Raw genomic sequence first — 122,815 nt, forward strand, 5'->3', positions numbered from 1 at the left:
AGGTATTGCATGAATCTGTCTTTTGCTTTGGGTTTTCTTCGATTCCTTGCAGTTTTTGTATCTGGGTATTGCATTTTATAATCTGAAATCTGTTTTGGTGTAAATGGTGATCTGGGTTTGCTTCAATTTCTGGATTTGGGCTCTGTGAATGGCTGTTTGTGTTTTGAGATGGAGCCATTTTGATGAAGTGGTTGTATTTAAAGCTTGTGCTGGTCCCTATCTTCCTTGATTTCTGGCTTGTTTTTGTTGTTGGCGTTTGTTTTGTTGCTGTGAAAATGTGGGAAGAGAGCTTAGAAACTGAAGGTTTGAATTTTGTCTTTGTTTGCACTAGGACTCAATATAGCTAGAACTGCCTACTGAACTAGGCAAGACTTGAAATTTTTGCTTTTGTTGAACTTATGTGCTAAACATTGTTAATAGAAGGTTTTGTTTCTCTGGTTTGAAGTAGAAATTTCTGTTATTTTATTTTATTCTGAGAATTGAAGATTTGGAGGCTTGCTCTATTTTGGGATATACTGTGTGTTTACCCCATTTCTGGTTTGGTTGAGAAAATGCAGGAAAATAAGTCAATGTTTTGAATTTTGAAGTCCCAGTAGTCATTGTCTCTTGTGAACTGAACTTGGAATCTTCATCTTGTTATTGCCTCCAATCCTGCTTGATTCGTTATTTGTTTCTACTTGATTCATTATTTTTTCAAAAAGTCATCATAATTAAGATGACTTAGACGTATTTTATTTAGTACATTAAAAAAAAAAAAAATTTGTTAACGGGTTCCAACGGAAAACCCGCAAACCCGCCGGTTTAGCCCGCGAAACCCGTTAACTTAACAAGTTTTTACCGGATCAGCCCGTTAAAAACCCGGCCCGTTAAGAACCCGCACCGTACCCGCACTATACCCGCACGTTGCCAGGCCTAGGTAGATTTATTAAACCAGGGGAACTAAAATTAAATATTTAACGTTTGCCCTAATAATTCAGTACACGCGCAATGAAAGCAGCCGCATCTGTTGACGTTTCCTCGAAAATCATTTAACGAATCACAACCTGCCACGTGTCAAGTTAGTCGCTCACACTAACAATCCCTGTCCAAGTGTTCTATACTCAAAGCACCTCCTTTACCTTCGGATATATACGCACATGACATCAACTTTTAACCTCCACGGTTCCCCAATCCATCTCCACCTTTTCTTTCTTTAATTTAAGCCCTTGTTTATGGTCTTCGTCTCCTACAGTGCTTCTAGGGTTTTATTCTGACCTGCACTCAAAACGTGATTTAGGGTTTCATTCCAGATATTTCTATAAAGAGAATCTGCGCGATTCGAATTTTCGATCCAATTTGGGGTTTCGATTGTTTGATAATCGCGAAGTTAGGTTTTCTGATCGATCAAATTTGGGGGTTGACTCGGGAATTCGTGAAGGTTTGGGGAATTTGAATCGGAAACAATGCCTCCGAGGACGGTGAAGAGAGGTTCGGGGTCGGCGGGTACTAAGAGGACGACGAGGGCTACCAGAGGAGCACCCAAGGCCCAGAACCAGGCCCAGCCCGATGTGCCTGACGAGTCAATGAAGGCTGAGGTCACGGTGCCGGTGGCTGAAGGTAAAGAGGAGCTCAAGGGTGAAAGGATTCAAGAGAAGCCGATTGTGGAGGAAGCTGCGGTGGTTGTGGAGGAAGATCCAGTTGTTGAGGAGAAGCCTGTTGCTATTGATCGCCCAGGGTTTGAAGTCGATGCGAAATCGGATCAGAACGGCTTCAAAAGTAAGTTTCTCTAATTTTGGATTACTGAAGTTCCTCTGGATTGTGATGGGATTAAGTAGTTTGCCCTTGATTTCTTCATATGGTTTTTTTTTTTTTTTTTTGCATTATTTTATGGGATTGTTGAATGTGGGATTAGTTTTAATTTTTCTGTTTGTTGTGTGGTTTCTAACTGAGGATGTTTAGTTTGTGAATAATTTTTCTCTTTCTCAGAAAGGTTGTGTTTAACTTTAGGGATTAGTTTATCCTTTTTCTCTTTCTTTTCCAGAACTTAGAAAAACAGTTGAAACAACAATGATAAGTTTTGGGAAATCCTTGGGCTTGGCGCATAATTTTTGGAACTTGGTAATTCATTACTTCTGGCGGCTTTAATTGGAACTGGCCTGCTGGTTCCTTGAAGAGCAATTGGTTTTGTATGGGCTTAGAATACGGTAAAAGAGGATTACTGGACTTTGCTTCTAGCTCATTCATGTGCTAAGAGCCTAAGAAATTGGTTCTTGTGAGGAAGTTAAGGGTTGTTAATCTGGCTCATGCATTTTTAGCTTCGTCTTTGGTTCACTCATGTGTTAATACATTGGTCTTTTATGGTGCCTAGAATGGTAGTTTTATGGTGCCTAGAATGGTAGTTTTATGGCTCACTACTGTGTTATACTGACTCAATGGTGATTATGGTAATTCTTTATATTTTAAAAAGGACAAGGACGGTCTTTAATTGATTTGCATATACAATGTTCACTACCATAACTTAGAACTTGAGTCTCTTTTCACTGGAGGAATCATCAACCTTGATTTTATGGCAGAACAAGATAAGGCTAAGGACTCTATAGATGATTATGAAAAAGATGAACGGCTAGAGCTGGAGGATAATGAACCTGAATATGAACCCGAAGAATATGTTGGCGTTGATTACGATGAGAAGGAGATTGAACAAGAGGATGCCCAGGAGGCTGAGGATGAAGGAGATGAGGATCCTGAGGAGAATCTAGGTGAAGAAGAGGGTGATATGGCTGAGGAGGAAATGGAAGATGTACATGAAGAAATTGAAGGTGAAGAATATGAGGAGCATGGTGGTGAGGAGCATGAGCATGAGCATGAGCATGAGCATGAGCATGCACATGCACAGATGGTTGACGCCGAGGAAGAGGAGCACCATGAAGTTGTGAAAGAGAGGCGGAAGCGCAAGGAATTCGAAGTGTTTGTTGGTGGTTTAGACAAGGATGCAGATGAAGCTGATCTTAGGAAAGCTTTTGGTGTAGTTGGTGAGGTTACTGAGGTTAGATTGATGATGAACCCTCAGACTAAGAAGAACAAGGGATTTGCATTCTTGCGTTTTGCAACTGTGGAACAAGCAAAACGAGCTGTTAGAGAGCTTAAACATCCAGTGGTAAATTTTCATCCTTTCATAGTTTGAGTGGTCAATGAATTTTTCACACATTGATTTCAATTCCTTGAAATGATTTCAATTCCAGATCAATGGGAAACAATGTGGTGTTACTCCAAGTCAGGATAGTGATACCCTTTTTCTGGGTAACATCTGCAAAACATGGTCAAAGGATGCTGTAAGTAATGACTACATTTCAGAATTTACTGGCATTGTCTGGAGTTGCTACAAAGTTCTGATATTTTCCGATGGTTGTATTTCCAGTTGAAGGAGAAATTGAAACATTATGGAGTAGATAATGTTGAGGATTTGACAGTAGTTGAAGATACTAATAATGAGGGAATGAATCGGGGCTTTGCTTTTTTGGAATTTTCATCTCGCTCGGATGCCATGGATGCCTTCAAGCGCCTTCAGAAAAGAGATATTGTGTTTGGAGTTGAAAGGCCTGCAAAGGTTTCTTTTGCAGATTCCTTCATTGACCCTGGTGATGAAATTATGGCGCAGGTAATCTAAAATTTCTGCATTGGTCTTGGGATGTTAGGCATCCTGGATGAAAATCTTAGTGTCTCGGTCTTTTCTTACTTTAGGGTGAATGGACACAGTTCCAGTAACATCTCTCTTACCAGGTAGCATGGATAATAATTGGTCTGAAGTTATCAATAAACATGCTCATTGATCTGCCCTTGTACAAGTAGATTTTCTATATCTGTTGTTAGATTTGTTATATCGTTTATACACTTTTGTTTGTAGATGTAACTTGGCATCTAACATATTAGATTAGACTTCTTGGAGTTGATGATTCTGTTAATTATTGTTCACAGTTTATAATGCTTGATTCCTACAAGTATTTTAATCTTCTTTCTTCCCTTTTGTCAATAATAGTAGTATGGAGAATTGTGTATGGAGAGAAGCTCTGAGTTTCTTTTCGTTTGGTGGTATTATCCTCTTTGTAGAGGGGTTTTATTGGTGCCTGGTGGAGTTGCTGATCTCGTATTCTGAGTTGCAGGTTAAAACTATATTTGTGGATGGCCTACCTGCTTCTTGGGATGAGGATTATGTTCAACAGCTTCTTAAGGACTATGGGGAGATTGAAAAGATAGAGCTTGCTCGCAACATGCCTTCTGCCAAGAGGAAGGATTTTGGTTTTATTACATTTGACACTCATGAGAATGCATTGACATGTGCTAATTGCATCAACAATGCAGAAATAGGTGAAGGGGACAACAAGGTGTGTTGGGTTACAACTGCTCCTTTCACTTTTCGATAATGTTTATGAGGTACTTGCATACTTCGCTTGAATTGCATGGGTTTAAGTTTGTAATTATGGTCATATTTTAGGCAAAGCTTAGGGCAAGGTTGTCAAGACCCCTTCAGAGAGGGAAAGGCAAACATGTAGGTCGTGGTGATTATCGGTCCCCACGGGGGGATGGACGAGTTATTAGGGGTTCATGGGGGCGCCCTACACCACCACGTAGTCTACCTATGCGTGGATTAAGAGGAGTTGGAAGTCGTATCCCACCAGCCAGTGTGAAGAGGCCGGTTGGACTGAGAGATAGACGCCCTGCAATCTCGTCTTATCCTGCTAGACCCAGGCCTTTGCCTCCTCCAGCTAGGTCCTATGACAGGAGGCCACCTGGTATGCAATATATGTGTATATATATATTTCTTTTCTTTCCTTTCTGTAGTGCCTTTATTGGTTGTGTCGTGGTTTTTTGATTGGATAATTATGTTGGTATGCACCTTATTACAGTTCCGGCCTACCCAAAGAGTAGCTTCAGAAGGGAATATAGTAGACGGGATGACCTTCCTCCTCCAAGGAGCAGAGCAGCGGCTGATTATGGTTCAAGGGCTGTGCCAGAGAGACGCCAGTCATATAGAGATGACTATAGTACACGTGGTCCTGCCTACGTTGACCCACCAAGAAGTACATCTCGTACAACAGCGAGGAGAGCTTATGTAGATGACAGTTATGGACAAAGGTTTGAAAGGCACCCTCCCCCACCTCCTCCTAGTTACCACCGTGAAGGTCGTGCTCGTGATTACGACTCTATTTCTGGGTCAAAGCGTCCATACTCTGCTCTGGTTAGTGTTACTGTTGATAATGCAATTTATTTGGTCAAGTATCTGCATAGGAGTGGGCTAATATTTTTGCAATTCTTTTATTTATTTATTTTAGGACGATGTTCCACCTCGATATGCTGATACTGGCATCCGCCAATCAAGGGCACGATTGGACTATGAATATGGAAGTGGTTCTTCTCAATATGGGGATGGCTATAGTGATAGGTTTGCTCCCTTGATTTTAATATATTTAACTTCTGATTTTGACATGTATCGATGTGTTAACTTGCCTTGTTGTGGTTGGCAGAGTTGGGAGGTCTAGTTTAGGATATGGGAGCAGCAGGACAAGTCAGGATTCACATGGACTTTATAGCAGCCGTCAGAGCATGGGTTATGGAGGAGGTGAGTTTGAGATTGATGGTAGTCTGGAATGTCTGATATACAATCGATATGTGTTTGTGGGCTGTTGTTTTTGAAGTCAGAGTCTAATGTTCTGTGGCTTTCAGGTTCTTATGGTGGTAATGATGTTGGTGGGATGTACTCATCAAGCTACGGTGGTGATTATATGTCTCGTGGAAATGATGTATGCTTCTAATCTCCTTTGGTTAATCACAAGTGTAGCTATTTTGATTTGCCATCTCATATATATCATCATTTTTTGATGCTCAATTGTAGGTTGGAGGTAGCTCTTACTCATCAATGTACTCCGGTCGTGGTGTTGGTGGAAGCAGTTATATGGGTTCAGGTGGTTCCGGCTCATACTATTGAGGTAATTTGTCTTATTGTCTTTTATTATGGTGTTTCATTTTCTTAAATATGAATGAAGTAGCTGAGGAGTGCATAATTATGTGCCCAAGGGCCCAAGTCATTACTATTTCTTCCTGGAGATTTTTGTTTTTCGAAGACATGGCATCTCTTCTTTTGCTGTTAAGAGGTCATTGGTGAAAACAGAGTGATATGGTTACAAGTGAATTTGTCCATGGAACAGATCTGAAATGACCAAGAGGCGCTCTAGGATGGGGACTGTCTGAAGCTTTGGATTATGTTATCTAGCAGTTATGAAGAGACAATTATCTAAGAGCGTCTGCAGCACTGGGAAACTTTGATTGTATACAATAGGTCCAGCCCTGGTAGATTTTCCGTAGATCAGATATGTCAGGCCAAAGTTTTGATGCTGTAAGGAAGCTGAAGTTATTCAGAGATGAAACATACAGTGCCTTCTATTTATTCTCCTATAAGAACTCACCTGATGGAAAACTTGGTGTCATTTATGTACAGAATATGATAAGAGAACAAGGGTTTTCTTATTGTGATCTAAGGTATTTTGGATATTTTTTATGCTGAACCCTGTGGAAAGGTTTTGGATTTGAATAATAAGTCATTTTGGTCATTTTAGACCTGCATAATCATTTCAGCTTCATGACCTTGAATGAATGCTTCAGTGAGTTAAGGAACTATTGAGCATTGAGCACACTGATTTCTATGAGATTGGGTCAGGGAAGATTGACCTGGAATCTCCTTTGGTTGCAATTGCGAGTTAACTTTGCATTTGGTTGTTAAGGATTGGCTATGGTAAGTATGTGGTTACTGATAATTGGTACTGCAGACAAAGATGAGTCGAAGATTGGTTCAAGTAGCATACTGCAACTACCAGAGAGACCATGCTATGCTTTTCCTTAAAGGATATTAACTGACAAATAAAATTGCATTCATATTGTATTCCTCTCATTTAAAAGTATTGACCTTTAGTTGCTTCCCATCCTCTACTAAGAACCTTTTACAGCCAATTACTAACTGACTCGAAGTGCAAAATACAGACCAGATGAAGGCAGAAAAATAAAGTATGCAATGATCTTAATTTGAATAGTAAGTGTGGGGTGGATCATTTGGACTCGCCATGTTTTGTACAGTGATGTCCTAAACTAGAAGGATTTCTAGATTTAGAGCTTAGGGAGCTTGGATTTAATACTTAGCTCCTTCTTATCATTCACCACGGTCATTTCTCGACTAGCCGTGAATTCCATTTTACTTTTGCTGGTTTGAATTTGTACCACAGGTGTTATTTTGGTGTATCTGTATATACCAATTGGGTCAAGATTTAGACGTCAACTGAATGTGTTGAATTTTAGAGGCGCATCTGTATGGCATTTTGCCAAGCGGGGACAGCTCTTTTTGTGTGTTCTTCATATGTTTGTACGAAAATTCTACAATTCTCCGGCTCTGGCTTCGGTTCTATTGTTTTTCTTTTCGTTTGGCAATGTATGATACTTGGTAAATAACTTGGAGTAAAAGGTTGAACAAGGTTGTGTGTCTCCATTCTTGTGTTTGTGCAGAAGTAAACAATGGATGGTTTTGTTTACTGTTTGGTTGTATAGGGTCACAGATGAAATGTAATTTCAATAATCCTGGGAGAGCCCTGAATCCGGTCAATGCAAAAAAGTTTATAGCTTAAGAGCAACTCCAACAGCTTCCCTATATTTTGATTTTTCTCCACTTTAGGGAAAAAAGAGCCTCTTTTGCTCCAACAGATTTCCTATAACTTTCCCTATTTTAGGGAAAGTGAGGAAAGAGAAAACCAAATTCTCTATATTTACAGCAATCTCTAAAATTTTAAGGAAGAATATGGAGATTTTAGAGATTGTTATAAAATAAGGAATCTGTTGGAGTTGGAGAAGAAAAAGATGCTAAAGCTTTAACTTTTGCTTCCTTATTATACATAAATTATAGGGAAGCTGTTGGAGTTGCTCTAATACGGACTAATTGTTCGCTCCACGGGACAATTATTGAGATTGACCAATTCATCCAAATCAGTGTGGTGTGATCTATAGAATCAAAGGAATGTTCTTTTTCTTCTTGTTTTTTGATAAGAGAATCAAAGGAATGGTCTCTATCATGAGGATGTTTATTTTTTTTATCAACTTTGTTCTACACTTCTACAAGATGATCCTAATTGATTTATAATTTTTTAATCTATGATCAAGTAAACAGTTTAAAACGTGATTTTACAATGGGAAAACTATATAAGGGCTAGTTTGGGATTGCTGTGACTTTTAAAAAAAACTGTTGCTGCTGTGTTGTGAGAATAATCAGCTGTGAATTAAAACAGTTTCGTGTTTGGTAAATAATATTTTTAAAAGTGCTGTTAATATATAAAACAACTACAGAGTATGTTTTTATCTACAGCAGCTTCTAAAAGCAACCTCTAGGCTGCTTCTAAAATCTGCTGCCAGTGACCTATAACTTTCAATTAAAGCTACTTTTTATTTATTTACCAAACATAATAAAATCTAAAATTTTGAACAAAAGCTGATTTTTTAAAAAGCGAAGCAATCCCAAACGGGGCCTAAAAGAAACTCCTTGAGTAACACTTCATCGTTATTAAATTGTTGAAGGGTCAGGTAAGAAAAGCGTTATTAAATTGTTGAAGGGTCAGGTAGGAAAAGATGTGGGTGCTTAAGCCTTAAACAAACAGTCTTTTAATAAAAAGAAAAAAAAAAGCCTTAAACAAACAGTCCAACCAAAACTCACGAGTGTGGGAAGATGACTAAAATTTCTCCCGACGTTGCCTGCACTTTCCATAATTTGTTAAAAAATAAAATAAAATTTACACTATTTTATAATTCACACTTCACTTTTTTTATTTATTATTTTTTTATTATCTTATTTTGACATTATATGTTTTACAATAGGAAGTTTCTATTCATACATTTAAGATTGGTATTTGGACCTTCATCTTTTTTCAAATAATAGTTGACTTTGTCAACTCATATCAAATTACCAACAAGGACACAAAAGATAGGAGAAAAAAAAAATAATAATAAGTCTTCAACTTGGAGAAAACTTTCTCCTCCAACATAAACCCAAAAATCATTAGCAACAGTTATTCTCTATCTCTCAAACGTCAATCGTGGTGGTGAGATTCTACTCTCCAAGTCAGAGGTGAGACAGAATCTATCAAGCTTAATACCTAGTTAGAAATTTATACCTAGTTTTAGCTTCTTTTTCTGTCAGTTTTCTACTTAGAAATTTATACCAAGTTATCTAGTAGAAATTTGAGTATTTATGTTTGAACTTTGAACAATCATAAGATGATTATGCATATCCATATGTTCTACAGTACCTAGTTAGCTTTGATAGAACTCGTCAACGTCACATGCACAAGTTCATGGAAGAAAGACTAAAAATTACATATGGAATGAAAGAAACAAAATAGGAGCGACATTGCGACAAAATTACGTGAGAGAGAGAGAGACTACCAACTGGAGATTTTTTTTTTCTTAAGGGAAAATAGAATTGTGAATTGTTCAAAAATTGAAAGAGATCCATTTACCGATTTTGGAGGTATGAATAGAATCTTAAAAAAAAAAAAAAAAGGCTTTTATTGATTTTATTTTTGGAAAAATTAGGGAGGTGTAGATAGCATATTGGTTATTTGTAAAAGTAAGTTAGAGGTCTGTTAAGTGAGGAGGTCCAAATACCAATTTTAGAGGTATGAATAAAAACTCTATTTACAATATACACTATAAAAAGATAATTTATTATACTAAAAAATGAAACATGGAGTGTGAATTGTAAAATGAGGAGTGAATTTCATTTTTTCTTCTTGATAAAATAAAAATAAAAAAATTTCACTTTTTCTTGCAATAAGCAACGATCAATAATTTAACGTGTAGACGACGCTGGTTTCACCCTTTGCATCAAAATCGTAGAGACCCCTCTTGTTAATGCTTTCAACCACGTTTAATCTCCTGAACCAGTAACATGTATTCGAAGAATTAAGCCAAATCCTTTCTGGGTCTTTCATTTTAATCCATAATCTCAAATGGGTCGCCGGCAGACCGAGTCCGACCTCGGCCGTTTTGCACTTCTGGCCCTTCTCCTTATAGGTGCAATCTCCTGCTGCATGCTCTACCTGTTCATCTCTATGGTCTTGAAACCCAATAGTGCCACATTTGCTCCAATTTCAGAGCTGGGTGAGAATGGCGGTGAGGTTGTTTTGGCGGGTAAAGAAGAAGGTGAGTGTTGTAGAGGGATCGAGCATTTGGAGCTTTGGGGTGATGCTGTGAAATGGGGGGCTGAGTTTAAGGTCAATTCTTCAAAGGAGTGCTGCATGGCTTGTAAGGATATGTGTGGGGATCCAAATGGGCCGTGTTTGTGTGATTCTTGGGTGTTTTGTGGGGATAGAGAGGCTTGTGGAGACAAGTTTGGTGAGGTATGGATTCTTCTTTTTTGTTTTCGTTCTGTAGTCTGGTCTAATTTAGTAGACTCTGAAGAACTTTGAGTTTTTGGTTGGAAATTTGTATTGCAACTGTAATCTCATATATTGGAAAGGATTTTTAATAATGCTGAATGACACAAATTGGTGTACAAAATAAAGTAAACGGAGGAAAAGTGAGGAGGTTGTGTGTATTGAGAATGAGAGTTAAAAATATGTGTATTTGATTTCTGTTGCTCGCATCTTTTATCCTTATTGTCTTCTAACGAAAATCAGGGCAATGGGATGGTTAATGTAAGTAGATGGATTTTGTTTAAAATAGCATCTAAAATTTATGAGAATCGTCAAGATGAATCTGTCCTTTCTGTTATGAACTATGAGATGCTTGCCTTCTGTGTGTTTGTAGTGTTGGTTAAAAAAACAAAAGGATACATTGGAGCCTGATCGGCGAGACTCAGGGGATCTAGTTATGTGGACTTCTGGACATATATTTGCAAAAGGAGAGGTAATTCATGTTCCAGGCTAGTAATCCTTTCCTTGATTTAAGTTTAAGCTACCTGCATACAAGTCACTAGCACCCATGAACCAGGTTGTATGTTTGCCAAAATGTTTTGATTCTTGTGTGATATTTTTTACTTAATGAGCATGCACCTCTGTTTCCTAGTTATGTTTTTCTTCACTTACAATGACCTCTGTTTCCTAGTTATGTTTTTCTTCACTTACAATGAACTTTCTCCTGTGTCAAAAGAGTTCAAAGACACAACCTGAACTGTAGTGCTGTAATTCTTCTGTTCAAGAGAGAAGTCATATGGGAAGATCTATTACTGTGGACTGGCAAATCCAGTTCCCTGCATAATATAAAATGATTAAAAATAATAAAAGTGAACGGATATTATATGAATGATTATTTACAGTGGCATGTGGAATTGTGGTGAGCCTGTAATCCAATGCGGTTCAGTATGAGAACAGAGTCCCTGGATCCCTTTTAGCTGACTGATGTTTTATTTGTGAGAAAGGTTAATTAAGTGGAGATGATAAGTTGAGATTTATAGAAATTATATAAGGAGCTAATTATTTGCCACTGGCATGTTTTTATGAGAGGTAGAAAGGGGAGTGCAAAAAGGGAAAGGAGATTAGAGGGGAGAGGTGGTATGTATGAAATACAAGGAAGTAACTTACGAGTTGAAGAGAAAGAAGAGGTTCATGGCTTATGGGACATGCAGCAGAAGGATTCATCATTTGTATTAGAAGACATTCCTCAGGCAGGAACAAAGTCTACCATCAATTTGAGACATTTAGCTTGTGCACAAAGTAACTAATTTGTTTGTATATTTTAGGAGAAGCTGTAGTGGAGTTTGAGGTTATAACTTGTTTTTTCCTGGCATCATCTCTATCCTTACTTGTCTGTTCATATAATCTCTGCTTGTTTCTACTAATTCCTACAGGGTATCGTTGGCTTGGAAACAGAATATGGGATTCTTCGTATAAAGGTAAATGATTTTTTTTTATTAACAGGGTTAGATGTGTAATTTTTCTCATATCAGTCATATTCTCAAGTTCGATTACAATGAAGTGATGCTCATATTGTGTCAGGTAAAAATTATATGGTATATTTGTTTATCACGTGTTGAGCTGACTTCATTGTGTCTGCCCCCTTTTGCATTTGTCTTTAGCAGTCTCGACTACTATTTTTATTCTACAAAAAAAAAAAAAAAAAAAAAAGAATTGAATGAAACAAAGGCCGGGAACTTGTTTGAATATATTCATTTTAGACCTGTATATCTATATTTTAAATCTATTTGTTTTAAAGATGATATGTATATTAGTCCCTAGCATAACTGAAAATTATTTTATATTGGGTATATTTTTGGCTTAAAAAAGGGCACCAAGACACTTTTCCAATCAAGGCAATTGGATTGATCAACGTCACATTTTAGACAGTCATTAGTTTCATTATTACTGTATTCAATGCCAGCCAAAGAACCTCTTTTTTGATAATATCACCTGAACCCTGTTCTTTCATTTTTTGATCATATCATTTCGTGTATTGTAAGCATTTCAATATGTAATTCTTGAGTTTTCTCATTTGTAGCCAAGTGGTTTTGTGTTGGATGATGCTCTGCTTTAACAATTTCCTTCACTTTGGCATATAGTTCTGTTATCTACGGTTAGTCTAGTTGAAACAAACAGTTTCTTCTAATCTTGTACTGCTATTTTGATTTCAAACTTATTATTGTATAGCTACAACTTTTTATTTCTGCCATCTTTAGCTGTTATGGAGTAAATGCAACGGAAAATAGCAAGTGTTCTTTAGTGTCTTCCCCTTATTCTTCTTCATAAACTGCTCCTTTATGTTCTTTAACATTTCTGTTATCATCTATGAAACTAATCTATATGGTTGGCACATATAATTTTTCATTCTGTCTTTAATTTCAGCTCTTTGTTGATTGTGCCCCACATTCTGTATTATATATTCTTGAGCTGTTGCGAGAGCATTATTGTGGAGGTTGCCAATTTTATCGTGCAGAAAGCCGTGGAAGCTTTTGGGACTCCATAGGAAATCATGTCCAAAATGTAAGTATACGCTTGATAACTTATGTACAAGTGCCTGGTTTAGAGTACCCGTAAATACATCTCCTCTTCCACCCATGTAGCACATATCTGCTTTCTATAGCACCATGATTTAGCATGTGAGATGGCTTTGATGTAGTATTTATTCCTCATTCAGATGTTTCTCGTGTGAGCATAGGCTCCCTTTGGCCCTCCTTTTGGACTTGTACAAGGAACACTTGAAGCCCACGGGATTATATTTAAGGAGATTCCAAGAGAGGGTAAACACAACATCAGAAGGGGATCGGTTGCCTGGGTTGGTTCTGGTCCAGGTTTCTTTATCAGCCTGGCCAACCATTTTGAGTGGAAAAAAGCATACACCGTGTTCGGTTCTGTTCTTCCCGAAGACATGGAAATAGCAGAAAGAATAGCGCAGCTTCCAACCAAGCAAGAGGTTTGGAGTAACATCGATGTCTCTGTCTTGGAGAGACCTGTTTCATTACAGGTTCAAAGAATCAAATCAAACTTATGACCTGGCAAAGGTTCAACACAGACATATGCTAAGAATGTCCGAGTTTTTGTTAGTTTCACCTCCTTGCTAGGTAGATTTGTTGCCTACAAAATTTGTAAATAAACGAATAATTGGCAGAAATGAAATAGAATCACTATTGATCTTAATCTGGGTTTGAAATGTATGTTAGTTATGCAGTAACTAAAAGTTTATGTGCTTTGTTTATATATGGGTTTGGTGGATGGAAAAACTAAATTTAGTTTGCTCGTGTGATTTGGGATGTTTCCCAGCTTCTGCATTCAGGTAGGGCACTGGCACTCTGTTTCTCCTTCTCGTGTGATTGCATTATATGCATGTTGGACCGCAATGTCTGCGCAGTCGGGAAGTTTGCTTTAAGCAAGCAGCCGGTCTTGTCTTCGATCAAATATGGCTGAACCTTTGGTATGGGGTTGCGCCTATTTGGCAATTCGGCAGTAGTTGCATGTTGCTGTCACACAGCGGTTTTAGTTGACTCCATAGCCTACTCTCGGTTGTGGAAGCACTGGTGGTAGTGGCGCTTCCTCTAATAAGCTATCTAGTCATCTAGACATGGTGCTTTTGATGATGGTTCGGTGGTGGTGGTCCTTGAGATTTCGACCCTTGTGTTGCCATTGTTTATTACAAGCACAACAACTGGCTTGTGTGTGAAACAGAAGAATCAAGGGCGCGAGAGAATTTTCGAGCGAGTTGGTTTATGTAGCCTTTGGTTTGAATTGTTGTGCCTCTCCTCTCGGCAACAATGGATGACATGGCAGATGATGGTATCACCCAAGCAAGGTGCTGTGAGTTTAGCCGTTGTATAATGAAACTCTTATCACCTAACAAAAAACAGGCGATATCATTATCTGCTATGTCTAAACATTTTACCAATTTTATTTTTTTGAAATAGTAAAGTAACGGAAGAGACAAAAAAAAATCATATTTTTTTGAAATTATTATTTTTTTGAATAAATCATATTATCTCAACTCAAGATTAGTTATTACATAGCCTTCTTCTATCGAGATAATGGATAGATAAAAAGTTTGTGGTGTGAAAGATTTTTGGTGACTCATAAAGCTCATAGTTATGAATTCATGATTTTAAATGTGAGTTTTAGACTTATAGTTTCTAAATTGGTTGTTTTAAGTCAAAATTACTTAAATAATATATTCACATGTTTAGACATAACAGATGATGATATCGCCTGTTTTGGTCTCTTCCGTTACTTTACTATTTCAAAAAAAATGTACATACCTCCAATAATATGGAGTATTTACTACGTCACCAAGCATAAGTAACACCCACTTTGGGACATCCACAAGACATGGCAAGGCCCAACCGAGACATGCATCGTGTAGCCCTATGTTCAGGCTACGCGGCAGTATCCGGAAGTCACAAATCCGCCACCGGGAAGCCACCTTTCCGCCCTTGCCAAGATGCCTCCACAACATAGCTTTCTGCATGTTAAATAGACTAGAATAGTAACTTTGCTTGTCCCACATCGAAGAACAAGTAAAAGAGAAGCATTCCTTCATCTATAAAAGGAATGCCTCCTCCCACAACTCAACACATTCATTACATCTCTTGTAATCTTGTTAGGCCGCAAGGCTCGACACACCAGTATAGCTTTCAAGTGGACGTAGTCTCCCGCTCATGCGGAGGCGAACCACTATACATCTCGTGTCAATCTCTCTCTCTCTCTCATTTAAGCTAACTAGAGATCCCCACGGATCACTAACGTTAACATTGGCGCCGTCTGTGGGAAGCCAACACATTGGCTTCGTCACCTTCCATGAGCTAAGTCTGCTCAGCGGAGCTTGAAGAAATTCCTTCCTTCTTTGAGTTTATGTTTGAATTAATGTTTCTTGGCAGCAACTAGAGCAGAGTGTGCAGAAATTTGCACCTTGCGGGCTGGTCAACACGTGGTCAACGCCCGGCGGAGTTGGTCAACGCCCAAGAAGTGGTCAAAACTTGCAGAAACTGCTCAAAACACCAACGTATGGGCTGGTCAACGCCCGGCGGGGGCAGTCAACGCCCATCAAGGCTTGGTCACACTTTCGGTCAGCACCAGTCAAGGTTGGTCAACGCCCAACCCATGAAGGTCAACGCTGGCATCAAAAAAAAAAAAAAAACAATCTGGGCGGCCAAATTTGCTCTGGACACCCAGAGAACTTCTCTGGGCACCCATCCAGTTTTCAAATTTCCCGCCAGCCCATTGCTCCGCCAGCAGCAACTTTCTCCGCCGAACTTCGATCTCAACTTCGATCTCTGCCGGACTGCGATCTTCCGCCCAGCCTTAGCTCCGCTGGGATCCTCCGCCGGCGGTAGCAGCAGCCAAGCCAGCGCGCTCCGGTCCGAAGCTTCGCTCCGATGCTTGCATCGCTGCACCAGCTCCGCTAGGGAGCTCCGCTCCGCCAGGCAGGCACCCAACTTCCGCCAGACTCCCCACCTCCGGCAGTCATTAACCGCTCCGCCGAACTCGGCTTCTCCGCCAACTCTTTAAGGCTTCCGCCAGACTACGTCCGCCGGAGAACCATCAGCGGCACTTCCTCCGCTCACTGCACCTCCGGAGCTCGGCTCGATGCCGGCTCTGCTCCGCCAGCAGCTCCGCCCAACTGAACAGCTCCGACAGCTTGCACAGCTCGTCCGCTTGCTGACTGCAGATCCGCTCGCTTCCGTAGAATATGGTTTTCCGGCTTCGAACTTCTGTGGCGGACGAAACCTCCGCCAGGCTTCCAACTCCGCTGACCTTCTGTGGCGGACGAAACCTCCGCTGACCTTTGCTTGCCAAGGCTCCGTCCGCGCCGAGCTCCGCTCCGCCAAGGCACCTCCTGTAATACCCCGAAAATCCAAATTAAATTCCATGGATTTTTAGAAATGATTTCACGATAGTAGGAGCGAGTACGAAGCTTGGAAAAGTTGTGGAATTAGTTCGAACGATTTTATTTTCGAAAACGAACGTTATTTAGGGGCTCATGGAAATTGACTTTTTATACGTATGGAATTTGGGAAAACTTCCTTCATGAAAGTTGTAGAGCTCGTCGATACGATCTCGTACATATATGGAACGCAGTATTCGGAGTTCGTATGAATAAGATATGAATATTTGAAAATTGAGATTTTTCTATAAATAGCAGAAAAATCAGAATTTTTCATTAAGGACGAAAAAATCTCATTTTTGCTGAACAGTCCCCCAGCTCTCTCCGTTCTCTCTCTTCCTTCGACCCTCAGACCCGACGGGTCTTAGTCGACCCGACCCGGCCGAAAACGGCGCCTCCGGCCTCCTCCGTCCCCGGACCCGGGCTCCCCTGAGATCGCCGGCACACGACGAGCCTCCCTCTGGTGTCGCTTTGCTCCGCCGCTGCCCCGAAAGCTGGATCGAAGGAGCCACAGTTCCGATTGGTGACCCGACCGGAAAACCAATTTTCCGGCATCCCCTCGGCCGATCCTTCCCATTTTCGTGATCTCCTCCTCATGCTGATCATCCCCATGTAAGCCTTTCATCACGATTTTGTGTATAGAACGCTAGATCATGGTTTGACTTTTTCAACGTCCCAGATTCAATCTGATCAAATCAGACGCACCAGATTAATCCAAACTTCAAAGCTTGATCTAGGACGATCTAGGCCAAACCAGACTTAGCTCCAGGTATGGAAGTCGATCACCCTTTCATTTTGAACCAGTTTGTAGTTGGTCACTTTGCCATCGGAGGTGGTTGACCGGCGTTGACCGCCGCGTTGACCGCCCACTGACCACCGCTTGTGGCGGCGTATCAGACCATATTTCGAGTTTTCATTATCTAGGCGATGATCTATGCATCCATACGAGCGTTTTGATATATAACTTGGTCATGTTAGAAAAAGTTGATAAATAGTGGATTTACGTTTTTACGTTACTATTTACGGTTTTTACGTTTTATCTTCGGTTTACGATCTGCGAAGATCAGACCATCGGTTTTACTTCAAATTTTAATATGTTGATCGTATGACTGTCCCGGTGACTTTGTGAGGTCACGGGCGAAGATCTGACCGTTGGATCTTCGTATAATTGAGAAATAGTGATTCGGAAGGCGATTCGTGAGAATCCGACCGTCGGATTTTCATATAATTTTGTGGAGATGTTAGTAAGGGCGATTCAGGAAGATCTGACCGTTGGATCTTCGTGATAATTTTGGAGGATAATCCTAAAGGCGATCCGTGAGGATCCGACCGTTGGATCGTCATTAAATTCAGATCCGACCGTTGGATCATCGTTTAATTTGAATCTGAGCGTTGGATCGTCGTTTAATTACATTTATGAGTTGTTGGCTAAGTTAAGATCATTATTGGATTAGGTTATCGACGGATTGATTTGGCGGACAATTCGGGAAAATTGTTGTTTTAGCTGTTAAGAAGACGCAGCTGAATTAGAGGTGAGTAAACCTCACGTGGTTCATATTACGAACTGAATAAATTTAATTACTTTATTTTTGTCGTAATTGTGTGAAAATATTTATGGAATAAATATTTGTTTTAAATCATATGGACTTGATCAACTACGGTCCATAGGTAAGTAAAATGATTTTATTATACAAATGAATTTCACGGTTTTTTTTATGTTTGAACTATAGTTGGTATTAGTGGTCATCCCTGAGCGGATGATTACGTATATATATATTTACGTGGAATATATATATTGGTTGACGTGTGATTGGTGTGATGAAATAATTGAGAATGAATTGGATATTATTCAAGCTATTAATCTCGCATTTAATTGTTGAATAATGAAATGTTGATCATGTGGTGTGAAAGCTATTTTATATGCCCAATTGTGAATATGTGGAAATTATTTTAAGAAATAAAGATTTGTCTTGAAATAATATGTCTCTTTATGTGGGTGTACATATACATATATACGATCTATAAATCATAAAGATTGTATTTTGTGATTTTGATTATGTCTGAGAAGTACAATTGTGAAGCCGGGTGTTATCTACTACCCCGTGCTTAAGTGAATTACTGGTAAATGTGTTTTGGTGTTATGTGGAAGTTAGCCTTGGGCCCTAGTCCCTACAGATAGTGCACTATTATACTCTTAGGAAGGTTGCTTACTTTGAGTATACATACTTGGGTATAGTACGTTGGACCCTGGTATGCTGCGGCTTACCCATGCTTTGGTATTATGGACCCTAGCATGTGGTTTCCCGTGCTTTGGTATTATGGACCCTAGCACGTGGATTTATGAATTGTTACCAATCAACCTGGCTTTCCCGTGTTTTGGTATTATGGACCCTAACACGTGGATTTATGATTTGTTACTAGTTAATCCGAAAATTCACTAAAAAGAAAAGTGTACTTATATTATTTTGATCAAATATCTATCTGTGATATATTGTTAATATGTGAAGGTGTTAGTGAAAAGAGAATCAAGCATGCTTTGCTTTAATGTTATTTCACATATTAATGTTGCAATAGTTGTTGGTTGTGATCAGTCAAATGTTGAGTTTTAAAAGAGAGTATCGAGAATATACTTGCTTTTATGTTTATGTGATTTTTGGAGTTACCGTGTGACTGTGTTGATTGTTTACTTGAGTTATAATAAATATAATTGAATAAATCAACAGTTCTTTCTTGTTTACTCATACGGGCTGTCAAAAGCTTACCGGGTTTTGTGTTGTTGCAATTCCCGGTACACTATTCAAATTGTGTAGCGGGTAGTCTTACAGGTCAGGAGAATCAGGGCAGTGATCGTGCGGTTTAGAGTATTAGTATTAGACTTATAGCATTTGTTTTGTGAGGAGAATTGTGCTCTCTTGAGCTTTATAATTTGTTTTGGTGAGAGTGTACTGTAATAAGTAGCTTGAGGATTTGGTTTATGTAATTATTGAGAGGTGTAATGTGCAGTTGATTTTGAGAAAAAAATTCTGAGATTATAAACAGGGTATTTGAGGTTCATGCTTCGAATATGAATTACTTAAATTCAGAATTCGGGGTGTGACACCTCCGCTGAGCTCTCTCCTACGCTGAGTCCTCTCCTCCGCTGGGCATCAGCGCCGCAATTCACCGCTGAGCTCTTTGACGTTTGGGGCTTGACACTTGACGACCAGAGGACCTCATCAACTCGTCGAAACTTGACGCTGGACTTTCGTCAGTTCACCAGCTCTCAGTCGACGCCCCAACCAACCAGATAAGCTTTTTTTCTTTTAATCAATATCCTTGATTGATTATCATATATACACACTGCACTGTTCTCTCGCTTGTCCTTACATGCCTATAATTACACGGCAGTTACAAGCCCACGATAGCATGCAACTATAGAGACTTGTGCGTGTTTCCGTTGTGATCAATTAAGCATGGTCATGCGTGCCGATTGCCATGCTTTCACCTTATGCTTGTGTCGGCCACATGCAAAGCTTGTTAATTGGATATTCATAATTATGCTACATGTGTCCATGTAATATGATAGCATGCTGGTGCTTTGACTAAATTCCTTATCTCCAAGATTATATGCATGGTTGACTTCAACTATATGCCCCCGGATCCGGCTATACATCTTGGCACATGGCATCTTCACATTTGCATATAAGCGATGTGTTATGTAGAACTAATGAGCGCTCGTATGTTCCCCGCAAATTGGACATTCCAAATAGACATATATGCAACTTATTTGTCATCAACTACTACATTTACTTGTACACTTTGCTTACGATTTTGTCCAAATACATATGCAAATTGTTGATGTTGATTTTACAAATCCACATCTTAATCATATATTTTGTTTCAAGGAAATCTCTATTTCTATCGACCATTCAACCGCAACTACGAGTTGACGGACATTATCGGAGTACTTTATCCGCCAAGCAATGGATCGCCATGCTCGGCCAACTCCGCCAGCCCCCAAATTACCACGAGATAAGTAACTACATCTTATCTCTTACGCTCTTGCAAATTAGAGCTATTGCTATGTCTATACATGTCTCCATGACCCTTACGCATGTCTACGACATGTTCTCGGCCACTTTACTACTTGTACATACTTGCTCTATGTGTTTGTCATTGTTTTCATGCAAATACATACTGTACACATCCACGGTCTACGACCAAAACCGCCAAGCGGTCAGGCAACGCCTCATAATAGCCATTGATCCGGCAGCAAGGGACTAGTTAACACAGCCTACGGCAGCCATTGATCCGGCAGTTAACCCCGACGCTTGGGTACCAAAGATTGGGATCGCTTCCCAACACCCTCTGCTCCGTGCAGCTCCCCCTCAACAAACATGGCTGGGGAGTCGGGGACTCTCTAGCGGGGCCTAGCAGGGGCCCACCCCCTGAGCTTCCGCTCATACCCCCTGAGCTTCCCGCTCATGCCTTCCCGGCACCCCCTGAGCTTCCGCTCACGAGCTTCCCGCTCATGCCTTCCCGGCACCCCCTGAGCTTCCGCTCATGAGCTTCCCGCTCATGCCTTCCCGGCATCCCCTGAGCTTCCGCTCACGAGCTTCCCGCTCATGCCTTCCCGGCACCCCCTGAGCTTCTCGCTCATGCCTTCTCGGCACCCCTTGAGCTTCCGCTCACGAGCTTCCCGCTCACGCCTTCCCGGCATTCTACTCGACACACCACACGTTAATGGAACATGGAATTCTTCTACCATTTGTCGATCCCGACAAATTGAATTTTTTTCGCGTTCCATTAATACGAGCGACAACCAAACGCTTACCTTCGCAGCGCTCATACAACTTACATTTATCATATGCAATCCATATGCTCACACGACCATACGCGCTCTCGAGTTTGTCCGTCATCATCGATCGTACTCGGCGCCATTCACGTGTATACATCAACATGTATCACGCTCCCCATACGTTTATATATGCCCACGCATATCCATACAATTCACATTTTGTTGCTCCATGCAACGAGCATTCCACGTATGCCTGCTTTTTGTTTTTGTTGTGCAGGTTAACGAGTCCCTTCTTGCTTACGGAGTTCGGGGACTTGTAGGGGCTCCGTACCGCCCGGTTACTTATGCTTGATGACTTCATGATTTGAACTCCCCAACCAAGAAGCTACTCTTACTCGGGGACTTCGGGGACTTGTACATACCTCCAATAATATGGAGTATTTACTACGTCACCAAGCATAAGTAACACCCACTTTGGGACATCCACAAGACATGGCAAGGCCCAACCGAGACATGCATCGTGTAGCCCTATGTTCAGGCTACGCGGCAGTATCCGGAAGTCACAAATCCGCCACCGGGAAGCCACCTGTCCGCCCTTGCCAAGATGCCTCCACAACATAGCTTTCTGCATGTTAAATAGACTAGAATAGTAACTTTGCTTGTCCCACATCGAAGAACAAGTAAAAGAGAAGCATTCCTTCATCTATAAAATGAATGCCTCCTCCCACAACTCAACACATTCATTACATCTCTTGTAATCTTGTTAGGCCGCAAGGCTCGACACACTAGTATAGCTTTCAAGTGGACGTAGTCTCCCGCTCATGCGGAGGCGAACCACTATACATCTCGTGTCAATCTCTCTCTCTCTCTCTCTCATTTAAGCTAACTAGAGATCCCCACGGATCACTAACGTTAACAAAAAAAAAAAGGAAAAAATTCACCAACGGTGTCTGGACACTTAGGGGACTTTCAGAATGATACCTGAACTTACAAAGTTATCAATGTGATACCTGGACTCATTTTTTCGTATCAACATCGTACCTATGACCAATTTCCGTCACGGAGCCGTTACGAAAATTGGTCACAGGTACGATGTTGATACGAAAAAATGAGTCCAGGTATCACATTGATAACTTTGTAAGTTTAGGTATCATTCTGAAAGTTCCCTAAGTGTCCAGACACCGTTGGTGAATTTTTCCCAAAAAAAAAATTAGTTTGTTATTGCACAATTGAAGGTTTCCACAATGTGTGGCCCACCATGTGAACTAAACTCCTTTCCCTCCATTCATCTTCTAGAATAAACCAAAAAGTCTCTCACTTCCCCAAATTCCCCATTATCTCGTCTCCCTCCCATAAATACAAGGTAGCAAACAAAAAACCTCCCCCACTTTGAATTGGTAACCACCACCACCTCCTGTCCCCCCCTTCCCTTCCCTTCTTAACCCAAAAACCCAACCCAACCTCCCAACTAAGCCCACTTACCATGCCCCCCCAATCCCCCAATCACCACCCTAACTCCACTCATAACCACCCTCCCCTCCCTTGGCGGTGCTCCACACTCCCCTTGGTGGACCTGCCCGTACCCTATCCCTCCCCCCCCTCCCCACCCCCTGGCGCAGGTTAGCATTCGGTCGCCTCATCCACCGCTCATCTTCCTAGATCTCAAAATCAGCCGCACACTCCTCCACCCACCTCTTTTAACCATGCCACCAAACACCCCCCTATCCTGCGCCGCCCCCTCTCTTATCCTACGCACCCCCTTTTCCCACCCTCTTAAACACCACAAATCCCTAAATCCCTAATCTCCTCCTCCTCCTCCTCAGCCATGGCTTCTTCCCCTCCCTCTTCCCCCCAAGACGACGCCCTCATTCCTCTCCAGTCCGATCCGCCGCAGGCCGTCCCCCTCGCCCTCCCGGCCCCTCCTCCGCCGCAGCTCACTCCGGCCTCGGCGCCTCCGCCCTCCTCCCGCCGCCTCCCCCCTCCCTGCTGGTCCCACGACGAGACCGTCGCCCTCATCGACTCCTACCGCGACAAGTGGTACTCCCTCCGCCGCGGCAACCTCAAGGCCACTCACTGGCAGGACGTCGCCGACGCCGTCTCCCGCCGCTGCCCGGCCGCGTCACCGGCCAAGACCGCCGTCCAGTGCCGCCATAAGATGGAGAAGCTCCGGAAGCGGTACCGGACCGAGATCCAGCGGGCCAAGTCGATGCCCTTGTCCAGGTTCACGTCTTCTTGGGTCCACTTCAAGAGAATGGACGCCATGGAGAAAGGTCCGGCGGCTTTGAAGAACGAGAATTCGGACAGTCCCGGCGACGACGGCGAGGATGAGGAGAACGATGAGGAGGACGATCAGGATCAGGAGTTGTATGAGGAGTTGAGGTATGGGTCGAATATGAAGAGTATGAGTAAGATGTATAGGAATGGAGTTGGGGTTGGGGTTGGGGGGAGTGGCGGGAGCAGTGTTGGTGGTGGGAGTGGTGGGTTTAGGATTAGGATTCCGACTGGGGTTAGTATAGCTCAGCCTGGGAACAAGGTTTATCCGAAGATGGATGCGAAATTCGGGTTGAATTCGCACCCGGGGTCGCATTCCGGGCCGAGTTATGCTACTGCCAAGGTGATGAGAGAGTGCAATAATAATTCAGGGGGGAGAAGTGGGGGGTTGGGGAAGAGGGAGAGGGAACGAGAGAGGGAGAGAGACCCTGTGGCGGAGATGGTGTCGGCGATTAAGGTCTTGGGAGATGGGTTTGTGAGGATGGAGCAGATGAAGATGGAGATGGCCAGGGAGATTGAGACTATGCGAATGGAGATGGAGATGAAGAGGACCGAGATGATTTTGGAGTCGCAGCAGCGGATTGTGGAGGCCTTTGCAAAGGCTGTATCGGAGAAGAAGAAGAAGGCTAAGAGAATGCCGTCGCCTGAGGCTTAGATGATGTTGCGTTGGAGATTGGATGAAGAGTTGTTCCCAAATGGGTTTTGTTGTGTTTGCAGAATTTCAGAGTTTTGGGGAGTTCTTATGGTGGTGTCTTTGAGGATGAGTGAGCTTCCTGTTCATAGCAGCAGATGCGGGTTGGTCTTAATGAAGATGTATCTGAGTTTGCTAGTTTGTAAGTTTGTGTTTAACTCTCTTTCACACCACTTTTTTTAAGTGATAGGAGAATGTGGAACTTGGTCACTTTAGCCCTTTTGGATGATTGTAGCTTAATCTTTGTAGCATCATGTAGTACTGGAAATTATGTAGAATAGTTATTCTGTTCCTATCTCAGTTTAATGCATAGTAACTTTAGCTGTTTGATCTTGAAGTTCCTTGTGCCAATTTGTTTCTTCTTTTGCATTATATGGTATGAATGCCTGCTTTATGAAGTTTGGCAGAGAATTATTCTGTTGTGTTATTGGGCGTCTTGGTTGAGTTTTTTTTGTTTTTGTTTTTGTTTTGATGCTTGATTTGGTATTCCCATGAAGTTCAAAGTGAGTCAAGCCCCCAAACTTTTGATTTAGGCATTATAGGGTGCCCTTTTAAGAAGTCATTTGCCATGTAGTGAAAAAGCTAGATGGGAATCAAATCAAATGTTTCTCATTTATATGAATGTACACAAACACACTTATGCATGTATTATTTAATATGGTTACTATTGATTTGTAAAACGATGTGTACCTGATATATTCTGGGAACATATTCTAGTTCTATCGTCACTTATTATGATGATGACCGGAAAAGTTTCAGCTGATTATAAGAATGCCGTCATTCAGTGCAGACATCACATGTAATTTAACATAGGACCAATTTTCTGCCCGTAAAGTTTGGCTGCCTGCTCTGTGTTTGTAGTGTCTATAAACTGTGTTTCCTAAAATGATTTCTCTGGAGCTACCTGGATTGTAAGTAGAAGATAAACCAGGGAAAGAAAAGCCAGGCAGCCTATCGCCTCATCATGTATAGTTTACCTGCTGCTAACCACTTTACTAGGCACGTGCATATTAATGTAATCATGATTTCTTACCAGGTACTTCCAGGAGTTAATCCAATGATAGTATGTCCTAAAGGTGACCACGACTAAGTCTTTGCTGATTTCTAATGGTAACAAAGAACCTTATGCCCAGAAAAGTTGTGATCAAGAATTTGTTAATAGGTGCATGGTGTATGTTATTTGGTACAAAAGAATTTGACTATTTACCTAGGAATGGCTACATGAAACCAATTTGGGATATGGCTCTGTTTTTCTTCTCTTTCATGTTAGTTAGTTCATACTTCCTGTGTCATCCTAAACATTCTTTCACCCTTCCACCTAACAATCAGCGCTGCAATTCATAACGTGGGATTCTAACTATGGTTCTGTTTTCTCTTGAATGCATATGCTCGTGTGGATGTTGAACCAGGTAGCTTTTTGATACCCTCATATATTCGTGTGGCATCAAATAGTTGGTATCAACCACCGTTTCTAATCTGTCCGGTAACCAAAGGGATAGGTAGCAACTGTTTAGTAACCAAAGCTGGGCTGCTTGAAAAAGGTGGTTATCGGAACGGTAGGGATAGGTAGCATCATCTGATTAGGTTTCTTTGTTGATCTGTTTTAGATGACGCAGAATTATCGGATATTATGAGAGATACCGACCGAAAAATAGAAGATAGTAATTGTGAATGCCATCTCTCCTCTCCTTTCTACATTTACAAATATCACTTCCATTGCTAGCAGTAAATTATGTTGACAAGAGGAGTCGATTGTTCAAAATGATTTTTTAACTGCCCTTGGTGTTAGCTCAATTGGGTGAGGCGTTAGAATTAGGTTAGATTAGGAGTTCATTCTCTCTCGATGTAACTAAAATATATATATATTGTTGAACTAATAGAAAAAGGAATATAAAGCTTACGTGCTTGAGGGATAATTTTAAAAGACCATGCCAAACGATGTAAAAAAATCATAAAAAAATTCAAGTTTTATCAGACGTCAAATTCAAGTGTTCCTTACCGTCCCCAAAATTTGTCCCCTAAACCCTAATAAGTAACCATATTCACAGAAAGAAGACGATAAGAATCCCATGTCCCCTAAACCCTAATAAGTAACCATATTCACAGAAAGAAGACGATAAGAATCCCAAGACAACAATTTCGGAACCGCCGAAGCATTCTTCCGTTCATATCCTTTTCCGCCGTGAATCACCCTACCAGCATCCACAGTGCCAGAAGCTTTGTAGTCTTTGAGAAAAGGGTATGGAAAGCGACCGGGTCGAGGTCCGGATGTGAAGCTGGCTTCAAATACAAGCGGGGGACGACGGCGACCACGAAGGTGAGTCTCCCACTTGAGACTTTGTATCATCATTTTCTACTTCTATTGTTTTTACGTGTTTCTTTGTTATTGGATATTATAAAGAGACGTAGGACTAGGCTACACAGAAAAACACAGAAACAGTATCAGTCTTATCTCTTATTACTGCTACGAGGACTATCGTGGCTGCAAAAGAAAACCCTTTATCCTTTATCCTCTATCCTCTATATATATTATATTAGCATTGTGTTCTGGGATCTATTTGCGGCAGACAGACGAGGAGTGATCACCAAGAAAATAAAAGAAATGAATAAACTCAGTACTTGTCCTTGGGAAATGGCTTTCATTTGGGTAACGCTTGGATTGCTTGCACTTGTTTATGTCCTGCAACCCTGGGCATGGAGAAGCAAGCAGAGGTTGCCTCCTGGTCCGAGAGGGTTTCCCATTTTTGGAAGCCTCAACTTGTTAGGGAAGTTACCTCACAAAGATCTGCATCAACTGGCCAGAAAGTACGGTGACATCATGTACATGCGGTTAGGCCTTGTGCCAGCCATTATCGTCTCTTCCCCACGAGCAGCCGAGCTGTTCCTCAAAACCCACGACCTCGTGTTTGCGAGCAGGCCGCCTCACGAAGGTGCAAAGCATATTTCTTATGGCCAAAGGAGCTTGAGTTTTGCTGAGTATGGCTCTTACTGGCGTGACATGCGCAAGATGTGCACTCTTGAGTTACTTAGCAACCACAAAATCAACTCCTTCAAGTCAATGAGAAAAGAAGAGGTCGCCCTCATGGTGGATTCTATTCGAGAGTCTGCGGCCAAGGAACAACGTGTTTCGGTTGATCTGAGCTCCAAGGTGTCGTCTCTTAGCGCAGATATGACTTGCAGGATGGTGTTTGGGAAGAAATACATGGATGAGGAATTTAGTGAGAGGGGTTTTAAATCCGTGATTCATGAAGGCATGCAATTAGGAGCTGCCCCTAACTTGGGAGATTACATTCCTTGCATTGCTCCACTCGATCTCCAAGGATTGACTAAACGAATGAAGGCTGTTCACAGGGTCTTTGATGACTTTTTGGAGAAGATTGTGGAGGAGCATCTTCAATCTAGGGATCATGGAGAAAGAACCAAGGACTTTGTTGATGTCATGCTGGGCTTCATGGGGTCTGAAGAATCTGCGTACCAAATCGGACGCTCAAACATCAAAGCCATCATATTGGTAAGTGTATATACAATTAAGCACGTTCACATATCTGTTTTGGTATTCTTGTCTGAGATTCATTTTATTTTCTATTTAGGTTCCTTCTATTTTTTGTTTTTTTGCTGATACACTGTGTTCATATCCAGAATGACATTGCTTTAAGCTCTAATTTAGTATATTATATTTCTGATATAAATCCCAATGGGTGACAAACTGACAATAGTTTCTTGATCTGAATGATTCTGACTTAACGCTTTACTCTATATTCAAACAGTGTCATTAGTGAAAGGAGAAACATATTTGAGGATCTCTTTTCCACATTCTGTCTAACAACGGTGAATTTCTTTGCAGGACATGCTCGCCGCCTCAATGGACACATCGGCAACAACAATTGATTGGGCACTCTCCTAACTCATCAGGCATCCAGAGGTAATGAAGAAAGTGCAAATAGAGTTAGCAAATGTAGTCGGAATGGAGAGGATGGTGGAGGAGTCAGACTTGGAGAAGTTGGAGTACTTGGACATGGTTGTGAAGGAAACCTTGAGGCTACATCCAGTAGCACCATTATTGCTTCCCCATCAATCAACTGAAGATTGCACTGTTAATGGCTTCCACATACCCAAAAAGTCGCGCATTATGATAAATGTATGGTCAATTGGGAGAGACCCAAATGCTTGGACTGAAGCAGAGAAGTTCATACCTGAGAGGTTCGTGGATAGTAGTATAGATCTTCGGGGAAACCACTTTGAACTTCTTCCCTTTGGCTCTGGACGAAGGCATTGCCCTGGAATTCAACTAGGCCTAACGGTTGTCCATTTGGTGCTGGCGCAACTTGTGCATTGTTTTGATTGGGAACTTCCAGAAAACATGTCACCGAATGATTTGGATATGACAGAAGAATTTGGAATAACGGTTCCTAGGGCCAAGCATCTACTGGCAATTCCATCATATCGCCTTCACAAATGATCACAATGTGTATGTAATGGCTAGTTCCCACTTGTGGCGGGATTATCTTAATGTTCTGTTTTTCTATTCTATGTGTAGCATCTTGTGTTTGCTTTCTTTTGGATACGGGAAAGCAGTAATGAAGTAATATGGTGTAATTCAGTTAAATTTAGGAAGGCTGTTTTCTTCTTTGTTGAATTGGTGTTAATGGAGTATGTTTAGAGGTTTGCTGAATTTTTGTTCGCACTGTAAATTGGTTTAATGAGATAGATTTTTGAAGCTATTATCCAGAATAAAGGTCTCTATCTTTTTGGCATGTAGTGAAGGAAAATCTGCAAGTGCATTTTGAAGTGAGAAGGCTGCCTGGTGGTTTGGGACACACCGTTTGCCTGCAGAGGTGAGTCTCCTACTATAGATTTGTTATGAACTTTTGTTCTTCCATGAATTTTGGTAGTTTACATTTTCTTATTTTCAGATGTTTTAAATTTATTTCTCTGGTTCATGAAAACCAAAAGGTTAAGTTAAGAGTTCAATAGAAATATAACTGCATGCTAGAAAAATTGAAAAGTTTATATCATGAATTCATGATTAACTTTAGGGTTTACACTTAACAGTAGTCCTCGACTGCTGGAACAATTTGACAATAGGTATGGATGTGTGATATCCCTGTCTAAACCCAGGTTGGAGGATTTTTCCGGGTTTCGCATTTAGAACCACCGAGATAGACACTTTACTTATGGAGCAGGTAATTAGTTGAAATCAACCATCATCAAAACCCGTCTTAGTACGCCAAACTCAAATCTATCTAAAACAATCAGCCTCCACATACACACACTCACCACTATTTCAATGCATGTTAAAGTGTACATTCTCATTAAGATCACATTATGTAAAACAGTAGCAATTACCGCAATGACAACCCAACATCAAAAACATCATAACCAAAGCCTCACTCTTTATGATCAAGTACTCGATTTTGAAGAAGGTAAGTACCCATTCTCTCTTCATGACAAAACAGAAAGCATAGAGAGTGAAATTCTATATAATCATCATTAAATCCACATGATCTTCGATTCGTTACAAAGAAAGCAGAGAGAAAGCTGCACGCATATACTCATTCTCTCTTCCTGCAACAATACCGTTACTTCCAATATAGATAAGGAGTTGTAGAAGTATGTCCATAATCAGATGAAATTCCCACCACATCTGAGCAAACTAAAAACAAATACACAGAATAACAATGAGAAAGGAAAACTTAAATCTCTTTGCTACTTGTCCAAAATCCTTCAGAGCTAATGAAAAGAAGTCTCTTGGTACTTGACCTCTGACGATAGAAGTGGCTAACGTCTTTGATTCTCTTAAGCCCCCTCTGAAATTCCTCAACGTATACACACATCAATTCAGTATTGAATTTCAAAGGACCACCACCAAACTACTTCAGAAACCATCAAATATTTATAGACCAATCGGGAAATTAAAGATTCAATTTTGAAGAACCCACCAAGAAATTGAAATAGAGCTTACCTCAGTATTGGAAGTATTGTCGGCGCCGGACCCGAACTATTGATTTTGGCTCGAGAGTCGTCGATTTTGGAAGCTCAGTTCCCTATTTGAAAACTCGATCGTTCCCTTTCTCTCTCATCGTGCGAAGCAAAGAAGCATGCCCTCGCTCTCTTTGTGCTGCCCAGATTATACTTGTTGTGAAAGCGTAGTCACATTCAACAACAAAATTTTAATTTTATTTCATCAACGGTTTCTGTTGACCGCTGACGTCAGTTTAATCTCTTGAATTTTTTTGTTAATTTGCTCATCCAATACGTCATCATCTCTTCGTTGGACATTCTATTTTCCTCACCCAGTACGTCACCCCAGCCCAAACCTAAAATCTCCTCCCTCTATATATAGCATTTAACTCCATTGAAGGTAGCTCATACTTCCATATCTGTCTGTCTCTCACCTTTTACTAGTCGAACTACATTAAGCCTCAACACCAAAACCATCAGTTAAGAATCTGCAACAAAGAAAATACTGATGTCTAACGAGCAAGAACACCCCAGGAAGGCAGTTGGATGGGCTGCAAGAGATTCATCTGGTGTTCTCTCTCCCTTCAGTTTCTCCAGAAGGTAGATTGTCAACTAGTACAACACTTCTTCCTCTTCAGATTAAACCATATATAGTACATGTTTGTTTTATAGCTAGTTCTGAAGTTCAACCGATTTGATTGCAGGGAATCCGGAGAGAAAGACGTGACATTCAAAGTGTTGTATTGTGGGATTTGCCATTCGGACCTTCACATGGTCAAGAATGAATGGGGCTTCTCTACCTATCCTCTGGTTCCCGGGTACGTTCGACCTATTCCTAGCCTGCACACTCTTTACTAGTATAACTAGTAAAGGTGTTTACCATTTTATTTATATTACTGCTTGAACCCTCTTCAGTAATCTAATATGAACACAATTTGGCAATGCAGGCATGAGATTGTCGGTGAAGTAACGGAAGTAGGGAGCAATGTACAAAAATTCAAAGTTGGAGACAAAGTCGGTGTTGGATGCATAGTTGGAGCTTGCCGATCTTGTGATAGTTGTACCGACCATCTTGAGAACTACTGCCCCAAACAAATACTCACGTACAGTGCCAAGTACTATGACGGAACCACCACCTATGGCGGTTACTCTGACATTATGGTTGCAGATGAACACTTCGTACTCCGTATCCCGGACAACCTACCCCTTGATTGTGCTGCTCCTCTCCTATGTGCCGGAATCACAACCTACAGCCCGTTGAGATATTTTGGACTTGACAAGCCCGGCATGCATGTGGGTGTGGTTGGCCTAGGTGGTTTAGGCCACGTCGCTGTGAAGTTTGCCAAGGCAATGGGAGTGAAGGTTACAGTGATCAGTACGTCCCCTAATAAGAAGGAGGAAGCAGTTAAACACCTAGGAGCTGATTCGTTTTTGGTTAGTCGTGACCAAGATCAAATGCAGGTAATTATTTGAACAAGTTACATCTTTTACGGCTTTTAAGTGGATTATTCAATGAACAAGTTACTTAATGTTTGTTTCATTGATTAATTTGTAGGCTGCCATTGGTACCATGGATGGGATCATTGACACAGTTTCTGCACAACATCCTCTCTTGCCTTTGATTAGTTTGTTGAAGTCTCATGGAAAGCTTGTCATGGTTGGTGCACCAGAAAAGCCTCTTGAGCTTCCAGTTTTGCCTTTACTCATGGGTAAGCATGTAACTACGAGTAGTTGGCTTTTCCTGTTATCTTTTGCATTGTAGGATTATTAACAGAGCTAATGTTCGATTTAACAGGAAGGAAGATGGTAGCTGGTAGCGGCATTGGAGGTATGAAGGAGACACAAGAGATGATCAATTTTGCAGCCAAGCACAACATAACAGCAGACATCGAGGTTATCCCAATTGACTACTTGAACACTGCCATGGAGCGCCTTGCCAAAGCAGACGTCAGATACCGTTTTGTCATTGACATTGGAAACACACTGAAGGCTAGATCTTAAATTCTCCAAACCAGACTGTATCAATGAAGAAATAAGAACAGAAGCCCAGACTGATCTGGTGCCATAATCATTGTTGTTCTTTCTACAGAACATTTTTTGTTGTTCGCTATATTCATTCTTTTTCTTTTAAACTCTCTTATCCTCATCACATTATAAGCAGAATGTAATGTAATGATTCGAAATAAATGATTACATGAATAATTTACTGCCTTCTTTAATGATTTGATATAAATGAATATTTGAATAATGTTACTGCCTTCTTTTGTAATGTTATGTGCTATATAATCACTTCAAATTTTTGCTCTATCTCTAATCCCTACTCCTAATGTAAATTCATCAAAAACCAAAATTAAGAACTGAAAACTAATATCTGGTACAAAATACATGGAGTTATTAGCAATGATAGTTGACTTTAAGATTTAACTCTAAAGGTTGAATTTCTCCTCTATCACAATGTCAGAAACTAAAATTCAAGAGATTCAGTTTTAGAGGACCAGAACAACTACCAGAAGTGCCATATGCACTCCCACTAGAACAATCGATCGGGGTATGCTTTAGACATTCTACAACCAAAAACCTCCGCTTTTGCAGCTTTATTGAGAACGTTGTTGCCTCAAGAAGGACAGGAACATGTGCAGGAGAAATTATTAATGACATTAAAAAAAACATATTAAGCAAAACAGAGTATACACTCAAATAAACAAAAAGTATTATTTCAAATAAATAATGTCATCCTGATTTTATTATTATAGTATAACTTTCTAAGTTTTTCCTTGTTTTTCTTGTACTTTTTGTTCTATTGATCAATGACCGATTGAACTTTTGAGGTTTTGAATCTGAAATAGGTTTTGTTGTTATCTTTTAATTACCTTATGTCTCGACCATATATGAAGGTTTGGATCTTGATTTCCCTCCTAGATGCCGATCTACTTGCATCCAACACCAAGGTCCAAAGTCAAGACCCGGTGTGGCAGTATTGAGATTAATTTAAAAGCAGCCGTAGTTTTTAGCTTATGAAAGCTGCTATTTACGAAGTTTTATAAGCAGCAACTTAATGATGTAATTTTTGAAAGAAGCGATTATTTTTTAATTTCACAAAACACATTTTGTTTCTTAATTTATAAGTTAAGCAACTTTTTGCACAGCATAAGATGTGCAAAACTCGACTGAAGCCTATAGCTTACCAAATCTACAATTCTGAGCTGAGATTCCATGTGGTAACAACCAAAACATTAGCCACAATGTAATGCCAATGAGGTCCATAAGCTCATAAATCGATTGCTTAAGCCAACCAAATAAGCAAGGTTGACACCCATCAGTATACTGTAAGAGAGGTCGCACCAACCACCTCTAAACTTGGATCTAGAACGATTTTGCGAGTCTCTAAGAATCAATGTGAGAAACTTTCCGAATGGACATGCATGGACCCATCAGTATTCAATACTTTTTTAGTTTTTTTTTTTTAATTTATAAATTAAATTACGTAATTATGTATTGTAACATCCCGACCCGAATTAATAGAAGAGAAAAATAAGACAACACCATCTACTAGATCCATACCTGGATCAATATTGATTGTATCCATTATAATTAGAAAAATCGAAACCTTTGATTCACCAATCATGGTCACAACATGAACAATGATTACTTCACCGCCCCTGAAGAAACGATCAACACATAATTTTCAAGAAAAGATGATTGGACGATGTCTCTTTTCTGATGATCTAACCGTTGCCGCTGATGGCGATTCGGGAGGAAGGAAAGTAAAGAGATAGAAGCAAAGGTGGTTCGAGAGAGAGATCGAGTCTTTCTCTCTCAAAGGGACCTCCGGGTTCCAGTTTCTCCAACCTTCTTGATCCTCCCCCATCCACTTTATTTATGTAATGTACTAATATCGGCAAACAAATCAAGGGCTCGTAATTTGCCACATATATTTCTTTAACACCATGTTTGGATGGACAATCACATAATAAAATCCTTATTTGCTAAGGAAATGATGGATGACAATGAAAAAGAAAAGTTTCAAAATCCATTGAGATAATGAAAAAATATTCATTACGTCTTCTCATGGTCTCATGATCTTTAATGACTTGTCACTAATAATTTACGAACATTTTAATATATATATATATATATATATATATATATATATATATATATATAATTTGTTTTTAAAATGTCTCGGGTATTACAAACTCACCCGCTAAAAAAAAATTTCGTCCTCAAAATTCAGAATAGTATAGCATAATCCGAAGTCTATAGTAGATAGCTCTTGATCTGTCAGTCTGTTCATTGCACTATTCATCCAAAACACTACAATTTTACTTGCATAAACTAACATTCTGGTTTCCAATTACTAATATTATTGAAAACACTCGGGCAAATCTTACCCGTCCAATAATTTAGGAATCTGTGTTGCCAATGATAACACAATCTTATGATACCACATATTCTCTCTATTTCCTCTCTATACATTAGTGTGACAGGAAAGCATGTAAAGCGAGTTCCAGTAATTCTACTCTGTGATCAGTACCCTTGCAGGCTTGCATTTGCATGTAAGCATCATGCTTTCTAATCCCTCCTTGGTCCTTAGGACGCTAAATCTACTCCATTGTATGACACTAACATCGTATACTATATCTTATTCTCTGTAGTTCATGTGGTTCTGTAGTTCATGTGGTATAGAGCATGTGCCACAATAATATCACCTAAGCATAGCTTCTATTGCAATTTATTCACACTAGTGGCGAAAGGAGCAAACTCTGAATCATAATTCAAAGCGCAATTAGATTTTGTTCGTCTGAAACTGATAAGTTGGATATGCATTTTACCACGGAACTCCAGGTTGCAATATGCAACCATTTTTTTTTTCTTCTCACAGTTCAATTGACTGCCAAATATATTCACCAATATATATATTCACCCGTAATTACTAATAATTATGGATCATCTTCAGCTACTTCGGCTAAAGCCTTGGAACACATTCAGAAGCTATAGAACTCCTCAAGGAGCCAACTCAAATAGTTAACATATTGAATCATACTTATTCTTGTAATACTGACCATATCTGGTCTTGCAATATTCATTAAACCATATATATCTGATCCATGCTGGTCTTTGCTGTAACTATTACATACCACGAAAATTTGTCTAACTAAGCAAGATTATGTTAAATAATTTAACAAGGTTAATTCCTTTCCATATTTTTTTTAAAATTTTATTCTATTTTCTTTTCGTTTCCTCTGTCACCGGTTAGACCCAATACCTCTCGAATTAAGGCCATCGAGAACACCCCGAACAAGTAGACAACCTCAGATTAAGACCACCGAGGACACCCCGTACTAAGCGGATTCCCGATTGGGTTAAAGACCCTAGGGAGGCACAATCCCTACTTAATTATCCGCTCAAATCCACGAGCCCCAATTAGGTTTAGGGTCTTTCACCCAAGGGAACTCGATCCCTCCTTAATTATATCCCGGGCCTAACAGGATTAAAATTCCTTCCGATCACATAAGAGTCATTCATTGTCTTTAATTTTCTTTCATTAAACCATTATTTCAAATCAATTTCAAACTCACTTATATGATTATATCTATGAGCAGGTCATATATGCAGACATATACATCAATATAATGACTGATTTAACCAAGGCCAAGTCTTTTTTTTGGTCAATGATTGTATTAAAAGATCCAAAGGATAAAGTAAAATACAAGAGGTACATAGGCCCCCAGCAAAAGAGGCACATAGGCCCAGCAAACATAAAATAAAACCCACAATGGGTCAAACCCAGCTACCAGCCAAAAGCCCAAAGAAAAATTACAAACCATAATCCTATCAAACAGCCACCGAATCTGCTGCCGCTTGACCACATATAGAATCATATTGGATCAGAATCTGTATTACTTGCTGCAGCTTGATTACAGACGTGAACAAGGCTAAAGGCTTGATTTTCAGAATTTCCAGATTACTTGCACAAGTGTACTTATGGTCAGTTTCTTCATGTTTATGCTGCGGCAGCCTATAGTCGAACACATTTAAATTGGGCCGCATGAAAAGACCTTTCTCACCCATGGTATCTCACTTTATGTTCTTTGGGCTTTTTCCAGATGGCCGAATCCTATACGGCCCCGCCTCTAATTCTCCATTGCCTCTCTTTCTTCTTCCACCGCAACAGCAGCTCGATCAGTGTTTCTTCCCCCAGTCCCTCGCCGCTTTACACGGACCAGTCCCACAGGTATGTCTCTTTCTTCTAAATCATGCTTTCTTTCCTCACCCATGCTTTCAAATTAGATTGGAATACGTTTTTTTATTTATCCTCTAAATTTGATTTTTACGGTATAATTACTCAGTTATGTTTACACTGTAATTTGATATCTGGGTCTACATTCTTTGGTCTTTTCTACCCAGCCCGTCTCAAACCCCTTTTAAGTTCTTCATCCCGCACGGACAAGGCTGTCTTCTTCCGCGGCAGCTGCTGTGACTTGTCTGTCCTCCGCTCTTCCCACTCAGCCAGGTTCTTCTCTTTCTTCTATCTTCTCATTTCTCTTCCTCACCTAGTCACCTACCTTTTCATATTACCTTTTACTTCTCTTCTAATTTACACCTTTACGGTTTAATTCAGGATTTTAGAGGGTGTTCTGTTTACATTGTAATTTCTGGTTAGCTTGACTTTTCATACTGCAATTGAAAGTTTTCGGGATCTTTATCACTCTAGAAAAGAAGGAAAATACAAATATATGATGTTTCTTCTTTCCATATTGTAGTTGATCATGTAAAATGAAATGAAATTTAAGGCAAACGGACGCGCGCAGCGACATGGTGTTGGTGATGGCAATGCTTGGCTAGGTTCCGGTAGAGCTCAGGGCACGCCACCGACGTCGATTGGAGACGGAGGATATGAACCAGTGAGGACGGTGGGCACGTCGTGCACCGCCGAGCCAGCTATGCATATTGGTCGGAGATGTTGGTTGTTAGCTAGGGTGGATTTGGGCGAGGAGTGGACTGGGATGGGTTATGGGTAGAAGAGTAGGAGGAGAAATGTTTGTCGTTTATTTGTAGGAAGTCAAGTGCAGCTTTCTTTGGTCACTTTGTAATGAGGTGGAAGTGGAGGTAAGCACGGCTGCACGGACCGAGTAAGATTCTTTTGTAAGCTGAAACCAGATATAAATGCAACATAATGTTGAACACAAATAACACATAGATACATTTAATGGAGAACATACAACCGTACATACAATTAGAATTGCATAAGATCATTACACTCCATTATTAATCTTACATCTTTGGGAATCACACCTTGAAAACCAAGGTACGTGTTTGTTGAGGTCTTGTGCATGTGGAAGGAAATTAAGGTGTGGAAATTCTGGCTAGGAAACAAAGAGTGGAAGGAAATTAAGGCGTGAAAATTCTGAGGGACGGTCAAATTGGAGACAGATGGTAGGCCACCAAAGTTGATGAGCCCATTAAGATCACAAAAGCTAACTATCTCGAAAGTGACTAGTTGGGGCCGGGGCTAATGACAAAAGGAAAATGAAAAGTAGCACCCACATGGGACGTTGGCTGACTTATAGAAGGAAGCATTAATGGAGGTAACTACAAGGAAGCATCTTTGCATATAGAAGAACATTAGTTTTCCATCCACTGCTAATTAAGAAGATTAATTTCACCAATTTGAGAGAGAGAGAGAGAGAGAGAGAGAGAGGATCAGAAATATGGCTGAAGGTGTTGTTGTTGTTGCGGCTGAAGGGATCAAGAGCCTCGGAGACTTCATCATTCAGCAAGCGAAGTTCTTGAGCGGAGTCAGCTATCAAGTTGAGCTTGCAAAAGTTGAACTACACTTGATCCGCGGCTTCCTCAGAGATGCAGATGCAAGACAAGGAGAAGAAGAGGTAGTCCGCGTTTGGGTTAAACTGATTAGAGATGCTGCTTATGACTTGGAGGATGTCATTGAATCTTTTGCCTTGAAAGTGGCTTCCAGGAGGAGAGGAGGTACTGTGAAGATTGCTCTCAAAAGGTTTGCCAGCATCTTTAGTGAAGGAGTTAACCGATACAAGATTGGGTCCGAAATTGAGGATATTATGACCAAACTTTCTCATTTGAGGTCGAGTTTGCAAAGTTATAACATCAGGCAAATAAGTGGGGGTGATGGTGTCGGCCGTGTCGCTTCTTCTTTTAAGAGGCAACTAGACCGACGGCTAACTTATGCTCATGAAGTTGAAAGTCATACTGTTGGCTTAGAGGAAAACACAGATATACTAGTGAAGGAGTTGGTGAGAGAAGGAAAGCGTCACCGTGTTGTTTCTATTTGGGGGATGGGCGGCTCTGGAAAAACCACTCTTGCAAAACAGGTTTTCCTTCAAAATGAAGTTAAGCGTCATTTTGATTGTTTTGCTTGGGTCTGTATATCTCAACAATGGGAAGGAAAGGATGTATTGGAAGATATTATAATTAAACTCACTTCCCCAACAGCAGATAAAAGGAGAGAAATTTCCAAAATGAAAAAGGATGAAATAGCAAGGGAGGTCTTTAGTATCCAACGAGAAAAGAGATGTCTGGTGGTCCTTGATGACATATGGACTCAAGAGGCTTGGCATTCGATAAAAGCTGGATTCCCAATCAATGAGGAAACAGAGAGCCGGATATTACTCACTACTCGCAAGAAAGAAGTTGCCTTGCTTGCTTCCAAAAATGATCATCTCCACCAACCTCGACCACTAGATGACAACCAGAGCTGGGAACTGTTTGAAAAGATAGCGATGTGTGGAAGCGACAAAACAGGTATTTTTGTTTTCAGCCAACTAATGCATATTTATCTGTACTTTTCTAGCCTCGGGAAGTTTTGCATTCCATAGAACACCGTAGTTCATATGGGGGAATTCATTGAAATTCCTATAGAATCTAACGGAAAAAAACCCACATATTATTTTTTTGGGATTTTGTCCATTTACCCTAATTTTAGGTCATTTATACCACTTACCCCATTAAGTGTTTTTTTTTTTTAATTCCCCCTTACTCATAAAGACTCTAATAAGGTCTACCCTAATACCCAATTAAGTTTTTTATTTTTTATTTTTTGAGACTATTTTACCCTCACTCCTTTGTTACATAGAGAGAGAGAGAGAGAGAGAGAGAGAAGCCATAAGAGACTTCGCCTGAGTCTGGTCACTGGCCAACGATCGCCAGATTCCTGTCACCGATCACTGGCCATTGGACTTCTCTGAAAACTAAGTCGAATGTCTCTAAAGAGGTCGTCGGAGATCTCATAGGTCACCGGAGAGGTTTATTTCCCCCTCCCCCAATAAACTTTTATTGCCCCCCAATAGACCTTTATTGGGGGGCAATAGAAGTTTATGAAACTTCTTCAGAGGCCCCCAAAGAAGTCTTCAGAGATCTCATATGGGGCCGGAAAGGTTTATTGCCCTCCAAATAAACCTTTATTGCCCCCAATAGAACTTTCGGTCACCGGAATGAGAACTAATCTCTCTAAAATTAGACAAATAAAACTTTGATTAAGAAAAAAAATGAGGAAATTACATCAATTCAAAACATATATTGCCCCCCAGCAGCACTTTATTGCCCCTCGATAAAAATTTCTTTTTTCTTTTTTGTTTCCTTCTGGGCATTCTTCCCCCATTTTACCAACACTGGATGATTCATTAAAGACCAAAACAAAGCCTAAAGAAGAGACAAAAGTCAAAACAAAAACAAAGCCCTAAAATGAAACTTGTGGACATAAACAACAACGTGCATTCAATTCCCACCCATTATTTAAGACTCAAAATAAGCCCAGACACCAACATCTCCTCTTTTTCTAGAATAAATGCGACAAAATAGAATTCACCATCTCCCAGTGGCAATTTGTAACACCATAGCCTCCAAGCATTCATCTACTTCCACATAACAATAGCGGAACATAATCGATCACCCGTATCAACGTCTCATTACTCCATCCTTCCTAAACTAAAACCTTACATCACTCTAACTGGTGAGCTTAGAACTACCGGAGCCGGTGATAATGGCTGGAATTTCATTTCAGAAGATCTGAACCCGCTTCTGAGTGGAGGTGGTGGAGACCGACCAGATGTGGTAGGGGGCAGTGCGGCTATGGCGACCTGATGAAAGCCGGTTTCGGAATGGCGAAGGTGGGGTTGAGGAGGCCAATATAGTGTGATCGTCGGAGTCCGGAATCGAAATCAGGTCAGGATTTGTGTCCGCGACTACCTGCAGCTCAGGATCCGACAAAGGCCGGATGTTCGCACTCTTCGAGGCCGCACAGACCACAACCCCGTCATCATTGGCTGGAGCCTAAAAAACAGAGACGTGGACGAGCTTAAAGGAGCGGTGGAGTAGTAAATTGAGGAAGAAGATGACAATGGAGCAGAGGAAAACAGAGGAGCCAAGCTCTCTTCGCGAGTGGGCAACTGAGACGAGGCCGGAGAAGCGTTGAGAAACATGGTGACGATTTCGGAGAGAGCAAATTAGAGTTTGATGTGGGATTCAGAGGTTGAAGAAGAAGAGGGAATTTGAGAGAGAGAGAGAGAGAGATAGATAGATAGATAGATAGATAGATCGGGCTCCGGTAGAAGGGATGAGATAGAGAGGGAGTGGCAGTGGTTGTTATTTATTAATTAGGCTGAGGGCAAAATGGTTATTTACTGTTAAAGTGTGTAGGTAGGAACATGGTAAGTGAGATAATTTTGGCTCATTTTGGTGTTTTGGGTCAATGACCTAATTTTTTTCAATCTGCACCCAATTGTTTTATTTTATTTTTCTAAATTACATATATTACCACTATTTAAAGCTGATAAACATTAGACAACTAGCAAAATTAACGTTCTCTTTAATTACCTTAATTTTAGATTATTTTTTTTGGGTCCCATTATTATAGCATTTTTCCTTCTACTAATCATTAACGCTAGAATTATGGAGCCTTTCTTTACACTAGCCTTCCTGCACGCGCGTGCGGAAGTGCGGTGCTCGCACACCTCTTCATTCTGATTTTTGAAAAATGGTTGAATGAACTTGCAGTTGTTCCATATATATATATATATATATAATGAAGCACAATATGCTTGTACTAATACAAATTTGTTTTAAATCAATAACGTCATACATGAACTTTATTTGAAAGAGCATCGATGTTCAACAATTTCTACAATCCAGCAGTTCTAGGAGCTTTGTATCGCAACTTCCTATTATGAACTTCCTGCAAAACACACAATTGACAATATCAAGCATTCAAAATGGAAAACATTGCCTTAACTAAACCCCATCAAATTTTACATATTATGTTCCAAAACAGTAACTACACTCTCATAATCACCATCCTCTTTAATTAGTAATGCTTATTTGCTCAAATTCAATAACTTAAAGAACCATGTCAGCAAACTCTAATGACTATCTGTGTGTAGCATTGGATGCCTAGCTCAATGTGTTATGCTTTTCTGCTCAAATTATCCATTTTTACACACCATCGTATACCATTTGAAAATTCATAACTAATTTCAGAAAATTCCATTTTGGGTGATTCTAGTAGTTCTATATGACTCTTTAAGATGTCTACTAAAACTGTTTAGAAGGAACCGAACTCAAAATCCCAGTAGATCAGTACAGTTTTGCAAAAGTAAGTGACTGGGTCGAAATTCCAGAAAATCTGAAAATGGCTCAAATCCCTTTCCTTGGCCAAAACTTTTTCTCACCTAATGAAGCCACAAAACAAATAAAGTACTATATGAAAACAACAATCATCTTAGCAACAATTTCTTTTGTTCATAAAAAGACTGGATTCTTCAAAGCCAAAATAGTACTACATCATCTTAAATTCTCAAGGTCTTTGAAAGACCAATCACAAATAAACTTGTACCTCACACATCACATCACATCACATAAACAGATCACAGAAACAACATTAGGGATTAGAAATCTAACCTGTTTTGGTTGAGATTCTACTGCAAAACTCGCCTCTTCCACTGCCTGTAAAACAAAATCATGAAAACCCTTTCAATGACCTATCCAAATCAATAAAATCTTAATCTCGATCAAAATCAAAATCAAAACCAAAACCAATTCCCTACTTCTTCATATCTCTATAATCCTAAACCAAAATTAATTCCAGAGCCCACTCAAATCCAACTCTGAAACTCTAGAACAAAGAACCACGCAGGACCAAAATCAATTCCAGAGCCCACTCAAATCCAACTCCGAAATTCTAGAACAAAGAACCATGCAGGAATGAAAAGAAACAGAAATCAAAAGGAAGAAAATAAAACCTAGCCTTGATATCTTCGTCTCCTCTCGATTCATCTTTCCTTTCTTCCCTCTTCTGCAGTACGTTCTCTTCTCGATTTGTTTTTTTTTTTTCACCTCCTCGTTTTCTCTATGTCGAAGAAATCCTCAGAGATAGTGGAATTCACTACTCTCCTTAAGTTATCAGACAATCTCTTAATTATCGGTTAATGAAACTTTGGCTCCTGTTTCTTCCTCTTTCCTTTCTCCCCCTATACTCTTCTCGTTCTTTTTTACTCAGTGTCGGCAGAAGCCTCATGTCCGTCTCCTCTCTTTCTCTCTCCATGATCTACTACCTCACCATGCTTTCTGCATTTACGTTTCTAACCTTCCTTGCTATCTTCCACCTCAACCAAACCATGGGCAAAATTGGAAGTTCGAAAGTTTCCCCAAGATGAACAGTAACACCCTCTTCGCTTTATTAATAGAGATATATTTTTTTAAATTCAAAGGCTTTATAGATTTAAATGAATATGAGATTTACTTTTTAGTAATTTACTTTATATATTAAAGGTAGATTTTTTGTTTTTCATCAATTTACTTGCAACCTGACTTAAAGGTAGACGTTTAAGTATTTAACCAATCTAATAGGTTTTTATTTTAATTACAACCTAAAGATTAGACGCGTACGTTTAGCTAACCTCACTTCTGGGAATTTTCATATCAACCTCTTTCTTAGGTATTCTATCATTGCGAGTTGACCATATTCTTAGGTTGAAAATCTCTAACTTATCCCTATATGCATGCATCTATCGATTAGGTAACAATTAAGAATGAACAATGATCAAATTAATATGACAATACACAAAAGAAAAAGTTCAAATCTAGAAATAGTTACTTTACCATAAGAAAATTCGGGGTACAATGATGAGAAAAGAAAAGATTTGAAAAACTAAATCTCATGAATAACATACCTTATTAGTAGATATCATACTTTCTAAAGAGAATATGGTCATGAATGCAAAGATGATACACAAGTTAACAACAACAAATTTGAACTTCTTTCTTATGGTCTACATGAACTGAACTAGTATTTGTATAGTTTGAAATCATGGTGCTATATATAAAAGTTTTGCTCAGTGAAAATTTGAAATCGAAGCATGCATGAATTAAGCCATGAATCACATACTTTCAAAATGTTACTATTATACATCAACACTCTGTAAGGAAGGTTGCCTAAGGGTACATCAGGCATATAGAAAAACAAGAAGAAAAAAAATTAATTAAACATAAGGATTAATTCCAGTTTACCTACCTGAACTTTCACCCATTCTTCATGTTAGTCCCTGAACTTCCAATTTCATCAAGACTACCCCTGAACTCCCAATTTCCATCAGCCGTGTCCAATTTTCAAAGCTCCGTCCAATTTGAACGTTAAGTGATGACGTGGCAGGAGATGGAATTGCTAAATTCCTATACTACCCCTTGTCAAAGAAAAAAACAAAAAAAAAACTCTTCAATTTTCTTGGTATGCCTAAGCCGCACAACCTTAAGGTTAACACTGTTGTACATCTTCTCAAAGGTGAAAACCATGGCAGATCTAGACAAGCTTAAGATTTCAATTTCTAGATTATTTTGCCTCTCATGCCCATGCCATGTTAATCACGGTTGGGTTCTTTGAACTTAATTTGCTGCTAAGACTACATAAATTTCTTTTGACTTCGTCAACATGAATTTAGATTCCAACATGAACTCAGATGTCAACATGATCCCAGATTCTAACAAGAACCCAGATTTTATACAATTCCATTAGCAAAATCAATTCAAAGCAACCAAACGATATAAAAATAGAGCGACCCACTCCTAGAACAATCACAATGAAGACAACCCGGATGAAAATTCAATCCCTTTGGAAGCTGGAATTGAATCTGAGCCACAACCAAAATCTCCATTGTAAAAAGTAAAACCAGATTTACTCACAGTATGAAATATACCAAATCAGAGGAGCTTAATTAGTATACCTTGAGGCTCTCCACCACTCTGGAAACCATTTCGTGCTCGAGCCCGGCGTAAGTGTTCTTCTGATCACAGTGATGAATCAAGGTGCAATGACCAAAGTAAATCGATCTAGTACTCTGCCTTTTTGGACTGAGACGTCAAGGAGAGTTGGGCATCCTCGACCAAATCGTGCACGTCTGAAATCGTTGTTGACAAGTGGAGGTTTTGGCGTGATGGCGGTGAAGCAAGGAGGTGTGCCTCGTTTTGCAGGGATAGCGGCGCAAAGCTCTGAGTTCCGATCTATGGTCGGGGTTTTGGGGCTTTGGTCCTTCGTGCAACCCTTACTCCAAATATGGTGGTGGTGTGGCTCGATTTTCACCGGGGATTGAAGAATACCGAAGTGCAGAGCCAAGAGCTCCGGCGACGGTGCGTGCTTGGGTTTTCCGGCGTCGGTTCGTGATCAAACTTCTAGGTTTTGAGGTTCTAATTGATCTGAACATGTTGCTGATGAAGCTGTGTTGAAGAGATGACCGGAAATCGACGAAGGTCGCCGAGTACCACGGCGGAACTGTGATGTCTTCGCGTGGTGGCTGCAGGCGGTGTACTCCAAGGGCTAAGGCAGGGTGTCAGCAATCATTGCCCTCCGATCACTATCGACCTCCGCCAACCCCCGCATCCCCTTCGTCAATCTCCTCACCTCCCGAATCCTAACCTTCTAGATTGTCGGCCTCGCCATCCCCACCATCCATTCTCTCATCGAGGCCTTCATTGTTAGAATCGTGAACCCATTCAACTTTCTTTTCTTTTTCCTTCAGAATCGCCATTTTGGGTTTAGAGTTTTTCAGTGAGGGGGTGGAGGGAGGTGAAATGGAAATCGAGGTTAGATCAGGTCAGAGAGGAGAGAGAAGAGGTCGAAGTGGGATTAAAGGAAGAAGAAGATATATTTTTTTGTTCTGATATTTTTTTGTCTTGAAATGACCATTTTAGCCCTTACAGTGGGCCCTGGCATCAGATTTAACGTTCAAATTGGACGGAGCTTTGAAAATTGGACACGGCTGATGGAAATTGGGAGTTCAGGGGTAGTCTTGATGAAATTGGAAGTTCAGGGACTAACATGAAGAATGGGTGAAAGTTCAGGTAGGTAAACTGGAATTAATCCTAAACATAAACACTTTACAACGATGGTTGCCTACGTGGATTAGGTGTAGATTAATAGAAAAATATGCTTGGGTTTTTCCCGATACCTCTTTAGAAAATTGGGTTTATATCTAATTTTTTCTTTTCATATATATGCAATTGTTTCTAACTTTTTGTTTCAACATATCATATGCATGTTGTAAATGTTATAAATTATATGCAAGAACAGCAATATTATATGTTCAAGCATATGATGACATTCTATCTACACAGAAGTAAATATGACAATCAGTTTTCAGTAATGACTAAATCTCTCTTACTGAAGTACTGCTTCTTTTCTTTTTCAGACTTGGAAATTTATGCAAAGAAGAGAGAATTAGGAAAGAAGATGCTTGTACATTGTTCAGGTTTACCATTAGCCATCAATGTGCTCGCTGGTCTTCTTAGTAGACGAGAGACGATTGATGAGTGGGACACAGTACTTCTTAATGTTGGTGTATACATAATGAGAGGCATAAATGTCCTTGAAAGTGAAAAGACAGGTCAGGAGTGTGGTGTTTCAGGTGTCTTGTCATTGAGTTATGATGACTTACCATCTCACTTAAAACTATGCTTTTTGTATTTAGCCCAATTTCCTGAGGATCATGAGATACGGGTAAAAAGACTTACTCAATTATGGATTGCAGAAGGATTTATAACTTCAACGTCAGAAATGCATGTTTCAGTGGAAATTTTGGAAGAATTGTCATATAGTTGCCTAGTTGAATTGGTGGAAAGATCTATGGTTCAAGTTGTAGAATATGGTTTAAGTGGGAAGGTGAAAACTTGCGGTCTCCATGATTTTATGCGAGACTTGTGCTTGCAAAAGGCAGAAGAGGAGAATTTTCTCCGAATTATTAACTTTTCTACGGGACTGGTATCTAAGACACCACTAATTGGCAAGGTTCGAAGACTTGCCCTCCATTTGGACGAAAATGTTAAATATGATTTCAGTATAGATGGAAGAGATGAGCACATTAGGTCTCTATTATACTTTACCCCAAAAGGGTTTGCCCAAAAGTGGAACAAAAAAGTAATGCGATCAGTATTCAATGACTTCAAATTGCTTAGAGTTCTGAAGTTTGAAAAAATAGAGAGAGAATTTCAGTTACCGAAAACGATTGGGAATCTAGTCCACTTGAGGTTTCTGAGTCTGAAGCATAGTGCATATAGTGGGTTGCCATCATCTGTATCTAATCTAGTACTTTTGCAAACTCTAGATCTGCGGTATAATTATTATTTATATGAAGGATCTTGTTTTGGTCGGGAGAGGGCAACCAGAATCAGAAATGTGTTTTGGAATATGGAGCAACTGAGGCACTTATATTTACCTTGGCGTCACTATATAAGTGAACAGAAACTCTCATTTGCAAGGCTGCGCAATTTGCAGACGTTGGGTGATCTTCCAATTGAGAAATGTGAGTTAAATGATCTTGTTCAGTTAAGCAATCTAAAGAAAATATCCATAATCGTATCACAGCCTAGTCACTTGGAAAAGTTCAAGAACATGTTGATATCAAGAAGTATAACATATGAGCATCTTCGATCGCTATCTTTGAAGCTAAACCGAGATGATAATGAGGATATAGCAAGAGATATAGTGTTAAGGTGTCCTTATTTATACAAACTGCGACTGCTTGGGAAAATGACGGAGTTTCCAAAAGAGCTCCTGGGCTATCCAAAACTCACCAAGATAACGCTGGTTAGTACAGAACTGAGATGTGACCAGATAGAAATAGTGAAGATGCTGCCCAAGTTAAGGGTGCTTTACCTGGGTAGTAATGCTTTCAAATCAAAAACAATGGTTTTCTCCCCAGGAGGCTTTCCTCATCTGGAATTTCTTACACTAAGTGCTTTGTTTATGTTGAACGAGTGGAGGGTGGAGAAAGAAGCCATGCCTAGTCTTCAGAGATTGCATATTGAATGGTGCCTACAATTGTGGGAAGTACCAGATGGGCTTCAGCATATTACTACCCTCAAGGAATTAACAATCAATGTGATGACCAGTAGATTCTGTAGTAGGGTTGGGGAAGAAGGAGAGGATTTCTACAAAATTAAACATGTGCCTTCTATTATAATCACAAATATTCAACCCGACTACAAGAAAGACAAGGAGCCAGAAATGGAGGAAGCAGCAGGTGCGTCTCGAGTAGTTGCTAATGACTATGAGGAATCAACTGTGGATGGTATGTGACTAATTGACTTTGTCCGTTTTATAATAGCATAGCCTCATATATTGTGATCAAATTAATATTTTTATTAATTAAATTTTTTTCTTTTATTCCTGGTGTATGGTGATGTATCTTGATTATGAATAGCTCCTCTGCCTCCTGAAGAAAAAACAGAGGAAATACAAGCTGCATCCACTCCTTAATTAGTTAAATTAATCCACAAGTTCGACTTTAATTATATATGGTCAGTCTTTTCTCCCAGTGCCTGATAACACCCACATATATTTATAGCTGTTTGTGTTTCACATAGAATCAGACTAATGTGATGTATATATCTGGTGTGTTACTCGTTGCAGCTATTACAACAGATGTGAACAAGGCTATACGCTGTATGCAGTGCTAGATGTCCCAGATTTGTATATATTTGTAAATTGTAATCCGTCCAACAACGTACTTTCTTCGCAGATGGATCACCCTTTCATTTTCAGAATTTCCAGATTACTTCACCTATAAGCTGTAAGCAAAATAAAAGTTGTAATTTCATTGTGTATACATCAACATCTTCTGGGACGCTGAATATCATTGTGTATACATCAACATTATCTGTGAACACAGTACTTCCTTACACTCCTTCCTTTAGGTGAGCAACTCTGTAAAAATATTATTACAACCAATCCTGTTGTTTTAAGCTACTCCAATATTGTACTAGACTACTTATAATCATCACCTCTGTAATTAAATAGATGTACTGCAGCACATTTTCCGTAGATTTTTTGCACATATTTTTTTCTTCCCATCATTTTCCATGTGCTCAGACCTGAAAAGTTTATCTAGCATTGGCCAAAACACATGCAATAGCACAAGCATACAACTATCTCCAGAATATGCACTCTGCCCTGATGTTACAAGATGGTTGAATACAGTTCCCATCCTGTAAATCTCTCCAGCACCAGCATTCAAAATTTGTGTATAGGTGGCAGGTTTTTGTCGGAGGCCAATTTTCTCAATCCTATCATCACGAGGCCAATTTTCTTCTTCAACTTTAGAGTTCAAGAGACTATGGTTATAGATCTTAATCATAGCAGAGACAAGAAACTCTCAAAAGCTCTTCTAACATCTTGATAATTGAAATTCAAAGTAGTGAATACCTGAGACAAAGAGGTTTGAGTCATTTTATATTTTGTGCCTTTATTGCTCAAGTGTTGAACAACTCTAACAGTAGCTTTTGCCAACAAATCATCTGACAAGCTTGAAGCAAGTGATGCGATGCATGACACACTTTTCTTCCCCACGTTTATCTGATTGGAGCTCAACTGAGACAAGAGAGCACCCAACAGCAGCTCATGGTCGGTTGCCATAATATCGCCAAACTTATGAAGGGCATAACATAAGATATCAGGACATTCACATTTTATCTCTGTGTTCATTCCCCGGGCAGTACTTCCTTTTATCGACTGCGGTAAAATAGACCCAAGAATAGACTGTGCACTTGATTGAGTAGAAACTTCAGCAACCATAGCCTTCATAGCTATGCTGGCAATGTCACGATGCTGATCCTTCTGCTTTAGCAATCTCTCACAAAGTTTATTTGTCATCTCCATTTGACCCTTAATGTCAAAGATGTGAGCCAATTCCCTAAGAAGCTTCATGAGGCTTGATTTGTAATATGAGAATAATTGATCATGAGTTCCAACTAGGACAGATGCACTGATAAAAATTGCACACACTGCAATTAGTTCCAGTATATCAGCTCTGCCAAATAGCTGCTCAGCGACTTGTTTTGCAAACTTTGTGAGTTTCAATGGTTCCAAAGAAACAGCACCGAGGGAACTATCACCAACATCTCTTCTACTTGTTTCTTCCTTGATTCCAGCATTAATGTCCCTGTTCTCCAATGGCATCAACAAACCACACAAACAATTGAACAGATTCTCCAACATCTCCGCCTCATCAAGGCTCTTGGGGTCCTTGGACTGGTACATAGTTTCCAGCAATGCCTCTTTTTTAATGCATAGTCTGCTTCCTTCATCATCAGTAACCACTTCTTCATCTGAATCTGTCACAATTTGCCCATCAACGCTCTGAAAATCATCACTATAACTTTCACCGTCAACATAACTCTCTGTACTGTCATTTTCCCCTTCATCCTCATTATCATCTTCACCATAGGCATCTTCAAGTTCTTTTTCCTCTCTCTCATGGAAATCGACTCTTATATTTCCAACTGAATTATGATTATGGGATACCAATTCCCCATACCCTGCAGAAGAACCATCTCTAAAGCTAGTATGTTGAGCATCATTCCTCCACACTATACTGGTGGCAACATCACTACCGTAACTATCAGAAAATTCCACTCCAGTAAAACCTCTAGCAATATTTTTATCAAACATTTAACACAAGTTCTTCAGCCATCACCGCTGTAGTAGTGTGCTCACTATGATTTCCATTAACAAAAGTAGTGGTAAAATTCTTATTCAAGCCCAAAGTAACTTCATGAGGACTAAGTTTTAAGTTGGGTTTTTCAGAAATCGGTATACCTATCGATGACGCCGACAACGTTGATGACGAACCATTAGCTACTGTAAGAGTGACGGATCCCGCAGGTAATGACCCAAACTTCAATGGACTCGAGGCCGATTCAGTAACCGGAGCTTTAGGACCCAAATGCAACTGTCCGAGCTCCTCCAAAATCTGAGCCCTGAATGAGGATTGCCTTGCGCGGATGGCCTCAAAAGAATCCTGCATCTCCAAAATCCTCGGGTCCATTTGATTTTCATGTACTCGGTCAGGTGCCAGTGAAATTGGACGTTGTTGCTCATAAGCAGGAGGTGGAGGAGCAAATTGGTTTGTGGGAATAAAATGGGGTTGGGTAGGTGGGTAATGCTGATAGATTTCACTTGGAGTTGGAGGATGTTGACATGGTGAATGGAAATTTCTCGGGTGTTGCAGAGGCTGAGAAGTGGTGTAAAAGAGGTGATTAGGGGTTTGTGGTAGTGAATAAACGGAATGGGTCATATGAGAATGGATTGGGGAAACGGAGTGGGTGGAATCGACCATACTACTAATCTGAGTGTGAAATTGAGGGTTTTGGGTGAACGATTGTGAAGGCGGTGATGGTGGGTAGTATTGCGGTGGTGGAATCTGTGGTGTATACGAATGCGAATAGAGAGAGAAACCAGTGTATGTACCAGTAGGTTGAGCAGAACTGCCGTCCAACACCGCCGTTCTCGTCGGAGCAAAACCAGGTGAAACCCGATATTGCGCCGCCGCAACAGACAGCTCCGGTGGCCCTTGCCCCATCGGCCCAATCGATGGGCTCTGATACCACATAATAGGACCCTAAACTAATAAGAAATGGAAATTGCAGAGAAAAGTAAAACTAAACTTCATTCATTTCAAGCCTACCGAATACCGATGAGAAACTGAGCTATATAGTCCCTTACAATCAACTCATCACTAGACCAAAACGACACCGTCAGCTTGCATAAATCAGTAACGGGTCATAAGGATGGGCTGGGTAGTCATAGTAAGCCCAATGGGAACTGGGGTCCTAACATACGTGTATCTACTAGCTAGCTAACATACGTATATTTTTTTAACATTATTTACACTAGCCTTCTACCCGTATAATGCACATCAGTATTAATTAAGCCAATAAGGCTTAAGGTTAAATTTTCAAAAAACCCTGCGATTGCCCTTGGTTTATTAGTTGCTTAATATAGAGAAATTTATTCAAAGAGGATAAAAGAGTAAAAAGATAACAAACAGAAACCACTTTCAAGCAGTTTTCTTCTCTCCCACAAACTCTCCCACAAGCAGTTGGAGGAATAAAAACTGATTTGCAGTTTTCTTCTCTTACGTTCTCTCCTCCTTTCAAGATTTGTTATTGGCGAGCAGAAAACAATTTCTTTTTCTTTCCCAAGCAATCTTCGCTCAAGATCGTAGACTTCAATCGATAGAATAAGTCCCCAACGAGAAAATTAATCAAATAGAACTTCGTCCTCTTGATGGAAACATTGCCACGGGTGATGTGTTACTATAGATTATGCAAAGCTCTAGGTTCTTTTGTCTAATTTACATGTAACAATTGTATTGTATACAGGGCCGGCCCTAAGACTAGGCGAACCAGGCCCACGCCTAGGGCCTCAGATTTTAGGGGGCCTCAAATTTTTTTTTTTTTTATATATAGGACTGCAGATAAAAAAAAAAAAAAAAAAAAGGCTAACGAAATAATCTAAGAGAGTAAAGAGGTTTAACGAGGGTAGTGTCTTTAACAGAGTCAATGGTGAAAAATCGAGCTCTGCAAGGGTTTTATCTCTGGTTTTTCTGGGGAGCCTTCGTGATTAAATGGGGAAATCCGTAGCCTGGAGTCCATCAATTTCAACGCCGAGAATCGAGTTTTTCATCTGCAAGTAATGCATTTCATGATCCTATTGAGTTTGGTGGAGACTGGAGAAGAAGAAGGTTATTCCGCTTCGACTTCAGGAAAATTTGGGGCTTTTGTAACTTTCAACACTAGGGATGCAAAGAACGATTACACACTGTGTTCTGAGATTTGGCCGGTAAACTCTTTTCTCCTTCTAGGGCATCGTATTCCCAGGTGGCTCGAAATTGTAATATCCAAGTATTGCTTCTGCGACCTAGCTATGTTGGATGATTTGTGTTGCTGGGATGAAGTTTCGATGCGATTGTCTTGCTTTTTGCGGACAAAACGGGTCTCAAAAGTCTTGTTTGAGGTTATCAAAATTAATCTCGATCTCCCTGGGTTCCCAATTTCTTTTGGAAATAAGATAAATTGGGTCTATCTAAGAATTGGGTTTTGGTTAGAATCTTATCATCAATCAGGTACGCTCCTTGAATTTTCATATTCAATTTGGTTACAATTGATGATTGCAATTCGACTTCAGTTAGTGGTTAGTTGGTTGATTTTCTTGTTCACTATCTTTCGTCTCTACTTGGCTTATTCAATTGATGTTGACTTATCTTTGTCTAACTTCTTGGGTGAGCTTATCTCTGTTTGTGAAATATGTACCATTCATAAGCTTTCTTTACTGGATAAGAATATGGTTTCTTTTTTATTTATGGATGACCAGCATCCTTTTATTCCAATCTTTAGTATTGCTCTGAACCTGATGAAAGAAAGTATTGAAATTCTCCTTAACTACCCGTTTGAGTCTAAAAATAGTGTCGTTGTGGTGCTGCTCTAGATCACTGTCAGGAAGCTTATCAATTTTGGATGCCTCTGGTGCCCCAAATTTGGTTGATATTTTTGCTTTGCTTAAGGAAAACTATAGATGTGTTGTTTTTTATCTAGATGAAGATTTAGTGGGCATTTCTGAATACTCTAAGAAGAGGACTATTTTTGGTGCTCCTAGCCCCGCAAAGAAAACAAGGCATATGATAGAACTGATGACTACCAGTGAGGACCAAGAACGGGGATCAGTTTCAAACACATCTAGGGATTGAAGAGTTGATTTTATCTTCCAAAAAGCAAAAAGGTAAGATCTTTGAAGCTTTTTCTTTTGTGTTTTGATGAAATTTTGGTTTTTTACTTCTCCATTTGCGTTTTTTTTTCATCTTTGTTTCATTCATTCTCTGTTGAAAATTTGCTATATGCCCGTGAGGCTTTCTATATGATATTCTTTAGGGATTCAAATAATTCAATTGTTGAATTTGTTGGATGTTGGTTGGGTTTGAAGTTGTTATCACTGACGCTCTGTTTTGGGGCCTCGAATTTTTTTTCGTCTTGAGCCTCCAAACTCACAGGGCCGGCCCTGATTGTATAGTTCTATACTTTTAACCTCTTCCATCACAATTGTGTTTAGCAAATTCCCGGTGAAATGATTGATGGCAATTACGTACTTTAAGATAAGAAATTCTTTCCCTTTTGGTTTCCTTTTGCGTCATCAATTTTGGTTGTGTGATCTCTCTACGGTACTGCAACTGTTTGTTATGTTGGGATGATTAATCATCCTTGAACTGATCTTGCACAATTTTTTTTTTTTTTTTGTCTTGATAGGTGGAATTCACAAGGGTTCTGGGAGAGGAAGATTGTTCATATAAGGTTGGTTTTGCTGATTTTTTTTTTTTTGTTTAGCATATTAAAAATGAGAAAACTAAGTAGTGACTGGCAAAGGAATGGTGCCAACAGTTTCGAATTTCATCTCAAACAATGATATTTTTTAACTTTGGCTTTGATTTGTGCTTCAGATATTGTGGTAGTGTTAAAGCAACGAGTGACTCTATTGACGAAAGTTAACAATTTGATTACAGGAAACTCCAATATAATTAGTGTTCTTCAAATGATGGTTTCAGACTTTCATTATGGCGAAATTTCAGTTCGTGAGCCTTAATTAAGTGTAGTGGGAAGGGGTTAGAGGTATTATGTTTCTGCCTTAATTATGTTATATTGCCTTCTGAGGTTTGGAGTTGCTGCCTTGGTAGCCCCTTCATTGGTATAAGGATAAACTGCATATATGATAATCATGGCCTGCCTGGACTTTTTTTCTATGGACAAATAATCCTTCGACTTAACCAGGTCTGTAATGTCTTTTTGTTTTTGTTTTTGTTTTTAATATGATTATACACTACCTAAGTAATTAATGCTGATTTGAACACATTTTTTCTGATCCTCCTTTAGAAAAATCCCTCTCATAGTGAGATCATTTGGGTCATTGCAGAAAATAGAAAAAAAAAAAAAAAAAGCAAAAGAAGAGGGGGAGGAGAAAACCAAAGAGATTAGAAGAGAAAACAAATGATGCCGAGAAGAAACGGTTGAAGAAGCATGAAAAAGAAGGAAAAAAACCGAAGAGAATGTAAAGAGGCCAAGTTATCAAATCTTGATTAATTGTAAGGTTGGTAGAATATTTGTCAATCTTAGGTACTTGGCTTTTATTAGAAATGAAGATGTGATGCACATGCAAACCATACCACGGTCAAAATCATAATTCGCACGCGTGAGCACGGCCCTTGCACGCGCGTATGCGCGTGCAAGAAGGCTAGTATTATTTACAAAATTTTATTTCAATAAATGAAACCGGGCGTGGGGCTGAGCCTCCCAGTTAGGTTGGGTTCCAAACCCCTTTAAAAAAAAAAAAAAAAAAAGATAGATGTAAAAGTTTCATGTTCATGGGGAAAAGTTCGGTAGAATATCTTCTCGGCTACTTTGCTGATTGGAGTAAGAGTGAAGGCTACATACTTTTAAGATGACGTGGGGAAGTACTTCCTGTCTGTTACGGATTCAGTCGAGCTGACCAATTTCGTTGATTGATTCTGTCTTATCCAGATCCACCTTGAGGAATTCTCCAAATAGGTTGGGTTGCCTCTCTCTCTCGGTCCATTTCTTGACTACAACCCTATTTTGCCTTACCCAGATCCGCTCGAGAGGATTTTACATCAAGGAATTTCCTAAAGAGATTGGGCTACCTCTCTCTCAGCCCAATTCTTGACTAGAAGCCTTTCTTAACATTTTACACCCTATATTTCGTTTTCATCCACTTCTTCTGTTAAAGAATGCCAAAAAGTGAAAAGTGAAAATCAAGTAACTTGATTTTAGCAAACTTTGTGAATTTATTATAGGAGATTGCTGCAATTCCTATGATCAATTGTAGAATTGTAATCGTGTCTGGACATTTCATTCCTTGTTTCTAATACGTAAGCAATCAAGTCAATATTGGCTTTAATGTGGGATCTTGTCTTTCGATCTCTTGTATCAGTTGTATGTAATTCTGTACAATTCATTGAGGAATGTAATTAATACGATTCAGCCATTTAGTGTTCGGGTGTACATTTTGGAATGAGTTCCTAGTCATGAAATGGGCTGAAGTAGAAGCAGTCTGACCTATTCAAGAAATTCCCTCGAGGTATAATCTACTTTAAGTGGATCTAGGTAAGATGGAATCAGGTTCTAGTAGAAAAAAGGGTCGAGAGGTGGCCCAACCTATTTCATAAAATATTCGAGGCAAAATCCTCAAAACGGATCTAGGTAATGCGTAATTGGATTCTAGTCAAGAAATGTGCGAGTGGGAGGCAGCCCAACCAAATTTCCTAAGGTGGATCTGGATAAGGCAGAACCGATCAAGTTGACCAAATCCGTAGCAAGCGGCAAGCATTCCCTAACTTCATCTTCATTTTAAGAGTAGCGTTATGAACCATAATTTGTAGACGTTGCACACCAATCAGCCCCTACTCACTTATTTCTTACAAATTAAATACTCACTAATTTAGGTATTGAAGAGTCTTTTGCAGGTACCCCCCCACTTTAACTTGGCAGCGTTGATCGAAATCCCAAGCTTATAGCAATAACCTCTTGATCAAGAAGCCTTTACTCTTACTCTAGTCAGAAAAGTAGTTGATCAAACTACACATACGTGCATCACAATGTAGTCAGTTCGAGAAGTTGAAGGACATATTGATATCAAGAATCATAACATTTAAGCATGTTCGGTCTCTATCTCTGAGGGTAGGACCATTTTGTGATCGGTGAGCTGAGACTGTTGAAGAAATGACAAGACTACCAGAAGCGCTCTTGGGCTATCCAAATCTCACCAAGATAACGCTGAAAGGAACAAAACTGAACGGCGACCAGATAAAAATATTGGAGAATCGAGTTGCCTGTCTTAAGGGTGCTTTTTCTCGGCCGTGACTCGCTTGAAAAATCATTGGTTTTCTCTTTCTCCCAAGGAGGCTTTCGTCATCTTGAACTACTTTTTGTTGAATGGTTGAAATTACAAGAGTGGTCGGTGGAGAAAGGTGTAAGATGTAAACTGAACAACAAGTATATTTACATGAATAAAAATCAACAAGGACAAATATAGGATTGATATAGTATTCTAATCCTAAGTTAGGATGTGTAAATCATTGCGGTAAACTATATAAATTGAAATAAAAGACAAAGGGTGTGTAGAGATACTAACCAAGTCCGCTGCCTCCTTTCATTGTTCTTCTCCTAGATCCACCCTTGATCTCAGATTGCTAATTGGACAATTTGATTGAGGTTTGGTGTTCTAGCAGGGATCAATGAAGGTGTTGTAATCCATTTTACACTACTAGCTAGCAAAATGAGCAACCCACACTGATTTTATACACACTGACGTTCACACTGATAAAACATCCGTGTGATTTGATTTCTAGATACAGACATCCGTGTGAATTGATTAACTGGACCCTACATAAGCACATGTTCACACTATTGCCTACATAAAATCTCTCATAGATGTCCGTGTGTCCCACATATTTAGCAGATAAAAAATAGAATTTATTAAATAATTTTATACTCACAGACATTTGTAACAAGGTTTTACACACACGGATGTCTGTGAGAAGTAACAAAAATGCAATTTAATAAATAATTTTACACTCATAGACATCTGTAATAAGGTTTTACACACACGGATATCTGTGAGTAATAATAAAAATATAATTTATTAAATAAGTTTACACTCATAGATATCTGTAACTAGGTTTTACACACACGAATATCTGTGAATAATAACAAAAATATAATTTATTGAATAATTTTATGCTCACAGACATCTGTAACTAGGTTTTACATTTTACATACACGGATGTCTGTGAGAAGTAACAAAAATGCAATTTATTAAATAATTTTATACTCACAGACATCTGTAACAAGGTTTTACACACACGGATGTCTGTGAGAAGTAACAAAAATGCAATTTATTAAATAATTTTATACTCACAGACATCTGTAACAAGGTTTTACACACACGGATGTCTGTGAGAAGTAACAAAAATGCAATTTATTAAATAATTTTACACTCATAGACATCTGTAATAAGGTTTTACACACACGGATATCTGTGAGTAATAATAAAAATATAATTTATTAAATAAGTTTGCATCTGCACTCATGCCTTTCCAATTGATATTGATCATCAATTGACAAAAACAGAGGGGGTTCTGATCGATCTTCTGGAGATGCAAACAGAGGGGGTTCTGGTCTTCTGGAGATGCAGCAGACGAAGGGGAAGATGAAGAGAACGGGAAGATGAAGAAATGAAGAATTAATCTGGAGTGTGTTTCTTTGTTCAATCATGTATATTTTGTTTGTATATTTATTGACATTCATCCCCTTCTCCCTCCTTGTATCGAATATGATGAGAATTTTAATAATTAGTTAATATTATTGGTTGTTCTTCAAATATATATTGTTGGTTAATAACTTAATATTCAACATTATTTAACTAATTCTATTTTTACTGTGTAGTTTATACATATTTAGTTTAGTGATTAATATTCTCACTGATTTGTAAAGACAAATTTTATATTATATTTTTATGTATCTCTGTGAGCATGTGCTGGTCCCACAAAAAAGTTCACACTGATTTTTTTATCAGTGTGGAGAGACCAAAGGCCACCCCCTCAAATGGGACAGAAATCCAATCCGTGAGTGTAGGGTGGCTATTGAGCTTCCCACACGGATATCAATGACCATTAGATATTATACCCACTGATTTTAATCAGTGTGAATAGTCAAATTTGCTAGTAGTGTTAAATCAGAAAAGCAATCAAGGCAGTTCCTTCCATCAAGGAACTGTCTTATAACTTCCTTGTCTTTGACTGATGGATTACTCTAAATCACAGCAAACTGCTCAAGATATTCTCCTAAGTAGTTTCGCTTGGCTCGAAGAGTTTCAAAAAGCATTACTCCAGCTGCAACGAGAAGGCAACAACATTGTCGTTTTTGGCAGCCCCCTGCTAATGGAGTTCTTAAAATGAACGTACGTGGACACTTCCTACTTGTCCAATCAGACTAAAGGAGGAATTGGAGGAGTCTTGCGAACTGAAACTGGGCAAGTTGTTGCAGCCTTTGCTGGCCCTGTCCCCCACTTAGCTTCCCCAAAACAAGGAGAGTTATATGCCATCCGAGCTGGTGTTGATGTGGTGAAATCTTTACAATTACAACAGGTTATCATAGAGAGTGATTGCACCGAAGCAATTGCAGAAGCATCTTGCTCAGACCATATAGTCTCCTTGCAAATGGAGGTTTGATCGATGATATCAAAAGAGCCATGGCTGGAATTCCCCATGTGCAGCTATGTTATGCCCCTCGATCATGCAACATGGTTGCCCATTGGCTAGCTGGTATAGGCTTTGAGTCCACTCATAAAATAGTATGGAGGAATCATACTCCAGCATGCATTCATGATGTAGTAACCTATGATTGTAATCACCTCACTTGAGAACCTATCTATAAAATTCGTTCATTGATTCAAAAAAAGATGGATTACTCTAAATAACCATACTATTTGAATTCAAATTCAAAACAGATTGCATTAATAAAACTATTTTCGATTAGAAGTTTTATTAATACACTGATGTTACAAAATGAACTATAAAACTCCTACAATGTCAGCCTAAGTGAAAACGCCGATATCTAGTTCAATAAGGTCTTACAAAAGGAGCCATGCCTAGACTCCGCAGTTTGCGGATTACACGTTGCTTAGAATTGAAGGGAGTTCCAGAGGGGCTTCAACGTATTTCTACGCTCAAGGAGTTGACCATCGAGTGGATGCCCAACACATTTTGTAGTAAGGTTGCAGAAGGAGGAGAGGATTTCTACAAAATCAAACGTGTTCCTTCTCTTATAATCACACAGGTTATAAACTCCAAGAAAGACAAGGAGCCAGAAATGGAGGGAGCTGCAGGTGCATTTCAAGTAGTTGCGGGTTCAACTACTTGAACCGCATTGTGCGCACATTTAAATTGGGCCGGATGTAAAGACCTTTCCTCACCTAATAAGGTAGCCTGTTTTACGTTCTTTGGGCTTTGCTTTCGTCTTTTCCAGCCTTAAATATTTCTTCACACCTTCTCTTCCTCTCTCTTCCTTCTTCAGCTGTGAGTTCTGTCTCCTCCTTCCCCTTGCTGCTTCACACAGACTCGGTCACACAAGTAAGTCTCTTTCTTCCAACTTATGAATTGTGTTCCTCAACTAGGTTTTCAAATTTGGTTTGAATACGCTTCTAGTTTGTCCTCTAATTTAGAGTTGATTTTTTTTTGTTTAATCAGTATTCTAGGGAATTTCATTTAGAGCGAGTTATGTTTACATTATCATCTCTGATAAGCTAGAGTTTTCATACTGGATTTTTTTTTCTTCAGATAAATATGTATAAAATTATCCATTATCTCATAAAAATTTTAGGTTGTTTGTTGTCCTTTTAACAATAGAACATAAAAGGAGAACAATACAGACTTACAGAGGATCACGTATATGATTATTCTCATGAAAAAATAAAGTATGTAATTTTCTATACGGCTTATAGTTGATCATGTACAATGGTAAGGAGAAGCAACTTTTGGTGTAGAATCGCTGTAAATCTGTATGTAATTAGGATTTTATTTAATTAGGATATCCTGTAATTATGGAAAGTTTGTTTCCTATTAGAGTTAGACTACTCCTTTATACTTGTATATATACCCTCATTGTGGGATGAATATAATTATTGAATTAACCCTGAATTGAAGTATTCTTTTCTACTTGGTATCAGAGCAGGTTCAATCCTTTGAACTTGCGCTGCATCCTTTGAATCTTGAATCCCGAAGAACACCACAAACCGTTGCGTACCACCACCGTTGAAATCAAACCATCCTGAATTTCAAACCACCATCACCCTACCTTTTTTCGGAAAAAGAAAAAAAAAAACTTTTTTTCCAAAACATTCATATCCATCTTGAAACCCTAGAAAATCCGATCCTACGAAAATGATGAATTCCTCAATGGTGCAATCAGAGAAATAGGCTATGGGGCATTCGGTAACTACCGAATTTTTTGTTATGGCTCAACGCAAACAGGGTCCTTGTGATAACCCGGTTTTTTTTTTAAGAAAATATAATATAGTTTTTAACAAAGTCCTTGAATTTAGAATTTAGAATTTAGTTGGAAGAAAAAAAAAATCGAGAAGGGTTTGGAATTACGGAGAGAAACCTAGAATTTCTCAACCTCTTTGTCTCTTTCGCAACCGACTCATTCCCCCTTTATATCTTCTATTTTGTAAAGAATTGGAGAGAACGAAGAGGAGAGAAGGGAAGGAAAAGAGAGAAAAAAGTCTGGAACACTCCTCATGACTCTTGCGTTTTTCTCTGTCGGTCTCTCATCTTGCTCCACCGTACATCACTTCCAAACCACCATCACCTCTACGCGAAAATACCATCAAACACCATGCATGCTTGTTCAGGTCGGATTGTAGAACTAGAATTGGGTAATTGTTTCTGGTTACCTAATTTCATTTTAATGGCTATCAAGGTCTGTACTCTCTCTTATGCCTACAATTTCATGTGTGGGTACGGTTTTTATGCAGATTGATTATATAAATATGTATATGATTTGGGTTGTAATTGACCGACATATTGGGTGTCAAAATGATTGTTGCTGGGCTGACAGATTCTGAGAATTGAACTGAAATTGAAAGAACTTTTGTGAATGCTCATGAACTTAAATCCAGTTAGGCCCGGGATATAAGTAAGGAGGGATAGAGTTCCCTTGGGTGAAAGACCCTAAACCTGATTGGGGCTCGTGGATTCGAGCGGATAATTAAGGAGGGACAGAGTTTCCCTAGGGTGAAAGACCCAAAACCCAATCGGGATTCCGCTTAGTGTGGGGTGTCTTCGGTGGCCTTAATCTGAGGTTGTCCGCTTGTTTGGGGTGTTCTCGATGGTCTTAATTAGAAAGGTAACCCAATCGGGATTCCGCTTAGTACGGGGTGTCTTCGGTGGCCTTAATCTGAGGTTGTCCGCTTGTTTGGGGTGTTCTCGATGGTCTTAATTAGAGAGGTATTGGGCCTAACTGGGGAAAAGTGAAAACTAAAGTTTGATAAACTGTAAAAGAACCAAATGGCTAGAAGATTATACTATGGCCAATTGGTGTGATTCTGGTTTGAGTTGGTGAAGATGACTGACTCCAGTGAAGTGGTTATATAATTCAACTGAATATTCATTAGTCACTTTCCTGAGGTCAGGGTGTGACAAGTCTCGGTTCTACTAACAAGGAATGCCCAAAATCCAAAACGAACTGAAACATATGCCAATTTTTATGTGTCATGATATTACTAGTTGTATGGTAAAATCTACGTAGATTTGGCCACAGTTTCGTCAATTACAAATTTAGGTGAAAATTTGAAAATTTATACCAAATTCCGAGGCATTATTTAAGCACAAAATGAAAAAAATATACAGAAATATAAATTATATCATATACGACTTGCAATTTCATGTATTAGGAGGCCGGCTTCAATCAAAAATCAGACCTTTCGGACCTTATAATGGGAATTGCATAGTGCGATTAGTGCCAATGCATGCGCACTCCTATTGAGACTCCTAATCCGACTTTTTGTCTCAAATTGAAATATTATAGTTGGTTAATGGTTAGGAACTTAGGATCATCTAGATGAGTTGGTGTGCCCAATAACGTTTAACATAAAATGAGTTGGTGTGCCCAATAACGTTTAACATAAAAATGTGTACCAACTATAATACTTCAATTTGAGCCAAAGGTCAGATTAGCAGTGACATGCATAATAGGTTTCCAAAAATCTCTCCCAGTACCTTATTCTCTCAAATTTATTTTTATTCAATAAAAAATATATCAAATCACTTTCTTTTGCAGTAATCTATTTAATAACTCAATAAAATATTGGCATTACGATAAAATATCTTATCGCTTTAGTTAACTGAAATTTTCCAACCCACTCTGAATTTAAATCCTGAATCCGCGGCCGACAAAAGGATAATGAAAAGTAGCACCCACATGTCTTTGCATATAGAAGAACATTTGTTTTCTATCCACTGCTAGTGCTAAGAAGATTAATTTCATCAATTTGAGAGAGAGAGAGAGAGAAAGAAGATCAGAAATATGGCTGAAGGTGTTGTCACAGTTGTGGCGGAAGGGATCAAGCCGCTGGGAGACTTCATCATTCAGCAAGCGAAGTTCTTGAGCGGGGTCAGCTATCAAGTTGAGCTTGCACAAGTTGAACTTCACTTGATCCGGGGCTTCCTCAGAGATGCAGATGCAAGACAAGGAGAAGAAGAGGTAGTCCGCATTTGGGTTAAACTGATTAGAGATGCTGCTTATGACTTGGAGGATGTCACTGAATCTTTTGCCTTGAAAGTGGCTTCCAGGAGGAGAGGAGGTACTGTGAAGATTGTTCTCAAAAGGTTTGCCTGCATCTTTAATGAAGGACTTGATCGATACAAGATTGGGTCCGAAATTGAGGATATTATGACCAAACTTTCTCATCTGAGGTCGAGTTTGCAAAATTATGACATCAGGCAAATAAGAGGGGTTGAAAGTGTGGCTTCAGTTTTCAAGGGGCAACGAGATAGGAGGCTAACTTATGGTCATGAAGTTGAAAGTCATATTGTTGGGTTGAAGGAAAACACGGATACGCTGGTGAAAGAGTTGGTAAGAGAAGGAAAGCGACACCGTGTTGTTTCTATTTGGGGGATGGGCGGCTCCGGAAAAACCACTCTTGCAAAACAGGTTTTTCTTCAAGATGAAGTTAAGCGTCATTTTGATTGTTCTGCTTGGGTCTGTGTATCTCAACAATGTGAAGGAAGAGATGTTTTGGAAGAGATTTTCATTAAACTCAGTTCCCCAACACAAGAGCAAAGGAAAGAAATTGCCAAGATGAGAAAAGATGAAATAGCAGAGAAGGTTTGTAGTATCCAACGAGAAAAGAGAAGTCTGGTGGTCCTTGATGACATATGGACTCACGAGGCATGGGATTCCATAAAAGCTGGATTCCCAATCAATGAGGAAACAGAGAGCCGGATATTACTCACCACTCGTAAGAAAGAAGTTGCCTCGTTTGTGTCCAGAAATGATTTTCTCCACCAACCTCAACCTCTAGATGACAAGCAAAGCTGGGAACTGTTTGAAAAGATTGCGATATCTAGAAGAGAGGAAACAGGTATAATATGTCTGTGTGTGTGTGTGAGCTTTTTTTTTCCAACCTATCTAGCGTAAGGTAGAAAATTTTGCAGTCCAAACATAATACACCACCAGTTACATCGATATATATATTTTTATGTCAGATAGCACTTGTCAATTAACTAGTAATAGCTAAATCTCTCTCTTACTGATACCGGATACTTGTTTTATGCTGATGAATTGGTAAGCAAAATAAATAAATAAATAAATAAACTAAACTTATTATTTGGTTTCTTTTCCAGACCAGGAAATTTATGCAAAGAAGAGAGAATTAGGAAAGAAGATGCTCGATCGTTGTTCAGGTTTTCCATTAGCCATCAGTGTGCTCGCTGGTCTTTTAAGTAGAAGAGAGACAGATGCTGAATGGGAAACTGTACTTGGAAGTGTTGATGCATACATAATGAGAGGCTCAAATGTACTTGAAAGAGAAAACACCGGTCAAGAATATGGTGTATCGGGTGTCTTGGCATTGAGTTATGATGACTTACCATCTCACTTAAAACTCTGTTTTCTATACTTAGCCCATTTTCCTGAGGATCATGAGATACCGGTAAAAAGATTGACTCAATTATGGATTGCAGAAGGTTTTATAACTTCAACGTCAGAAATGCATGTCTCAGTGGAAATATTGGAAGAAGTATCGTATAGTTGCCTAGTTGAATTGGTGGAAAGATCTATGATTCAAGTTGCAGAATATGGTTTAAGTGGGAAGGTGAAAAGTTGCCGTCTCCATGATCTTATGCGAGACTTGTGCTTGCAAAAGGCAGAAGAGGAGAATTTTCTCCGAATTATTAACTTTTCTGCAGGTCTGGTATATAAGAAAGCACTAATTGGTAAGGTTCGAAGACTTGCCATCTACTTGGATGAAAATGTTAAATATGAGTTGAGTGGTAAGGTTAGAAGAGATGGCCACATTAGGTCTCTATTATACTTTGCCCCAAAAAACTTCTACCCAGAGTGGAACATAAGAGTAATGCGATCAGTATTCAATGACTTCAAATTGCTTAGAGTTCTTAAGTTTGAAAATATATATGAAGATTTTGAGTTACCAAAGACGATTGGGAATCTAGTCCACTTGAGATTTCTGAGTCTAAAGGATAGTGCATTTCGTGCCTTGCCATCATCTGTATCTAATCTGGTACTTTTGCAAACTCTAGATCTGCGTGGTTGTGATTTAGTACCCTTTTGGTTTGGTCGGTACAGGGTGACCAAAATCAGAAATGTGTTTTGGAATATGGAGCAACTGAGGCATTTATATTTACCTTCTGAGCACTCTGTAAGTGGTAAGAAACTGTCATTAGCAACGCTGTGCAATTTGCAGACGTTGGTCAATGTTTCAATCAAGAATTGTGATTTGAATGATCTTGTTCAATTAACCAATCTGAAGAAACTATGCATAACTGCATCACAGTCTAGTGACTTGCAAAAGTTGAAGGACATGTTGATATCAAGAAGCATAACATTTAAACATCTTCGGTCGCTATCTCTGACGGCAGGCCGATATGGTGAGGAGGATATACCAAGAGATATAGTATTAAGGTGTCCTCATTTATACAAGCTGCTCTTGAGGGGGAAAATGACAGAGTTACCGCAAGAGCTCTTGGACTATGCAAACCTCACCAAGATGACATTGATTAAAACAAATCTGAAGGTTGGCCAGATAGAAATAGTGGAGAAGCTGCCCAAGTTAAGGGTGCTTTACCTCGGTGCTCGTTCTTTGGAATCAGAAACATTGGTTTTCTCCCAAGGAGGCTTTCCTCATCTGGAATTTCTTACCCTTACGGATTTGGAAGATTTGAAGGAGTGGAGGGTGGAGAAAGAAGCCATGCCTAGTCTTCAGAGATTGCGCATTCAATGGTGCGGAGAATTGCGGGCAGTTCCAGATGGGCTTCAGGAGATTACTACCCTCAAGGAATTAACAATTAACTGGATGCGCAGTACATTCTGCAGCAGAGTTGAGGAAGGAGGAGAGGATTTCTACAAAATCAAACATGTGCCTTCTCTTATAATCACAAATACTCGACCGGATAAGCCAGAAATGGAGGAAGCAGCAGGTGTGTCTCAAGTAGTTGCGGGTCCAGCCGGTGACTCTCATCAGGAATCAACTGTGGACGGTATGTGACTCAATCCCGTATTGTCATACCATAGTTGTGTGATCAAGTTATATACTAAATTGTTTACTGGTTGCTTGTCTAACTTTGATTAATATATTCATGCCGGTATTTCTTGATTATGACCAGCTCCTCCTCCTCCTCCTCCTGATGAGAAAACAGAGGAAATACAAGCTTCATCCACTCCTTAGTGAAATCCACAAGTTCGACTCTGTTGCAGCCTGATTACAACCGACGTGAACAAGGCTAGAGCCTAGAGGCTTCAATTTGATTACTTACTTATGGTCAGTTTCCACATTTAAATTGGGCCGCAAGAAAAGACCTTTTCTCAGGTTTGGTAGCTCACTTTATGTTCTTTGGGCTTTTTCCAGATAGCCGATCCATACGGCCCTTCTTTAATTCTCCATTGCCTCTCTTTCTTCTTCTGCTGCGGCAGATGAGCTGCTTTCTTCCCCCAGTCCCCCGCCGCTTCACACGGACCAGTCACACAGGTATGTCTCTTTCTTCTAAATTATGCTTTCTTTCCTTACCTAGGATTTCAAATTAGGTTGGAATACGTTTTTTTATTTATCCTCTAAATCTGATTTTTACGGTATAATTACTCAGTTATGTTTACACTGTAATTTGATATCCAAGTCTACATTCTATGGGCTTTTCTACCCAGACCATCTCAAACCCCTTTTTAGGTTCTTCATCCCGCACGGACAAGGCAACATTCTTCCGCGGCAGCTGCTGTGACTTATGTGCCAGGTTCTTCTCTTTCTTTTATATCTTCTCATTTCTCTTCCTCACCTACCTTTTCATATTACCTTTTACTTCTCTTCTAATTTACACCTTTACGGTTTAATTCAGAATTTTAGGTTTTGGATTAGAGGGTGTTAGGTTTACATTGTAATTTGGATACCAAACACATCTTCGTTTTCTTTTCCGTGGTTACCAAACTGATTTGGATACCTAATTTCATTTCATATTCGGTGGATGGTGTTCAGCTTCCTCGTATTCAGCTGATTGATCCAATTGCAAGATATTACGGGCTTAAGCGTGGACAAGTTGTGAAGATAATCTGGCCGAGTGAGACTGCAGGACGATATGTCACCTACCGTTGCGTTATCTAAGTACTTTTATTGTAAGCTGAAACCTGGATTGCGTTAGTGTTATTTATAATTGTCATAATGGAAGGTTAGCTCAGAAGTGAACATTGCAGTTGGGATTTTGCAAAGACCTCCATTAGTGAAATGGGTTCAAAGTACCACTTGGAGATTTGAAGGAGTGGAGAGTGGAGAAAGAAGCCATGCCTAGTCTTCAGAGGTTGCACATTGAATGGTGCAAACAATTGCGGGCAGTTCCAGATGGGCTTCAAGAGATTACTACCCTCAAGGAATTAATAATCAACTTTATGCCGAGTTGATTCTGCAGTAGGGTTGGGGAAGGAGGATAGGATTTCTACAAAATCAAACATGTGCCTTCTCTTATAATCACAAATATTGATTAGACGATGAGCCAGAACTGGAGGAAGCTGCAGGTGTGTCTCAAGTAGTTGCTGGTCGAGCTGGTGACTCATTAGGAATCAACTGTGGACGGTATGTGACTAATTCACTCAATCCCGTTTTATCATACCATAACCTTGCATACTTTTTTTGATATTGTGATCAAATTTAGATGTTATTTACTAAATTTTTTACTGATCAGTTCTCTAACTTTTATTAATATAATGCTGCTGGTATTTCTTGATTATGACCAGCTCCTCCTCCTCCTCCTGATGAAAAAACAGAGGAAATATAAGCTGCTTCCACTCCTTATTGAAATCCACTAGTTCATTCTATAAACTAGTGGATTATGTGCGGAACACTAAAATTGGGCCACATGTTATGTCCTTTTCTAACATAAGGTAGCCCGTTCTATGTTCTTTGGGCGTTTTCAGATAAGATAGTCCCATACGGGCTGCCTTTAATTCTTCCTCACCCTAATTATCCCTTCCCTCTCTTTCTTCTCAGCTTTGCTGTGAGTTGTCTCTCCTCCTTCCTCAATCTTCAAGCCCGAGTTTCCCTCATCGCTTCACACAGATTAGTCACACAAGTATGTCTCTTTATTCTAAATTATGCTTTCAAATTAGGTTAAATACCTTTCTTATTTTACCTCTAAATTTGATTTTTCGGTATAATTAGCCCAGGTTTTGTTTTACAGTTAGTTATGTTGACATTGTAATTTCTGGCTAGCTTGACTCTTTATACTGAAATTTTGTACTGGTAATAGAATTATGATAACTTTTATTTATCCATCATGCTCATCTCACAAAAAGTTTTGATTGTTTGTTGTCCTTGTAAGTGTTGAAAAGAAGAATACAGTACAGAGGACCAAGTATATGATAACTTTTCTATACATATTGTAGTTGATCATGTAGAATAATCTCTAATGATATGGAGATTGATATGGAATTTTGCAGTCATGTTTAATTTGTGACAATTTTTGTTCTTGTAATTCCAAAGAACCTCACTAACAAAAAGATAGGTTTTATAATCTTTCAGCTGAAGGATGGATTTAATTGAAGAAGAAATTACGGGGCTTTATAGAGCTCGAAAAACAGTGATGCAAATGCTGAAAGATTGGGACTATGTAATTTCAGATCAGGATATCAACATTACATTGTCACAGTTTAAGAACAAATATGGAGAGAAAATGAAAAGGGAAGACCTTACTATGAATAGAAGGAAGTGAGGTCACGGCTCTGATCAGGTATTTGATGATGCTATTTAATGTGATAGAAGTGGTATTGTTAAGCTTCTAACTATTGTTGGTTCTTGTCTACCAGATTTATGTGCTTTTCCCTGATGAACCAAAAGTTGGGGTCAAGACAATCAAGAATTACATCAAAGGCTTTGTTCAGTAGGATACGGACAAAGGCATCGTGGTTATCCGACAAAATCCGACTTCTTTTGCCAAACTCTTCATAAGTGAGATGAGATCAAAGTACTAGTTGAATGTTTTCCAGGTGAAGTTTTAAATTGCATAAATTATTGTTTGAATTGACTGCTCTTGATATCTCGTGAATGTCATTATAGTGATTATACTCTAGTAAAGAACCGGAAACCTAATATCAGAAACATGCGGACTATACGTAGACAGGTCTATGGTGAATGGCTGGCTTAGTTTATTTGTATTCCAAGGCCTCTTAAGGTTGACAATTGTGATCAATTGCTTAATAGTATTGTTGTTCTGATGAAAAGGATCCACCCTCTATTAAGAATTACAAATTGGATGTATAGATTCTATATAGGGAGGCCTAACCAACAATTATTGTATTTATTTTTTTTTAATTTTTTTTTTAGAATAACAATAATTGTATTCAAACTTGTGCTGGTGCCAAAACATGAGTTTGTTTATATATGACCTCTATTTAATATACATCAACACTAATTGAAACATTAGTTATTCTGAAAGTGTTCTTAACTGTACTGGTTCAGGAGGCAGAATTGTTGGTACAAAAGCATGTTCTAGTTCCAGAGTATTGGGAGCTTAAAAATGAGGTAAAGAAGACTGTGCTGGAGGGGTAAACTGTGGAAGAAACACAAGGTCAGTCCTGAACAATGCTAAGATATTTGAATACTTCCCAACACATGCTATGGCCTCAAATTTGATATATGCACGCACTAACAATGTCATACTTGTCTATTTACTTCATTTATCTAATTGTTTCAGGGGTGAACAGACTATCTTTGCTGGAAAAGTTTCAGCAATCTTGACTGGAGCACTCAAAATGTCACGAAGTTTGAGGCTTTCCAGGAGTACAACACTATTTGTATCTATAATCCCATAATTTACAGTATAGATACTAATATCACTAGATTAAATAGCAATGCACACCGCCAAGTTTTTCTTTTGATTAGTTTACTTGGCATTTTTTTTTAGAAGTTATTTTTCTTTATTTAAAAAAACTTCTAAAAAATTTTAGCATGCAAGTCTTGGCAATTTATTATTGAAGTTCTATATTTCCGAACCAAAACAATATCATTGTTAGCAAGAAATGTTTCTTGTATCGATGTGACCAACAATTGGATGATACATATTAATCATACCTGAGGGGGTATATTGACTGGCTGGGACTTTGGACTTGAGAAGCTGGTCAACTAACAACCAACGGTTTCACACGGTTCCTCTTGCCAAATTTCTTGGTTCTTTGTAAAGGAAAATACTTAAGTACATTAATGACCGATACATCAGGTAGACTAGGTTCAATACAGATGTAGACTAGCTCGGTACAACGGTAGACTAACTCCATGCATGTCTACCCATGTACTGAGTTAGTCTACCTCTGTATTGAACATAGTCTACTTGATATATCGGTACATTAATGATAGAATATTATCGGTTTAGTCTCAGTTCTAATAACAATGAATGCCCAAAATCAAAACGAACTGAAACATATGCCAATTTATATGTGTCATGATATTACTAGTTGTTTGGTAAAATGTACGTAGATTTGGCCACAGTTTCGTCAATTACAAATTTAGGTGGAAATTGAAAATTTATACCAAATTCAGCGGCATTATTTAAGCGCAAAATGAAAAGAAAAAAATATACAGAAATATAAATTATATCTTATACGACTTGCAATTTCATGTATTAGGAGGCCGGTTGCACTCATAAATCAGACCTTTTGGATCTTATAATTGGAATTGCATAATGCCAGTGCATGGGCACTCCTAATCTGACTTTTTGTCTCAAATTGAAATATTATAGTTGGTTAATGGTTAAGATAATCTAGATGAGTTGGTGTGCCCAATAATGTTTAACATTTTTATGTGTATCAACTATACGTAATACTTCAATTTGAACCAAAGGTCAGATTAGCAGTGACATGCACAATCGGTTTAATGTTTTTTTTTTTTTTTTTTTTGGAAAATAATATCTCTTCCATTACTTTATTCTCTCAAATTTGTTCTTATTCAATAAAAAATTATTTCAAATCACTTTCTTTTTGTGGTAATCTACTCAGCAACTGAATAAAATATTGACATTGCGATAAAATATCTTATCGCTTTAAGTAGCACCTACATGCATGGTACGTTAGCACCACCTTTCAGCCTTATTTTCAGGTTGCATTAATGGAGGTAAGAGGTAACTACTAAGAAGCATCTTTGCATATAGAAGAACATTTGTTTTCCATCCACTGCTAAGAAGATAAATTTCACCAATTTGAGAGAGAGAGAAGATCAGAAATATGGCTGAAGGTGTTGTTACAGTTGTGGCTGAAGGGATCAAGCCCCTGGGGGACTTCATCATTCAGCAAGCGAAGTTCTTGAGTGGAGTCAGGTATCAAGTTGAGCTTGCACAAGTTGAACTTCACTTGATCCGGGGCTTCCCTTTCAATTTGAGGCAAAGGTCAGATAAGCAGTGACATGCATAATAGGTTTAATATTGTTTTTTTTTTTGGAAAATAATATCTCTCCCAGTACTTTATTCCCTCAAATTTATTTTTATTCAATAAAAAATTATTTCAAATCACTTTCTTTTGCGGTAGTCTATTTAACAACTCAATAAAATATTGGCATTGCGATAAAATATCTTATCGCTTTAGTCAAGTAAATGAAATTTTCCAACTCACTCTGAATTTAAATCCTGAATCCGCAGCCAAAAGGAAAATGAAAGGGTCTTTCTAAATGTACCCAGCAAATATCTAAATAGATCCAGCAAAATTTTTACACCCAATAAAATTACAAAATTTTTATCTACACCCGGCAGGCTTTCCAATTATGCCCTTTTCTTAATTAAACCCAGCAAAATGCTCACAGCAGTTCGTTTCAAAAAAGAAAAAAAATGCTCACAGCAGTTCCATACTTCAATTGCATTGCTCACAGAAGTAGTCACTCCTATAAGCCCTTTCTCTGCAGTTTTTCTTCCTTAATACCAATAAAATTATAAAGTTAAAGCAACATTACTTACCTCACATTCCACCTTATCACCCTTTTCAATCAAATTGAGATTTCTAGTTTCACCAAAGGTTGTTCAGATCCACTCTTCTTCAATTCCTCATGCTTAAGCTCATCTTCATTCACGGAATCACCATCACAACCCGTATTGGGTTCGCTATCAATAGCCATATATGGATTACTGCACCATTCTTCATTTTGTCTTCACTGACCTTCTCTGTCAACTTAGACTTAGCTACTTGGCTCTTAGGCCTCAATGCCGACTGGGTGTACCTTATCAATGGTTTTTCAATCACAGTCACTTCTCCTTCCACCTTATGACCATTTTCATTCAAATCGAGCTTTCTTCTTCAAGCGTTTGTGGGGAAGGGATGAAGATTGTTGGGTACAAATATAGGGGTAAAAGTGATAATTATATGACTATTATTGTCATTACATACGAGGATATAAATATATTCTCATGCAAAATTAATTTACTGGATCTACATAGAAAGTTACTGGGTACATTTAGAAAGACCTAAATGAAAAGTAGCACCCACCCTAGCTTTCAAAATAGAAAAAGAAAAGTAGCACCCACATGGTACGTTGGCACCATCTTTCAGCCTTATTTTATGCAATGGAGGTAACTACTAAGAAGCATCTTTGCACATAGAAGAACATTTGTTTTGTTTTCCATCGAAAACATCGACTGGTTTGAGAGGGAGAGAGAAGAGGAGAAAGAAGATCAGAAATATGGCTGACGCTGTTGTTTCAGTTGTGGCCGAAGGGATCAAGCTGCTCGGAGACTACATCCTACAGCAAGCAAAATCCTTGAGTGGAGTCAGCTATCAAGTTAGGCTTGCACAAGTCGAGCTACACTTGATGCGTGGCTTCCTGAAAGATGCAGATTCAAGATCTGGAGAAGATGAAGTTGTACGCATTTGGGTAGAACTCATTAGAGATGCTGCTTATGATTTGGAAGATGTCATAGAATCTTTCGCTTTAAAATTAGCTTACAGGAGAAGAGGAGGTACTGTGAAGATTGCTCTTAAAAGGTTTGCCTGCATTTTTAGTGAAGGAGTTGATCTTCACAAGATTGGGTCGGAAATTGAGGATATTATGACCACACTTTCTCATTTGAGGTCGAGTTTGCAAAGTTATAACATAAGACAAGTAAGTGGGGGTGAAAGTGTGGCTTCTGCTTTTAAGAGGCAACGAGATAGGAGGCTAACTTATGCTCATGAAGTTGAAAGTTATATTGTTGGGTTGGAGGAAAACACGAAAAGACTGGTGAAAGAGTTGTTAAGAGACGGAAAGCGTCACCGTGTTGTTTCTATTTGGGGGATGGGCGGCTCTGGAAAAACCACTCTTGCAAAACAGGTTTTTCTTCAAAATGAAGTTAAGCGCCATTTTGATTGTTTTGCTTGGGTCTGCATATCTCAACAATGGGAAGGAAAGGATGTATTGGAAGAGATTTTAATTAAACTCACTTCCCCAGCAACAGAGAAAAGGAAAGAAATTTCCAAAATGAAAAAGGATGAAATAGCAAGGGAGGTCTGTAGTATCCAAAGAGAAAAGAGATGTCTGGTGGTCCTTGATGACATATGGACTCAAGAGGCTTGGAATTCGATAAAAGCTGGATTCCCAATCAATGAGGAAACAGAAAGCCGGATATTACTCACTTCTCGGAAGAAAGAAGTCGCCTTGCTTGCATCCAGAAATGACTATCTCCACCAGCCTCAACCTCTAAATGATATGCAAAGCTGGGAACTGTTTGAAAAGATAGCCATCTGTGGAAGCGACAAAACAGGTATTATTTTTCATCCAACTAATACTGTGCTTTTCTAGCCCAAGAAAGTTTTGTATTCCATAGAACACCTAGTGTTTTCACAGGCAATTGTTTATTTATTGAATATGATAGATTCTTGACCGCAAGAACTTTTACTTTGACACATAATGTTATCAGTTTTCAGTAATGACTAAATCTCTCTTACTTCAGTACTATTTCTTTTCTTTTCCAGACTTGCAAATTTATGCAAAGAAGAGAGAATTAGGAGAGAAGATGCTTATACATTGTTCAGGTCTACCATTAGCCATCAGTGTGCTCGCTGGTCTTCTTAGTAGACGAGAGACGGTTGATGAGTGGAACACAGTACTTGGAAATGTTAATGTATACATAATGAGAGGCACAAATGTCCTTGAAAGAGAAAAGACAAGTCAGGAGTGTGGTGTTTCAGGTGTCTTGGCATTGAGTTATGATGACTTACCATCCCACTTAAAACTCTGCTTTCTGTATTTAGCCCAATATCCTGAGGATCATGAGATACAGGTAACAAGATTGACTCAATTATGGATTGCAGAAGGGTTTATACCTTCAACATCGGAAATACATGGTTCAATTGAATTAATGGAAGATGTATCATATGGTTGCCTAACTGAACTGGTGCAGAGATCTATGGTTCAAGTTGGAAAATATGGTTTTAGTGGGAAGGTGAAAAGTTGCCGTCTCCATGATCTGATGCGGGACTTGTGCTTGCAAAAGGCAAAAGAGGAGAACTTTCTTGGTATTGTCAACTTTTCTGTGGGTCCGGTATCTTATGCAACACTGATTGGTAAGGTTCGAAGACTTGCCCTCTATTTGGATAGAAATGTTAAATATGAGTTCAGTAGTAAGGATGGAAGAGATTGCCACATTAGGTCTCTATTATACTTTGCCCCAGGAGAGTTCAACCAAAAGTGGAACAAAAGAATAATACGATCAGTATTCAATGACTTCAATTTGATTAGAGTCTTGAAGTTTGAAAATATATGTAGGGAGTTTGAGTTACCAAAGACGATTGGGAATCTAGTCCACCTGAGGTTTCTGAGTCTGAAGAACAGTAGATTTCGTTCGTTGCCATCATCTGTATCTAATCTGGTACTTTTGCAAACTCTAGATCTGCGGGGTAAATATTTAGAAGATGGATCTTGTTTTGGGATTGAGTGGGACAGGGATACCAAAATCAGAAATGTGTTTTGGAATATGGAGCAACTGAGGCATTTGTATTTACCTCGTTGGTACAGTGTGAGGGGAAAACTGTCATTTGCAAGGTTGTTCAATTTGCAGACGTTGGACAATGTTTCAATTGAGAAATGTGATCTGAATGATCTTGTTCACTTAAGCAATCTGAAGAAACTACGCATAAGGCCGTTACGGTCTCGGCGGGCAGGTCGAACAACATTGAAGGATGACCAGATTAAAATACTGGAGAAGCTGCCCAAGTTGAGGGTGCTTGACCTCGATGGGCTTTCTTTCGAATCAGAAACATTGGTTTTCTCCCAAGGAGGCTTTCCTCATCTGGAATTTCTTACCCTTGGATGGTTGGATGATTTTAAGGAGTGGAGGGTGGAGAAAGAAGCCATGCCTAGTCTTCAGAGATTGCGCATTGAAAGGTGCGAAGAATTGCGGGCAGTTCCAGATGGGCTTCAGGAGATTACTACCCTCAAGGAATTAACAATTGACCGGATGCCCAGTAGATTCTGCAGTAGGGTTGGGGAAGGAGGAGAGGATTGCTACAAAATCAAACACGTGCCTTCTCTTATAATCGATGGGACGCGCGTCCCAAGTAGTAGTTACGGGCATCAGGAATTAACTGTAGATGGTATGTGACTAATTGACTCAATCCCGTTTTATCATACCTGGCTTATATTATTGTGTGATCAAATTAAAGATTTTATGTACTAATCACTTGTCTCCAACTTTTATTAATAAATTCCCTTGATTATGACCAGCTCCTCCTCCTGATGAGGAAACAGAGGAAATTCGAGTTGCATCCCCTCCTAACGTCCTTAGTTAAATCCACAAGCTGTTGGTTTATCGATATTTGGGGTAGCCCGTTCTATGTTCTTTGGGCTTTATCCGATACCCTATCCTATCTGCCCGCCTATAATTCTTCATTGGACGCCCTTTCCCTCTCTCTTCCTCATTCCTCCCTGCTTCACACAGACCAGTGGAATTTAGCTTAGACTTAGACTCTGTTGTGTGCTAGCTTTCAATGGTAGCTAAAGGTACGTCTCTTTTCTTCTTCTTCTTCTTCTTCTTCAGATTAGCTTTCAATACGTTTCTTGTTTATCCTTCTAATTTGATTTTTATGGTATAATTACTACTTTAGGTTTTGTTTAAGAGTGAGTATTGTTTACATTGTAATTTCTGGTTAGCTTGACTCTTCATAGTTCATACTGGAATTTTGTACTGAGAGTAATACAACTATGACTATCCACCATCATCATCTCACAAAAGTTCTCAAAATTGTTTTTTGTCCTTTCAAAAAAAGAAAAAAGAAAAAAGAAAAAACAGTAAAAAAGAAGAAGATTACAGTATAGAGGACCAAGTAGTTGATCATCTAGAATGATCTTTAATGATATGGAGAAGCAACCTTTCGTACCCACATGTGCAAATATGGATTTTCCAGTCATGTTTGCCAGAATTTTTGTTCTTGTAATTCCAAAGAACCTCACTAACAAAAAGATGGGTTTTTATAATCTTTCAGCTAAAGGATGGATATAACTGAAGAAGAAATTACAAGGCTTTATCGAGTTCAAAAAACAGTGATGCATATGCTGAAAGATCTGGACTACATAGTTCCAACATTACATTGACACGGCTTCAGAAGAAATATAGAGAGAACATGAAAAGGGATGACTTTACTATCAATAGAAGGAAGTGAGTTCACTACTCTGATGAGGTATTTGATGATGGTATTTAATGTTGTAGAAGTAGTATTGTTCAGCTTCTTACTGTTGGTTCTTGTGCGCCAGATTTGTGTTTTTCCCTGACGAACCAAAATAGGGGTCAAGACGATCAAGAATTACATCAAATGCTTGGTTCAGGATGATACGGACAAAGCCATCGTGTTTATTCAACAAAATCTGACTCGGTTTGCAAAGCGCTTCATAAGTGAGATGAGATCAAAGTACTACTTGGAGGTTTTCCAGGTGAGAGTTTTAAATTGCATAATTTATTCTTTGAATTGACTGTTCTTGATATCTCTTGAATGTCATTATGCTCTTTTAACTTATGGGAATGTTAGGTACCAGAAACTTGGTATCAGAAACATACGTACTATACGTGGATATGTCTATAGCCTGCCTAGTTTATTTGATTTCCAAGGCCTCTTAAGGTCAACAATCAATTAATGTGATCCATTGCATAATAGTATTGCTGTTCTGATGAAAATGTTTCACCCTAAATTAAGAAGCATGGGCACGTAAGGTACCAGAAACTAAAATGGTATCAGAAATATGCGGACTATACGTAGACAGGTCTATGTTGAATAGCCTGCTTCAAGGCCTGTTAAGGTTGGCAATCAATGTGATCAATTGCTTGATGTTGTTTGATGCCAAGGTTTCTCCCTAAATTAAGAATCAAAAATTGAACGCATAGATTCTATTCATCTGAAGCTGTCAATTAATAGAGAGACAAGTAGTTGTATATTCAAACTTGTGCTAGTGCGAAAACAGTACATTTATTCATATATTACATGAATAGTGTGAACTGTATTGGTTCAGGAGGCAGAATTGTCGGTTCAAGCGCATGTTCTAGTTCCTGAGCATAAGAATCTTAAAAATGAGGAAAACAGGATCTTAAAAATGAGCATGTTCTTAGTTAATTGTATTCGGTACCGACAAAGTGGGTAATTGCAAAACTAGTTTGCAACCAATACTCTCCTCCGCCCATCAGTGACTGATCAAATTAACTAGCAACCTCAGCATTGTCCTCCCCCATAACTGTTGGTGGTCTTCCATGCTTAAAATATCGTTTCCATCACCCCAAACATCCATAACAAATAGTCCTAAGTGCTGAACACTCATTCTTCCACACGTATTGTTACCCAAAATTGTTGTGTACCAGATTTATGTGTTTTCCCCTGACAAACCAAAAGTCGGGGTCAAGACAATGAAGAGTTACATCAAATCAGGAGAATGTAATTAGAGCAATCTTAGTTGTTCAACAAAATCTGACTTCTTTTGCAAAGACCTCCATCAGTGAGATGGGTTCAAAGTACCACTTGGAGATTTTCCAGGTGAAGTTTAATTGTTTAAATTATTTTTAGAATGAAGTTTTGTTCTTGAAATTGTCATTGTCATTGTCATGATAGTCTATTACCTTGCATATTGGAAACTTAAGGTACCAGAAACTTTAGTATTAGAAATATGAAAATATACGCAGATAGGTCTATGCTGAATAATTACAATGTTACTTCCCAACCATTTATGCGTTGGAGAGCTTAGTTTATCTTTACTCTAATGCCATATTTGATTCACAAGTAATGTTATTGAACGCACTTAATAGTATTGTCAATATGACACTTCAAAGTGACAATTTGGATGCATAGGGTTATCTGATAACTCTAGTTAATAGAGATGCCCAACAAAAGCATCAAACTTTAACTAGGCCTGTCTTGGGTTCCAAGTGAAACCGAGAAAGATGTTCTCAATGCTATCTAATGCAGCATATCTGTGTGGTGTTTGCACATTGGGAGAACAAGATAACAATCGGTTTAATACGACAGTCTCCTCTGAGAGAAAAAACAAAGGGTATCTTGAGGATTAGATTGCACTGTGTGATAGTTTGTTGGCAGAACATCTTCAACTAATGCTGGTGATCACGTTACTTTTGTTATATATTCATCTCACCTTAATATGTATTGGCTATTCTGTGTGGTTTCACAATGTTAAAATATTTTGTTTTCTGAGGGAGCAAGTCTATTGGTTCAGGAGGCAGAATTGTTGGTGAATATTAAAGAGCATGTTCTAGTTCCTGAGCATCGGTTTCTTACAAATGAGGAAAAGAAGACTTGCTGGAGAGGTACACTGTGAAAGAAACACAGGTCAGTCCTGAACAATGCTATATTTGAATAATAACAAATGCCTGAAGTTAGATGCATATACACACTAACAATGTGTTGCAAGTCTCTTGAGTAAATTCTCTTTATTGTTTCAGTGTGGCATGGGCATATTTTGTTGGTAGTGGTGCTTAATCTATCTTTGCATCCTCCAAACAATTTTAACAAAATGTTGATCTTTTTCTAGATTGGAATGTTTAAAACACATCTTAGTTTTCTTTTCCGTGGTTATCAGACTGATTTGGATACCTAATTCATTTTCATATTGGGTGGATGGTGTTCAGCTTCCTCTTATTCAGCTGATTGATCCAATGGCAAGATATTACGGGCTTAAGCATGGACAAGTTGTGAAGATAATCCGGCCAAGTGAGACTGCAGGGCGATATGTCACCTACTGTTACGTTATCCAAGTACAGCAGAAACCTGGATTGCATTAGTCTTATTTATAATTTTCGTAATGGAAGGTTAGCTCTGAAGTGAACATTGCAGTTGGGATTTTGCGCATATATGATGATGTTTTCAACTCGTTCTGTGCATTCCTCCGTAGTGCCTGCAATGTGAGCTTGTGTAATGCCAAACTCCTGTGATCTATATGCTGTCGTTGTTCTTGTAGTTGTTAAACCCCTCCTTTTCAGACTTGAGTTGTCCTGATTTTTTTTAACCATTTTTGTTTTGGTGGTGGTGAGAGATGAGCCATACCAATTTTTGAGACAGTCTATGAAGTTTGTACATATTCAATGCCCAACCAAACCGAGAAACAAAAATATGTAATGCGTCAAATCTTTCTAATTTGCTATTCTCTCTTTCACTAAGCTGCAAAATGTTCCTTAAAATTTGTTCAAAATGCAGGTCATGAATAGATCTCTCCTTTTTATGTACTAGCGATGAAGTATGGACTTATCCACATTCTCAAAAAAAAAGTATGGACTTATCCATCATTTCTCATTTCTGGGTAGATTTGGTAATATATTGTTGAGCAGGTCAAAATTCACGGACGTCTTTGTTTCATATGAAAGACTGACTAAATTAATGATGAAGCAGCTCTCTGTTTCTCAGAGAGTGGATTTTCTATATGATGAAGCATTTTTTATCACTTTCTCAGTTTAACAAGTTGCTGGTCTTACTTTGGTTCATTTTTAAGGCACGTAATGGTCAGCTATGGCAAGGTAAACGATGTCTCCCTCGTCAAGAACTTTTATTCGGTTGACAAGTTTGGATAGATAATCACTTGAGAGCCAAAACACATGTTCTCAAACTGTGCCACATCACTCGCACGCGCTCTACTTGGAAGAAGCCTCCACCTGCTTGGTTAACTGTTTGCTTACATGGAGCTTTTGATCCTAACACAAGGTCAGGTGGTGTAGGGGTAGTTGTTAGATATTGCTCATGTTTCATCTCTAGCGCACATCGAAGCCATTGCTGGGCTTATAGCTTGTCGCCTTGTCCCTGATCATGGTCTCTCCCCTGTCAAGTTCGTGACAGATTCACTTCAGCTGGTGCAGGCAGTCTCATCTCCGTCCTCGTCTCATTTGCAACAAAGCCCCGTTTATGAAGATGTGGCTGACTTGTTTATGCAATTACCAGGTTGTTCCTTCACTCACACCTTTCGTGAAGGTAATGAAGCTGCTCATTCACTCGCACCTTTCGTGAAGGTAATGAAGCTGCTCATAAGTTAGCTCGTTGGGCGTTAGCGGCGACTCAACCTTGTGATATTACTTTTCTTCCACTCCACCTCTTCTTGAGGAAGTTATCTCTGCAGTTCGATTGTAACTAATTTCGATCGTTTGTCTTAGAAAATAAAAAATAAAAAATAAAAAATATTATCATGTATTTGACCATCTTCTTCTTTTCTATTTTCTTTTGTTGCTACTTGCTAGTTCTTTCCTTTCCTCTCCCCTTGTTGCTTCATCAGAATCTTACGAAACTGGTTCAGTAGAGCCTACACGGATAGAATCAAAAGGATGATTGGTGAAGTGATCTTCCCATAAAAGAATAAAAAAGGAAATGACCGGTGAAGCAAGTATTTGGTGACATTCCGCCCGGCCGGGGCCAACCCTCAGGGTGGCGTTTGGCAAGACAATGACAACGATCACACTGCAGGAAGAGCAATTTACACATCTCAGAAGATGCATGCAGTTATGTGTTCTTGATATCGAACATCTTGGCTCTAGTTCAATCTTCATAATCGTATTGCTTACTCATGATAGTAACGGTCCTCAAATTTCAAAAGTAAGGAGGGTTTCTCTAGAACGAACCTCTAGGTGTTGTGTTAAGCGGTTACCTGCGAGGACACGGAATTCTACCTAGCAATGTAACAAAGAGTTTCTAACCATTTGGTTTTTGTCTCTTTGATTCTTTTATAAATATGCTCAATTTTCTTTTTCTTCATGATTTGATGTTTCCTATGGTGGTTCTCTGATATAGCTGTGATCTCAAATTTGGACACTCGTGTTATAAATCTGGAAGGAGGTTTTGTAGGTGCTCTTTGTTTGAAACATTGTCATCGTCTTGCTACTTTGTGTGGTTGATTTGCTGTGGTGTCTCTCTTGCGGCTGCAATCATGTCAAGGGGATGCAAGTGATGGCGTTTAGAGTTGGGTTTTCAATTTGCTACATTGATTCTTATGCACAAGATATTATTTATGTTCGAACTTATTTGTTTAGATTGTCAGTATCTGTAGTAGGGTCATCTTGCAATTTCAGAGCAAATCTGTTGTTGAATAGATTGACACTATCTTGTTGAAATGTTGGGAAAAAAAAAATTGGTTGTGGATGTAATTGTTAATTAATTTCCAATATTTTTTTTTAATGCTATCACTCTTTCACATAGAAATCAGTGTGTTAGAATTTGCCACTTCCACACAGAAATCAGTTTGAGTTATCTTCCACATAGAAATAAGTGTGAGTTAGGATTTAGGGCTTCCACACATAAATCAGTCTAAGTTATAATTTTCTACTCGCACGGATTGAACTAAAGTTAATTATGGATAAACAGTGCAGTCCATGACAAAGATTCACAATGACTTCTAAAATAGTGTGAGATGAGCATTAGCCCCCGTTCGGGAGAGCATGAAAAAACAATCCGTGTGTATCATACAGGTAAAAGCTTTCACACATTGAAAATCATGTGAGAATGATTTATGCTCAGTTTTCTTTTTCTTCATGACTTCATGTTTCCTATGGTTGTTCTCTAATATAGCTGTGATCTGCAATTTGGACACTCGTGTTATAAATCTGGAAGGAGGTTTTGTGGGTGCTCTTTGTTTGAAACATTGTCATCATCTTCCAGGCTACTTTGTTTGGTTGATTTGCTGTGGTGTCTCTCTTGCGGCTGCAATCATGTCAAGGAGATGCAAGTGATGGAGTTTAGAGTTGTGTTTTTAATTTGTGACATTGATTCTTATTCAGAAGATATTAGTTATATTCAAACTTATTTGTTTAGATTGTCAGTATCTTTAGTAGGTTCATCTTGCAATTTCAGAGCAAATCTGTTGTTGAATAGATTGACACTATCTCGTTGAAAAAAAAAAAAAAAAAAAACATTGGTTGCATGTAGAAGTATTTGTTAATTAATTTACAAAAAAATTTTTTGAATGCCATCACTCATTCACATAGAAATCAGTGTGAATTATCTAGAAATGAGTGTCAGTTAGTGTTTAAGGCTTCCACACAGAAATCAGTCTGAGTTATAATTTTCTACTCACATGGATTGAACCAAAATTAATTATGGATAATTTCTCAAAAAAAAAAAAAAAAAAAAGAGAAAATCATTCAAACAGTACCCGAACTTAGGGCCACTCTTAACTTCAGTACCCGACTATGCAAAACTATCACTTTGGTACCCCAAGTTTGAAGCCCGACCCAATAATGGTACACGCTGTTCATGACGGTGTTAACTAACAATCCACGTGCTAAATTTAGAGGGGTATTTTGGTCATTTCGTTAATGAACCTTCTCTTTAGCAGATCCCTTCTTCTCCTCGTCTCATTCATCTGGGTTTTGTCAGCTTGTGATTGGAAAATTCTAAAGCACTCGAACATATAAGAGCTCTCAAAACCAATCAAGCAAACATTCCATTAACCAGAAAGAGAAGAATGTATTTCAAAATCATGGGTCTGGATGCTCCAATCTTGACAGCACTGCAAGTTCATGATGAACTGGTATTCAAGCCTCAATAACCACAACCCAGAAATCTTCGGAGTTTAATTCCCACGCAGGGCCAGGCCTCGTCCAGAGAAGCAGTCGAACCAGAAACTAGGCATGAATGAGTCGAGAACAGCCGAAAATGTCGCTGGTGTCCAAGAACACAGTTGCCCGAGAACAAACCCAGAAACAAAGTCATTAAAACCCGATCAAATTCAAAAACTAATTGCACAGGATTGTTGGCCATGATGAGGAGATGAGATTTCATACCACAGGTAGCCAAAATGGTGGTCGGAATTGCCGGGAATTGCAGAGCTCGCCGGAGAAGTCTCGGAGCTTCCAGTCATCATTGCTCCTTCTCCGTTCAATGCATGAGTGATCCAAAGGCACAGGGACGTAGGAGACGCAAAGCTTTCACACATTCAAAATCGTGTGAGAATGATTTATTTCGTACATATTTAAATCAGTGGATAGTTGTTGTTTTGCTAGTAGTGGTCTAAAGCCATCTCCAGTTGTTGGAGGCTAAAATAACTCCCGGACTAAATTTTAGTCCCCGATAATCACTATTCATGTAAATAGTAAGGCTATAATTTCTACCATCTCCAACTCTTAGGGCTATAAGTTTAAATGTCATGTTATTTTATTGTTTTTCAAATATATAGTATTTTATACTTATGCTACTATTTCTATTCTTATATAATTATTTTTATGGTGAAATCTTATTAATTTTGCCTAGTACCATCTGGTCAAATGGGAGGTTTTGAGTTCGACTCACGAAAGATTAGTTATTCCATTTGAGTTGTTTATCTGATAAAAAAAAAAAAAATTATTAATTTTTTTGATATGATTTTATAGTACCACGTGTCAACTATGGGAGTGAGGAGGTAGAACAAAAAAATGAAAAAAAATGGGAGTGATATGATTTTTTTGTAACAGTTAGCTGACATTAGCTAGCTGCATATTTGCCTAGTACCATCTGGTCAAATGGGAGTGATATGATATTTTTGTAACAGTTAGCTGACATTAGCTAGCTGCATATTTGCTTCAATCATAGCCATTGATCTGTTCAGCCATATTCATTTCATTTATTTGGGCCACCAATGTGGACTCCACAAAAAAATAGCCCAAGGGCTTTATAAAGGGCCACCTTTAGCCCATCCCTTGGCCCCCTCAAATAGCATTTTTGGTTTAGCTTAGCCTCCAATTGGAGATGAAAATCTTCATTTTTTAGGCTATATCCACCCAGGGGTTGGAGATAGCCTAAGCTGCTATTTGGGTATTTTGGATGGCCTTGCCTGGTTTGAGCCTTTGTTGTCTCTAGCTAGTTTTGTTTTGTTGAGCCCTTCAATTGAGTCTTGTTGTATTGAAATGTTCTTTTTGATTTTTCCTTTGGAGTTGCTACTCGCCTAATAGTGGACGGGACACAATACCCTAGGGTTCAAGCAGTGTGCACACACAACCATTACCCAACTCGACTATGGAAGAAAAAAGGGTAAATTACTTCTATGGTACCTGAGGTATGGCCAATTGACACTTTGATACCTATTCTTCAAAATAGGACAATCTAATACTTGAACTTAGGTTCCGCTTGACAGTTTGGGAATTATGTTAATTCCTTCAGTTAAATGTAAGAATAAAATTGACATTTAGAATATAAGTATATAAAAAATATATATAACATGAGTTTTTTGGGTTGATGACCATCTCTGGGTCTTCATAATCTTTTGGGTCATTTGGGAGAAAATGAACATGAATTAACGCTTTTGGGTTATGTTAAAGATGATATAATTGAATTTAATGTTTAAAAAATTTAATCGTCATGATTTGAATACTCAAGAGACTACTTTTGGTGGATTAGATATAGTTCAGTGAAGTAGTCTCGTGGGTGTTCAAATCAAGATTACAATGTTTTTTAAACATAAAATTCGATCATTTCACCTTTTTTTTTTTTTGAAATAGGGTCAGTACGGCTGCCCTCAAGCCTTGACCATTAATGAAACCTCAGAATACATGGGGGGGGGACATGATACCTAAACCCCAAAATACAATAAGCATAGAGAGAACATCCTAGATTAAAACCGGGATTCTCCACAAAATCTATGTATTCTAACAAGCACCAATTAGCGAAGAGTGCATCATTGGCTACTCTATTCGCTTTACAAAGGTGGTGACATACCGGAAAGATTTTGCTCACGCGGAGCCATAAGTTACTATGACTATCAGCTTTCCCACTATGTTGCCACCGAAAAACAATTTCGGTGACACTAAGTTTCATCCTGCCACTAGGAGGTTGCGACCATTTGGGAACTCGCCACCAAGCTAGGGCAGACCAGGCACACAAAAGCTGCAGTCCGGGACAGAGCCCACGTCGCCCTACCACTACTCGGTAGGTACTTATTACCGGCATAAAGCCACAATTAACTAATAAAAACCAAAGACAATAAAACATAAAATAAAAGGAAATTGGGCTTGTTTGGACCCAAAATGAGCATTTTGGCCTGACAAGGCGTGTCTTGGAGAAATTGAGCCAATGTCAGTGGCTCAAGCTATATATTGTCGACAAGCTCGAAATATATATTTAGAGGCTAAATAAAGCCTACTATGGAAGTATGACAAGTCAACTTTAACATATTTTCCTACTTCGGCTAGAAAAAACCGAGCTAGACAAGGAAGGAGGGGTGGCAGACTTACCAAATGAAATCGAAATGTGCTGAAACTTTCCAGATCCATTCTAGACAGCCCAAGGATCATTTCTTATGAAGAGTGCAAGAGTTTTTTTTTTGAGTGGAAGGCCTTCAAACAATCAGCCCAATTTTCTACAGAAGCAAAACTGGAAAACTGGACCTGTAAGAGGTCCAACAGCATTTTCGGCCCAACCACATGGAATAAAAATCTGGAATTTTACCAGGGTGATCTACACTCATAGTGGAACATTTTTTATGAAGAAGTCGAAAGCTCATTCTGAAGTCTTGTTGGAGAAATAATTGAAGGAATAAAGGGGCAGAAACTGACCTAAAACCAGCTCAATATTCACATGTTCATGTTTCCTACCCACATGAAGAAAGCTAGATGCTTTTCTTCTTTTCCTTGGATATATTTTTCAAGACAATCTCTTTAATAGATCATCATCACTTCCATGTTGTTGCACCTTCATGCCTTGCTTTCATTTCATCATTTCTCTATCTTTTCCATATTTTACAAATCACTTTCATATTCCACTTTCATTATTTTTCTTCCACTCATCATTTCACTCTTCTTTTTCTTCCCTATATAAACACCTTCTCTTCTCATTCTAAAACACACATTCACAACACAACAACAACATCTCTAAGATGATCTAAGTTCTCTCTAGAGCAAACCTCTCTAAGAGCAACTCCTCTCCCTCTCCTTCTCTTTCTCTTAGCGGTGATCTCACTCCTAGTCCTAGTCTTCTCAGAAGCCGACTTTCAGTGCCACCAAACCCTCTGTCAACGTGCTTCGGTCCTAGTCTCCTCGGGAGCCGACGGTAGTGCCGCGACCACAACGGTTACAGAACCAGCCAAGCAAGGGTAACGCCCTAGCAACCCAGCCAAGCTAAAGTCACGCTTTAGCAAGTTCTCCTCACTTCCCGGTGGTTCTCGCTCTGCTCGATCTACAACATCGAGTATCGATTTGGTGATTTTCAAGAAGCTCAGCAAAAGTCCTCGCCACGAGGCACAAAGAATCCCACGACGAGGTTGGTGCTCTCCTCGTCCACAATCGCTCAACAGAAGTCAGGTCAAGGGACACCCCCGACGACCGCACCCGAACGGTGCTGGCACGCCCGCGCAAGAAAAGAGACTGTTGACCAGCTGCAGCAAAATTGGAGCCAAACAGGGCTCATAGCCCAAGCCCAGGCCCAAACCCCATTTAGCCCAATCGAAGAGAACAGCTGCCTGCAAGCATCTCGCCACCGATCTGCAAGCATCTCCCCACCACCCCTTCTGCAACTCCTCCGTCGTTCCATCACCGGCAGTGCCTCCGCCGGCACCTCCCTTGTAGCATGCGAACGCAGGTCGCCCCACCAGCCCTTCCTCATTCCCAGCACACCAAAGAGATGAGCCGCCTCTCCCAAGCCTTCCCCTCTCCAGATCGGATCCACACAAACTGAACCCGATCGAAAAATTCCGATCAGATCCAACCCAGACAGAACCCATCCTCGACCACCTCCCCAGATCGGATTCCGATCTGATCTGAGATCCTCAGATCCTGCCTTCACTCCCTTGGACGATGCCACCACTTGCAGACCGCCTTCCGGTCGTGGGGAGATCGAGCCCAGCCCCACACTCAAGCCACCGAGCCCGCAAGCACAGTCACCACGCGGTTTGGGCAGCGAAACCACCACGCAGCCTCCTTTCCGACGGGATTTATTACATGGACAACCACTACCGGGCACCAGGCCCCTTCCAATCCCGTCCGACGACGCCGCCACGAGGGCGAGCCGCCGGAGGGAACACACTCTGGTTTCTCTCTTCTCTTCTCTTAGGGTTTCTCGATCATTTCACCTTTAGTATGGTGATATTCGTTCCCTATTAATAGAGCCAGAAAAAGAAAACTTTAGTTGTTAACTTGCATAAACAAAGATAAAGATAAATGGAAGAAAGAAAAGAAAAAAGTTGACGGGGACGTATAGCTGATGGAAAATGTTCACCTGGTCAGTTATTGACCAAGAAAATAATGCTCAACCACCCTTGGATGTAAATCCAATGGCAGAGAGAATTATTATTAAGTTGAGGTGTTTTGTTTTCCACCCTTGGATGGCAGGAAATCATGATATGGAATGGGAATTAATTTCATTTTCCATGTAGAGATGTCGTTTGTTTGTAATTAGAGATTGGAAAGGAAATAAAAAATGAGATTGACTGGAAATTGACTCCCTCATAAAGCCTGAATTGAATTACCTAGTAAGGGGTGGTATTCTAATTTCATTCCTACCATCAAAGGCAAAATTACATAAATTATCCCTCCAAAAAAATTATATTCTCTCCCAAACATTCCTTATAAGTTAATGTCATATTTGTACTTTAATTAGTAAAAGGGTGTTATTGAAAATTATAATTTTATATTTCATTCTTATGACTTACCAAACACTACAATAGGAATGGAAAATAAATTTCATAATTTAATTTTCAGTAATGTTCCAAACACCCACATGGAAATACCAAAACCTATTCTATTCCATATCGGTTTGGAAAGGAAAATAAATCATTTTCCTATTTTAACATTCCTGCCAACCAAACGGAGCCTAAGGGTTATTGAGCATAAATTCTTTGATCAGCAACTGACCAGGTAAACAACACTGACTAGCTGATAGGGCCAACTGAGATTTTCAACTCTCTTTCTAGATATATGGACTTCAACTTTTGGTCCAGACACTCGGTAACATAGAACAACCCTGCAAATGTAATATAGCTAATGGAAAAGACAGTAGCCAGTAACATCAACGCGTTGCATATTTCAGCCCATTGTAGGTGAGGTGTTTAGATTCCTGGAAGGTGATCCGTAGACTTGGACATATATTTGTTGAGCAGGTCAAAGTCCTCTCAACTCTTTTTTTATTTTATTTTTTGGAACCAGTCCACTCAACTCTGTTTCATATCAAAGACCGACTAAATTATTGATCATGCTTTTGGACATCTTCTTCTTTTCTAATCTCTTTTGATGCTATTTCCTCTACTCTCCCTTGTTGCTTCTTCAGAATCTCCACGAAACTGCTGGTTGACTGGGTTTAGTAGAGCCTACACGGATAGATTGGTGAAGTTAATAAGATAAGAAAATAGAAAAACGAACGACTGGTGAAGCAACTCTTTGGTCCATATTATTTATTTAGGAACCAACTCTTCATTGCTCGACAGCTTCAAAGGAAATAGCAATGGCTAGCCCACCAAAAAAACTAGTAGAGAACCCTCCAAAAAAATCTGGGTGGAGCTGGTTCACGAGCTTTGAGTATGACAAGGAGAACGACAAACCAGGCGATGCACGTAACGTTCTGCTAGTAGTTGCGGCGCTGATCACTGCCGTGACCTTCCAAGCCGGGGTCAATCCTCCGGGAGGCGTTTGGCAAGACAATGAAAATGGTCACACTGCAGGAAGAGCCATTTATGCAACTCACAAGGCGCCGTTTTATGTGTTCTTGATATCGAACACCTTGGCTCTTTCGAGTTCAATCTTCATAATCGTATTGCTTACTCATAGGTTCCCTTTCCATTTTGAGGTAATGATTGCCACACTTTCTATGATTGTGACTTATGGCTCTGCTGTGTTTGCTGTGACCCCGAACGAGTCTGTGAAGTTTCGTTACATATTGTTCACGGCTGCTCTGCCTTATGTGCTGAGATTCTTGTTTCAGTTGTTCAAGAAGTATAGACATTCTGTTCGTTTTAGGTGTCAAAACCCATTTTCCGATTGCTAATCTTCTCAATGTTATCAGAATTTGTGGTATGCTGGTAGGGATGGAGTTGCTATAGATTTAATGTGTGTAATCTGAAATCGATAGAGTTTCTAAGAGTAAGAGGAGGTAGGACTACTATGTATTATCCTCAGCTCAGAGTCTATTATTCTCAAAGTAATCTTATGTTATTCGATTTTAGATCTGTATTTTGATCAAATGAATGAGTTATCGGGTGAATGTCTGGTCTAAATTACGTTATTTAGCATGTCAAGTTTCACTAACAAGAAAACAGTCTTAACTTGCCACATCCAAGGCTTCAGATTTATAAGACCAGGAAAAGAACTGAAATTACCTTAAGTTTGAAGTATGTCAGCTAACACCTAAAACCCACATGTTCAGGCTAATTGTGAGACCAATTAAGAAGGGATATGAATTGGCAGTTGGTATGTAAGTTAATTTGTTAGCTACATAGTTATATAGAAAAAACTAACTGAACGTTCATCGATGAGCAACTCATTTGTATCCTTCTTATATTAAAGTATGAAAGGAAAAGATCCAAAATGCAATATAAGTGGGACAGAAGGGTTGTTGGAAAGAAAGGGCTAGAGACAGACACCTCAATATTTTCATCTATACCTCTCCTCATTGATAAAATTAGCACTCACCCGTGAAAACACGTGATCGTTTCTACACTTTCAGGTGAATTCCAACATCACTCATCAAGTCATCGCATAACAAAAACCAAGCACACATTGTCATACTTATTCTACAACAGAAAAAAAAAAAAAAAAAAAAATCAGAAGAACAAAACAAAACAAAACCAGAAGCAAAACACAGGGTAGTTTCCAATCCCAGTCCTAAATTAGGCCCACGCCATATTCCGTCAAAGTAATGAACAACTATTTATTATTTAATGCAAAAGACAATTTCATTGACAACCAATACAGAGCACACATGGAAAATATGAACAGAATTTTGTTCATGCATCATACTCCATGTTTTATCATCCTACACAAAGAAAAATTAATGTTTATCTTTTAATTTCACCGAATACAATGGAAAACAAGAGCACATATTAGTGTCACAGAACACAATAACTCGAACTCCAGAAAGATTTATGATGCGTTATATTTCCGTATTAACTTCATTCTATTCATTGATCATATTGACCTCATTATTCTTATTAAATTAAGTTAAAAGGCAGTTGCACTTTCAGTTACTTTTTTTTTTTTTCCTAATAATAACTTTGCAAGTCTTAAATTGCTTTATTTACTAATGATGCTTTCAAATAGTACTGAAGCCCTAAAGATGATTAATTCAAATATAAATTATTCTGAAAGAAAAAGATCGAACAAGCACTTGAACAGATCCATATAATACTATAGACAGAACATTACTCACTCAATTACGCACAAAAAAGAAAAATATGCAACAACAAACACGGGAGATATAATACTGATTAATGCAGTGCAAAGCCCACATCTCAGTCCTGTTACTGAGCATCTACAATTTCTTAGTCTTCCGGCACCCCGCGAAGATAGAGAACATTGTTGCATCTGATCAAAATCTCTCCAAGATTTCCAGTGAATTGTTCATCAATAAACTCTTCAGTGTTGGCTAGCTGCAGGTTCATATAGGAATCCACCGCGACGAGACAAGCAGAGACTTTCCGGTCAGATTGTTCAAGAAAGGTTTGGGGTTAACTGGTATTGTAGCCATTGGTTCAGAATCAACGTATAAGAGCTTAGAATGTAACACAAAGTTGATATAAGTTATTATATATACAGGCACTCAAACCCTAGTCGTTTAAGGTGACCGTCAAAGGTTCTCACATCCTGAATTTGAGCCCAAATTAATGACTTTAAAAATTTAAGGCCCAAAGCCTGCTTTTCTTCATAAGCAGCCCAGTAGCTTTTTTTTTTTTTTTTTGAGAATAACAATCATTGTCAGTAAACTACTGAAAGTGAAAATAATTTATAGTGGGTCATTTGGAAAACTTTCAGACCGAAAAAAAAAAAAAAAAAAAAAAAAAAAAAAAAAAAACTAGTTAGAATACGTATGATGTATAATTTGGACAAGTTTTATAGATTTGATGTGGGTAATTTGAAATCAATGAAATGGGTCTTCTAGGAATATTTACAGAAGTAGGATTCACTATATATCCAGCTCAGGTTTTCTATGGAGTTACTAAATCTAAAATGGCATTGTGCTAAACTATCTGTATGACCAGTTGGCAGAAGGGCAACACTATGCATCTCTCACTGTCTGTCCAGGCAAGAACTAAGCTCTGTACTTTTCTTGGCCTGTTAAGCTTTGCTGGGCCGTTGGGCTTGTCCCTTAATGAAGTTTTTTCATTAACCAAAAAAAAAACTAATTCATGTCATGTTTGTTTTGTGTTATCAGTTGAAATTTCTATGCACTTTCGACGCAAGTGGGGATCAAAATATCTAACAATGTATGACGAAACTATTTCTTGTCTAGATATTATAATATTACCATGAACCAAATGAATTATTGTTTAAATTTGTAGCAAAAATTATAGTCATGTTACAACAAAATCTTACGACAAACTCAAAATTACTTTGATTACTCGAATACTATCGAATAAATTATTAAAGGTACTATTCGACTACATTTTAAACATTTATTAAATCCACGTAGTTTGCGAACTTACACTAGTTTGAGCACCAATGGTGTTTGAATTTAAATTTCAGAAACTGAAAGATTAAAATTGGGGCTATGTTTACTAATGTTCCAACTATTTCTGTAGTTCAAAAACTTTATTCTAAAGAGTTCTCTCTCTTTTCTCCATGTATCTGTCCAACTAAGAGTTGCCCCATGATTGCACATGTTCCTTGTTCCCTCTCTAGGTCAGTACAACTGTCTAACAAAACCAACTGTCAATACCAAATATGCCTCCAGTAAAATAGCCCTTTATTGCACTATAGCATTCTTTTGGTTCAGTCTGACCTAGCTATCCACCCATTCCACCAAACAAGCTAGCTTTTTGCACTCACCACTCATTTTCCTTCCAGATTGTGATCTAGTATTTAAGCACATTGGCATGCATAGCCACCAATCTATGCACTTGTGCCAACCAAAAAGTTAACAGAATCCAAACATTTATGTATAACAACAAAGTATCATTAGGGCTTTGTTTTCCAGACTGGAATTGTCAACACCCATCTTTATATACATGCCAAATAGCTCAATTACAAAACCCCAAATAGCAAAACCAACAAAGAAAAGTGCACAAAAACCTAATTGTTCATTTTGCCAACCCAAGAATATAGGAAAAGTACAAACTCACTACATCAACTACTTTTATGGAAGAGTTCTCCCTGTAAAGCTAAACAGCAAGTTGCCGTTGCTTATGTGAGGGGTCATCTTCATCAAAGCACAAATGGAGCTTTACTGATTTTCCCAAACTGAGAGAAGAATCTATGGAATCTAGAGGAGGTTGCAACAGAAGCATTTCCCTTTGAAGGTAGGAACAGTAGGTGGTGAAGGTGGTGGGAGTCACATTCAAGTTGAAGCTCAAACCAAATAGGAAATCCACTTCAAGGAAATTCATCTCTGCTGTGCTGATCCCTCCAACTTTTGCATAATAAGCATTATTGTAGTACCTGAATGTAAAACATCCCATGAATAAAATTAGAAACCAATGGAATTTATACAAACCTATTTTGGGGATCAACAAAAAATGATATACTTTAATTTTTGACTTCATAGAGTTGATCAAATTTTATTAAGTTTTGTCAACATGTGCATCTTGGTGGACTCTCCATAACTAGGAAAGCCAGATTAGCACATGGCTGGAGTTAGTTGGATTTTCTGATAAAACATTGTTGGAGACTCAACAGCCACTTATTATAATCAAACATTATTTAAATAAGTATGTATTTTTGTTCTGAAATTTAAAGTAGTAAGCAAGGAATCAAATTCATCATCTGAGGCAAAGAAGGTTTCCAATATTTGAAACTATGCAAGAACCTAAAAACCCAGATCACAAATCAGAGAATAAATCCATGGAATTCATATGTTCCAATCTACACTTATGCATGAAAACAATCTAACTAAAACTAAACTGTATGAACACAATGCATGTAATAAGTTCAAGTTCAGATATTTGAAACTACGCAAGAACCTAAAAACCCAGATCACAAACCAGAGAATAAATCCATGGAACTCACATGTTCCAATCTACACTTATGCATAAAAGACAATCTAGCTAAAACTAAACTGTATGAACACAATGCATGTAATAAGTTTAAGCTCAGATACTTACATATCATCCATGAATTTTGCAGCCACCATGACACTAGTAATCAGCAACCGATGAACGTTGAACGAATTGATAGGCAAGGAGGGCTGCTTCTGAGTAAACCGATCGAGATAAACATATGCGACGATTAAGCAAGAAGGGCTGCAATTTGCATACTTGAAGATCCTCTCTAGGTAGCTCTGAATTGAAATCGTAGGTCTAGTTAGACCATGGAAGACTGAGACTTTCTGGATTTGGAACTGAGAATTGAGATCATTTGATTTAGCTACTCTCTGAACCAAAGAAGAGAGGAATGTGATGATCTTGTTCATCACAATTGGATTCTCTAGCTCTGCCATTGAGATGATGGCAAGTTTTGTCCTAGTGCTTCGAGGTGTATGGGTTTTTGTTGGTGCTCAAGTGTTTTGCAGGTGTTATAATTAAGGCTGGTGTTGGGTTATATATAAGGGTATAGTTATCAGTAACTTTTCAAAATTTGTTTTGTTTGTTTCTATAGTTGAAGAAAATGAGAGAAGGTCAGAAATGGTAGAGGAGGTCAAACAAGAGAGAAAGGAAGAGCACACAGAAAACTAAGTAAAAACTGTTTTTAGTTTTTATTTTGTAAACCGTTTAGGTGTTTTCTCATTGAATCTTTGTCTGTCCAACATTTTTATTCTTTTCATTTTGATTTTGAACTTTTTATTCTAACTAAAATAACCAAAAACAGACACCAAAACTATATATAAAGGGTATAAACCGGAAAAATTGATTTTCTCCGCTTGAGTATGTAGTGCAAATAAGAAAATGTATAGTATGTTCTTATTTCTTGCAATTAGTGAACTTGTTTTTTCTTTTGACGAAAATGCTTGACTGACATTGAAGTAAAAAAGAATTTGATATCTGATCATCGGTGTCACACTTACTTTAAAATTACAATAAAAATTATCTATAACATGCAAAAGATATCATGTTGTACGGTACAATATTTGGGATATGTAACACTATTTTTTCTTTAAACACAGACCAAAAATGTACCATTGAAGAGTAGGAGTTTGGAATACCCTCCTCATCAATTAAATTATGACTTGTAGATCCCCATTTGTTGAGTGGGTTTGTGACTTTTTCTCATTTTCATGTCACATGTACTTGAATTTTGAGCTGGGCAATGATTTTGTTTATCTCTTTTTTTTCCTTTCTATTTCAAACCTCACAAAGAGGGAAGAAAGGTGGATTAATTAGTGCTGCACTAATCACCAATCAATAATGTCCTTTTCTTTGAAATGAATGTGGGGGGTTTTCTGGTGATTTGCTGTGATAATGGTGATGGCATGCCATACCCATCATGTGGTTACATGTGAGAAATTGTGATTGTAAATATGTGGGGTGTCCCTTTTTCCAAAGGAGATCTTGCATCTTTGCATGTGTTGGGATTCCCATACAATTGGGTAGGCATAACATGGATATGCTCTCTTGGTCTACTAGCATTCATAATCTTTCATAATGTATATGCTGCTTTTGTTCCAGGCAGTATAAAGCATTATACTACTTAAATTTTGCAAATTTAGGGGGATAGTGAGTTGGGTTTCTTAAGATTGGGTTACCTTTTTTTATACAAAAAAAAAAAGATTGGGTCATGTGATCCAGATCTTGAGGCAATGTTAGGTTTTTGTGGGCAAAATTAAAAAACCAGCTTTATGTGTTCAGAAAACCAGAAGTTAGATACCTCAATAAGTTGCTTGTGACTAAAAAAAGTCACGAGGTTTGCGGGGATTAATGTCTGTCAATCAAGTAGCTACCAAAGAACAAAATGTCAAAGTCTGTAGAGCGAGCATGATTTGGAGTTTTGGACACATTCATCGATCCATATCGCTCAAGCAATGTGGGTGTGAATTTCTTCGGGTTCAAAAAGTTTTATTTATTGTTAAAAGAAAATTGTATTCATTGTATCTAGTCATCTAGAGTATATTCCATATTAGAAAACTTAAGAAAACGGGAGTTGATTAATGTAGGAAAATTGTTGAGGTAAGTACTTTATTACAGGGTGGAAAGATTAGAATTGGGAATCCCCGGAGGTAAGATCCAGCAACTAGAAGTCTGGTGCAGTTTTGGAAAGTCTGGAGGATTGAGTATCAAGTACGCCCCAAAGTACTGATAACCGGATTAAGTTTCCAGTGTTTTTTTTTCTTAATAAGTAAATAGAGAATTAGGCAATATTATCTGTAATAGCCAATTTGAAGCGTTATATTCCGAAAGAAAAAAAGCCGTCACAATCGCAAATCCGCCGCTCGTTTCTCTATAGTGTCAATATACGTAGCTTAAGGATATCTTGTGTTTATTAGTTTTAGGGTTCTTCTTATCCATATAAGCTTATTCCTAAAATCCAAATACATTCTTTTGAATCCACCATTCCAATATTCCACTTGTACCCAAAACCAAAGGGCACCCTCGACCTCTACTAACTAGCTACCAAGCTAGATAATATCTCAAAGTGGCACTTAGGGTCAGATCAAATTCAAAAACAAGGAAATGAAGAAAAGACAACGCAGGCCATCCAGGAATCTAACCTTCTGGTAATATAGGACAAAAGAGAAGAGAGGTTTTAACAAGAGGTGCTTTTACAGTATAGATTTCATTTTTATTATCATAAAGTTTGTTATTTTCTATCTGGTTAATTTGAGGCTAAACTACATGCCTTCTGCATATAAAATCCAAGCCAGCTACATCAAATATTATCCGTAGGCAGACAATCTAAACTTCTCATGTTCCGGCCGGCATGTTATAGGTTCATCACCATATACACCTCTGTCCTAATTAAGTAATAGGTAAGCATGTTTAACTGTTCTCGGTGTGATACATTTTCTCTTACCACTAATATAAAACAATATACTACGATAATTATTGGGGAGTTCGTCTATACATCAAGTAAACTAATTCAATTTAGAAGTAAATTGGATATGCAGGAGTAGATTAATTTGAGATTACTCTGCTTTTATATAGGACTAATCTATCTTCATATCGAACTAAATTTGGTTCATGTATTGACACACTGATGTACCATATAACTTCTCTTTGTTGAGACATCTGCAAACATTTTGTTGGTCGAAGAGTTGACCCCAAGGAAGGTTCCATTCTCAAATTTGTATCTCTATGTTATTCAACCAATCACGAGAATATCTTACTATATAGTCATACTTATAATAGTTGACATGATTTGATTGGGAAATAGCCTTTGCTCTACATCAATTGGAAATCAAGGTGTGAAAGCATGAGAAACATGCATGTTTAAGTGAGAGCAACAAATCGGCATTTGAATTGTGATAAAGATTCAGAGGCTTGTCCCTGTTGCATGTGCTGTTCATGTGATCCCCCTTCATCCTCTCCCGTCTTCGACAATATAAGAGCAAGTTTACCCGTTGGGTCACCGGGTCACCTACTATTCACTGCTTTTTAGTGTATATTTTCATTCTCTAGGTCACGAAATACACTGTGCCCGTGACCCAGGGCACGAAATACACTGACCCAGAATACTGTACAGGGTGACCCAGGGCACGAAATACACTGTGCTCGTGACCCAGATGGTGAAATTAACACTAAAAAGCAGTGAATAGTGGGTGACCTGGTGACCTAACGGATGAACTTGCTCTAAGAAAACAAAACAAAAACCAAAACCTAAAGTACGTACCTTGTGGATTTGCATGATTTGCTACCACGAAAATGTAAGAAAGAGTTTTGCAATTCGAATATGAAAATGGGAGAAATAATGGACCACCCCCCCCCCCCCCCCCCCCCCACATGTTCTTCAATTTTTAGTTCATACTAGTGGGGCCTCCTCCAACTTTTAATTGAATAAGACACCCCTCCATGTTTTTTTTCGGTCTGAACCCCTCCATGTTTTTATTGAAAATAAAATAAAAGAAAAAAATAATTGAAAATCAATTAAAACCTTCACCTTTTCTTGTTGTAAGCCTAATGCTTTAGACATCCCAGGATTGGTTGATTAAACTATGCCAAATCGTTTCACTGAGATACCAATTATTTGAGTTAGTGACGTGGGAATTATGTTATTATGAATGTCTAACCTTTCTTTTCCTTCTGTTCTTTCTATTTTATTTTTATTTTTTAGGAAAAATTTTACAAACAGTACACCAAGTAAATGCCACTAATAATTTCCATACATAATGTTTCAAACCGATCATTTTGGTACACGGACTCTCGAGCCCGACCCACTTTGTAGACATGTCGTCACTGACGCCGTTTAGTCTTATGTCATTACTCATTTGTCAGAGGGTAATTTAGTACTTGTACCTCTTTCTGACTTTGACACTCTCCCTCTCTTCCTCCATGGCTACGATCAGAAATTTTCCCAGTCCTTTACCTACTCTTGTTTGGACCCAAAATAAGCATTTTGGCCTGACAAGGCGTGTCTTGGAGAAATTGAGCCAATGTCAGTGGCTCAAGCTATATATTGTCGACAAGCTCGAAATATATATTTAGAGGCTAAATAAAGCCTACTATGGAAGCATGGAAGCATGAAAAGTTAACTTTAGCACATTTTCCTACTTCGGCTAGGAGAAACCGAGCTAAACAAGGAAGGAGGGGCGGCAGACTAACCAAATGAAATCTAAATGAGCTAAACCTTTCCAGATTAATTCTAGAAAGCCCAATGATCATTTCTTATGAAGAGTGCCAGAGCTAGATTTGAGTGGAATGCCTTCAAACAATCAGTCCAATTTTCTACAGAAGCAAAACTGGAAAACTGGACCTGTAAGAGGTCCAACAGCATTTCCAGCCCAACCGCATGGAATAAAGCTCTGAAAATTTGTCAGGATGATCTACACTCATAGTGGAACATTTTTTATGAAGAAGTCGAATGCTCATTCTGAAGGCTTGTTGGAGAAATAATTGAAGGAATAAAGGGGCAGAAACTGACCTAAAACCAGCTCAATATTCACATGTTCATGTTTCCTACCCACATGAAGAAAGCTAGATGCTTTTCTTTTTTTCCTTGGATATATTTTTCTGCTACAATCTCTTTAATAGATCATCATCACTTCCATGTTTTTGCACCTTCATGCCTTGCTTTCATTTCATCATTTCTCTATCTTTTCCATATTTTACAAATCACTTTCATACTCCACTTTCATTATTTTTCTTCCACTCATCATTTCACTCTTCTTTTTCTTCCCTATATAAACACCTTCTCCTCTCATTCTAAAATACAGACCCATTCACATTCAACAACAACATCTCTAAGATGATCTAAGTTCTCTCTAGAGCAAACCTCTCTAAGAGCAACTCCTCTCCTTCTCTTTCTCTTACCGGTGATCACACTCCTAGTCCTAGTCTTCTCAGAAGACGACTTTCAGTGCCACCAAACCCTCTGTCAACGTGCTTCGGTCCTAATCTCCTCGAGAGCCGATTGTAGTACCACGACCAAACACCGACATACAACACACATTCACATTCAACAACAACATCTCTAAGATGATCTAAGTTCTCTCTAGAGCAAACCTCTCTAAGAGCAACTCCTCTCCTTCTCTTTCTCTTAGCGGTGATCACACTCCTAGTCCTAGTCTTCTCAGAAGCCGACTTTCAGTGCCACCAAACCCTCTGTCAACGTACTTCGGTCCTAGTCTCCTCGGGAGCCGACGGTAGTGCCGCGACCACAACGGTTACAGAACCAGCCAAGCAAGGGTAACGCCCTAGCAACCCAGCCAAGCTAAAGTCACGCTTTAGCAAGTTCTCCTCACTTCCCAGTGGTTCTCGCTCTGCTCGATCTACAACATCGAGTATCGATTGTGATTTTCAAGAAGCTCAGCAAAAGTCCTCGCCACGAGGCACAAAGAATCCCACGACGAGGTTGGTGCTCTCCTCGTCCACAATTGCTTGAAAGAAGTCAGGTCAAGGGACACCCCCGACGACCGCACCCGAACGGTGCTGGCACGCCAGCGCAGAAAAGAGACTGTTGACCAGCTGCAACAAAATTGGAGCCAAACAACTCTCTCAGTCTCTTGTTATCTTTCCTCCAAGCTCTTTTGTAACCAAACCCAATCCCAATATCATAGGAATTACTCCATAATTGTAAGTGAGCTCCATTACAAAGTTCGTTTCTTCCGGCCCGAATCCGAGGAAAGCATTCGAGTACTTCTCTTCCGAAATATCCCTCTGCCGCAACAGCTTCATCCCAAGAGCCTCAGTGTAAAACTTGATGGTGCGCTCGAGATCGCCGACGCGGTACACGGCGTGGAGGAGGCGGCTGGCAATTCCAGAAGCTCCGAAGCGACGAATATCCTCATAAATTTCTTCTTCTATCGTCCGATTCATCAGAGTGAATGGGAGCCGTTGGATCTGCCCACGATTCTTCCTCCCCTCACCTTCACCTTCACCTTCATCATCGTCGCTCGTCGCCGCCCGCCTCCACATCGCCAGCGGTCGTAATTGAAACCTTGAATTCTCCAACAACAATATCAAATCAAATTTCGAATTTCTTGATCAAATTGGGTTTCTGCAATTGAAGGTGAGGGACTGGGTTCAATGCTTAGATCACACAAGTAAGGCGATAGAACTTACTTTGAATTTCTTGGATAGCTGGCCATGCCTGAAGCCAAAGCTTTGCCTTTGATACAGAACACGATGAACAAGAGGGAAAGAAGATTCGCAGGGTTTTCTTACTATTATATTTATTTTATTTTTTAACAGAGTTAAGTCTCCTCTGCTTCACTCTCGTACTCCATATCTTCCTCACTCACCATAGCCATCAATTCAACTGTCACAGCAACGAAAACCCTAGATTGGAGTTGGAGATCTTGAACAGATGAACCAAATAGAGAGAAGATGTGGGAGGTGAGGATGAGAGATTAAAGATTAAAAAGTTTGGTTTCGGCGGAGAAGCTTGAGAATTGAAGGGTGTTGATTGATGGTAATGGGTTGGAATTGCATAATTGCAGAGGTGATCGAGATTGGGAGAGGGGAAGACAGATGGGTGCCCATAGTGAGAGAGAGAGAGAGAGAGAGAGAGAGAGAGAGAGAGAGAGACAGTGGGTGCCCAGAGGAAGAGAGAAAAAGCAGGGTGCTCAGAGTAAAAACTCGAAGAGACCAAATTACCCCTTAAATTAGGCTAGGTGGCACTGAAACTAACAGCGTCATTGACGTTGTGTCTAGATAGTGGGTCGGGTTTCAAGTTTCATGTACCAAAATGCTCGGTTTGGAACTTTATGTATGAAAATTATTAGTGACCTTTACTTGGTGTACTGTTTGTAAAATTTTCCCTATTTTTTAATACATCTATCAATCAGTATTTAGTGAAGATGAAAGAGTCATCTAAAAAAAAGTGAAGATGAAAGAGAGCAGGGTAAACGGTTGAACTCTTTTGTTGTTTCAAATCTTTATTAATAATTAAGTCGAGGTTACTCATAATGCTCAAGATTAACTAAAACTAAAACTCGAAATAGTAGATAATGTCATCAATTAAGCTTATATGCTAATTCTGAACTCTTTTGTACTAAAGCAAGCTTGTGAGCTACAGACATATATAGCAAGTTCAATAGAAGGAGCCAGAGAGGAGCTCTAAATAGGAGATAATGTCATCAACTATATGACCTAACAGAGATGTATTTCCTTCGTAGTGGTTGTAAGCTTAACAACCTCATGGTCGTACATTTGGTAATTATATTGGGTTGCAATTCCAGTGGTTGAATTAAATTAAAGATTAATTGCAATAAGTATATGGACTTAATCATCAATAGATTGATGTTGTAATTCCTTGCTAATTGTGCTTCTTTTTTATGCCAAGGGCCAAGGGGAAGGTCTTAGTCTTCGTAGGACAATACACCTGGATAAGGAATGATTTGCTCCTCATAACAATCAATTGCATTGGGCATGCATATTAGAGTGAGTCTAGAGAAGTGAAAATAAAATATATGATTTAACCATAGCTAGCGTAGTTACAGTTTAGCTGTCTAGTTATCTATAATCCCAACTATAAAGGCCAACATATGATCCACCATATATTGCTAGTTTCTCTGTTTTTTTTTTTTTTTTCTTCCCTAGTATCAAACAAAGCAAATAAAAAAAAAAGTGTTATTGAACGATGGTTCAAATTTCCACATGCGAAGACTTTAATTTTTGGGGCATGTATTAGAAAGGGAAAATCGTCCAAACAGTACCTGAATTTTTTCAGACAATTAACTTTCATACCTATGTTTTGTGAAATATCAAAATGGTACATGAAAATTTAAGCCCAACCCAATATTATTCATACCTAGGAACAGTAAAAATGTTAACCCCATTAACTTTTTAGGGGTAAAACTGGTACTTCATGTATTCCGGCCGCCTCAGTTTGGTTTCAAGGACCCAGCTTCTGCAAGAAAAGTGCAGAAAGCTGACTGTGAAATCCGACAACCCTCTTCTCCACCTAGTCGGACCATTATACCCCTCCACAACCTTCCCAGAACCCCAAAGGCAGCTTCACCATCAGCCAAGTCTATCGCTTTCTCATCCTTTCGAAGCTGCCGCAACTTAACAATACTTGGCAACAAAAATCGCTCCCTCAACCTATCGATAGCCCGGAACAACATGGTTGAGCGGGGCTCGTCCACCCCAACACTATCGCTAAGCGTCCAAGAGAAGTCCGCAGAATGGGAGCTCTACCCTTCTTCAACAATGTCGTTGCCCTCGTCACTTTGAGCAGAAATACCGACACTCCCTCACTAGTCTCATGTTCTGCCTCCTCTTTTTGGCGGGCAATCTCATGTTCTATGTTTCGCCGCGAAGCCATACGTGGTGGTGAAATTAGTTGAAGCAGAACTACGTCTAGCGGCTCTTCAAACCCAACCCCTGCAAAAGCAGAACGATGCAACGAGTCAATAAACACCCTCTTCGGAGTATTAAGTGGCGACAAATCAGACTTTGATTCTTCACTGCTTGAGATATCAATAACGGCCGGCATCTTCAACAAACGCTCTAACCTAGAAGTTAGCAGTCAAGTTAGATCTAACCTAACCTTATTCTACCTCTATTCTCAAGAACACAAGCACCCAGAAACCCCGAAATTCAGCAAAACCCATAACCCGGTACAACGTTATACCCAAAATAAAGCACAAAACACCACAAAAAAAAAAAAAAAAAACTGAAGTACCACATTCGATCCTCACCCTACCAACACAAAAAAGCAAGACAAATGCAGGAGAAACCAGAACAACATAAGAAGAATTCAAGGGCTCAACACTAACCTGAAGCAAACCAAGAGTCTGATCACAGTCGAAAATGACCAAACGCCGAGGAATGAAGTTCTATTTCACACCCCTCGTCTTTTTTCTTCTCCCTGATCTTTCACTCTCGACCTTCTGCTATGATTCTCTTCCTCTGCTCTCGTTTGGCTTTCTCGTTCAAGATGGGTGAAACACTTTCAAATTGAAGCAAAGAGTGAAAACCTACTCTGTTTCCCTCCCTTAAAAAAAGACCCCCCGGCAAATCTCCGCTGTATAAGCAAAAGTAACCGCTTCCCAAGATCACGCCACGTGCCCCACTACCCCATTATTACTCAACTTAACCGAGGCGATGCCTTGGTTACCTAGACAATAATGACGTCTCATTTATGAAGAAACGACAACTGCAATGAAGTGACGTACTGACGCGCGCCAACCCAATCAAAGACAACCATATGTCGCCCTACTCTGTCAGAAGATCACTTTGAATGTTTAGATTTTCAAAATTCATAACTGCTCCTCCATACGGTTTTGTCTCCCAGCAACAAACCTTATTCTCCAATAACAAACACTGACACCCATTAACAAGCCTAGTTCTCCGTCAACAAACCCGGTATTCCTCCAAAACACTGTTTCAAATTAATGCCTACACCCCCACTAACAAGCTCCACTCCCTAGCAAACAAACCCACTTCTCTGCCAAGTAGAGCTATTCTCCACCACGGAGATCCCTTCTCCATCAATGGAGCTTCTCCACTGACAACAGACTAAGATATCTCGCCAGCAGAACTTCTCCCGCTAAGTCCCTACACGTCGCAGGTCATTCCGCTAAAACCAAAACTTCGCCTTTCTCCCGTCAAGCTCATGTTTAGCGAAAAAAGGCACACCAGCAGACATTCCTTCCCATGAACAGTAACAATGACCTCCACAAGGCATTGTAGTCAAGTTTTCTCCTCCAGGGATGAGTAAGGGACAAGTTAATATAGCCCAAGGCAGCCATTGATCAGGCGTTAACTCCCGACACTGAGGAACCGAAAGAGTAAGCTAGCTATCTATCGCCTAAAGCTGTCAGGCAGCTCCTCTCACCAAACAATTATCCGACCAAAGGAGGTCTTTCTTAGCCAGGGAGTGGGGGACTCTCAAGAGGGCCTAGCAGGGGCCCACCTGAAAGGGCAAAAGCGCTCGTTCGGATGAAATCCATGGTTGACGGCACACTCGCATTGATTATGCCCAACATATTGCCTAGGACTTCGCTTTAGCAGCAATAACTGCAACCAAGAAATCCCTCCTTGACTGGGGACTTGAGGGACTTGTACATACACGATACTGCCGGCCATGATCAGCACTCGCGGGAGCTTACCACCCATTATCGGAATGACCACGCAAGTATGACCCCTAGAAACACTGCAAGCCAATCTCCACCGAAAAACCGAGCTCAGGCCAAAGTGCACTTTGACGTGCCGTCACGCGCCGCTCAAAGTCATCTTATCAGGAATGACTAAAACTAGCAGACTGAAGCATATCAGTCCTACATTGAAAACAAGACTGAGGTTGATCCTCATTTCACCTATAAAAGGTCAACTTCTCTCTCTTCATTCATTACACATTTAATATCCATCCACCGCTATTCTATCATCATAAATACATTGTCTGACTTTACCATCGGAGGAGCGAATACAGCCAACCGCGGTTCCCCCCTCTTGACGTACGCCGTTGTATTTCTCTTGATAGGTAGCGCTCCGATGCTAAAGTCAGCCAACCGCAGTCTCCCCTCTTGACGCAGTTGTATTTCTGTTGACAGGTAGTGGCTTCTCGCAACTTTACAAACATATCAAAAGATTGGGACCCTCGTCCACGTTATCAGAAGCAGACGTCAGCTGGCGGTATTCTGAGCATTAACAAACTTAGTTAAAGTCTATATGGAATTAGTATATATAATCCATGTATTCTGCAAAATCTTTGAAAATCCATGGGCTTGGTCCAAGTTTATTCCCCATATGTGTTTGGCTTTTCATAGTGAGGCCAAGACATGTAGAGGGGGGTTTCTGTTGGCTATTCACCATGGCTGGACAGAGATTGAGCTAGAAAGTGATTCCTCAACATACATTGGTTGCTGCCTTGAACCAACAATGTGAGAATAAACTTAGAGGGCAGTTGAAATTCTTGATGACCGCAAAGGATATTTGCAAGCTTTTGATTTTATTAGAATTCAACATATCCATCGTGAAGCAAGTAGTGTAGCAAATAGATTGGCATATTTTGCTAGTTTAGATCATGCTATTGATCTGTCTTTAGATGAGACTTCTGCTTTCTTACCGGATGTTCTCTATGAGGATAAGTGTAATACTTCTATGAACCCTCGGGGTTTAGGTATCATGCAAGGGCGACCCTAGGAATGTATAAGTGGTGCCACCGCACAAGGCCATCCAAAATCGAAGGCCTCCTAGTCTCTATAGTCCAGTTGGTAAGCTGAAAATCCGCTCGAGTTTTCTTCTTCTTTGTCACGGGTTCGAGTCTCATAGTCTCCGTATTTTATATCCCTTTCAATTTTTTTTTCCTCCCTTTCCCTTCCCTGGTTTTTTTATTTTTTATCTTTCTTTTCATCTTTTTTTACCTTTTTCTTTGTCTAAATAACTTTGACTGCATAACAGAAAACAATGAATTGTCTAAATTTAAAAGAGTTCTAATTTTGGCATATATAAATAAAATAAGCCATTCATAGATCAGAATTCACAACAAGTTACACAAACTGGAAAGGAGAATGTTAAATTGATGAAATTATTATGCTTTTATATATGTTCCCATCACTCATGTTTCGTTCTTTTAAGTTAGGTCAACATAAACAACTGAAAATTGTGATCCTTTAAGCTAATCAAAATTACATAAAGATTTTCATACAATCCCACAAATTACCAGGATGTTACCCGGCAATGCGGAGCAAAGCAGAGCCATGAATGCCATTCTGATATTCAGCTACTAGCGCTTGGCAATATATTCAGCTACTACAGGCAGTTCGTGGATATGGCACTCATCACTACCATGCAAGGTAGGGAGCCTTCTGAAACCTGAAAGGAGCCATTTCTGGAAAAATCTTTCCCTGCACCTTGAAAAAAGTATCACAGGGTACTCTGCAATTGGTTCAAAAGCATATCAGACCCATCATCTGATTTCTCGTCACTGTCCTGGTTATCGTCGGTTCTATCTTTCTCTAATGATAGCTCATTATCACTAGAATCTTCATCAGATAAGCCAAGAAGTAGTGCATATGACTTATTTTTTAGATGTCCTGACTGCCTCAACAATCCCAAAAAAACCTCTTTGCTTCTCAAATCACCTTCTTGCTCACAGAATTCAAGGAAGGTAGTCACATTAATGGGCTTTGGTCTCCAACTCTTTGATCCCTCAGCAGAAAAAGCTTCTTTCCAGCAGGATAATGCCTCAGAAATTCTCTCCTCTTTTATATGCCCTTCAGCAAGGACCTCCCATGTACTAGAATTAGGTTTTCCTCCTGCTTCAACCATGTTGTCAAAGAAACTCTGGGCTTTATCAAAATCCCCTTCTTCTATGTAAGAAACAATGAAAAGATTGGCAATTCTAGGGTCATAAGTTGGCTTAACAGTCAGCCATTCCTCAAACATCTTTTCTGCCCCTTCGACATCACCTACTCTGATTAGAGAAGCGATAATAGCATGGTAGCCCAAATTCGGAATACTGGGAAAACTTGATTTGTACACATTCCATACCCGATAAATTTCGTCTTTGTTACCAACACTGCCATAAAGGCTTAAAAGGTAATGGTAGGGAATCCGATCCCGACCTGTGATTCTACTCTCAACCTTCTTCAGGCAAGCTTCAGCCTTTTCAAACAGCCCCATCTTGATGTACATTGTAGACATTGTGCTGAATGTGGTCCAGTTGGGATTAACGGTTCTGTCCAACTTCATCTGTTCAAATACCTGTTCCATTCGTTCTGCGGATCCCTGAGATCCACGAGATGATAACCAGATATTGTACGAGTATATATCTAGCTGAATGTTTTTCTCCATCATTTCAGAAATAATGGATTCCACTTTCTCATACTCCTTGAGGTTCATATAGAGTGTCATCATGACATTAAATGGAAGCGAGTGCAATGCATGACCTTTACTTCTCATTTTATCAAGCAAAGATTCTGCCTTTTCTTGCATTTTTGCCCGCACGTAGGCATTGAGCAGAGCCCCATATATTCTCCTGTCCTTCAAAGTATCTGGCAGACTCAGGAAGTAATTTTCCGCACTAGAAACTCCCCTAACTTTAGCAACTAGATCTAATTGAATTGCAGCATCACTACTGGAAAATCTAAACCTCTCTGCTCTGTTGATCATCCAATCATACACCTGTGAAATGCATGGAAAGGTCAAATATAACACGACATGCTGTGATAAAGGGATGAAAGGTATGATGGATACCTGTCATACCAAAACGGAAAGATGACCTTGAAATTGAAACCCATTTAAAGAGCATTACACCAGTAGGCACATATTAAAACAAGGGAACACATAATCATGAAGCTCAGACCTTCATGGAGCCTTAGTGATGGCCTTACAAGCGATTTTAATTTTTAGCCTTATGTAATGATGTTTGTTTCCATTCCACATAACTTCTAAATCAAACTCGCTTAAAAAGTCTACTACACCCAACCCATGTTGAAACTGCATTGAGTTATCTACACTAGAGGTTAATCATAACATCAGCATCTATAACAGCTGACAAGCTGCATTGCCTTCTCATTGTTCCTCTAGTTCAACAATGAAAATTATGCACATCATGAAAATGTTATTTCTCTTCTACGATACTGTAAAACATATTTAGACAATTACATTTCACGGTTTTGATAATTTTTTCTAACCCTGCCAGTCAATTAATATCCCTGAAGTAGGTCAACCTAATAGGATTAGAATAAGATTACAAAGCATCCAACATGGTATGCAGGTTGCCAGGTTATACTATCATTCATTCATTCTGAACTATTAGCTTCAAATCAGGTATTAGAAAGCTGAGGGCTTGACATGTGAAGCTAAATCATGGTGGAAAAAAAGATAATAAATACAATCATTAAAGTGTTCAGATTATGTTCATTGCTTTAAGAATCAGTCATTAATGAAAACAAATTTAAGAAATTCTTCATCTCACAATCACATTAGCATTGATGACTTACAAGTTTGTACGCTAAGACAGCTGCATTCTAGTATAAGCAAATCCAAAAATTATTAAGCAAATCTGCAGTCGGAGCACCTAAACTGAATTCATATTCTTCCCAATTCTTACTTAGGCCTTCAAATAACAGCTTATGGTTACAGCAAAGAGACACTGATACACTAACCTACAAAAGCATTCCAATTGTACTAAACATACCGAACCCAAACCCGAAACCAATAATACTCTTTAGCTAACTCTGCCAAAACAACCAGAACAAGAGAAACAAAAACCTTATACAACTCAAACACTCTGTAGCAGCACATACCCATCAAACAACGCACACTCAGAAACACAAACTAAAACCCAATGTGATCAAAGTCCCACAACACCAAAACCATTCCAACAAAACCAATTGAAGCAAAAACATGACATACCCACTATTCAAAACCCACAAAATACTTGATCAAATTACCTCAAGAGCTCTAGCATAGCGCTTGAACTTCCTCAACTCCTTAACAACCCTACAAAGCTCCCACTTGCTAAGCTTCTTGCCCTCCTTCTCCCACTGATTCAAAACACTCGAAGAGTTGGATTCCGGGTCGTCAGCCAGCAGCGATATCTTGCGGTATATGGCGTTCCATTTGACGATGGGCCTCCTCTCGTAGTCGACGGTGCCATAGTTGTGGGCTTGGGATATGGAGGAGGAGGAGATGGTGAGCCGGTGGTAATTTACGGAACGGGGGAGGGTCAAAGATGGAATTTTGGAGGGGAGGGGACGAGAGTAGGAGAGGGAGGAAGAGAGAGAGGCGGTGAGGTGGTGAGCTGAGGTTTGGAGAAGCATTTTTGCAACGGCCGGGGAGGGTTTTAAGGGAGAGTTTAGCCTGACTTGAATGTCGCAATGGAAAATGGGAAATGGCTTTACTGAACCCCCCCCCCCCCCCCCCCCCCAGGAGAGATTGGTTGCGCTGGAGGATAAAGCTGTTGCAAAATTACATCAACAACCTTCTTTTTTTTTTTCTTCCTATTGACCTATTGTGACGCTTGTGAGAAAGAAATTACAGATAGGAATACCGAATTTGAATTAAGGACTAAACACTGTTTAGTCCTTGAGTTTTTTATCATAAAACACTTCAGTCCCTCCCTGACCTTCTAATTTCACACGTTTAGTCCCTGTACTTCAAAATTTCAGACCAATAGGTCCTTGCCGTTTAAAAGTCGCGGCGAAATGTCTATTATGTCCTCAGTTCTTTTTTTTTTTAATTAATTAATTATTTTTTTTTTTTTGGAAAAGGATTTTTTTTCCCTTTCTTTCTTTCTGTTTATTTTTTTCTGTTTTTTTTCCTTTCTTTCTTTCTGTTTGAAAAAAAAAGAATAAATAAAAAAGAAAAGAAAAAGGAATAAATTTATTTTTAAAAAAAAGAACTGAGGGTATAATAGACATTTCACCGCGACTTTTAGACGGCAATGACCTATTGGTCTGAAATTTTGAAGTACAGGGACTAAACGTGTGAAATTAGAAGGTCAGGGACTGAAGTGTTTTATGGTCAAAAGCTCAATGACTAAACAGTATTTAGTTCTTGAATTAATTGATACTTGATAGGCATGCCCGGTATCATTTAGAAAAGTGATATAAATATCTCCCTTTTTTTTTTTAAATAGATAAATCTCCCTTTTATATGTAGAAGGTTGTAAGCTCGTTTTACAAAAAACTAGTTATTTGTTTAAGGAAATCTCTTTTATGTGTTTGGCCCAAACTCTAGGTTGCTTGACTTAGTAGTAATAGGGTTAAATTAGAAGGATCTAGATTCCTATTCAATGTACGATTACTTTCCTTGTATGATTGAGATTCTATGCATTGTAATCCTCTATATAAAGAGGCCCCTATTATCAATGAGAATACACAGCGAATTTCTCTCAGTTTCTGATTCCCTAAAACACGTTATCAGCACGAAGCCCTAACCCTGAAACCCTAATTTCGTAGCCCTCAAATTCCAACCTCCACCGCCTCACATATTGAAGCCCCAGCCTCAAGGAACCCAGAACCGGCCGCGGAACTGGCCGGAAAACCCCTGAACCGGCCATCGGAAAAATCGGACCGGCCCCTGCCTTGTGCCTGCCCTGTGCCTGCCTTGAGCCTGCCCTCTGCGCATCTGCCGAGTCGCTGCCGAGAAGCTGCCGACATCTGCCGAGACGCTTGCCTACCCCTGCGCAGCAGCTGCCGACAGCCCCTGCAAGCCCCTGCCTGCCCCTGCGCAGCAGCTGCCGATAGCCCCTGCCTGCCCCTGCGCAGCAACTGGCGACAGCCCCTGTAAGCCCCTGCCTGCCCCTGCGTAGCAGCTGCCGACAGCCCCTGCAAGCCCCCTGCAGCAGCCCCGCACAAGCCCTGCGGCAGCCCTGCACCGCCCTGCCTAGCTCCAGCCACCACCTCCGGCCATCAACTTCCGGCCAATTTTCCGGCGACCCCCGACAATCTTTTTTCCGACCACCTCCGTCATCTTTTCCGGTCAAGATTTCCGACATCTTTTCAAGGTAAACTTTTCTAAAAGTTCCCGTTTTTGAAGTTTTTCAATTTCTTCTTCTTTTCTCGAGGACTTCCAACATCCCTTCTTCTACCCCCCTTTCTTCTTCATAGGGGAGACCAATAGCCGAACTGTGGGGGTTCGTGCTCACTCCAAGCTTAGAGCTTGTAGAGTCCTCCAAACTTAGAGTTTGTTGAGAAGAAAACGATCGACCACATACATCGTTGTTTCGATCTAATCCAAAACCTCTCTTGGAATCAGATTTTCTTGGAAGCGACTATCCTCAGAAAATTCCTAATTTCTTGGAAGCGACTACGCTCAGAAATTTAATAGTTTTTTCGTGGTAGCCTTTTTCGCTCCTAAACTAACCCTAATCTTGTGTTGTTTTTCAGGATGAGTAACCTGAACAAGTTGAACTTCGTTCCACTAGAGACAACTGGCGCAGGATACTATAGGTGGGTCCGAGATGTGCGCCAACATCTTAAGGCTGATGAACTTCTGGGAGCCATCCAAGAGCCTAGTAAGAACGTGTTTTCCATTGAGCAAGCTACTGCTTTTGAAGCAAAACAAGCTAAAGCCATAATCCTCATGACAAGGCACATGAATGACGCACTCCAAAGTGAATACCTCAATGAGGAAGACCCAAGAAAGCTATGGGTAGAACTTGAGCAGCGATTTGGCAACGTTCGTGACTCCCTGCTTCCTGATTTAGAAGTGCGATAGCATAGCCTCCGCTTTTGTGATTTCAAGTCTGTGCTTGATTATAACTCCGAAGCCCTTCGTATCAAGTCTCTGATGGAGTTTTGTGGCCAAGCCATAACTGATACGATGTTGATCGAGAAGACTCTCTCTACCTTCCCCGTCTCTGCACTGATTATTTCAAAGAATTATCGGATTGATGTAAATGCAGGACGTATCACAAGGTTTCATGAGCTCATTGGCGCCATGAACGTAGCTGAAAAGCACGACAATATTCTTGTGAAGAACTATAATGCTAGACCCGTGGGAACTAAGTCTATTCCGGAGTCTAACTATAGTCGCGCCTCCAAGGGAGGACGCAAGGAGCGAAACCCTAAGAGTAGGGACAATTCTGGACGTTCTGGTCTATATGTTCGCCCTAAAGAGGAAGAAAATCACCAAGAGAGGCGTGCACGGAACCGTGGAGGTCAACGTGTGAAGAGAGAGAGAGGTGGAGCCTCCGCCCATGGTGGTAACGCCACTAAGAGCATTGGTCGTCCAAATCGCGCCCCAATGGTGCCTCGATCAAGGGAGCCTGACCATAATGATGTTTGTTTTCGATGTGGATCAACTGAACATTGGGCCAAAGCATGTAAAGCACCCCAGAATGTTGCAAACGCATACAAGACGTATCGTGAAGCAAGGGAGGCAAATTACATGGAACAAGAAGATCAACATGACGATCTCGATCTAAGGGTGGAAGACTACATGGATCAAGACCCAGAAACTGGCGATTTTGATTAAGTCTTTTTATTTTCCAAGAGATGTAGGCAATTGCCATATTATGTAGTAGATGCCAATGATATTAGTCTTTCTTCAAAGTAGGCGTGCTCAATGTAAGTGTGATGTCTAGGAAGGTTTTGAGATAAGTGGTACTTAAGCGAGCCTTGCTCCACCGACATCTCTCTACTCACCTGGTTACATTTGCATTGGAATTACCGAAAAGAGTTAGACGACTACCATTGTTTTGCATTAGCTAGTTTATGGGATTAGATTTTCTTTGGTTAAAGAAACGATGATGTAATTCCGTTTGGGTTATTAATAAAAGTTGAGTTCTTTTCTTTATGACTCATTTTTAATTACGAGCTTTTCTTCAAGGAATGGATGAACTTCAATGTCTTGTGGATAGTGCGAGTGCGACTACGCACACCATTCTACAACATAGGCAATTATTCTTGGAGATGTTGCCTACATATTGATCTGTGACTACGATGGCTGGGCCATCAAGTTTAGTTCAAGGACATGGAATAGCCCAAGTTCCCCTTGCCAAATGGCACCTTGATTAATGTCACAGAAACTCTCTACGCTCCTAGGGCAAATCGCACCTATGGATAGCCAACGGATTCCATGTGAAAATGCATGTAGAGAATGGTGATGAGTTCCTTTGTAATACCTCTAATGATTGCGAATAAAGGCGCATCTTAGAGAAGTTTATGTGTCTCTCTAGTGGACTCTATGTCACTATTCGCGCTATTAAATCCAATGAAGTTATGAGAGAAGATCTCTTGGATTTAGACACATATTGGCTTTGTCACGACAGGATAGTTCATCCTGGTCGTGATATGATGCTCCGTATACTAAAGACTTCACACGGACATCCATTCTTCAGAGTGAGAAGAAGCAAGAATCGAAAATTGATTCCTGGACTTAGCAAGACCGCAACAATTGCAGCGTCTGGCGCTGCAGCCGTCTTGGGGCGCCATAGAGCCGCCCAAGTCCCATGTGATGACGCCATCAATGGCACCAACTATGAGCATGACGCCATGGTTGTTCCTCCCAATGGCCATGACGCCATACATACTAATTCCCATGGCTCCAACGCCATGTTGGGAGATGTAGTCACACACTTTGCTTCAAATAGCGTTTCAGACGCTCAGGCCCAACCAAAATCTTCGTTGGTTACTTATAAAGCCTCTCACTCGTTTTACAAAGCCCGTTCCTTAGGGAAACTAGGACTGAGACCGTCATATGCAAAGGATATGACAATACTCATTATGTTCTTACATAGAATCCGTAGGGATTCTCTGGACTGATTCAACCAACTTGCAGACGTTTAAAATATCTTTTGATATTGGTTGACATGCAAACACGTTGGTCATGTGTTGTGCCATTGTCCACTTGTAATGCTGCTTATGAAACACTCCTAGCACACATCATATGACAACGGGCTCACTCCCCGAATCATCCTATTCAGTCAATTGGATTTGACTATGCTAGAGACTTTACATCGAAGACTTTCGATGGTTATTGCATTAGGGAATGATGTTGGACATCATATCCTCATGTACACACCCAAATGGTCTCGCGGAAACGACTACGATGGTAGTCCGGACATTGGTAATGCACACCAATTTCCTTATATCCGCTTAGGGTGATGCAATATCGCATGCAGCTATGCTAATTCGTCTACGACCCACCGCCACTTAATCTACCTCTGCGTTACAGCTAGTGACTGGGTACCAATATCGCATGCAGCTATGCTAATTCGTCTACGACCCACCGCCACTTAATCTACCTCTGCGTTACAGCTAGTGACTGGGTACCAATATCGTACTTACGCATATTTGAGTGTGTCATTTATGTGCCAATTGCGCCACCACAACGCTCTATAATGAGTCCTTACAGACGAATGAGCAACTCAGTTGGATTTGAGACTCCAACAATCGTCCGCCACTTAATGCCCTTGCATGGCGATCTCCTTACCGCTAGATTTGCGGATGTCACTTTGATGAGACAGTCTTCCCGTCGTTAGGGGGAGATAAGAACACAGATGTTCAGCAGGAACGACAGAAATTGTCGTGGCCTGTCCCCACTATGTCTCATCTCGATCCCTACTAAAGTGACGAGATCACACAAATATGCTGCAAACATGCCTGCAAGGATGGACGTCCCTACTAGAGGACGTAGCGCCACCCTACACAGAGGTAGGCATGGCGCCAACGCCATAGAGGGTGGCACTTTGGCGTTACAGGTCATGGCCTCAGCTAGGATGCGTGGGAGGCCCGTGGGTTCAAAGGATACTTTGGCACACTCCAATCCTTTGATCATCGACACTTAAAATCCGTCTCATGAGTATCTTCCTGGTTATGGTTATCGTTGGGGGATGCCTCAACGTCAGAACCTATTCCTGAGAATATAGAGCTCTATGAAACTTACACTAGTGTACATGAGACGTGAGATAGAAACTCCATCATGATTGATGATGTAGTTGCGCATGAGTTTGTTGAGTCTGATGACATCGAACCACGCTCCGTTGATGAATGAATGCCAACGTAGAGAGATATGGCCTAAATGGAAAGATGCGATCCAGGTTAAGATGGATTTTCTAACGAAGAGGAAGGTTTTCTGAGCCAGTAATGTCAACACCTCCTGAAATAAAACCTATTGACTAATGGGTCTTCGTTAGAAAGCGTGATGAGAAAAAGAGATGAAAATCTCGCCTTATGGCGCAAGGCTTCTCATAAAACGCCCTGGAATCGACAACGATGAGACATATTCTCTCGTAATGGATGTCATTGCACTCCACTACCCTGTCAGTTTGGTAGTTTCCGAATAACTGAATATGCAGCTTACAAATGTGGTCACTACGTATCTCTATAAGGATCTAGATACGGAATATACATGAAGGTTCATGGTGAACTTCATTTACCCAAGTCAAGTAGCTCTAGACCACGGAGCGCGTTTACAAAGAGGTTGAAACGCTCACTAAAGTGACTACTTGATTGGGAAGGGATATGCCCACGCGTTTCCATAACAAGTTTCGGATTCTATCGCGGTTCATGTTGGACATGATCTTCATTAGAAGCCCTTAAAGAGTTAAGGGAAACCGCTGAACACTAGAAATCCGAGTTTGAGATGAAGGATTTTGGGAGAACACGATTATGTCTCGGTTTGGAACTTGAGCATCGTGTTGATAGATGCTTAGTCATTTTGACAAGGTCGAACCTTCAAGCACCCTCATGATCGTCCGTAGTCTTGATCCTGAAAAGGATCCTCTTCGTCGAAAGGATGATGACGAAGATGTGTTAGAGGCAGAAGTGCCTTACTTAGTATAATTGGCGCATTATTGTACTTCTCCCAATGCACAAGACCGGACATCTCATATGTTGTGAAATTGTTAGCTAAGGTATAGCTGTGCGCCAATGCGATGCCATTGGATTGGTGTAAAAGATATCTTTCGGACTTGAGATGTACGATTGATATAGGCATGCTTTATCCCTACAGAGAGATGATGGATTCAGACCCATCATACACCAGGAACGCCGCCAACACCAGCTTGCGTCCCCTCTCCCCATCCCAAAACGAAGTCAGCGTTTTGGAAGGTTTTACTGATGCTGGGTATCTCTCTGACCCACACAAAGGTCATTCCCAAACTGGTTAAGTGTTCACCATGGGTAAAGACTGCGATATCTTGGAGGTCTACATAATAGACCCTAGTCGCTATATCTTCAGACCATGCAGAGACTATTGCTCTTCACGAAGAGATTCGTGAATGTATATGGATTGGATCCATAATTACGCATGTAGGATAGATGAGCCTACGAGCATTTAGGATAAAGCAGCTTGTTTTGAACAAATGAAGCAAGGCTACATCAAAGCGACAACACCAAGCTTAATCAGCAACAACAGACTCTCCTCAAGATGAAAATGAACTAGGTTCGATCTGAGGACAGTGTGGCAGACTTGCTCGCTAAGTCATTGCCTAAATTCCACTTTCGAGAAACATGTTGGTAGCATCGTTTGCGGAAGTTATCCGAACTCCCATGACCGTAGTCATCAGGGGGAGATGCAGACATCAGGGGGAGATGTCTACATGTATGGTCTCGAAAAGTGAATGGTGTGTTGTGCTCTTTTTCCCCTTCAACCGAGGTTATTTTTATCCCACTGGGTTTTTGTTACTCGGTAAGATTTTTAACGAGGCAACGAGAGAAGCACCACGTTTGGGCAACACAAGGGGGAGTGTTTAAGGAAATCTCTTTTATGTGTTTGGCCCAAACCCTAGGTTACTTGACCTAGTGGTAATAGGGTTAAATTAGAAGGATCTAGATTCCTATTCAATGTACGATTACTTTCCTTGTATGATTGAGATTACAATGCATAGAATCCTCTATATAAAGAGACCACTATTATCAATGAGAATACACAGCGAATTTCTCTCAGTTTTAGGGAATAATATTATTGTAATTTTTAGTTGTTGATGTAATAAAAAGTTCATATTTTTAATAGAAGTTTAAAAAAAAATCAAAAGTTTTTTTTACCGAAATTCAAGCTTGAAATTTGCTGAAGAATTAATCATGAATTGGCATATGAGAAGATGTAAGTAGGATATACGTTTTGTAGTAAGATTGCTAAATAAGTGAATCTTCAGTAAGATTTTGATGTATAACAAATTTCATTGGCATCAGAACTAAGTGGGTGAGAATCGTGGGATAAAGTAAATACCATTGAGCATTGAAAAATTAAAAGTAAAATAACAAGCTATTAACCCTACCCTAAGAAGAAATATAAAATAAAAGTTAATGCATAGCATTGAACCCTATACCATATTCACCACGGACAATGCTTTCCTTCCGAAGTTGCTTAAAAAATGACACACAGTTTGAATCTTGAGTATGAGGTACTTAATTTGATAGTCATCTTGTCTACAATTTACTTTCTTAACTATGCGCATCCGTTTTATATGGCTCCAATGTGACTGTAAGAGATTATTTTGTTAGAGCATCTTTAATCAGGCATATTCTTTAGGCAAAACGATTGTATTATCGACTAAGAAATCATATTCGTTTTTCTTTAAAAAAAAAAGAAAAAAAAAGGGAAATTTATTTGGTCTATTTATCTTGACTTGGTCATCAGTCCTCCTCAACCCAGAGAATTAAAAAAGAAAGGAAAAAAATAAAACTCCATTGGCCTTTCAGTGGCATTATTGTGGAGGAGTTCAAAGCTCTATCTCTTGGTAATGGCCCCATGGATGGTAATCACATTCCACCGGAATGTAAAGGTGTTGCACATATTATAACTCATCATGCATTGCTCACTGGTTAAAATTGAAAGCCACCTACTTGTACTAACTAATATCCTTTTGAGATCAAACAAAAAAGAAAAAACATACAAAGGTTCCCGGTAGATCAATAGTCCTTGACATTCAAAATTGACCGAGGTTTATAATCAGCAACCAAAACAAGAAAATTTCGTTCAACTAGCTTTATAATATATTGTAAGATCGAGCAAATTATCCATCATTCACGTCTATGGAAATTGGATCTTAACCGAAAATCACACGGAATCTGATAACTTGGGCTCAGTGTTTTTTATGAGTGGAACCAATTCACCAGCAGCAGAAGCCTCCTCTTCAACACAAAGATCATCTCTAACCCTGAAAACTGCATGCACCAAAATCACTGGAGTCGCACAAGCCAAAGTCACAAACAGATGTATGGCCGCACGTGTGACTATGAGCTCAACCATGGTCGCAATTACCAGCAAAGCCAGAACCAGTCGCTTATCAATGATCTTGTATTGCAGGACAACAGAATCAGCAGGTACTAACCTCATCACCGCAAGGAACGAGCACGTCAGAGCAGTCATTGCTATCAAGAAGATCAACGAGAGCTTACGCTTCGGCAAGAGGGTTATGAAGAGTATGATCCATATGAAAAGCGTGTAGTACAATCTGTAGTAACTCAAGTTTCTGATGATTCGGGCCGCGGCTGCTTCTGGGGTCTTGGGGATGTTGAAGGGAAAACAGAGGCTGAATTCGAGTCTCACTCTTGGTGTTGAGTCTTTCGGTTCATGGGGACGAGTTGTTAGGAGAGTTGGGGATGTTGAGGTGGTGGTGGATGGTCTTTGCACGGTGGCATGACTAGCCATATTGGTGTCTTGAATTGGAAGCTATGAAGGCTGAGAAGAATTTTGTTTATGTTGAAGCTCAGGCCATATATTTGTAGAATTGTGTTGAAATTGTTTGATCATATAACAACAAGTTGGAGTTATGCTTCGAGGAAGTAGAGAAGATCAGTACCATGTATAATTTGACTTTTAGAGCAATGCGACGGCTTACATCTTGACATTTTTTTAGGTAATTTTGACTAGAAAAATGACCCCTAAGAAGCAAAAAAGAGTAGGCTAGACTCAAGAATAGAACTAATAATTGAAAATTTTAAAATATCACATGCTTTAAAGTAGGAGAAAAATTATCATTACACTTTTATTCGAAATAAATGATCGTTGAATTTAGAGCGAAATGAACTGTTTATGTTTCGAGAGTTCATTTGGCATTTCGACTAAGAATAAAATTAAAAGTTAAAAACTATAATTTACCAAGAGTTTGGCTCAAACACAGGAAGCATTTGGATGACCTCTAAACTTGGTGAAAAGTCACATTCTTTGCCCATATCCCACGTCAGACAATAGAATTATCATATGGGAGCATTTGTGGGTTGTGGCAAAGACTTCAAGTCAAGCTTCTGACCAATTCCAATTTGGAAAAATAAAGTTTGAAAGGCGATTGTATTCTTATAAATCTTATATGAGGACCCCCCATGACAATTGACAGCCTTTTTCTGGTGGTTTCTGGCCAATTCCATCTGAGGCCAAAAATGCAACGGTTTTTTGAGACTGAGAAAGGTTGGGGTTTTTAATCTGGGGGTTTCATGTTTGAATTTGAGATGAAGAATTGATCAATATACGATAGGTGAGTTTGTGGATTTTGATTGAGATATGAGTTCGAGTCTTTGAGACTTTGAGAGACAGGGAGAGTTTGTTTTTCAGGATTTGTTTTTTGGGTTAATATCACTTGAACTTATCTTTTATTTTATTGATGGTACCTGAACTTCAATTTTGATCACAACCAGTACCCGAACTTTTCGATTTCATTTTAAATGGTACCTAAGGCCACATTTGGTCACTATTCCGGCCAAAAAAAGCCAAATCTAAAAAAAAAATAATAATAAAACAAGTTCAAGGCAAGTCTATTACCAAAAAATCATCACTATATATGATTGCAACCCTTGAAATCATCACTATGATTGCCTCCCATGCCGTTTTTAGTCGGAATAGTGACCGGAGGTGGCTCTAGGTACCATTTAAAATGAAATCGAAAAGTTCGGGTACTGGTTGTGATCAAAATTGAAGTTCAGGTACCATCGATAAGATTGAGGTATAGTTCAGGTACCATTTGTGATAATAACCCTTGTTTTTTTGTATAGATATTTTGGAGCGGATAAGGCTGAGTGGAAAAGACCAAAAAAAAAATAAAAAGTCTGAGAGGATGAGGGGATGGCCAGTTCTGCATTTCTCAAGCTCAGACTCTCACCTCTCTCTAGCAAGTCACTCTATCTCCTTTCCTCAATAATCTGCTCTCATCTCTCAACCTTATTCAGGTATTACACTTTAACTTCTCTTCTATAATGAAATTTTTTGACGAAATTAGAACGTAATTTAGGTTAGAATTTGGGTATTTCTAGATTTCTTGATGTAAGCAGGGGCGGAGCCACATAGGGGCCTAGTGGGTCCCGTGACCCACTAGAGTTAAGGTACAAATACATATTCTGCTTCAAGATGGTTTAACAAATATACTCTAGTGTAGTGGCTGTCTGATTGAGTCAATAATAGCATGGGCATGGGTTCGATGCTCCATGCTGTAAGCCTTATGTGTCTCTTTTTTTTTCTTTTTTCTTTTTTGGTCTGAAAAAGTTTTTTTTTTTGGTCAAATGTGGGTTTATGTATATTTTTTTTTTTTGGTCAAATGTGGGTTTATGTATATAACTATATATGTACATATGTAGTTAATTATATATTACGTATGTAGTGCTATTATTCTACTTTTGAATTATAAAATTTAATATAGTTATTGTTTTAGACAATTTACAAGATGTATATTACTTTAGTTATTATTATTATTTTTAACTAAGTTCTGATATTTCGTGAGTGCCCCACCTTAAATCGAAACCTGGCTCCGCCACTGGATGTAAGCAATCAAATCTATTGATTTCTAGAAAAAGATATTGAATTTGTATTATTAATACCCAATTGCTCATGATAGTGGCAATTTCTTTATTGTGTTGATTGTTTGAGAGTTGAGTTGATTATACTTTTGATTTGGTGTTTTTTAGCTTTTTTTTTTTTTTTTTTTTAAAGGGGTTTGGAACCCAGCCTAGCAGGGAGGCTCAGCCCCACGCCCGGTTCCATTTATTGAATTAAAATTTTGAGTAAGTTAAATTTGTTTTCCCTTGTGGTGGGGAGGGATGTGGTGGCCTGGTGGGGTGCCCGGGTGTGGTCCTTGTATATTTGAGTTTGACTTAAGTTTGTAATTTATACATGGCCAGCAACTTAAGATTGATTGTTTTCATGTTTTCTTTTTTCTAGGTTTTGTTTTTAATGACAGATCAACCTCAAAATCCTAAGTCACGAAAAGTTCAGAAGAAAGTAAATTCATATTTTCTGAAAAATGATGTTGTTATGGGTGATATTCCAAGTTCGGTTGTGGAAGAACCTTCTTGTTCTGTACGACGAGTTGAGTCTCGTGAAATTGATGTTAATCACATTGAACGTGATCTGGGAAAACGCCCTGCAATCTAGTCATATCCTTTTTTTTTTTTTTTGATCAAATAAGAACTTCATTAATAAAAACGAAGATTACAATGAAAATGGGAGATAAAAGCTTCAACCGAAACTTTTCCCACTTTAGACGTCAAAGTGGACGTCTATACTGACGCGCTGTTGAAAGTTGAAACCATACTAGGCCCCGACTCCAAACATACTAGAGAAAAACTTAACTAAAAGACTAAACTAGCACCAAACAAACTGGCAGAAACAACAAAACGTGTTGGAGCAGAATCAGCCAAGAACACTAACTCCCACCCAGAATCCACCTGGCCAGCATTTGACCGACCAAGCCAACACTTGTCGTTGCTTCGAACCCGACCAAAGGGATTGCTGGACGGTCAAACCTAGGACTAAAGAAAATCCAACACCGTCATCCCACCACTACTCCAAAAACGCCATCGCTTCCAACCCAAAACCTGACAAGAATGACCTCCTAGAAAGCCAATAATGCTCGTCTATGCCACAGGCAGACTTTTGCAGACTCTAAACTAGGCAGGAACTACCCTCAGGAAGGCGAAAGTGATGATTGTCTCTGCCACAACTTGCAGTGCACCTGACCTAACACAAACCAGCTAAAAACCACAAACCAAATCCAACGAAACCAAGACTACAACCTTAACCCGACCCAACCACCACAAAACAAAACCAAGCCCTGAAACACTCGTGACAGCGGCCCGAGCACGCAAACCTGGCCCAACAACCTCTTACCCCAACTCAGAACACCAACCCTGCAGGCCGCCGTATCTACCACCAAAACCTAGAACAACCATCCTCCACCACGCCGCCGCACCAAGGTAAAACGTCAACCCACCACAACACCAAGCAGTGAGACAACCCCCACGCGCCGCCCTCCGCTGACGACCCATCCAATCTGATCGGACCACCATCCACAGCCTTCCGCCAACATCTCCAAGCCCAAAAGATGAGTCTCCGCCTCCAAAATCACCGATTCCCAGGTTGGATCCATGAAGAACCAGATCCGATCCGATCAACCCAAACTAACCACGAGCCTCAAGATCCCAGCCTGAAGCGCAACCAACTGTGGGTTCCATACCAACAACCGACCACCCCACTCGTCGTCCACGAACAGATCTAAGGCGGCAAGATTCCGATCTCGCCATCCTCCCTCCATGCCGCATCAGTCTTACCCCGACAAGACCAGCCTACACTCAGAACAACCAAGTCGGCGATAATGGATCTTCAACCCGACCCCTGCTACCCTCCAACAAACACCAGTACCAATTAATAAGGCAAAAAACTAGAAAAACTAAGAAAGCTGAGGAAAGCAAAGCTCCCCTCCCGGACCGAGACGCAATGGCAGAATCGCCGGCTACGTCCGACCGGGAGAGCACGAAGGCTGGTTTGCTTTTTAAGGTTTTAGACAGTGTTAAACTATAATAGTCATATCCTATTAATGAGCGTGATGAAGTTAGAAGAAAATATATACTTTATGGTCCTTATCAACCAAAATTAGAAGAGTATCCAACGCATCTTTGTGGAGATCAAGATCGCAGATTTAATGAGAAGTGGTTTGAAAAATATCTTTGGCTTGAGTACTCTGATGAGAATGACAAGGCATTTTGTTTTCCATGCTTTCTTTTTGATAGCAATCCTTCGAGGCATTCTTTGTTCACTTCTTATGGGTTTGACAATTGGAGAAGGATCGGTGGAGTTCCATGTTGCTTTAAAAAGCATGGAGTTCAATTTGTTCACTTCTTATTGTTTCAATTTTCTATTGTTAGATTTGAGTGACAAAATGCATCTTGTGGATGATATTTTGACTAGTGTTATGCAATTGAGATATTGCATCAAAACAAAGTAAACTCTACCAAATTTTTTAGAATAATTTTTCTTGCCAGCATAAGGTAAATTTAGCACACCTCAAATTTAATTCCTGGTTCCGTGCCTGACCACAGTTGTGGTTTCTTCAATGACTTCGGCCAAAGAAATCCTCCGAACCCATGACCAAGTGTTCTGCAATTGAACCCTCCCAGAGGCAATCCATGACTGCAAACACAGTGAGTACAGCTTGGCTTGGCTTCCTATATATTTCATATGTTTTTTTATTTTTTAACACAAAGTCCTCGGTTAATTAGATTGCTCCCATGTTTACACTTTACATTGTTCAAAAAATAAAACGATTCAAAAGAGTTGTTCAGTTTTTCAGGACAGTTACATCCTCAGTCAATATTTCACTTTTATTTTTTTTATGTTTTTTGTTTGCCATTTTACCTTATTGTCCGTGGAGCATGATTTTTTTCTTTTCTTT

The 122,815-nt window shown here is 39.5% G+C and overlaps 14 protein-coding genes, 3 long non-coding RNA genes and 2 pseudogenes across 31 annotated transcripts; 11 read left to right on the forward strand and 8 right to left on the reverse strand.

Moving 5' to 3' along the window:
• The first annotated feature begins 1,150 nt into the window (after positions 1 to 1,150).
• Positions 1,151 to 6,584, forward strand: LOC133713644 (uncharacterized). Of its 2 annotated transcripts, none has more exons than XM_062139677.1 (12): positions 1,151 to 1,755; positions 2,553 to 3,136; positions 3,222 to 3,311; positions 3,398 to 3,637; positions 4,140 to 4,361; positions 4,472 to 4,769; positions 4,884 to 5,215; positions 5,310 to 5,419; positions 5,502 to 5,596; positions 5,701 to 5,777; positions 5,870 to 5,963; positions 6,183 to 6,584. In XM_062139677.1, the coding sequence occupies exons 1-11, from the start codon at positions 1,443 to 1,445 to the stop codon at positions 5,960 to 5,962; spliced, it is 2,454 nt and encodes an 817-aa protein (XP_061995661.1). In that variant the 5' UTR covers positions 1,151 to 1,442; the 3' UTR covers position 5,963; positions 6,183 to 6,584. The 2 variants fall into 2 exon arrangements, with proteins under 2 accessions (XP_061995661.1, XP_061995662.1); XM_062139678.1 differs by lacking the exon at positions 6,183 to 6,584 and adding an exon at positions 6,052 to 6,099.
• Positions 6,585 to 9,856: 3,272 nt separating this feature from the next.
• On the forward strand, positions 9,857 to 13,637 carry LOC133715701 (uncharacterized). Its single transcript, XM_062142320.1, has 5 exons — positions 9,857 to 10,406; positions 10,816 to 10,914; positions 11,855 to 11,899; positions 12,846 to 12,983; positions 13,159 to 13,637. The coding sequence occupies exons 1-5, from the start codon at positions 10,017 to 10,019 to the stop codon at positions 13,489 to 13,491; spliced, it is 1,005 nt and encodes a 334-aa protein (XP_061998304.1). The 5' UTR covers positions 9,857 to 10,016; the 3' UTR covers positions 13,492 to 13,637.
• An 8,963-nt stretch (positions 13,638 to 22,600) lies between these two features.
• Positions 22,601 to 24,444, forward strand: LOC133713413 (trihelix transcription factor ASIL2-like). The gene has a single exon (XM_062139431.1). The coding sequence runs from the start codon at positions 22,971 to 22,973 to the stop codon at positions 24,069 to 24,071; it is 1,101 nt and encodes a 366-aa protein (XP_061995415.1). The 5' UTR covers positions 22,601 to 22,970; the 3' UTR covers positions 24,072 to 24,444.
• A 1,158-nt stretch (positions 24,445 to 25,602) lies between these two features.
• On the forward strand, positions 25,603 to 32,282 carry LOC133713414 (probable mannitol dehydrogenase). Of its 2 annotated transcripts, XM_062139433.1 has the most exons (7): positions 25,603 to 26,424; positions 28,867 to 28,942; positions 30,513 to 30,668; positions 30,773 to 30,886; positions 31,016 to 31,529; positions 31,624 to 31,777; positions 31,864 to 32,282. In XM_062139433.1, exons 3-7 carry the CDS (start codon positions 30,577 to 30,579, stop codon positions 32,067 to 32,069), a joined length of 1,080 nt encoding a protein of 359 aa, XP_061995417.1. In that variant the 5' UTR covers positions 25,603 to 26,424; positions 28,867 to 28,942; positions 30,513 to 30,576; the 3' UTR covers positions 32,070 to 32,282. The 2 variants fall into 2 exon arrangements, with proteins under 2 accessions (XP_061995417.1, XP_061995416.1); XM_062139432.1 differs by lacking the exons at positions 25,603 to 26,424; positions 28,867 to 28,942 and having other exon boundaries at positions 30,431 to 30,668.
• Positions 26,418 to 28,739, forward strand: LOC133713411 (cytochrome P450 71AU50-like; annotated as a pseudogene).
• On the reverse strand, positions 29,368 to 30,211 carry LOC133713415 (uncharacterized). 2 transcript variants are annotated; one of them, XR_009848006.1, is made up of 2 exons: positions 30,070 to 30,211; positions 29,368 to 29,914 (listed from the first exon to the last, which is right to left on the reverse strand). It is a non-coding gene; the product is annotated as an uncharacterized LOC133713415 (long non-coding RNA). The 2 variants fall into 2 exon arrangements; XR_009848007.1 differs by having other exon boundaries at positions 29,368 to 29,977; positions 30,070 to 30,203.
• A 3,975-nt stretch (positions 32,283 to 36,257) lies between the features above and the next one.
• Positions 36,258 to 48,114, forward strand: LOC133713408 (putative disease resistance protein At1g50180). 2 transcript variants are annotated; one of them, XM_062139415.1, is made up of 4 exons: positions 36,258 to 36,582; positions 36,833 to 38,846; positions 45,776 to 47,653; positions 47,786 to 48,114. In XM_062139415.1, exons 2-4 carry the CDS (start codon positions 37,781 to 37,783, stop codon positions 47,839 to 47,841), a joined length of 3,000 nt encoding a protein of 999 aa, XP_061995399.1. In that variant the 5' UTR covers positions 36,258 to 36,582; positions 36,833 to 37,780; the 3' UTR covers positions 47,842 to 48,114. The 2 variants fall into 2 exon arrangements, with proteins under 2 accessions (XP_061995399.1, XP_061995398.1); XM_062139414.1 differs by lacking the exon at positions 36,258 to 36,582 and having other exon boundaries at positions 36,642 to 38,846; positions 47,786 to 47,882; positions 47,995 to 48,114.
• LOC133718481 (uncharacterized) lies at positions 41,096 to 43,161 on the reverse strand. Its single transcript, XR_009850320.1, has 3 exons — positions 42,338 to 43,161; positions 41,997 to 42,041; positions 41,096 to 41,274 (listed from the first exon to the last, which is right to left on the reverse strand). It is a non-coding gene; the product is annotated as an uncharacterized LOC133718481 (long non-coding RNA).
• Positions 48,115 to 48,249: 135 nt separating the features above from the next.
• On the reverse strand, positions 48,250 to 51,098 carry LOC133713412 (uncharacterized). The gene is made up of 2 exons (XM_062139430.1): positions 48,787 to 51,098; positions 48,250 to 48,647 (listed from the first exon to the last, which is right to left on the reverse strand). Exons 1-2 carry the CDS (start codon positions 50,029 to 50,031, stop codon positions 48,642 to 48,644), a joined length of 1,251 nt encoding a protein of 416 aa, XP_061995414.1. The 5' UTR covers positions 50,032 to 51,098; the 3' UTR covers positions 48,250 to 48,641.
• A 775-nt stretch (positions 51,099 to 51,873) lies between these two features.
• LOC133716059 (uncharacterized) lies at positions 51,874 to 54,601 on the forward strand. The gene is made up of 3 exons (XR_009849332.1): positions 51,874 to 53,705; positions 53,915 to 54,179; positions 54,322 to 54,601. It is a non-coding gene; the product is annotated as an uncharacterized LOC133716059 (long non-coding RNA).
• A 7,699-nt stretch (positions 54,602 to 62,300) lies between these two features.
• LOC133713409 (putative disease resistance protein At1g50180) lies at positions 62,301 to 69,586 on the forward strand. Of its 9 annotated transcripts, XM_062139418.1 has the most exons (13): positions 62,301 to 63,567; positions 63,830 to 65,701; positions 65,828 to 65,982; positions 66,070 to 66,189; positions 66,363 to 66,448; positions 66,688 to 66,824; positions 66,903 to 67,278; positions 67,440 to 67,586; positions 67,693 to 67,774; positions 68,224 to 68,431; positions 68,508 to 68,687; positions 69,160 to 69,268; positions 69,395 to 69,586. In XM_062139418.1, exons 1-3 carry the CDS (start codon positions 62,511 to 62,513, stop codon positions 65,887 to 65,889), a joined length of 2,991 nt encoding a protein of 996 aa, XP_061995402.1. In that variant the 5' UTR covers positions 62,301 to 62,510; the 3' UTR covers positions 65,890 to 65,982; positions 66,070 to 66,189; positions 66,363 to 66,448; positions 66,688 to 66,824; positions 66,903 to 67,278; positions 67,440 to 67,586; positions 67,693 to 67,774; positions 68,224 to 68,431; positions 68,508 to 68,687; positions 69,160 to 69,268; positions 69,395 to 69,586. The 9 variants fall into 9 exon arrangements, with proteins under 9 accessions (XP_061995402.1, XP_061995404.1, XP_061995405.1 ...); XM_062139420.1 differs by having other exon boundaries at positions 66,305 to 66,448; positions 66,688 to 67,278; XM_062139421.1 differs by having other exon boundaries at positions 66,335 to 66,448; positions 66,688 to 67,278.
• Positions 68,231 to 69,512, forward strand: LOC133716523 (DNA-directed RNA polymerases II and IV subunit 5A-like). Its single transcript, XM_062143225.1, has 5 exons — positions 68,231 to 68,311; positions 68,508 to 68,581; positions 68,758 to 68,821; positions 69,160 to 69,245; positions 69,395 to 69,512. Exons 1-5 carry the CDS (start codon positions 68,231 to 68,233, stop codon positions 69,510 to 69,512), a joined length of 423 nt encoding a protein of 140 aa, XP_061999209.1.
• Positions 69,587 to 72,059: 2,473 nt separating the features above from the next.
• LOC133713410 (putative disease resistance protein At1g50180) lies at positions 72,060 to 78,909 on the forward strand. 3 transcript variants are annotated; one of them, XM_062139428.1, is made up of 7 exons: positions 72,060 to 73,414; positions 73,626 to 75,245; positions 75,376 to 75,651; positions 76,134 to 76,328; positions 76,402 to 76,578; positions 78,348 to 78,473; positions 78,773 to 78,909. In XM_062139428.1, the coding sequence occupies exons 1-3, from the start codon at positions 72,358 to 72,360 to the stop codon at positions 75,438 to 75,440; spliced, it is 2,742 nt and encodes a 913-aa protein (XP_061995412.1). In that variant the 5' UTR covers positions 72,060 to 72,357; the 3' UTR covers positions 75,441 to 75,651; positions 76,134 to 76,328; positions 76,402 to 76,578; positions 78,348 to 78,473; positions 78,773 to 78,909. The 3 variants fall into 3 exon arrangements, with proteins under 3 accessions (XP_061995412.1, XP_061995410.1, XP_061995411.1); XM_062139426.1 differs by having other exon boundaries at positions 78,361 to 78,473; XM_062139427.1 differs by having other exon boundaries at positions 76,134 to 76,306; positions 78,361 to 78,473.
• A 9,611-nt stretch (positions 78,910 to 88,520) lies between these two features.
• LOC133716524 (uncharacterized) lies at positions 88,521 to 89,060 on the forward strand. Its single transcript, XM_062143226.1, has one exon. It carries the CDS (start codon positions 88,521 to 88,523, stop codon positions 89,058 to 89,060), a length of 540 nt encoding a protein of 179 aa, XP_061999210.1.
• Positions 89,061 to 90,413: 1,353 nt separating this feature from the next.
• On the reverse strand, positions 90,414 to 90,758 carry LOC133714233 (probable small nuclear ribonucleoprotein F; annotated as a pseudogene).
• Positions 90,759 to 92,144: 1,386 nt separating this feature from the next.
• On the reverse strand, positions 92,145 to 93,775 carry LOC133715782 (cyclin-U4-1-like). The gene is made up of 2 exons (XM_062142425.1): positions 93,328 to 93,775; positions 92,145 to 92,665 (listed from the first exon to the last, which is right to left on the reverse strand). The coding sequence occupies exons 1-2, from the start codon at positions 93,660 to 93,662 to the stop codon at positions 92,389 to 92,391; spliced, it is 612 nt and encodes a 203-aa protein (XP_061998409.1). The 5' UTR covers positions 93,663 to 93,775; the 3' UTR covers positions 92,145 to 92,388.
• A 5,531-nt stretch (positions 93,776 to 99,306) lies between these two features.
• Positions 99,307 to 99,726, reverse strand: LOC133716525 (lactoylglutathione lyase-like). The gene has a single exon (XM_062143227.1). It carries the CDS (start codon positions 99,724 to 99,726, stop codon positions 99,307 to 99,309), a length of 420 nt encoding a protein of 139 aa, XP_061999211.1.
• A 5,621-nt stretch (positions 99,727 to 105,347) lies between these two features.
• On the reverse strand, positions 105,348 to 108,906 carry LOC133715434 (pentatricopeptide repeat-containing protein At1g02150). Its single transcript, XM_062141924.1, has 2 exons — positions 108,159 to 108,906; positions 105,348 to 106,884 (listed from the first exon to the last, which is right to left on the reverse strand). The coding sequence occupies exons 1-2, from the start codon at positions 108,525 to 108,527 to the stop codon at positions 105,625 to 105,627; spliced, it is 1,629 nt and encodes a 542-aa protein (XP_061997908.1). The 5' UTR covers positions 108,528 to 108,906; the 3' UTR covers positions 105,348 to 105,624.
• An 8,075-nt stretch (positions 108,907 to 116,981) lies between these two features.
• On the reverse strand, positions 116,982 to 117,976 carry LOC133715837 (PRA1 family protein F2-like). Its single transcript, XM_062142499.1, has one exon. It carries the CDS (start codon positions 117,808 to 117,810, stop codon positions 117,217 to 117,219), a length of 594 nt encoding a protein of 197 aa, XP_061998483.1. The 5' UTR covers positions 117,811 to 117,976; the 3' UTR covers positions 116,982 to 117,216.
• Between the last annotated feature and the right edge of the window lie 4,839 nt (positions 117,977 to 122,815).

This window comes from Rosa rugosa, chromosome 6, assembly GCF_958449725.1.
Source record: "Rosa rugosa chromosome 6, drRosRugo1.1, whole genome shotgun sequence".
In the NCBI taxonomy this organism is placed as follows: Eukaryota; Viridiplantae; Streptophyta; class Magnoliopsida; order Rosales; family Rosaceae; genus Rosa; species Rosa rugosa.

What these genes read in the sequence shown, in the direction of transcription:
- LOC133713644 (XM_062139677.1), top strand. Translation starts at nt 1,443, where the DNA reads ATGCCTCCGAGGACGGTGAAGAGAGGTTCGGGGTCGGCGGGTACTAAG. An exon ending in GAGAGCTTAAACATCCAGTG is followed by an intron (nt 3,137 to 3,221) that starts GTAAATTTTCAT and finishes TTTCAATTCCAG; the next exon opens with ATCAATGGGAAACAATGTGG. An exon ending in GAGCATGGGTTATGGAGGAG is followed by an intron (nt 5,597 to 5,700) that starts GTGAGTTTGAGA and finishes TGTGGCTTTCAG; the next exon opens with GTTCTTATGGTGGTAATGAT.
- LOC133715701 (XM_062142320.1), top strand. Translation starts at nt 10,017, where the DNA reads ATGGGTCGCCGGCAGACCGAGTCCGACCTCGGCCGTTTTGCACTTCTG. An exon ending in GTGGAGACAAGTTTGGTGAG is followed by an intron (nt 10,407 to 10,815) that starts GTATGGATTCTT and finishes GTGTGTTTGTAG; the next exon opens with TGTTGGTTAAAAAAACAAAA. An exon ending in TAGGAAATCATGTCCAAAAT is followed by an intron (nt 12,984 to 13,158) that starts GTAAGTATACGC and finishes GTGTGAGCATAG; the next exon opens with GCTCCCTTTGGCCCTCCTTT.
- LOC133713413 (XM_062139431.1), top strand. Translation starts at nt 22,971, where the DNA reads ATGGCTTCTTCCCCTCCCTCTTCCCCCCAAGACGACGCCCTCATTCCT.
- LOC133713414 (XM_062139433.1), top strand. Translation starts at nt 30,577, where the DNA reads ATGTCTAACGAGCAAGAACACCCCAGGAAGGCAGTTGGATGGGCTGCA. An exon ending in CCCTTCAGTTTCTCCAGAAG is followed by an intron (nt 30,669 to 30,772) that starts GTAGATTGTCAA and finishes ATTTGATTGCAG; the next exon opens with GGAATCCGGAGAGAAAGACG. An exon ending in AGTTTTGCCTTTACTCATGG is followed by an intron (nt 31,778 to 31,863) that starts GTAAGCATGTAA and finishes TCGATTTAACAG; the next exon opens with GAAGGAAGATGGTAGCTGGT.
- LOC133713408 (XM_062139415.1), top strand. Translation starts at nt 37,781, where the DNA reads ATGGCTGAAGGTGTTGTTGTTGTTGCGGCTGAAGGGATCAAGAGCCTC. An exon ending in GTGTGGAAGCGACAAAACAG is followed by an intron (nt 38,847 to 45,775) that starts GTATTTTTGTTT and finishes TTTCTTTTTCAG; the next exon opens with ACTTGGAAATTTATGCAAAG. An exon ending in TGAGGAATCAACTGTGGATG is followed by an intron (nt 47,654 to 47,785) that starts GTATGTGACTAA and finishes GATTATGAATAG; the next exon opens with CTCCTCTGCCTCCTGAAGAA.
- LOC133713412 (XM_062139430.1), bottom strand. Translation starts at nt 50,031, where the DNA reads ATGTTTGATAAAAATATTGCTAGAGGTTTTACTGGAGTGGAATTTTCT.
- LOC133713409 (XM_062139420.1), top strand. Translation starts at nt 62,511, where the DNA reads ATGGCTGAAGGTGTTGTCACAGTTGTGGCGGAAGGGATCAAGCCGCTG. An exon ending in ATCTAGAAGAGAGGAAACAG is followed by an intron (nt 63,568 to 63,829) that starts GTATAATATGTC and finishes TTTCTTTTCCAG; the next exon opens with ACCAGGAAATTTATGCAAAG. An exon ending in TCAGGAATCAACTGTGGACG is followed by an intron (nt 65,702 to 65,827) that starts GTATGTGACTCA and finishes GATTATGACCAG; the next exon opens with CTCCTCCTCCTCCTCCTCCT.
- LOC133716523 (XM_062143225.1), top strand. Translation starts at nt 68,231, where the DNA reads ATGGATTTAATTGAAGAAGAAATTACGGGGCTTTATAGAGCTCGAAAA. An exon ending in TGCTGAAAGATTGGGACTAT is followed by an intron (nt 68,312 to 68,507) that starts GTAATTTCAGAT and finishes CTTGTCTACCAG; the next exon opens with ATTTATGTGCTTTTCCCTGA. An exon ending in TACATCAAAGGCTTTGTTCA is followed by an intron (nt 68,582 to 68,757) that starts GTAGGATACGGA and finishes ATGTCATTATAG; the next exon opens with TGATTATACTCTAGTAAAGA.
- LOC133713410 (XM_062139428.1), top strand. Translation starts at nt 72,358, where the DNA reads ATGGCTGACGCTGTTGTTTCAGTTGTGGCCGAAGGGATCAAGCTGCTC. An exon ending in CTGTGGAAGCGACAAAACAG is followed by an intron (nt 73,415 to 73,625) that starts GTATTATTTTTC and finishes TTTCTTTTCCAG; the next exon opens with ACTTGCAAATTTATGCAAAG. An exon ending in TCAGGAATTAACTGTAGATG is followed by an intron (nt 75,246 to 75,375) that starts GTATGTGACTAA and finishes GATTATGACCAG; the next exon opens with CTCCTCCTCCTGATGAGGAA.
- LOC133716524 (XM_062143226.1), top strand. Translation starts at nt 88,521, where the DNA reads ATGGCTAGCCCACCAAAAAAACTAGTAGAGAACCCTCCAAAAAAATCT.
- LOC133715782 (XM_062142425.1), bottom strand. Translation starts at nt 93,662, where the DNA reads ATGGCAGAGCTAGAGAATCCAATTGTGATGAACAAGATCATCACATTC. An exon ending in GCAAAATTCATGGATGATAT is followed by an intron (nt 92,666 to 93,327) that starts GTAAGTATCTGA and finishes TTTTACATTCAG; the next exon opens with GTACTACAATAATGCTTATT.
- LOC133716525 (XM_062143227.1), bottom strand. Translation starts at nt 99,726, where the DNA reads ATGTGGAGGCGGGCGGCGACGAGCGACGATGATGAAGGTGAAGGTGAA.
- LOC133715434 (XM_062141924.1), bottom strand. Translation starts at nt 108,527, where the DNA reads ATGCTTCTCCAAACCTCAGCTCACCACCTCACCGCCTCTCTCTCTTCC. An exon ending in GCTATGCTAGAGCTCTTGAG is followed by an intron (nt 106,885 to 108,158) that starts GTAATTTGATCA and finishes TGCATTTCACAG; the next exon opens with GTGTATGATTGGATGATCAA.
- LOC133715837 (XM_062142499.1), bottom strand. Translation starts at nt 117,810, where the DNA reads ATGGCTAGTCATGCCACCGTGCAAAGACCATCCACCACCACCTCAACA.